General features: G+C 55.9%; 2 protein-coding genes and 1 long non-coding RNA gene across 5 annotated transcripts; 1 reads left to right on the forward strand and 2 right to left on the reverse strand.

The window, feature by feature from the left end:
- Positions 1-279: 279 nt before the first annotated feature.
- LOC140691282 (uncharacterized) lies at positions 280-26,119 on the reverse strand. 3 transcript variants are annotated; one of them, XR_012066870.1, is made up of 5 exons: positions 25,494-26,119; positions 22,895-23,030; positions 22,137-22,258; positions 6,684-6,757; positions 280-1,989 (listed from the first exon to the last, which is right to left on the reverse strand). It is a non-coding gene; the product is annotated as an uncharacterized lncRNA (long non-coding RNA). The 3 variants fall into 3 exon arrangements; XR_012066868.1 differs by having other exon boundaries at positions 282-1,989; positions 22,137-22,261; XR_012066869.1 differs by lacking the exon at positions 22,137-22,258 and having other exon boundaries at positions 282-1,989; positions 25,494-26,116.
- Positions 15,263-91,846, forward strand: IQSEC3 (IQ motif and Sec7 domain ArfGEF 3). Its single transcript, XM_072954433.1, has 14 exons — positions 15,263-15,798; positions 38,508-38,591; positions 53,806-54,082; positions 60,893-61,989; positions 63,985-64,146; positions 76,588-76,710; positions 77,185-77,351; positions 80,179-80,318; positions 81,465-81,590; positions 83,376-83,475; positions 83,581-83,742; positions 86,136-86,228; positions 88,211-88,263; positions 91,418-91,846. The coding sequence occupies exons 1-14, from the start codon at positions 15,263-15,265 to the stop codon at positions 91,844-91,846; spliced, it is 3,549 nt and encodes a 1,182-aa protein (XP_072810534.1).
- Positions 91,847-104,293: 12,447 nt separating this feature from the next.
- On the reverse strand, positions 104,294-125,563 carry SLC6A12 (solute carrier family 6 member 12). Its single transcript, XM_006210822.4, has 16 exons — positions 125,493-125,563; positions 123,186-123,269; positions 120,966-121,223; positions 117,033-117,167; positions 114,916-115,056; positions 114,066-114,153; positions 112,969-113,101; positions 111,715-111,849; positions 110,371-110,474; positions 109,968-110,092; positions 109,505-109,617; positions 108,870-109,007; positions 108,038-108,140; positions 107,017-107,117; positions 106,402-106,572; positions 104,294-105,244 (listed from the first exon to the last, which is right to left on the reverse strand). Exons 3-16 carry the CDS (start codon positions 121,174-121,176, stop codon positions 105,119-105,121), a joined length of 1,824 nt encoding a protein of 607 aa, XP_006210884.1. The 5' UTR covers positions 121,177-121,223; positions 123,186-123,269; positions 125,493-125,563; the 3' UTR covers positions 104,294-105,118.
- Between the last annotated feature and the right edge of the window lie 2,798 nt (positions 125,564-128,361).

Raw genomic sequence — 128,361 nt, forward strand, 5'->3', positions numbered from 1 at the left:
ATCATTCACTGTTTATTTAAAATTCAAAATTCAGTAGGTGTTTATATTTTTACCTGCTAAATCTGGCAACCCTACTTTCTTCCTAATGCTCTCCAAATTTTGTCCTCCTTCCCGGCTCCCCTCCACACCCTTCCCTGGGAGGGACTTAGGCTGAACTGCCTTTTTTGATGAGAACATTCCAATGACATACTGGCTGCAGCATATGGTTTCCACCAATGATGGGAAAGAGATGAGTTTCCGCCTGTATTACAGACTGAATGTGTCCCCCCACCCTCCCCAAATCAATAGTTAAAGCCCCAACCCCCAATGTGATGGTATTTGGGCTGGGGCCCTTGGGGGGTGATTAGGGTTATATGAGGTCGTGATGGTGGGGCCCCCATGATGGGCTGACAGCCCTCAGGAGACACAGGGAGAGGTAAGGACACAGGGAGAAGGCAGCGGTCTGCAACGCAGGAAGAGAGCTCTCACCAGGAACCAAATCAGCTCACAGCCTTGATGTTGGACTTTCCAGCCTCCAGGACTGTGAAAAATCAATTTATGCTGTTTAAGCCACTCTATGGTATTTTGTTTTTGACTAATACAACCTGCAAGCACATGTCCCCCTCCCTCCACCTGAGCAATGACTGAGTGGCAATGGCTTAAGGTATCCAGGACACATCGAAGGAGGGGACATATGCTGAGTAGAGGAGAGCTCGGAGCCTTGGGGCTCTGCCACTCATCCTCGGTGTGACCTCTGGCAAGTTGTCCAAAGGGGCCTCGGCTGCCCCATTTATAAACCGGGGTTAGAAGTGCAGATACAAACTACTATATGTAAACTAGATAAACAACAAGGTCCTACTGTACAGCACTGGGAACTATATTCAATAGCTAGTAATAACCTATAATGAAAAAGAAGATGAAAAAGAATATGTATGTTTATCTGAATCACTATGCATTACCAGACATGAACACAACATTGTAAACCGACTATACTTCAATTAAAAAAAAAGAGAGAGTGCTTGCCCTCACTCCCTTTAAGGGCTGCAGAGAAAGGACGTCTAATTGCTCCATGATCTGTAAAGTTTATTCAAACATGAAAGGAAATTTGTATGCGCCCCAGGATGTCCGTCTGCACACAGACAGGCACCCACATCCCCCATCACCCCCCAACCCCGGCTATGCTTTCTCACCAGAGCGCTGCTAGACAACACCCCCGCCCAGACCAGCCAGTTCAGCCTCCACACAGGTCACCCGCACTTCACAGAAGTTCTCAATCTAATCTGCTGCCAACAGATTCATCCCAGATATAACTGTAAAGATTTCCTAGGAGCTGCACTGCAAGGACATTTAACTTCAGCCGCTTGGCTGCAGGGAGAACCTTACTTCAGTCTGGATAAAGAAAAGCTGAGTGTCATAAGATGTGGACACTAAGGTCCTACCTGCCTGCCTTTTGGGGCCTGTTGAATTCTATTCAAATGAAATATACAGAAAAGGCAAATCCATACAGAATGCAGATTGGTGGCTATCCAATTTCCTTTCCTGTTCGATGCTCCCCGGACAGAGGGGGTGGGGAGGCCACTGGCTGGGGGCCTCTCCTGTGTGTCCCCCAAGGATACCTTTTTCTTTCTTCAGAAGGAGGATGAGGAAGACACTGCAGTGTCCCTGGTCACCCTTCTCCCAGCACAACTTCATTGAGTGCAAGCTCTGTGCCTTCAAACATGTCAGAGAAACAGACAGGTAAGCAGATGATTGCCAGGGTGTGATGGTGCTTTGAGAGAAGCAGGGAGGGGTGCAGGGTGCTGGAGAGCAGGAGCAGGGGCACACATGCAGAGCTTCCGTCGTGCCCAATGGAAAAGTCTTCCAAGGTGCAGAACTGGAGTAAGGAGAACAGGGCAGACCTGGAGGCTCCACGGTGCCTTTAGGAGCCTGGAGTCTTCTCTCTACTCCGTGCTAGCACGTGGCTTTCATCCTTGGGGCTGTGATATGTGTGCTCCATTCCCAGCCTTGCATCTGATGTCCAGGTGGGAAGAAAGGAGGCACAGAGAAAAAAAGGTAAAATGCAGATGTGAGCCCAACGGATTCCTTTTTAAGAACGCTTCCCTAAGACTCTCCAGCCAGCAACTTCCTCTTACATCTTATTTGCCAGGGTGGGATCACATGACTGCAGCTAGCAGCAAGGGAGTCTAGGGAAATGAGCATTTTTAACTGGGTATACGGCTTCCCTAAACAAAGAGATTCTGTTAGAAGGAGGAGAGGACAGAAAGAGGGGGAGTCGACTGTGCAGTTAGAGATACCTAACCTTTGTCCAAGGTTGCTCAGAGACGGACTTCTGGAAGATGTGATGCCAGAGATGAAACTTAAAGGATAAGCTGGCGTTACCCCAGGGTGGGGCTGTAGGCGTCCCAGGGATAGGAGACAGCAGGAGTCTATTAATTAAGGCAAGGCTGGCTGCTGCAACAAACCAAAAGGTCTCATTCCTTCTCACTAACAAATCAGCCACATCAGTGGATGGCCCTAAGTTCTTCCCGGCTGTGGCTCCACTGTCTTCATACGGGGCTTCTGAGCTTGGAAGGGGAAGAACAAGAGGAGCAGGAGGGAGGGAGGGAGGTTTGATGGAGCGGGCCTGGCAGCAGCATCTGTCACTCTGGTTCCCATTCCGCTGGCAAGACCCTGTTCAAACGGGCACATGTAACCGCAGGGGAGGCTGGGAAACCCAGTCTATCTGTAGACCAGCCAGCTTCCACGACGGTGACCAGGAGGTGAGAAGACATGCAGTGGGTGTGGGGTGGGAAGCGACACAAGGCCATAAGCAGCTTGGCGTCGCTGGAGTACAAGGCAGAGAGGGGTGGGGATGAGATTAGAGACGCAATACCAGGTACCACCTTGGGCGCTCCTGCTCTGTGCCAGGCAACGCGCGTGGCGCTCTGCATCTGTAATCTCAGCTACGAGAGGGGGTCTGACATGTGGAGAAGAGGTGGGAGATCTGTGTTTATTTGTGTAACAATCCTATTTCCTAGCAAGTGTACAGAGTTTCACTGTGTGCAAACCACGTGGACATGTACAATATTCAGTATTTATAAGACTTGGTGAGGAAAATATTCCCATCATCCCTATGTATATTTGGAGGAAAACAAGGCTTTGAGAGGCTGAAGAACTTGTCTGAAGTCAGACAGGTCCACCTATTCATAAACACTCTTACCCACTCTATTACAGTACCTCCCAAAGAGGGGCTCATTGGTCATGATGGGGAGTCTGGGCTCGAGCCAGAATGTGTTGAAACCCTGGGACCACAGCAGTGGGCTTGAAAGAAGCCACATTTCTGATGCCCCAAACTGGGCTCCCTCAGACTAACCTGTAAGCAGTGGCACCCCCGGGCATGAAGGGCAGCACCCGGCTCTCCCAGGTGCGGACGTCCCCCACTTTCAGAGAGAGGGGGCAAGGAACTTCCGTGCCTCCCTCTGAACGTGAAATGACCCACCTCAGGACCTTGCGGCTCTCCTGCTCCCCCTCACCTCCTCTGCAGCCTAGGAGGACCAGGGCTGGGAAGAGAGCGACGGGGGGCGGGGGGCACAAGCAGGGTGCAGGAAGGGCTGACTGCCGTCAGGCACAGTAACAGTACTGTCAGAGGACCGTAAATGTATTTTAATTAAAATCAGAAGAAAAAAATGAACTTTTGATTGAATAAGATATTTTAATATATAATACTAATATGTTCATCTATGCATCTATGTATCAACATAGTCAGAAAACACGATTTTCAGGGAAGGGAAAAGGACCCACCTCATCTACGAAAGTCTGTGATGAGGTTGGTGTGTGAGAGTGAGGAGGAGGAGAGGGGTGTGTGTATGTGTGTGTGTGTGTGTGTGTGTTTCAAGGCAGGGACTGAGGACCTAAGACTTCAAGCTCTGGACTCTCCTGCTCTCAGACTTCAGGTCCCAGGCTGCCAGCATCCATCTCACTAAACTCCACGCACTATGACATACTCTGAGGAACCTGGAACCCAGAGCCTGGTGCCCACCACCCTGCGTGGATGTGCATTTACAGGAGCTGCACCCCTCTTCCTGGCATAGTGTCCATAGCTCTGAAATCCCACCGAGTGGGAGCTGGGCACAGGGCAGCAGGACTAATCCTTGAAATGGCTCAAGGAGGATTATCCCAGCCTCTCAGCAGCAGCACAGCTGGGCTCATTCCTGGGGAGGGGAGACCAGAGCAGGGTGGCTGCCCAAAGTGGGAAGACTGGCCAAGGGCTGGGCAAGGCAAGGAGAGGGTCCTAAGGGGCGGGGCTAAGTCTCAGAGGTGGGATTATGCAAATCAAGCCAATTCCAGCCAGACATCCAAAGCTTGAAAAAGAAAACCTAGCCTGAGGGGAAAGAATTTAATTTATAAAAATTTGGAAGTACGAAATGTAAAATAATCCCTTAAGGTGCTTACTTAACAACCAAATCATTCCGACACGATGAACCATATGTAAAATGTTCCTCCTCCCCACCCTCAAGGCCCCATATACAGCCCCCTTTCTCTATCTGCAACTATGCTTGTGTTGGACCCAGCAAATTCTGAAACCTCTGCCTCTAGGGAAGCGGGGTGACAGGAAAACAAGACCTGATTTTGTGAGCTCCAGCCCGTAGAGGGAAAAATGCCTTGTGATTGGAGCATGCTGATATGTGCTAATGTGGTAGGAGACCCAGGCAGGTGAGAAGTGGGCCTCAGGAGTTGGGGTGAGTCCTGGGTGGGTGGAGATGAGAGCAGGGTCTGGGTGGGAAGGCTGGGTGACTGGTTAAAGCCTGACCTGCGTGGTGCATCTGGGCCCAGATTGCCGGGGCTTACACTCTGGTAGCCATTAGTCATGAGTGGGGATTGGACACTGGAAACTAGGCTTCTGTGTGCAACCGAGGAATCAAACTATTAATGTGCTTAATTTTAACTAAAACTTAGTTTGAAAATTGATACTCCATTCAGTTACTGGAAAAACAGAAGTGTGTGAGACAACTTGAGTATGTAAATTTACTTTTTTAATGTGAATTTTGTGAAATCTAGACACAGGCCACACATTTCCAATAAAAATTTAGCATCCAAATTGAAATATGGTTAAGTGTAAAATACAGCAATATACTTCTAGGACTCGGAAAAAAAGAACTTTTTTCAGGTACCTCATTGATAAATGTTTATATGATTACATGTTGAAATGATAATATTTGGGATATGTTGGGTTAAATAAACATATCATTGAAGTTAATTTTTTTATTTTTAAAATGTGATGACTAGAAACTTAAACATCACACCTGTTGCTCACACCGTGTGTATCTACCGGACAGCTCTTCCCTAGAGTGGTAAGAGGGACCTAACTCTGGTCCATGTGGAAGAGAAGAATTAGCAAGGCAGAGCAGAGGCTCTCCAGGGTAGGGCCAAAGGTCGCTTGACGGTGGGGCTGGGGGTAGGAGGGGAGAGGGGAGTGGGAGCTGGGAGGGGGCAGAGAAACTTGACCTGGCAATGTTAAGAATGTGATCAATGGGGCCAGCCCACTGTTTACTTAACCTCTTCCAAATTCCAGCTGTAGATGGATAACACGTCCCCACCAGCTGTCCACACGGGGCTACCGTGGGAGCCGCCTGCCTTTTCTTCAGCCTGCCCTGCACGCCAAGTCTGTCTGCTCTGACATTTGCTAGAACACTGCCAGTGGGATCACGGCCCTCAGTTCTGCACCTTCTAGCACAATCAAGAGCCAAGTGTTGGGGATGGGAAGGGATAAATTGGGAGTTCGATATTTGCAGATACACACTAGTGTATATAAAATAGATAAACAACAAGATCATAGTATATAGCACAGGGAACTATACTCAATATCTTGTAGTAACTTATGGTGAAAAAGAACATGAGAATGAATACATGTATGTTCATGTATGACTGAAGCACTGTGCTGTGCACCAGAAATTGACACGGCGTTGTAAACTGACTGTATGTCAATAAATATAAATATACAAAAAAATTTTTAATAAAATAAAATGCTGAATTATGCTAAATAAAGTAGAATGGAAAGATTGAAACAACACAAAAAGCCATGGAAAGAGAATCAGGACTTGATGATTCTGAGAGCGCTCAGCCTTCCCACCCGGCAAAAGATGTGAAAATGAAGAAACGGCCTCCAAGCACGTGGAACAGAGGTGAGCCATCCAGAGGAGAAACAGGAAGCATGACTCGAGGGTCTTCTGTTAGAACCTTGTGAAGCTGGGGGGGGGAGGGTACAGCTCAGTGGTAGAGCTCTGGCCTCTCTGCCTCGGTTTCCGCATTTCTCGCCTCCCAGCTGCTCCCTCTCCTGTTCCCGTCTTCCTGATTACTTGCCTCTTCTCCAAGCCTGGGCTCTGCCAGGGCAGCACCCCTGACCCCTCCACACACACAACGCAGAGCCGGCTGCAGGCTGTGGGCATCTTTGACTGGCTCTGTGGAGAAGGTGGGCAGAGCCCGGGTGATTCCATGCCTGGAAGCACCTTGCTCAGACCTCCCTCTGGCCAAGCCAGCGACTGAGGAGTCCGTCCTTGGGTCCACACTCCAGAGACCAGGCACAGCCAGAGGTCAGGACCGCAGTGTGGGAAAACCAAGTGACCTGTTCTATTCCACTCCTAACCAAGCTTGTGACCCTGGGAAAGTCAGCTAACCTCTCTTAGCCCCACTTTCCTTGTGTGCAAAATGCAAGTAATACTACTCACCCCACAGGGAAGTTGGAGGATTTGGCTGAATCACGTGAGTATTTCCCTTGTAATTCCACTGTGCCAGGCACTGCCTTTAGATGCAGAATTAAACAAAGATGGGTTAGATATATGCTCAAAACTCAAGGCAACTGGGAGAAACTGACATTTGAATTAACCTTTATTCAAGCTGAATGAAAAATGCCAAAGAGAGGTATATAAAAATGCACTATGGGAACAAAGAGGAAGATGGGGAGGTTGAGGATTTTCAGAGGCTGTTGTCAAACACAACTGTAACAGGCAAAGTGGGGTGAAGACCAAGATGGAGGAGGTGGTGTGGGCTGAGCTACGGAAGCGTGAAAGGGGTCTGTGTGGAGGGGTGTCGGGTGGAACGTGGGCTGTAGTTCTTCCTTAAGGGCGATAGATAATACTCTGATCCATATGCTTTGAGCTGTTTTGCAGATACTAAAACCCCCACCAGGTGGAAGAAGTTAACCGCATGCTGCCCACAAGCTCCGAGAAGCCAGACCAGTTGGAACCAGAAGGTTGATGACACTGACTCCTGATGACGTCACCACCACCCAGTCAAAAGGACGTCCATGAGCTGATCACACACCCCACACCACCCCCATCCTGTCTTTGAAAACCTTTCCCTGAAAGCCTCTGGGGAGTTCAGTCTTTTGAGCACAAGCTACCTGGACTCCTTGCTTAGAGCCTGCAGTGAGTGCTGCACTTTCCTTCCCCGCCACCCGGGGGCGGTAGCTCGGCTTTACGGCGCGTGGGCAAGTGGACCCAAGTCTGGCTCGGGAACACCTTACCTCCTGGTAAGATGACCAGCACCACCCTCCGACCCGCCACCACTCTCTTCTCACTCCGTCCTCTTCACTTAGTGAATCTTATCTCTACTCATGCCTTCCATTAAAGATCTGTTCTTTAAAAGCTAAGGTATAAATTGCATGCAGTGAAATTCACACACTTTCGTGTGCAGTTCTGAGAGTTCTGACGTGTCGTCACATAACCATCACCATAATCAAGGTACAGAGCAGCCCGCCCCCAACAAACCCGTGCCCCCATCCCCACCCCTTCACAGTCAATTCACCAGCCTCCCTGCTCCAGGCAGCCACTGATCTGATTTCTATCATAAAGATTAGTTTTGCCTGTTCTAGCATGTCATGTAAATTGAGTTACGCATATGTACTCTTTTATATCTGATTTCTTTCACTAAGCGTAATGTTTTTCAGATTCATCCGTTTTGCTACACGGAGCTGCAGTTTGTTTCTTTTTGTTGACAAGCAGAATTTCACTGTGGGAATTCCACTGCGTGGATACCCACGGTTTGTTCCTCCATTCACAACGGCTGGACATCGTCATCATCATAACCACCGCCACCATCACCCCCACCACCACCACCCCCACCCTCCCCACCACCATCATCACCATCGTCACCATCAACGTCGCAGACACTCACTGCTCCAGGGCTTATCTTAAGGCTTTAGATGCGATAACTCATTTAGCAGTCACAATATTCTTATAAGATGGGTTTTAACCATTTTACCCATTTTCAGGTGAGGAAATTTAGGAGCTGAATGGTCAGCTGATTTGCTCAGGGTCACACAGCAAGGATTTGAACCTTGTACTCTGGTTCCAGAGTACACTTACAGAACCACACCATTCCCATTTTATCTACCTACCTACCTACCTATCCATCCATCCATCCATCCATCCAAGTTCCATGCAAAAGTCTATTTGATAAGAATGCTTCTGAAAAAATTATTTAAAATAATAAAAATGTGAAAACTACTAAATACTGCCATTCAAACTGGAGAAGTCCCAGGGGGTGGCGTGCTGTAACTGCATCCCACTTCCTGGGCATTCTCAGAGCAGTTTCTGTGGGTGGGGGTGAGGAAGAGTTGTCAGCGATCAGAAAAAGAGAATATTTTAAAACAATTTGTCAAATGTGACACCCGCAGCTTCTGGGGAGACGACGCTGTGTAGGAAAGCTCAGGCAGCTGGAAGTGGCTTCCTCCTCCTCTCTCTGTCTCACCTCCTCCTCTCCTCCCAGGAAGGCAGAGCTGGGAGGGGTGAGGGGTTGACTGGTGTAATGAGACTTCAGAGGGCTGAACTCGACTCATGAAAGAAAGGTCAAGGAAGGCAGACCATGGTTCAGCATAAGAAAAATCTTCCTAGCCATGGGGTCGTCCTGAAATTGGATAAACATCTTGAGATGCAGGGGCTTGTTTGTCCAGGGAAATCTGGGGCAGACCCTGGTGATCAGGGATGACGCGGTGGGATGCTTGCGTCTGGGTGGGAGGGGGTCCTAGGGTCGGTGGGCTCCCAGGTCCTTCTTTCTTCTTGATCCAGTGACTCCACCTCCACCCCAACTCCACTGCGGGACCCCTGAGTTCTAGGGAAGAGCAGACCTGGTCCCTGCTCGTGGTCTAGTCCAGGGCAGAGAGGACAGAGGAACCAAAACCAGGGTTTCTCAGACCCGTGGCTCCAGCTCAAAGCTTCTCAATGATGCCCCACAGCAGCCCCTCGAAGGGGGAGGAGAATTCTCTCCCCGCCCTTCTCAAACAGGGCTTTCTAGAGTATCTCAAGATGTCGGGGAGGCTCATGACCTTCTCCAGATTCAAGGCAGACCACTTACTGGGGTGGAGATTGTGGAACAATGGGGGAGGTCTGTTTCCACCTTCAGCAGGGCCCACAGGTTCTGTTTGGATCTGGACTTAGTCCTCAAACAATTTGTTAACCACTTTCCTTTTCATACAGAACATTCACAGGTGTGAGCTCAGGGGACACCACGACCGATCCATTCACAGGTGGCAGTGGGGACACTCAGAGAAAGTGAAATTTTTTAAGGACGAAACAAGACTGTGTGTCTGTGAAAGTACTTTGCTTGTACGTGGTATAGCACGACTACCTGTATCACTTTATTTATATTCGCTTTATTAAAATGAAGCTGATTTTACTGGACATGTGCTCTGTGCCAGACATGGGTCAGGTCTGGTGCTTTGATGCTTTGCATCACTTAAGCACACATGCAAATAAAAGGTTATTGCTGACCACCCCGAAAGTGCTCTCTCCACATCGGACATCCTAATATGTGATGCAGAGGAACAGGAGGAGGGACTTAGAATAGGAGACCTGGGTTCCAGTCCTGGTTCTGCTGTTATTGGCTGTGTAACATCAGGAAAGCTACTCACCCTCTCTGAGCCTCATTTGCCACATGTGAAAAATGTATGTCTTGCTTACCACTCACTGAGAATCAAGTACAATGAATATGTGTGATTGGACACTTTCTGCACTATTTATTGATCCTTCCAATATCCTTCCAACCTATGATGTGCATTCAGTGATTATTCCCATTTTACAGTGAGGGAAACCCAGGCCCCGAGAGCGAACTACAAATACTGGCTAGGATTAGCCTCAGCATTATTATATAACAATAAGGCAAACACTCATGAAAACAGATCCAAGAGGCCACAAGGAGAGGCCGTGCTTGCTTACTTTCCTGAGAGCTGAGAACCTGATTTATTTATAGTCCTGACAACAGAATACACAGGAAGCACGTGTGAGCTGAGTTCTGGTGTGTGCGGAGCCCAGAGGCCGAGGGCTGGATCTGCAAAGTCCCTTTCGCCATAGAAGGTAACATATTCCCAGGCTCCCAGGATAGGATGTGGACATTTGGGGGAGCCATGATTCTGCCTACCACACATGCAAACCATAAAAATGAGGCGCTGGAATGGCTACCAGACAACCGCACATGGGACATTCACCAGAACAGCCGGCAAACTGGGCCATGTAAAAGCCCCCAAAGTGTCAATAAATTTAAAAAGACTGAACTTACACAGAGTATGTTCTCTGACCACAAAGGAGTCAAATTATAAATCAATAATAGAAGGATCTGGAGGTAACGAGAAATTACAAAATATTTTGCACTGAGTGAAAATGAAAACAAAATTTGTCAGACGCAACAAAAACAGTGCCGTAGGGGATCTTAGAGCTGTAAGTGCTTATGTTAAAAAAGAAGAAAGGTCCAAAGTCAATAATCTATCTTAAGAATTCCATCTTAAGTATCTAGTAAAAGTTGAACAAGTGGAAACACAAGTAGGCAGAATCAGGAAAAATAAGGTAAGAGAGGAAATCAATGAAGTAGAAAGTGGACAAACAATAGAGAAAAATCAAGGATACTAAAAACCAGTTATTTGAAAATATAATAAAAATGGGTAAATATTTAGCCAGACTGCTTTAGAAGAAAGAGGAGGAGGAAAAAAAGGAAGAGGAAGAAGGAGGAGGAGAAGAAAAGTCCAAATCACCACCATCAAGAATGAAAGAGGAGATTCAACACACAGCCTACACACATTAAGAGGCTGATAGGAAAATATCATCAACAATTTCATGCCAACAAGTTTGACTCTCCAGATGGACACATTCTTAAAAGACAATTGTATCTATTTCCTATTGTTGTTGTTAGATTACCACAAACACAGTAACTTAACAACACAAATTTATCATCCTCCTTAGAGTTTCAGAAGCTAAAAGTCCAAAATGCATTTCACCTGGCTAAAACCAAGGTCTCGGCAGCATGGTATTCCTTCAGGAGGCTCTGGAAGAGAATCTGTTTCCGTCCCTTTTCTGGCTTCTATATACCTGCATCCCTTGGCTTCTGGTTTCCAGGTAGCAATTGCCTCACTGTGACCTCTGCTTCTGTTGCCACATCTCCTTTCTGACACTCTTACCTCCCTCTTATAAAGACTCTTGTAATTACACTGGACCCATCAGATAATCCAGCATAATCTTCCCAGTTCAAGATCCTTAACTTAATCACATATTTACAGTTGCTTTTGCCATGTAAGTTAACACACACAGGTTTGGGGTATTAAGACAAAGACATCTTTGGGAGGTCATTCTCCCTACCAGAGTCACAAATTACCAAAATGGATACACAAAGAAACAGAATCTTTGAATAGCTCCATATCTACTAAAGAACTTGAATCTGTAGTTAAAATGCTTCCCACAAAGAGACCTCCAGGCTGGGATGGCTTCAGTGGTGAACTGTCAAACATTTAAGGAAGAAATGAAATTTAAGTCATCATACCAAACATAAAAATTAACTCCAAATGGATCATAGGCCTAAACGTAAAAGCATAAATAATAAAACCTCTAGAAGAAAACATAGGAGAATATGTTTTTGGCTTTGGGACAGGCAAAGAATTTTTAGATAGGACACAAAAACATGAACTATAAAAGAAAAAATTGATGAACTTTTCTTCATCAAAATAAAAACCTTTGCTCATCAAAAGACAACATTAAGAAAACAAAAAGGTAAGCCACAGACTGGAGGAAATATTTGCAATACATACATCTGGTCAAGACTATTTTCCAGAATAAATGAAGAACTCTTACAACTCAATAATAAGACAAACAATTCACTAGAAACAGTGGGCAAAGAATATATACAAATGGCCAATAAGCACATGAGAAGATAGTGAACAGCATTAGCCATCAGAGAAATACTTATTAAAGCCATAAATATACCCCTACTCACTCAAACTGATAAAATCAAAAAAGCCTAAAAATACCAAGTGTTAGCAAGGATGTGAAACTTCTGAACTGCTCACACATTGCTGGTGAGAATAAAAAAAAAATAGTACAGCCACTTTGGAAAACAATTTGACAGTTTGTAACTAAGTATACACACACACACACACATATATATATATACTTAGTATACAACTTGGCAATTTCAAGTCTAGATTTTTTTCCTTCTGATAAAACACACATAACATAAAATGCATGAAAACATACGTCCACACGAAGATTTGTCCCTTAATGATCAGGACAGCTTTATGCAAAATAACCAAAACCTGGAAACACCCAAAAGGTCCATTAACAGGTGAGAAGATGAATTATGATACATTTGTATCACAGAAGACTACTCAGAAGCAAAAAGGAACAAACTATTGATACCTATAACAGAATAGACGAATCTCAAAAAGATTATGCTGCACATACAAAAAAAGACACAATGGAGTATTTACGATTGCCATTTATATGAAACTCTAAAACAGGCAAAACTAATCTGTCTTGACAGAAAGCAGATCAGTGGTTGACCGGGGATGTGGCTGACAGCAACTGACTGCAGGGGGGCATGAGGTAGTAAGCTCATTTTTTGCAGTGATGGAAATTTGGATTACACGGGTGTCTATGTTCATCAAAATTCATTGAACTGTGCACTCAAAGTGGGTGCATATTATTACACATGAGTTGTAACTCAATAAAGCTGAGTTTTTAAAAAATGAAAGGAAACAACAAATGAAAACACTTGGGCCCCATTCCTAGTGATTCCAACACAGCAGGACTAATATAGGGCTTAGAAGCCTGCATTTTAAACAAGCCCCCGTAGATAATTATGCTGCAGGCTGCTTCACTTATAGAAATAGTACTGGTCTCTATGAATACCCAACTCAGACAATAAATTAACTGGACAAGCAAAGAAAATTCAGAAGAAAAGTGTTTAAGTCTTACATTGTGCTGTACACCAGAAACTGACACATTGTAAGTGACTATACTTCAATAAAAAAAATTTTTTTTAAAAACTGTTTAAGTCTGTGTGTGTCCTTGTCCCACCCACAGCCTCCGTTCTGTAGCTAGAATACTGATCACTACCAAAGTCTCATCCCGAGTGCTCTGTCCTCCCAACTGTTGGCTCAGCTGTGAATAAGCTTCCTTCACTCATTCTTTACAAGAGAATTTTGCTAGGAAAATAAATGGGAGGAAAGCAAATAAAAACAAATGCGGAGAAATCAATACGTCTGCAGAGCACAGACCCCTCCACAGAAGTTTCTTCAAATCTGGCACAAGGTGGGCTTGGCTGGCCCAGCTCACTGGACACGAAGTATCAACAGATACGCTTTGCTGGGGGAACGGCAGGTAGACGTGGAGGCTTGTGGAGCAGCTGGGTGGGAAACGGAACGGCACAACAGACAGGGTAAGAGCATTCATAGCCCAGAGGAAAGAGTCATTTTCTGCCGAACTGGACTGAACCAAAGCACTCGCTTCATGCTTAGTCCTTTCCTGCTGTCTGACACATCTTCCCCGTCTTCCTGTTCTGTCTACTTGTTGAAACACCTCCCAGCCTTCAAGGCCCAGCCTGAATAACACCTCCTCCTTATCAGATCACCAGAGACAAACACAGCGTCTCCCTTCCCCGAACTCCCATGGCACTTGGCTTGAAGAGCTCTTACAGAAATTTTGATTTGTATTTTAGTTATTCATGTACAGGCCATGTCTTCTCTACTAGACTGTAATCTCCTTGATTATAGAAACTATATCTTATGATCCATGCTAGGGGTAGTCTGCACAGTTCCTGGTTCATTACTTAGCACTTGGAGTGTTTTATGTACATTCACTGTAGAAATGAATGAATGATTGAGTCCATGCCGATTCATCTGAGCTTTTGCTTATGCTCTTCCCCCTTTCTGGAAAACCCTTCCCACATCAAGTGTATTTCCTCCAGTGAGCTCCCCAAATCCCCAAGCTGCTGTGCTCCGATAGCATTCTGGGCACGTCTCTATGTCACCACTTATAACCACCGATGTACACGGAAATTTAATATTTATCACCTGTGTCACCTACTTAATTATAGGCTTCAAGAAGCCGAAGATTCCGTTCTAGTCATCCTCATCTTACACCTAGCCCATATGCATTTTATAAATGTTTTACAAACAGAACGATCTCTTCAGAAGTTTCTGGAAGCATTAGCCCATGACACAGAGGGCCTGATTTTTTTAGTTTATGTTCCTATTAGAGTGGCCAAAACTGTCCCGAGGTCTCATTCCCGGAGAAATCCCAGCAAAAGTAGCCTCCCACCCGAAGTTTCCTCTTGGCTGAAGAAGGTGTAGGACCGGATGTTCTCTGGGGTCCCTTACTGTCCTGGGGTCCTCGTGTTCCAGGGACTCCCCCACCAGACGGAACACAAGAGGAAAGCGTGGCCTCTCAACAGAAGGTCTTTAAGCAGGACCTGGGCCTCTGGGATGACTGGACATGGGAGAAAGAACTCGCGACTTTTCAGATTTCCTCTTTTTAATACATTTCTCTCCCCTTTCGCCACCTTCCCTTTCTCTGCTTCCTCGTTCTCCCAGCCGCTCCCTCTTCTCCTCCTCTTTCCTTATTAGCTTCAGTTCTCCTTCGGGTCCCACCGCACTTTCCCTGTGCTGCGGTTTCCGCCTCGCGGGCTTTCTCTCTCACGCCAGATTTACCTCGTCCATCCCGGGTCCCTTTCTTTATCCTGCTCCTCTGCCCAATCTCTCACTCGTTTTCCTCCTCCCCTGCCAGCCCTGCAGGAAGCCGAGACTCCTCACGAAGTCTCGAGGTGGGAGGTGGGAGGTGGGGTGGGGGTGGGCCCTGGCGCCGCGGCCCCGCCCCTCGTGCGTGTGTGAATGTCTGTGTGGCGGTGACGCGGCGCCGGCCGCAGGGAGGGAGGCCGGGCCCGCGGAGAAGGAGGCGAGCGGATCGCCGGGGCTGCTCGGCTCCTGCGCGCCCTCGCGCTCCCCGCCGCCCGCCGAGGCGCAGGCAGGGCGCAGGCGGCGGCGGGCGGCATGGAGAGCCTGCTGGAAAACCCCGTGCGTGCCGTGCTCTACCTCAAGGAGCTCACGGCCATCGTGCAGAACCAGCAAAGCCTCATCCACACCCAGCGCCAGCGCATCGACGAACTGGAGCGGCGGCTGGACGAGCTAAGCGCCGAGAACCGCAGCCTGTGGGAGCACCAGCAGCTACTGCAAACCCAGCCTCCGCCCGGGCTCGTCCCCCCGTCGCCAGCCCCGCCGCCGGCCGCCCCTGCCACCGCGGCCCAGGAACCGCTCCAGAACCACGGACAGCTCCCGCCCTCCGCGCCGCAACCCGCGCCCGAGCAGCCTCCGCTTCAGCACCACGGACAGCTCCTGGCGCAGCCCCAGCCGGGCCCCAGCAGCAGGGCTCACGCACCCCAGTCGCCCCACCAGCACCCGGTGGCGCCCGGGGCCGTCGCTGACAAGGAGAAGGAGCGTCCCCTGAGTTGCTGCGCTGCTGCTGGAACCCTCCTTCAGCACAAATCCCCCGCTGCCCTCGGCAAGGGCGTCCTGAGCAGGAGACCTGAGTGAGTGGGGAAGAGGGATGGGGGCCGCTGTGGTGGTAGGAAGGGAAGGGAAGGGTGGAAGGAAGGGTGGTAGGAATGGGCATGAGGAGGGGAGGGGGGAAGCCGGGTGCACCTGAGTCTGAAGGACTAGGGCAGTGTGAAGTGGAGGGGTGACAAGATACTTGGGGGCAGAAGTGTGTCAAGGAGATTTAGGGGAAAAGAGGGAATGATATCAGTGTTTGAGGGGGGTTGGGGGATGTTGGGTCAAAAACAGTATCCAGACCATCACTGGGGGCACAGGAGGAAAGAAATGGAGTTTAAGTGACTGGGTATATTAGAAGCCGGCAGGTTTTAAAAGGGACAAGATGTGGGGGGAAGTTGGGGCGAAGATTAAACTGAAGAAAAGAGAACAGCTGAAGAATCTTTTTAAGTTAGGGAAAATCTGGAAAGGAGTTTGGGTAGTAAAATTATTTGAATGGAGAGTGAGATATGAAAAAGACGGAAGCTTGGCAGAGACACATTAAGAGCTTTAAAAGGAGCAGGGTCCAGGAAGAGTAGAACTGGGGTCTGAGGGAATTCAGGAGGCAGAGGATAAGGCTGAAAGGCAGGATGATGTGAAGAGGCAAGGGGCTGGAGACAGAGGAAGAGGAAGAGTGGGAGAAAGCATTTCCCAGGGGAACAAGCTGGCTCTTTAACTGATGCAGTGGGAGGCGAAGCCAAGAGCAGCTCATTTGGGGAAGCTTTTTCTGCTGTGACTTGAGTGGGCACCTTTCTTCTGATCCCCCATAGACCCAGAGGGGTGCAAGGTGACAACCCACCAAGCCCATGGAGGATTCCGTTATAGCATCAGGACCCAGTCTGGTTATAGCTTTTCCCTCTGACTCAAGGAGGATTTCTGTGCAGGGTGTTAGCAATCATGGAAAGGGAATAATGATGAGAGACAGTTGGCATACGGAGTTGGTATTTGGATGTAATTTCTGTTAAATCTCTGTTATGGCTGGTGACTGCAAACCTTGTTTCCCCTTGGGTAACTGGAATCTCACGTCAGGTCCGGAGAGAAATATGCTCATTAACCTCCAATGAGAAACTCTGGGACCTCAAGCTCTTTCTTTACACTCAATGTTCATAAACTACGGATATGGAAAGAATAAATGAGAGAGAATGTTCTCTCCTCCTCATTGGGAAGGCTGTGATCATGTCAGCTTCCCTTCTCTGATTAGACAGGTGACGGAAGAGCCGCTCATGGGAAATCGGTCCCTAGTCAGCACCTGACCCTCACAATGGGGGTGCTAAGGGAACTGAGGGTGAGAGGGATTGGAAAGGAGAAGAGCCAAAAACCTCATCTTGAGCAGCCTTGGCATGCTTTAGGTCTAGGGATTCTTGTGAAGATCTGATGTAGACTCATCCTCACATCTACTGCAGAGTTAGAGAAGTTGAGTCAGGACACATTAGCCTGCAGGGTAGATTTGACCAGAACCTTGGGCTCTTAGAGGGTAAGATCCAGGGTGATCTGCCTTGGTGGACCCACAGCATTTGATTCAAGCCCCAAGAAGATGCGGTTTTCCTTCCCAGCTTCCTCAAAGGCCCATCTACCCTTCATTCAGTTTCACAGTTTTTTTCCTTCTGTGGCAGGAAAAGCAGAAAGTCAGTTTTCCCCCATGGCTCAGTACGGGCACCATTCTTCCAAACCACTACGTGACTTTTTCCCCAAACAGGGGAACAGAACTATCCTATTCCGTTTCGGGGTGGGGGTGGTGACTGTGGCTCTTCACCTCATGCTCTTTGGTGTCTCCCTCCTTTTCCTTCACAACCCTACTTTCTTCGCATCCCTTCAGGGGACCGTGTGGGGAAGCAGGGTTGAGGAAAGATCATTTTTCTTGGATAAGGACTTTGTCGTGGCCCCCAAAGTGGCTTAGAGAGCCCAAACTCTCCTGCCCAGGTGCTCCCGCCGGGAATCCAGGGATTGTAGGAATCATCTGGATTCCTATCCAGCCTCACATGTCAAAATCTGAGAGGAACCATAGTGTCCTCGTCTTTCCCTCTCCCTTGTCCTGCTTTTGCTTCCCAAGGGAGCAGAACAAAAATACGTAATCAAAATGGTGGAAGAGAGTGGAAGTGGTTGGAAATCTTCCACTCAGGAAGTTGTGCTGGGCACTAATCGGTTAATACCACCAGTCGCTCCGTCCTTTCTCCAGACCCTCCAGCTCTTCCCCTTCTGCTCACCAAGCCTGGACACCCAGAGACTTAGAGAGCTCAGATACACATGCCTTGCCCCACTCTCTGCAGCTCCCTCTCCCCTTGGCTCGGAAATCTTGGACATCTTGGCTGACTGAATGCCTTTTGGATCACCCATTTCTCCCCACTGTTTTGCTTAACTTCAACCCAAGTTTTCTCCATAGACCTCAGGAAGGAATCATCTTTGCTGACTACTGCTTTGGCCCCATGCTGCTCTCCACCTATGACTCCCAACCCGACCCCGTTTTGCATTTCTGCCCTCCTCTGCTCAACCTCTCAAGGATGCAGGGCTAGATGCTGGCAGCAGGCAGGGGGACATCTCCGTGGATCAGGGGAGAGGAGGAGAGGAAGAGTAGAGCCAGGAGCCCTCCCTGGTGTCTCTCCTGGGGATCTCCCTGCTGAATCAGTTCTCTATTGGGCACACTGACGTAGGAGGAAGGGATGGCAGAGGGGGTCTCTGGGTCATAATTCTGCTGAAATCTTTTCTCATTTCTTACTTCCCCTTCCCTGGTCTCACTGAGTCAGAATGCAGCCCGGCCAGGTTGCTGGGGGTGGGGGAGGGGAAGTGAGGGTTCCCAGGGGCCAGGCATTGTCCGATGCATTATCTCACTGCACTGTTTGCCTCTTATCCCCAGAACTCATCTTCCTGCCCAAATCCAGGAGAGGCAGGAGCCCTGGGGACCCTGGGGCTGGAAAATAATAGGTCTTCTAATTGTCATCAGATTGGTATTAATATGCAGCCTGGCCTCTCTCCCTGCTTCAGCTGAGGGAGATACAAAGGTGGTAGCCCTGGAGGTCAGGCCGGGAGAGCAACAATGTGGGGGGCGGTGCAGAATTATCAGGGAAGAACGACACCAGAGGGGTTAAAATTCTTTCTCTGCCGCTTCCTGGCTCTTGCTAAGCTCCAGCCCCCACTGCTTTTGCCTCTTAATGAAAGCAGCAATCTAGCTTCCTCCTCTTTATTTTTTCAATCAAGGCTCACAGCATCCACAGAATTGATTATCCCTCTCCTGGCTGGAGCCAGAGCCTCAGCCTGACCTGGCAAAGTCCCCTCTTCGCCACAGAAGCACATGACCCTACCTTGAGCTACTGGCTTCGTTTGGTGTGGCCACAGCTCTTCTGTCTGAGCATCTGTTAGCCCACCCCTCCAGCCGAGCACTTAGAGCCAGTGGATCCCAGGGCTTGCCTGTGTCCCCAGGCCTGCGGGCAGGGGATTTTCCCCCAGGCTGGGTGAGAGTCTTGCATATCATTCAAATTCAGCTCCTACCCCAACTTCCCATCTCCAAGGGGCCAGGAAGTCTGAAAGGCTCAGTAGCTCTTGTCCTCTCCTCTTCCTCCCTTGTCTTTTTTTTTTTTTTTTTTTTGCCCTTCTTCTTCCTCACTCTTTTCTCTTTTTCCTTCACTCTCTCTTCCCCCTTTCCTCCCTCCCCTCAGACACTTTCTGTCTCCCATATCTTCTTCCCTCTGTCCTTTGCTTCCACTTACTTGGCACAAGGACGGCTCCTTGTCTCTGCTCTCATCATTACACATAAACTAAATCTTGGGCCATCTTTTAAGCTCCATAGTCTTATGCTGATGGGAGGCCAGGGGATGGCTGGAAGACCACTGGGTGTGTTTTTTAGCCTGCTGTCTGAAACACTGATTTGGAGCAGGTGTTTCTGCTTCTACTGAGGCCAGGTGGTCAGCCTGAGGTGGCAGCTCATGACCAGCCCCTCCTGGGAGCTATTAAGAGAGTGAGGGTCTGCCAGTCAACTCTATTGTTTCAAGTGTCCAGTCCATTCAAAACCCTGTACCGTGTTATGAAAACACAGGAAAGACACAGACAGTCCTTGCTCAACATAAGATGCACATCTAGAAACATCTAAATAAGTGTAAGCAGATTGCAGGTGCCCAGAGCTACCCTCTGTCAGAAGAGAATGGGGTAAAAAGGGCGAACATATAAACCATATTTAGAGCCCAGAGAGGCTTCCTGGGTTGGCATCAAGGGTTGATGTCAGGAACAGTGAGAGCCAAGGAGAGCTGAAAAGGGACACGGCCCGCAGGAGTCAATCCACGGAGGTGTCTGTGTTGCAGGTGCTCATCACCCCACCCTCTGACTGTACAGTCCCCCCACCCTCATCGCCCCTCCCCAGGCTAAATCAATCAACCTGGGAGGGAGCTATCAGCACTCGGGGTCCTTTCTACCTTGTGGCCAAAAGACCTGCTTGCTGGGGAAGCAACGTTGTGCTTCCCTGGCCTGTCTGTCATCCTCCTCTTTCCTATCCCAGTGAGGATGGAAAAGAGGGCCAGAACGAAGGCTCCCCGAGAGGAGGGCATGTGTGTCTTTCGCTCACCGAGAAGCCAGCATAGAGCAGGCACTCGTGACCATCTGCTGCCCCCTGCCTTTCCGAGGACCCAGACCCCTGCTCTTCCCTCCCTCTCATCCACAAAGAACACAATCCAAGAGAAACCCGTCGCCCTGGCCTGGGGAAAACCCGACAGCAGCCTCCCTCCTCCTCACTAGCCCGAGTGCCTGGTTCCACTGCCATCTCCTCCCTCACTCCCCAGCCCTTCCCAGACCCACACAGTCAACCCCGGAGGCCCTCACACAGGCACCTTCCTCTTGGCCTGAAACCGAGCAGGAGGAGCAGCAGTGGGTCCTGCTGATTCAGCAAATATCTATGCAGCCAGAGCGTCAAAGGTCATGCATGACAAATGGCAGAGAGGGTCAGGTCTGGGCGGAAAGGGAATGAAAGGGAGGGTGACTTGGAAAAGGAGGGGAGAGTTAGGCAAAGCAGCTAGACCCCTGTTCTGGAAAGAGGCTTGGATCCTGAATTTAAATCCCACGTAAAGATCTTCAGACAGACCGCCCTGGTGATCGAGCCGAGACATTTTTCACTGGGGCCCAAACGTACAATCAGTGGACCCAGGGTGCAGCTGAGTAAGGGGTTTCTCGGTAATACTGAGGTCCTGGGGGCCCTCTCATGGCACCTGGCAGACCCCCCAGAGGCTGGGCCATCCGGCAGGATCTGCAAAGCCTGAGCCTCCGCAGCTCCTTCCTCTCCTGCTTCTGGAAAAGCACAAAGTGTGGTTCCCGCCCCAGCTGCAAAGGGCTTCTTGCGTTCACACAGGAAGGGAGTGGTCCTCTCCATTTCTGGCAACGAGGGCATGAACAAACAAACATGAAGGAGCAGGAGCAGGGGGAGGGAGCAATTGGACCACTCAGGCCAAAAGGGACTGAAGGAAAGCACAGAATCACAGAACTCTTAAGATCTAGGTGGCTCAGAACACGGGCTTTGGAGGCAGGCCTACCTGGGTATGAGTCCTGCTCTCCCACTTACAGGGACCCCTTACATTCCTCATGTACCTTCTCTGAGCCTTAGTTTTTTCATTTATGAAATGAGGACTAATACCCACTGTAAAGGGTTGTTGTCGAGTTTTAAAATTAGGTAGCATTTTTTGGTGCTGTTCCGGGCACTTAGTAAGTGTTCGATACATTGTACTATTGCTACAGATAAAGAAACCAGGGCCCAGGGCTCATCCAAAGTCAGACCATAGCTACCGACGAGAATCCAGGTTCAGGATTTCCTCCGTTTCTCCAGGCCACCTTCCTACATGGAACCTTTCCTCATCCACTCCTCTACCTCTGGGAAGCGTGTACCCGAGCTATTCCAGACACGGGAATGGGAGCCTGCCTTGAAATGCAGCCAGGCAGGACAAATCCGCCATCTCTGAGTGATCTATCATGAGGTCGCACAGCTTCATAGCTGGGAAATGCGTCCTTAAGCCCAACTTAAATTTCTTCTGTTGCATTTTAAGATTGCACTTCTCTTAAGGACACTGACGGGATCTGGGTTACCACCCAGTGCCCCTCAGTGATAAAAATGACCTTGTCCATTTTCTGAATGGGGAAACTAGTCTCGTTGAGTATGCGGGCTTGTCAAGGACAGAAGCGGAGAGTAACGGAATGGAGTCTGAATGGGGAGGATGCCTCCCACCTCCCTAGAGAGAAAGCTAAATCCATTTCTCCAAATTCTTCCATCCTGGGGATGGAAGGGAGAAGGCAGACCTGCTCTTTGCAGAAGTCTGAGGTCAGAAAGCTAGAAAGAACAGCAGGGAGGTACTCAGAAAAGATGAGGCCTGACCTGATGTGGGGTTTTGGTAGAGGCGGGGGGTGGGGGTGGCCGGAGGAAGACTCTGTTTTTTGGTCAAGCCCAGGGGCTAAAGGAGTTTCTTCTTCTCGTAAGGATGCTCTTAGATGAAATGTCTTCTAGGAAAAACAAAACAAATGGCAGGCTTTTAAAATTCTCTCCAGGGTGGTGAAGGGTTGTTGGCTGGGAGGCCACCAAAGGCAAAGACGTGTGTGTGCGTGCGTGTGTGTGCGCGTGGAGGGGAAGGGCGTGGGGGGCACAGGCTGTTGTGCTGTCGCTCTGTTTGGAATATCCCTCCGGAGGGTTATGTAACTGCACTGCCAAGGCCTGTGCTGAGTGCTACAAGTCCTCCCCAGCAGGGGGGCGGGCTGCTGTGGACGGGAGGCCTGCAGGCCTGTCCAAGAACCCGCCCGGAGGACCGGCCCCACTGCCACGCTGTACAGAGTCGGGCCATCTCCTCCGGACCGCAGCTGCAGGGACTGGGGGTCTTTAGGCTCTGGACCAGGGCTCCCCAGCCCCTCTGGGGAGTCAGGTGAATGTCTGAAGTGGAAAGGTCCAATAAGGTCATTTGGACCAAGCTTGTCATGTGGCAAATGAGAAAACTACGGCCGGAGAGAGAAGTGACTGGTGCTTCCGAACTGGTTAGCGGCAGGACTAGGTTAGAACTCTTCCCCCAGTGCTCTGGCCAGCGTGCGGCATGGCCCAAGAGAGCCAGTCAGGACTGCCCTATGGGCGTGCAGAGCCAGACTTACCGCTAGTTACGGGGGTTTCGGGGACTGAGGGAGGTCTCTCTGCCTTCCAGATTATCTCGCCTATGCCAGTAATCCCACAGTTAGCCACTCCTTTGGGTACGTCAAGGTTATCCTCCTTGTTAAAACGCAAATTCTCCTAGGAGAAGAGAAAAACAACACATTTGGCTGTATCAGACTTTTGTTCTTCTGCATGAAAGGGTTTATTTGAGCTGTGTCTGACGGCAGGTTTGATAAGGGAGGAGGGTGCCCAACCGCCAGGGCAGGAGGCTCAGGAGGCGTTGAACGGCTCCCGAGGGAGGCTACTGAGCGTGTACACGGTCTTTACCTCCTCTGCACTTTGCGGGGAGCTGGCATCGCGGTGCCTGGGCCTGCTGAGCACAGGGGAGGGGCTCAGGGCACTCCCACACTGGTTTGTCTTGGAAAAGTAATTCTATGAGCCAGAGAAGGGATACTTCCCCAGCTTCATGTGTAAAAGTCACGAGGTAGGAATTTAAGGCGCATCCTGGTGCTTGGTTAAGTGCTGTCGATCCTTTTCAGGATGGTAAAATAAATTTTTGGATGGCAGAATTTCACACAATTCCACTGGGTTTGTTGTGGTGGGGGGAGACGTGGGCAAGCAGGGGGCTGTGAGGCACAGGCCTGCAGAGGACGGGGGTGGGAGGCCAGCTCAGCGCCTAGCAGGGTTTGATGAATACTGCTGGAAAGAGTCCCCCGCAGGACCTCGGGCCCAGGTGGCTCGTACACCGTCCACCTCTGAGTGGAGGGAGGGGCTGCAGTGTCCGGGCTGAAGCAGGTCTCAGCAGGAGGGAGGTCTGCCCAGGAGTGGGCAGCACCCAGGCCAAGAGCACAATTCCTGCAGCTGAGCAGGCGTTCCTGTGAAACACTGGATCAAAGGCTCAGCTCTTAAAGCCAGAAGGGGAGTGAGGGGGACACGGGCACCCCCCCCAGCTAACAGGTCCCACTCCAGTCCTACCCATGAGTAGGGAGAGCCCTCCCACCTCTGTCCCTGGCCTCTGACCAGGCCAGTCCTCAGCCTGGGAAGCTGCATTAAAAGTGATGCATGGTGAGGAGAGGGCACAGCTCAGCGGCAGAGTATGTTGTTAGTATGCATGAGGTCCTGGGTCCAACCCCCAGTACCTCCATTTCAAAAAAACTAAAAATAAATAAAAATCAAAAACCTCCCTCCCCCACAAATTTTTTTTAAAAGAAGTGATGCATGAGAAAGTCCTTGGAATGCGTGTTTCACCTCAGACACACACACACACACAGCCCATCAGCAGGTTGAAATCAAAATGGAAAATGGGTCTATGAGGATGGGAGGGAGAGGAAGCCGGAATTGTGGCCATGTCTCCGGGTAGGAAGAGGCAGAGGAGAGAGAGCTGGATTCTGGGGTCACTGTCTGGCCCCGGGAGATGCCACAGGAAGCAGCACCCAGGCCCCAGGCCCCTCCTCTTTCTCGGCCAGGCAGTGTCAGCTCTGCTCAGGGAACCGTTAGGACGCTGACGGGAGGGGAGTGGGTGTGAGTCTGGTGAGGATGTGTTTGTGAGATCACGCATAGCTGAGCGTGTTCCCGACGTGGACTTGGGGAGGTGGGCGATGACCCAACCACATGGCACAGGCCGCCTTCCTGCCTCCCCGACCCCTGGGCAGGCAGGCCACCCTGTCAGGACTCTTGAGTTCCTGCTCCTTTCTCTGCACCCCTGTTTCTCCCTCCCAGCAAGCCAGTTCCTCCTGGTCCTCCTCTCTGTAAAATGGGGTGCGTCTACAGTGCCTCTGCTTCCCGCTTTCTATCCCTCATTCTGCCTCGAGGGTGATGGAGACCTGACCTCTGGAGGCTGTGAGCTCCCAGGAAGAAGGCTGCCTGGGAGATGGGCGGGTGCAGGAGCACCCCGCGCCTGACAGGCTCAGCTGGGGCCAGGGCCCCGCGCCACATGACCTCTCAAGGCTGGATCTGGCAGGTCAAACCAGCTGTCTCCCTGCCTTCAGTCAGGAACGCACTCCCTATCGCAGCAGAGCGGAGAGGGAATTCCACAATTTCTTCCTTGATAAATGATTCCAATCCACCACAATTTTCATTCAACACATCAATTCAACACAATGATTATTTAAAATAGCAACAGCAACAGAAACTCTGCAGAGCAGTTGGGAACCTCTGGCTCGGGTCTGGTTTCAGCGTTTCCAGAGCACAGCTTGGTCTTTACAAACGGAGATGCCCTGGTGTCTCCAGACGGGCTCATTTGGCATCCTGGACATTCTTGGAGCTACTTAATTCAGAAGAACCACTGGGGAGGGCCAAAGAGAATTCCAGGGGCAAGTGGAGGCACTGAGCTGGGCAGCACTGGAGGAGGGGCAGGGTAACTCTCTCTCCAAACAGCTGGACTCCAACCCAGAAACCAGGGCTCCTGCCGCCCACCCTCAGAGACCCCAAGTGTGCGCGTGGAGCCAACCCCTCCCCCGTCTCTGGGCCTTGACGTCCCCTCTGTGCAATGGGAACAATCAGCCTTTGCCACCTTTTGGGCCCTGTCTGCCCTAAGCTCACCACGTCTGTGGCATAATAGTTCAGAGCTGTTCAGAGGTTGCTGCAGCAGGAAGGACTTACCTTAGGTGAGAAAAGTGACTTCCAAATGATTAGAGCCTTAGAAAGGAAGCTCAGAACGCACTGTCCTTTTCGAGAAAAATGAGACAGACCCTGTGGGTCCGTGCAGGGCGGCAAGCCCCGCCGGTCGGGGAGGGTGAGGTGAGGTGAATCTGCAGGAGCTTTGAGCTCCAGATTCCCTGGAATTTTCTCTGGGTTCCCTCCGGACATTCGTGTGTAAAAGCCGGGCGCAGCCGGAGGGGAGCGCTCAGGCCGGCCCCCTCCGCTCTCTGCCCCCAGGCCCGCTCGCGAGCCCGGGGAAAGCCCTTCCTCCGGCGGCCGCGTCCCGGGGGCCCCTCCAGGGGCGGGCGCGCGGAGTCGGGCTCGCGGCCGCGTGGGCGGCCGGGCGGGCGGCGCGGAATCTCCCGGCCCACGCGCCCCTCGGCGCGGGCCCGGCGCGTCCACGCGGGGGCGGCAGGGACGGACCCCCCCCGCCCGGCGCCGGGAAGCCGCGCGCCCCGCGCCCCGCCTGGCGAGGCGGCTGCTGAGTCACGCGCGCGGGAAGCGCGGCCGCGGCCGCCCCAGCTGCGCGCCCGGGCCCCGCGGGGGCGGGGAGGGGGCGCGTCTCCCGGGTCTGCGGGCCTCCCAGCCCCTCCCCCGGCCCGGCGCTCCGCCCGCCCACGACGTCTGGGAGCCTCCCGGCCGCCCGCCGCCCGGGAGCCTGGGCCGAGGGAGGGGCTTCCGGGCTGCAGCATCCCCGCCCCCGACCCGCCCCAGCGGCCCCGCAGGGCTCCTGCGCGAGGGTGCGGACGCCGGGGTGGGGGGCGGGGGAGCAGGCCTTCGTGGGCCCCAGCCCGGGCAGAGGAGAGCGCCTTCCTGGGAGAAGCCGCGGGGGCGGCTAAGGAGGTCGGGGATCAGGATGGCGTCTTCGAGACCCAGTTCTACTCGGCACCCACCTGCCTAGCCTCCCTGGTACCCGAGACAACTCCCAGCCCTGTCTTAGCTTTCCATACTTACACTGGTATTTTGTAGAATCACATAATCTTCGAGTTCTGGCCCAACCTGTGAGACCATAATAGTTCAGAATGTGGCCTCAGGTTTGAACCTTGACTCAGTCATATACCAACTGTGATCTTCAGCAGTGACAGCCTCAGTTTTCTCATCTGTAAAATGGGGGTAAGGATGGTGCTGCCCTAACAGACTGCTGTGAAACTTCAGAGCCGATGTCAATAAAGGCCCAGCAGCCCAAGCGCAGCCGTTGTTTGGGGACCCCTCTGGCAAGGACTGAGCCAGAAAGTGCTTTTGAAGGTAAGAGTCTTCCAGCCGGTTCACAACAGGGCTCCTCCTTCCCTCTCTGACAGCCCCTCAAATACTTGAAGACAGTCAGCCCTCCTCCCTGGCATTCCTGACCACTGTCTCCAGCCGCCCCCCTTCCCTTGTTTCAGATGAACACTGAAGCCTACACCTTCTGCTCCACGTGGGCCTGGGAGTGGCTCTGCCCACCCCACCACTGGCTTCTAGTCCCTAAAACACAGGAAGTGGAGAGAGCCTCGTGGCCGGGCCAGCTGGGGCAAGGGGAGCCCTTCCCTCACTCCTGCCCCAACCACACAGGTTCTGGACCCTGCCTGGCTCTGGATGGAACCTGGGAACCCACTGGCTCTTTCTGCTGGAAGGACTGTCCCACTTCTAGCCACCTATGCTTGTGCAGGTGGCTTTCATTTGAACGCCTAAAAGTGCTGAACTTTTCACATGGCCCTGCTGGTTTTCATTTTGTCAACCTGGTTGTGTTCTTTCTAAAATTGAATTTATTCTTTTCAGATAGGTAATACATTGACATAGTACAAAATTTGAAAGATGCAAGACTTGACAGTGAGAAGTGTCTCCACACCCCCGTTTCCTACCCCCACCCCCATCCCAGCAACTGTTGGCAATTTCTTGTGTATCTTTCTAGGGACAATCTATGTATATCCAAGCAAATATATATATATATATTTGTATATATGTGCGAGTGTTTCTTTTTACACAAGCGGTAGTATACTGCACACTGTTCTGCATGTTGCTTTTTTCCCCTAATAACCTATCCTGGTGATCCTTCCAGAGTCAGTATAAAAAGAGCTGTCTCATTCTTTTCAATAGCTGTAAAGTATTCCATTGTGTGGCTGTGAATCTGGGTCCTTTATTCTTGTCCGCTGAGCGTGTGGAAGCCAAGCTCTGGGTAGCCTGCTTCTGTGTAATCATTTGGGGCGGCCTTTTCTGAGGGCAGGGGTGGGTAGTGGGTGCGTAGGCAGACACTGTCCAGGGGCTCCGTTTGAACTTGGCCCTCCACCTGCAGACCCGCTGCTGGAGCATCCTACAGACGTTGGTAAATTGCAGTAGAAATAAGATTCAGGGAGCGGGCACCCCTACCTGAAAACCCCCCCACCGCCTTCGGGCTTGGCTCACTTTGTTGTCTGCAGTCATAAGAGCTAGGGGAGCTGCCAGGGTGTTATAATCTAGTTCAAAATGAGCTGAGAGGGAGTCCTAAAACCCCACCTCCTTCAGGAAGTCTTCCTGAACAGCTCTGAGAAATAGATTGAAGTTCTTATCGCCTCTTCCCCTACTTCCCGCTCCAGGCTGAGCATACGCCAATCTTTGTCTAAGGATTAAGTTAATTCTTTCTTCCTGTGGCTTAAAAGTGCTTGTTTTCTTCTGTACACAAACGGATGTTCGTCACCTCTTATTCTTTCTTTCACTTAACAAATATTTGACTGTATGCCAATTACTACTCTTCCAGGTACCAGGGTACAGCAGTTAACAAAAGACCCCCAAACCCCTTCGTGAAGCTTATAGACAAAAATAAACAAGATGAAGAATGAAAACATACAGTATGTCCAATGGGATAAGGGCTCTGAGGAAAATAAAACAGGGCAGGGGGCCTGGGGGTAAAGGGATTTGCGGTTTCGGACAGGGTGCCCTGAGAAGGCCTCACTGAGAGCTGGCATGACCCTGGAGTAACGACCTGGAGAAGGGGCTGTGCCATGTGAGGGAGGGGCGCCCTGGCAGAGGCAGCAGCAGCGCAAAGGCGAGTGAGAGGGCCTGCCTGCTTGTTCAGGTGAGGCGGGAGCAGAGAGAGGTCTGAGGCAGGAGGGAGGGCGGGAGAGGGCAGGGGTGCCGCTGATCTTGTAAGAGATTCTCCCCTGGGATTTCCACATCCACCAGGTAGTGTTTGGGAATGCGTGGGGATGTTTTAGTTGTCGCAGAGGCTGGTGGGGTGGAGCACTGCTCTGCTGGCGTTTAGCGGGCAAGGGCTGTGTCGCACATCCTAGAGAGCACAGGACAGCCCCCACGGTGAAGAGTTCTCCTGCCCCAAATACCAGTGTTTTTGGCTAAGAAACACTGATAGGGCCTTGGAATCCATTGTGAAGACTTTGGCTTTTACTTTAAGAAAGACTGGGAGCCACTGGATGGTTTTGAGCAGAATACTTAAAAGGAACCCCGGCTGCTGGGGGAGTTTGGGTGTGGAGAACACTGAAGCAGGAAGAGAAGGTGAAGCGGGGACAAGGCGGGAGGCGGCTGCAGAGCCCAGGCGGGAGAGCGAAGGCGCTTGGACGGGGTGATGGCAGCAGAAGTGGCCACACGCAGTCAAGCCAAGGGGACTCCCTGAGGGACTGGTGTGGGTGTGAGAGAAGCAGAAGCTGAGGATGAGGTGGAGAGTTTGGGCTGAAGCTGCTGGAAGGAAGAGATGGAGGCGTCTGCAGGGGGAAGATGAGGGGTTGAGGCTGGAGATGCCTGTTGGGCGGTGCAGTGAGATGACTGGTGGGCCTTCGGAGTGGACTGGAGATATAAATCTGGGGAGGCTTTTAAAGCCGAAGGAGCAGGGCAGCTTGAGAAGCACGAGGTGGCCCGGCAAAGAGGCGTCCCAGTGAGGAGGGCAGGAGCAGGGTCGCCCGTTGCAGAGGGCGAGCGGGGAGGACAGTCCATTGGGCAGCACGGAGGTCATTTGTGACCCTGAAAAGCGCAGCTTTTGCGGAGCAAGTGGGGCGGGAGAAGCTTGATTAGCGTGGGTTGCAGAGAGGAGGAAGCCAAGACTGAGACAAATCCACCCGGTGTAACGCCTGGACCTTGATTAGGTCCCGATTCAGACAAAGCAACTGGAAACACACGTTTTTAAAATTTTATTTTTATTGAAGTGTAGTTGATTTACAGTGTTAGTTCAGGTGTACAGCAGTGAGTCAGTTATACATACACATACATATATATATACATACACATATATTTTCAGATTCTTTTCCATTATGGGTTATTACAAGATACTGAATAGTTCCCTGTGCTATAGAGTGGGTCCTTGTTGTTTATCTATTTTATATACAGTAGTGTGTATCTGTTAATCCCACATCCCTAATTTATCCCTCCCCCTCTTCCCCTCTGGTAACCATAGTTTATTTTCTATGTCCATGAGCCTATTTCTAGTTTGTAATAAAATTTGTGTCCTTTTTTTAGATTCCACATATGTGATATATGATATTTGTCTTTCTCTGACAAAAGACATTTTTAAGCAACCAGGGAGATTGGAACACGAATGTTTAGAGATCTATTGTTAATTTAGTTAGGTTCAAAGTTCTTACCTGTTAGAGACGCACTCTGAGCAATGATATTGTTTCTGGGGTATGCTTTAAAATGCAACAGCGAAAAGTTGGGGATAGAAGATTGATAAGATGCACGTTTGACATTTCCTAATCGAAAGTTTAAAAGATGACAGAATGGGAGGAACTGAAGAGAGTGTAGAAAGCTCTTGAATGAATTTTGCTAGAAAGAAGAGTAAAGAAATGAGGTGATATCTGGAGGGGGAAGAGGGTTCAAGACAGAAGGTGGTTCTTGAAGGTGGGAGCAATGGTGGCACATTCGACTCAGCCCGCTGCAGGGACTGAGTGTCACCACCAGAAAAGCCCTGCCCTGGGCACCACAGGAAGACTGAGGACCACGGCCTCACTACCCGGAGGAAAGAAAGAATAATTTAACGAAAGCTATATTTTATTGTGCGTGCACTATGGGCTAGGCTCTGTGTTAAGTGCCTTACAGACTTATCTCATGTCTCAGTAACTTTTGCATTTGGGGGATGAGGCACCAGAGGTCGAGGAACTCGCCCTCAGTCAAGCAGCCAACAGGAGGCTGTATCCACATTTAAACCACAGCAGACAGAACCTCGCAGAGCAACGTACAACCATCTGATCTTCACTCACTTATTCAGTCTTCCTTTCAGCACCTCATGTACTGATTTCTGCTGTGCACTAGGCATCTATATACGTTTTTAAATCTCAGTTGGTCCGTACAATCCTCGTGGGAAGATATTACTGTCCCCATTTCACAGATGTGGTAACTGAGGCTCAGAGATTAAGAGGACCCACCCAAGGTCACACAGCTACAGTAGTGTCTTCAAGATTCACACACAGGCTTTAGCCTCTTACACCCTGATGGAGCGTCCCCCATGCTAGGGTGGAGGGGACGGGCTTCCCAAGTCAAGGCCTGACTGGGGAGAAACTTGGCTCAGTGGGGACAAAAAGGCTGGCGGCCCCAAGTGACATGCCCATGTGACCGCCATCCATACTGCTGAACTCATCTCTGTCATGCCAGGAGGACTGGACTAGAGGACAGAGTGTCACCCATGTGTAGCCACAGATGGATGATTTGCAGGTCCCCACAGGACATCGTATCCTTCTGTGGACCACGTGGTCAGGAGAGTTCATGTAAGGGACGAAACATCCTTGGTCTTAGTCCTGCATCTGCACACATGGAGTTGCATGTGAACATATGTGTACGTGCATATGTGTATCTGCCAGCCAAGAGTGAGTGTGTGTGCATCTATTACATGTATGTGTGTAGGCTTCCCCCAGTGGGAAGGCAGGGACTAAATGCAGCTCTTCCTAAAGCTTGTGGGCTCTCCGGGAACCGTGCTACCTCCTGCCGTCGGAGGAGGGGCCTCGGTGGCATTCTTCCCTAGACCATCTGTGGCTCCCAGGCTGCACCGTGGGATACACTCCTGGGACCAGAGGGACTGGGTTCAATGCTGGCTCCACCCCTACCCGCTGTGTGACCTTGGGGAAACAAGGTCATGTCTTGCTCCTTACCTGCAAAGCAGAATAACCAGGTCTAACCCATGTACGAAGATTAAAAGGCGTGTGAATGGACTACTATTCAGCCATAAAAAGGGAATGAAATAATGCCATTTGCAGCAACATGGATGGACCTGGAGGTGATCATACTAAGTGAAGTGAGCCAGAAAGAGACACAGTATTGTATGATATCACTTATAGATGTGGAATCTAAAAACAATGTCACAAATGAACTTATTTATGAAACAGAAATAGACTCACAGACATAGAAAACAAACTTAAGGTTACCGGAGGGCGAGAAGGGGGAGGGATAAATTAGGAGTTCAGGATTTGCAGATACTAACTACTGTATATAAAATAAACAAGAAGGTCCTACTGTACAGCACAGGGAACTAGATTCAGTACCTTGTAATAGCCCATCATGAAAAATAATGTGAAAAAGAATATATACATATGTGTATAACTGAATCACTGTGCTGTACACCAGAAACTCACATAACATTGTAAGTCAACAATATTTTCGTGAAAAAAAGAGGTGTGTGTGGAGACACTGTATAAACTGTGACATGCTGCAGGGGAGGGAGGAGACAGCTGCGTGTGTGCCCAGCACTGTGCCAGACTGATGAGGAACGCACTGGCAACAAAAGCAAAAATCAACAAGCAGGATGTCAACCCAGAAGCTTTAGCCCCGTGAGGGGAGCCGCCGACAAAACACACGGGCAACCTACCGAATGGGAGAAAATGTTTCCAAATCATACACTGACAAGGGGCTAATATCCAAAAATATATAAAGAACTCACATAGATCAATAGCAGAAAACAAACAACCTGATTAAAGAACGGGCAAAGGACCTCCACGGACAGTTTTCCAAAGAGGACATACAGGGGGCCAACAGGCACATGAAGGGATGCTCCACAGCATTAATTCTCAGGGAGAGGCAAGTCGAAACCATAGTGAGATGCCACCCCCACCTGTCAGAATGATGGCCGTTAGAAGAACAGAAGTAAGCGTTGGCGAGGATGTGGGGAAAAGGGAACCTTGTGCACGATTGGTGGGAATGCGAATTGGTGCAGCCGCTGTGGAAAACAGTATGGAGGGTCCTCAAAAAATGAAAAATAGAGCTAGCATATGATCCAGTAATTTCACTTCTGGGCATTTATCCAAAGGAAATGAAAACAGGGTCTGCCGTACTCCCATGGTCACTGAAGCATCATTTACAACAGCCAAGATGTGGTGACAACCTAAACGTCCACCACTGGGTGAATGGATAAAGAAGATAAAGGTACAGTGGAATATAATTTGGCCTGAGAAAGAAGCAATCCTGCTGCTTGCGGCAACATGGATGGACCTTGAGGGCATGGTGCTAATGGAATGAGCCACACAGAGAAAGACGAATGCTCCACAGTGTTACTTACATGTGGAATCTTAAAAAGAAACAAAACGTCAAACTCATAGAAACAGGATGTAGAAAAGTGGTTGCCAGGGGCTGGGGGTGGCAGGGGGAAATAGTGAGAGGTTGGTGAGAGGGCACGAACTGTCAGCTGTAAGAGGAGTAAGGTCTGACGAGCTAATGTAAAACATGGCGACCACGGTCGAGAACACTGTGCTGCCTAATTGAGAAAAAAAAAGATGCACTAGACCCAGGCAGACTCTGCCCTCAAACACTGAGCCAGGGGTCGGTGGCAGGCCCTGTGCATGTGACGGGGGTATGGAGACACAAGACGCGGAGTTTGAAATACAGCAACTCATTCAATGGAGTGACCTCCATTTACGAACCACTGTGGACTGTGGGTCGAACTCCTGAAGTCCGTTTTCTCATTTAGCTGATTCTGAAGGCACGTGGGCCTCCTATTTGGTCCACTGTGTGCCCCAGCCTCTCCTGTGGCAGTAACAGAACCTGGGGGCTGGGCCCAGGTGTGGTCAAGTGCGACCTCAGCCTCTTCCTCACCCGCAGGACGGGGACAACCGTTGCCACCTCTCCTGCCTGTTGTGTATGTGTGTCACACAGCAAGTTCCTGGCAGGCGGTGCGCACACGGTGACGGACAAGCAGGTCACTGCAGTGTCCACGATCTTCCGGGCTGTGTGGGCGGCTGAGTGAGGAGGGGCGATGGCTTTCCTGTTGGGGACGGGATGCCTTCAGGAATGTGCAAAGGATAGGGGGTCGCTGTTTATAGTTTGAAACGAGTGGGAAATTTGCAAAACCCACGCAGAAGTGAGTCCAAGCCGCTTTCTCTCTCCACCGAGCCTCCCCGTCTGTGCAGGGTCGGCGGCGCCACGGTAGCGTCTGCCTCACAGGGGAACAGGTGTGGAAGCGTTGTATTAATTTGACCCAAGTCAAGTGCCGAGATTGGGCTCCTCTGAAGCAGCTGACAGTCTGGTGAGGAGCCGGAGGCAAACATCGCAGTCGCTGTGAGAGCTGTAACGAACCAGCCCGAGGCCTGTGCCCGGAAGCACCCGGGGAGTTATAGCAGCAACAGTATCGAATCGCTCACTGTGGGGGGGGCGGGGGTGCTCCTCGGCCACACTCGGCAGTGGCTGGAGGGGCCTGACCACGGTCAGGACATTCACTTTCAGGACGGTCCCCAAATGCCCGGCCTGGCCCACTGGGGTTAATGGATGGCGCCTTTCCTCCCCATGACTGCTCCCCACATGGGGGCTGGTTCCTCCTATGACCACGAAAACAAGGTCGTAGTAGGGAAACCAGGCAGATCGCTCCCCTGGAAGCCAGTGGAAGGCGGTGTTTCAGGAAAGAGGGTTTGGCTGATGAATGTCGCAGAAAAGGCAAGTCAGTCAGGAGCTGAGAGGGTCCCGCTGGATTTCTGGGGAGCTCCCTAGTGGCAGCTCTGTTAGGACTCCAGGGAGGAGCCACGTTCCAGCGAGTTCAAGGAGGTCAAGGTGAAAGCAAGCTCCCTGGGAGGCTGGAGAAGGAAGGGGGAGGCTTGCAGGGGAAACGGGGTTTTTAGGAGGAGAGATCTGATGAGCAAAAGCCCCTGGAAACGACTGCCCTGAAGGCCAGCAGGGGAGGGGAGGCATGATGGAGAGTTGTAGAGACCCGGCGGCCCCTCCCTGAGACTGACAGGCGAGAGGCCGGAACGGGGGACACTGGCAACAGCTGACACTTGTTAAGCATTTACTATGTTCTCATGTCAGTGCTTTGCATGTTTTAACTCTTCATCCTCAAAATGACGTTTTAAAGAAGTTCTATTGTTAACCCCATTTACAGGTGAGGACACCACGGCCAGTCTTGTATGGGGGAGTCAGGGAGGAGCCCTGAGGGGTCTCCCCCCAGGCAGGGAGAAAAGGGGGCCCAGGAGGTCCCCTGCTGGGAGGGCGGGGCGGCTGGCAGCTCCTCTCTGAGCCCTTGGCCGTCAGAGAGGTGGAGCAGCCTTCGCAGTTCCAGGAGGAGGGCTTTCCGCCAGAAGAACGCTTTCCCAGCTGTTTTTTAAAGCGAGGACACACCCCCGAGCCCCCACCCAGATTAGACCAGCTGGGCAACCCAAACTGTCCTCAGACCCAATCAGAGCTGCACGGGTTGTGGTGTGAGGCCCATCTCTGCTGCCGCCACTTCCCTCTGGACCTCAGGGTGGCTCCCGGGCAGCTGAGGGGGCACTGAGGCTCCTGGGAAAAGAGGAGAGAAACACAGAGTTACTGCAAGACCAGACTTCTTCAAAATAACGTCCAAGAGCCGGCAGCATGTTTTCAGGGGAAACCTGTCTGAGAAGGAGAGGTAGGCAGCTCTTTCCCAGACTTCGTTACCCCTCCCCTGGCAGCGGGGGATGGACTAGACGGCCTTTAAAGCTCCCCCAAAGGAGACTGAGCAGAGAAGGAAAGAGAAGCTGAGCCCACTCAGAGGGAGGTCTGCACAAGATTTCAGCCTTCGGCACTGAACCTGGTGGGGCTACCGGGCCAGGTGACGTTTCTGTAGCTTTTTGTCCCTGGCTGCTGGTCATCTGCCATCACTTGCCTCATTAGGACCGTCCAAAGCTTTCTGAGGGGGACCGTGCAGTGGGAGACCGCACCAAGGAGCAAAGGAAGTCCGCCCCTTGCTCCGTGCCTCCCGGGGCCAGAGGAGGGGTGGGGGGCTGGGAGGAGAAGTCGGGATGGCACCTGGTGGGTCTGTGTGAGCAGCGGAGCTGGGGTTGCTGAGCCCCTCGGGGACTCATACTAGTGTCCGTAAGATCGTGCGTCTGTGCGGGGCTTACTAGGTTTCTCCCCAGGCAGTTTCACATTTAAAGTCATACCGAATCCCCACGACCCAGTGGTGAGAGAAACAGGGCAGGCACAGAGCCTCGTTCACCAGGACCTGACCGTCCCCAGGGCCAGTGATGTGGAGGGGGCTGGGTCTCCATCGCCAGCTCCACGCTGTCTCCATGGCCCTTCCCGGGATTCTCCGCCCAGGCTTGGGTCCAGGTTTCCCCCTATTCAACTTCCCACCCCCGATTTTCTCCCTGCCCTGGTTTCTGGCCCCCTGGTTCCTTTGGCTCAGTTATGAGCCATCTGGTCTTTGAAAATCCAATCTAGTGGTTGAAAGGAAGGAAAAATTTGGTGTTTTTCTGCTGCTTAGAGGGGGGTTAATAATTAGGTGATCTGGGGGCAATTGGAGGAGGGGTTTTAGAAAAGAAATTATTCTAAAGACTCGATGAAATATCAAGAAGTGAGAAGGGGAAGAAAATATTCTGGTCTTTAAAACATCAGCATATTAAGATACAATTACATACAATAAAGTTCTCCCATTTTAAGTGTGCAGTTCAAGGATTTTTGACAAATTTCTACAGCTGCGTATCCTCTTCTCAAGTTGTAGATCATTTCCATCAGCCCACATGACCCCTTGTTCCCTTTCTTTTATTGTTTATTGCAGTGTAGTTGATTTACAATGTTAGTTCCAAGTGTACAGCAAAGTGGCTCAGTTACACATATACCTACTCATATGTATATTTTTCAGACACTTTTCCATTACCTCGTTCCCTTTTCAGTTTAATCTCTTCCCTCCTGTGTCACTGAAACTGATCCTCTTTCTGTTGCTATGGTTTTGCCTTTTCTAGAATCTCATACAAATAGCCTCATAGAAGGTACAGACTTTTGTGTCTATGTCCTTCGCTTTGCATAATCCTCCTGGTGCCTATATGAATAATAAGCTTCTTCCTTTTTATTGCTGAATAGTATTCCATTGCATAGATAAATTACAATTTGTTTATCCATTTACCAGTTAACTGACATTTCAGTTGTTGCTGGGGTTTTTTTCCTTTACACAAATCTTTTTTTTTTTAATAACTGCCTCTATGTACATTTAGAACCATGGTCCACATCCGTGTGGGACGCATCATTTACTCAATTTACTGACAGCGTTTGGTGTGCACATGTATTTGTTCCCTTGTTGAATTAACTCTGGGTCAGCTCCACCCCACTTCTACTCCTCTGGCCAGGGTGCAGACACTAGCAAAGTGAGTCAAACAACTCACGAAATGAATATTCAAACCAAAACACTTATATGGATGGTTAACATTTTTATCGTGTCTTATTTTATCATGGTAGGAATACCTAATGTAAGATCTACCCTCCTAAGACATTTTTAAGTTACATTTGTGTTTTAAGTTACATTTGTGTAACTACATTGTAGTTACACTGTAAAATGTAACTAGAGGCACTCACCTTGCATAACTGAAACTTTGTGCCCTTTGCTTAGCAATTCCCCAGTTCCTTCTCCCCTCCCCCGCAGCCCTGCTCACCACCTGCTCACCCTACTCCCTGATTCCATGAGTTCGACTATTTCAGATACGTCATTCATATCAGCGGGAGCATGCAGTATTTGTTTTTCTGTGACTGGCTTATTTCACTTAGCACGTCTTCAAGTTTTATCCATCACATGTAACAGGATTTCCTTCTTCTTAAAGGCTGAGTAGTATTCCATTGCATATATTGATCACATTTTCTTTATCCATTCTTCTGTCATTTAGAGTGTTTATGAATCTTGGCTATTGTGAATAGGAGGCACTGATTATTGGGGTGCTAATATCTCTTCAAGATCCTGATTTCAATTCTTTGGGATCAATACCCAGCAGGGGGATTTTTGGATCATGTGGTAGTCCTCATTTTAATCCTTTGAGAAAACTCCACACTGTTTTCTATAGCACCATTTTGCATTCCTACCAACTGTGTGCAGGGTTCCAGCTTCTCCACGTCCTCCCCAACACTTGCTGTCTTTTGCTTTTCTGATAATAGACATCCTAACAGGTGTGAGGGCACAGCGTATTGTGGTTTTGATTTGCATTTCCCTAATAACTAGTGACTTTGAGGATTTTTTCATATATTTGTTGGCTGTTTGTCTTCTTTGGAGAAATGTTTATTCAAGTTTTTAGCTCACTTTTAATTGAGTTATTAGGGCTTTTTTTTCCCCATTGAGCTGTAAGATTTCTTTATATATTTTGAAAATTAACCACTTATCTGACATACAGTTTGCAAATATTTCCTCTCATTCTGTAGGTTGCATTTGCACTCTGTTGATTGTTTTCTTCGCTGTGCAGGAGTGTTTTTGGTTTAATGTGGTGCCACTTGTCTATTTTCATGTTTGTTACCTGTGGTTTTGGTGTCATATCCATGAAGTCATGGTCAAGACCAATGTCATAAAGCTTTCCCCCTATGTTTTCTTCTAGGGGTTTTAGTTTCAGGTCTTATGTTTAAGTCTTTTATCCATTTTGAGTCAATTTCATGACCAAAGATAGAGCCAACTGAGTGATCCATCCAGGTAGAGGAGCCTCCTGCGGGGATGGGGGTGCAGAAGTAGAGGAGATCACTGGCGGGGGTCCGGGGGCTGCAAGCAGGAGGTGGAGTCTGAACTGAAAGGCCTTATGACAGAACCAGTGCTGCTCATCCTCCCCTGGGCAGTGTCTGGAGTCTCGGGGTTGCCCAGGGGCAGGGCGCTCTGACCTTCTCCCTCTGCTCTGCCCCCAGGAATGAGACCGTGCTGCACCAGTTCTGCTGCCCAGCCGCCGACGCCGAGCAGAAGCCCGCCTGCTCCGACCTGGCCTCCCAAAGGTGGGAATGACCGATGCCCGGGCCTCCCTCCCCACCCGCACCGTCCGTCCCCTGAGCAGAGCACACGCCACGGCACCACTCGGCCTCTTCCTCCCAAGTCTCCTATTCCATTTGTTTGTTTGTTTTTACCTCCTTCCTCCTATGTTCATCTTTCCTGTCTTCCTCTGGACCCCAGATGAGCCATTCCCACTTCATGTCATTATACCCACTTCGCAGACCCCAGCCCAGTGCTCCTTCCCACCAGACGGCCTGTAGAACCTCCACCTGTGTCAAGGTCAGGGGCTTCATCTGAGGAGACACGTAAATCTCGCACGGCAGGTTGTCCGGCGTCCGCTGCTGCCCAACTGATGAGAGTGCCCACCCTTCCTCTTGTGCCCGAGATTTGCATTTTTCTTTCATGTCTTTCTCCTCCGCAAAGTTGCCAAGATGACTTTAATTTTGAAGGTTTGTCAACCTCATTCTGCTGGGTTCGCCAACCCCCCTGGGAAGGAAGGGGGCGCATCAAGAAGTCAGGTCTGGAGTCCCTGCCCAGGCTCTCCTCCTCGCCTTGTTCTGGGTCGTCCCCAGGCTCTGTCTTCCCCGCAGTCTCCCTCCACCACGCTCCACCCCCACCCCGCCCCGTGTCCCTCCGTCTCAGCGTCCTCTCCTCCCTCTGTGCTGATCACACTTTGTCCCAGCCTCTCTCCCCCAAGGCTTCCGTCTCAGTTCAGCATTCTTCTATTTGCTTGTTTACTTCCCTGGGGGTCAGGATGCTTGGCCTGAAACTTGCCCCATTGGCCATCTCCTGTTAGAATGAATGTGGGTGCGTTACTCCCCAGGGCCCCAGGTTCCCCATCTGTATGACGAAGGGGCTGGTCTATCTAGGGAGCAGCATTCCGTGCCATCTCACGGAGCCTCTGGGCAGCTCAGGCTGGACGGGAGGGGAGCAGAAGGTGCAGAGCCCCCATGGCACTTGCACTAAGGACCCTCCACGCCTACCTCTCACCACTCCCAGGTTCAGTACTCAGTAGTTCCAGGACCCTTTCCCCTCTACTCCTTGGAAAATAAAGCTTGGGGACAGAGAACCTCCCCCTGAAAGGTGTTACCTCTTGTTTTCCCTCTAAGGAAGCCAGAGGGGGTTGAGAGAGGCAGGACTCTGCGGAAGGAACGGTGGAGGCTGGGTCAAAATAAGCGCCCAGCTTGGGGACCCTCACCCCCAGGGCGGAGAGAGGCACATCTTCCCCGGGGTGGAAGGCCCGGGGCGGGCCCTGTGCGGTGCTAATGCCTGGAGGTCTCAGGCCGAGCTCTGTGCCCAGGACCTAAGGAGAGTGAGGCTGCCTGGATCTCCCGGGACCCCCATCCAGGGGACATTGTGATGCCCCCAAGTTGAAAATGGGCTTCTTAGAAACTGGAAAGAAGAAGAGAAATGGGAGAAAGAGACAGCGGGAGAGGAGAGGAAGGAGGACAGCAAGGGGCTGGGAGACCTGCCCCCTCCCGGGAGCCCCGGGGCTCAGGCGCACAGCCAAGTCTTCTCCCTAAACATGCCCTCATTGGAAGGGAGGACAAGAGAAAAGCTGTTGGGTCTGCCTCCTGCCCCCATCTGGCCAACTCACTTCCTGGAACATTTATCGCCGCCATCTGGTCACTGGCGTTGGTGAGGGTGGATCAGTGTCCCCGGGAAGCTCGGGCCGGGGGCACCTGGGTCTTCTGAGGCCCCCCCTCTTCCTCTGAGTGCCCCGCAGCCTGACTCCTGGGAGGGGGTGGTGGGAAAAGCCGGTGCGCTGGGTGGGAGGCAGAGGTGGTGTACTGGGGCCTGAGTGCCAGCAGAATAGGCTTGCTTTCCAAGATTTGGGTGGGATGGAAGGAAATCTGTTACCTTAGCTTCTCCTTGAAGGGGCAGGTGCCAGCTCAGGGCGGAGGTGCTGGGAGGGAGAGTGGGAGGTGAGAGATTCTCTGGAGCGTTGGTCATGGTCACGGCAGGCCTGTGAGCACCGCCCACCACAGCCCTCCCTCTGTGCAGGCAGGGGGCAGGCCCCCAGGTTGGTCCAGACCTCCAGCCGCTGTCTTTTCTGCTATTCCAAGTTGTCCTGTCTGTCTGGCCTGTAGTTTCCCAGAATATGTGTCTGTTTGTCTGTCTGTTCATCTGTCCGATGTCAGCGTCTCGGCGCCTCTGGGAGAGGCCCTCCGGTGCCTTATGACGTCCAGCAGTGTGTGTGTCGGTCGGTCTGTCTGTTCTTGGCTTCTTGGGCGGATTCCACCCTGAGATACAGTTTCTCCCATCAGTCTCCCAACATCCCCGTTCCCAGCCCCATGCGGGACCTTCCCAGCCCCTCTGCCTTCCCTTTAAGCAGGTGTCCTGCCTGCGCCCACGGATATCGAACCCAGACCGCCCCTGAGTTTCCCTACAAGAAGGTGCCCGGGTCAGAAGCCGGACGGTGACCTGTACACACGGGGTGGGGGGGTCACAAGGCCTCTGGGCCACCTTGGGAGACCCTGGGCTGGGCTCTGAGACAAGCCAAGTTCCTCCCAGCTGCTCAGTGTGGGTTCCCACCTGCTCAGCAAGGACCCGGCCAAGTCTGGGATAAGTCAGTGGTCTGTACAGGAGACCCAGTAAGGCCTCTGCGCCAGCGGCAGGAGTTCAGGGCCAGGGCCTCGATGTGTGAGCGCAGGGCTGGCCACCAGGGCCCCTCCCTCCCTCCTCTACAGCCTGGCTGAAGCCAGTACTGACCAGGTCAGCAGAGTCTGAGGGGCTGCCCCTCCCTGTCCCTACCTCCAGCCATGGGGTTGAGCAGGAGTCCCCTTCCTGAGCCACTGGGCTCATCCCCTGGGGGCTGCAGCTAGTCACCCACAGCCCCTCCGATCAGATGTGTAAAGAGGAGATGCTGCAGCCCCAGGGAGACACCGGCCCCCGCCCAGAGCCCCAGTGTTGGGGCATGTGGGGTGGGGTGCGAGATTGGGGGTGGAGTCAGGAGAGACTGCAGGGGGATGCTCCCAGAAGTGGGAAGACCAGGAGGCTGCATGGTGGGCACGGGGAGTGGAGCAGTTATGGGGCTGGCAAGGCTCCCAAGGCTGGCCCACTGCTCATTGTGCCTACGTTCACGCAGCCCCGGGCACACAATGAGTAGAGTGCGTACCAGGCTCTGCCCCTCTTCCCACCTTCCCCTGCTGCTCCTGATGACAGGCCTTTATTCTGGGGAACTGAATAGGCCAGTAATCGCAGCCCTGCTTTCCATCCCACAGGCTCCCCTCCCTCTCTGGCTCTCAGTGAGTTGGGAACAATGACCCTGGAGCTGGCCAGCCGCCTCCTGCCTCCAGCGGAATAGGGCCCATTTGTCTCCGTGGGTGGCAGTGGGGCCCGAGATGAGGAAGACTGGCTTCTGTTAGAGTAATGACAGGAGGCTGGGGTGGGGGGGGCACTTGGGAAGGCAGGGCACTAAGCAGGAAGCTGAGCCACCCCCAGCCCTGGGGGGGCGCTCTGGGTACCTGGTCCTGCCTCCAGGATGCAAGTGGCACGCATGCTTGCTGTTGCACTGAGCACTCTCAGTATTTCATCTCATGTAATTGCGTGAGACGGCTGCTGTGGCCACTTGCAGATAAGGACCCTGGGGTGGAGAGGCGCTCTGGGTCTGGCAGACGGACCCCGCTAGTCGGTCCTGGAGCTGGAAGTTCAGCGCCGGCCAGACTCCGACAGGCAACTGCCTTCCTTGGGGCTGCTGCTAGGACTTTCTTGAAGAGCACAGGAGAAATGCCTCCAGCCGCTTCACTTGATCCTAAATAACATCTATTTCCTCTGATTATAAGTTATACTTGCTAGTTGTTGGCAATGTGGAAAATACAGAACTGTAAAGAAGAAAATAAAAATGGAATCCAGTCATATGGAATTAACCGCTGTTAGTATATTAGCGTGCAGCCTGCCGGGGCTTATTTTTCCAGGCTGGCTTTTGTATTTCCCCCCGTGAAAGAAAAAAGGCTTCTCAGCCTGGTGCTTCCCCGTAGAGCACCGTGGCCAATGGCAGAGCCTCCTGCCCTAAGCAGTCCCTCTCGGTAACCCCATCCCCAGTCACCAGCCAGCCAGGCTGCGGGCTCTGCTGGAGACCCCTGAGGAAGGGCCCGCCGCCCGGCGTGGCGTGGGGAGACCCTGCATCAGCACCCGTCCCCCTCTGGTCTCTCCCCAGTGGCTGGAGCCCAGATCAATGGACCGGCCAGTGTTTACTAAGCAATTACGGAGCAATTAAAGTCTCAATCAATACAGTTTAGGCTTCAAACAGCTGGGCTTGGGAGCCTCCAGTCCTTTGATGGCTCCATTAGTCACCTCTGGGCTCAGAGGCTGCTGGGAACCCTGCCCACTCCGATGCCCCCTACCACCCCAACCCCCACCCTCCGTGGAAGCAGAAAGGGTCCTTCTGGGGCTGCAGAACTGCGTGCTCTTCCCCAGAGAAGCACAAAAAGGCCTCAGCCTCCCATGAGGCCCCAGGAGGGGCGGGGTGGTGGGAGGAGGCCCACCCTGCCTGCCCACCTGGCCTGCCCAGCCCCCAGGCTCGAGGGTCCCTGTCTCTTCACACCAGGAGGGCATCGAGTGGCAGGCGAAGCCAAGGGACGCGGTGTGTCTCCTCGGAGTCCAGAGATTAGTTTCCAGAGGCTTTGCAGGAGTTGGGGCCCTGCACCCTGACCCAGGGCTCTGAAGACCCCCCAGGATGTGCTGCCCTGGAGTGGAGCCCAGGCAGGAGTCCTTTGGGTTGAGGACAAGTGTCTGTCCGCCTGTCCCGTGTGGGCGCAGCAAACTGCATGTAGCCCAGAGCAGTGGGCGTGGGAGGGGCTGCTCCTCCTGATCTGGGCCTATTGAGCAGGTGTGCTCCCAATCTTCTGAGGATCCCTGTGAGGTCACAGCAGGGTCCAGCCTGATCGGCTCCACACCAGAGGGCGACCACAAAGAAGGTGGCAGAAGAATTGGGTCCCAGAGCCTGAGAAGTCTGTCCCTGGTCACTTTACCCTCTGTGTTCTTTGCCCACCTGTGTCTTCCCTGCCAGACTCTGGAGCCAAAAAGACGGACTAGTACCATCCGGGTGGGGGCGTCCCCTAACTCCAGTGAGCATCACGAAGGCTTTGTCCTGCCCTGGTGTCTGCCGCTCTGCTCAGGGGATGGACCTCAGCTGGGCTGTGTCTGCGCCAACCTCCTTGTGCGCCCCCTCCCAGGCCTGGCCATCCTCTAAGACAGCCTCTCACGTGGTCACCCAGGTGGTCACCAGAGGTACTCAGGGAACGTACCCACCCGCAGGGCTGTACCAGGGCTGCCGGGTGAGCAAGGCCAGGCTGGGGCCAGCGTCCCGACAGGTAGCGTGTTTAAAGCTGGTTAGAGAATTCCTCCTCCCTCCGTGTTTCTGTTCTGTGTCCCCCACCCACTAGGGAGGGGAGGAGAACGCTGGCCCTCACGCACTGAATACGTGCTATGGGCGACACAGGTGCTGTTTGATTCTCATGAAAGCTTAGAAAACGTTACCCACAGGAAGCTGAGAGTCGGGGATATATATACCTGGTAAATGGCAGAGACGGGATTTGAACCGGGGTCTGTGGCAGCTTCTACTTCTGGAGTCAGATGAGAAAAGAAGGGAGGGGTTTGTCGACACGGGAAGTGACAGGTGGAACCCGGCTTGTACTCCAGGGACCCGAAAGGCTGGGCCCTTCTCGCCTGCGCTCCACCCTGAGTGTGAGGCTCCGTGCAACCTGGCAGGAAACAGAAATGACCGAGAGAATATCTTCAGGGGAGAATTAAAAAAGCTCTAGGCTTTCTTATTTAAAGAAGTAAACGTAATTAAAGATAATGCTGCCAGGACGACAACGTGAGAGCGGCCGCAGAGCTGGCTGGCTGCCACTGTTGCTGGTGTTTGTTAACGCAGAATTTCGTCCAGTTTGGGGGGAGTTCTGGTTCCATTTGCTGAAAACTGCTCACCTGAATCTTTCGGATGCCCTTTCTTTCGTGCTCAGAGAGGGTGGCCGCTCTTTGCAGGCCTAGAGGCCTTTCTAGCCTTATTGTTTCCTGTGTTGTTTTGTTTTCTCCTCTGAGGGGTCATCTTTACCTGCTCACTTATCTCTTAACCCGTGACACAACCATGAAAATGATCCCTGATTCCAGTAAGTGTTTCTGATGTATGACAAAAAGGGTTTTAAATTTGTTTCATCAAACCAAAACCGAGGAAATGATCTGTAGCAAGAATGATCACCCCGGATCGGCGTTCTTGAAGAACTTACTGCCTTTGAGAGGCCTTGGAATGGTTTAAGAAAAGAGATTTTTCGAGATTATTTTAGTGATGGTTAGCAAAACAAAACGGGGAAGACAGCTGTCTGCGTGCTTCTGTCTGGAGTGGGGAGAGGTTGGGGGCAGCTGGCTGGACCTGCTGTGGTCACCGTGTTCCAAGTCCAGGCTGCAGTTTTGCAGGTTTGGAGGGTCAGGTGGGCTTCCCTGAGGTCCACAAGTTCCAGAGGAACTGACTCACCAGAAACAAACCCCAGGGAGCCTGAGACTTAGTCTGAGTGTGACTTTACTAACTTAGAAGAAAGGGCCCTGGCGAACAGGGCACTTTTAATTACAGACCAGTATAGAACTTTAAAATGCAAGAATTGCCTTTCTTCTCTGAGGGCAGAGAGATGAGCCCCAGGTCCTTGAGGAGTCCCTTCTCAGTTCGAAAGGAGGATTGGGGCGAGGAAGTGGGATGGGAGGGCCCTGGGCTGGAAGAGTTCAGGAGGACGTCAAGGGGGCAGTAGATACGGAGCCACTGAGCACAGACAGAGAAATTCAAATCCAGCTTCGAGTCCTGGCATGGCCACCTCCAGACTCCGTGACCTCGCTGAAATGACCGAAGCTTTCGACTCCTCAATTTACTTATTTGTCAAATGGGGACAACAGGAGCACTTAGCTCTTGGGGTGGCTGAGAGAATTTAAGGACATGGCGTGTGCAAAGGTGTCTGGTACACAGTAAGCACTCTGTAAATGCAGGCTATTTTAGAGCTGAGATTTTCAGGAGCAGAGAGTTGGAGACATCAGTGGAGATCCAGGAGTCCCAGGAGAAGGGGTCTAGAAACACAGGTGTGATGGGGAAGTACTTGGGAGGAGGGTCTGACTCCTCAGGGGACGGGGTCCCAGGAGCAGAGTCCCAAGTATGGCGAGCAGGAGGGGACACACAGCATCTTGCTCAGGGTCGTTGGGCTGTGCTGGTCAGAGGGAGGGTCCGACCCCTCCTTTGGATGGCAGGCGATGGGCCTGGAGGAGGAGGTGGATGCTTTCAGATGCTCCTACTCAAGCCTTCCCTGTGACATATAGAGCGTTGACTGGAGAGAGGAGAGGAGAGAGACTTGAGAATTGAGGGACCAATTTGGGGAAAAGATCAAAGAAGCTAAAGGCCCCGACAAATGCCAGTCCAGCAGGGCCAACAGGCCCGGAGAGGAGATTTTCTAGACATCAGGCAGGAGAGGAAATGATTTAACCCAGCACTGGGCTGTCACAGCCCAGCGAGGATGCGATTAAGAGCAGAAGCATTTTATCAGGAAAATCTTGCCAGCTGACAGTTTGGCTGCCTGTTCTCCTAAGAGAAAGAAACCGTTTAGCCCCCCGCAGGGAAAGGTTCATGGCCTGGCACTGACCCCCTGCCCTGCCTGGGAGTAGGGCAACTCCCCAAGCTGGCGTCTCTGGGGCTTCTTCCCAAAGCCAGTGTGTCCTGCATTGCCCCTCCCTCCCAAACACTTTTGGAGATGACGCATGAAACCCACAGGCATGTGGGAAATGGCTTGGCCATTCTGCCACTGTAAGCTTGTGAGTGGTTTCTACTGCAGCAAGCAAGATTAAAGCTAGACATTAGGAAGGACTTCCAGGAGGAACTGTGAAGATGAGGAAGGGGACTATAAACAAACAGGTAGGGAATCTTGCTCCGTGGTAACTTGATGGATGTCTAGAGCAATGTTGTACCCTACTGGTAATTCTGCCATTTCCATCTCTTGTATCGTAAGACCCTTGTTTTTTTGGCATACATACACTTGACTGCACACCTATAAGCACCTGTCAGCCATCAGTGGGGTGAAATGGAGCCTGGAAGGAGCTGGGAGGGTTTCCTTCCCTAGAAGTGGCTTGGGAACCAGGAAACATCTACTCTCCTGAGTGAGATAGGGCTGGCCTGGACCTGGCGGAGGAAGAAGTAAAGAGGCGTGGTCTTGTGCCCTGGCTCGGGGGTGGGGGGCTGTGTGCACACGGTTTGTGTGGGCCACCATCACAGGGCTCTTGGAGGGACCCAAGAAGGACCGGGTGAGGTCTCTGCTCTCCAGGGAGCTTAGGAGCCAGAACCAGGAAAACCTGCATTTACAGAGCGTCAGACAGGTGCCAGAGGCTTTGTGCTCACTGCTTTATCAACTCTCCCAGCAAAACGTAGTGGGTATCTCTGCCTTACACGTAAGGAAATGAGCTCAGAGAAGTTAAGGAGCTAACCCAGCACTGCACAGCTAGTGAGTGGTCGGACTTTAACCACAGCGGTCTGTCTGGGTCTAACTCTCATACAAATTATACTCTGCTGCCTCCCCGCCCTTAGAGCCTTTTGGTAAGGTTCCCTTGGCGTCATCTCTAACTCAGAGCTTCGGCAATCACACTGTATGGAAAAGTCCAATCCTTCTCCGTGTAAAGACCCCCTAGATAAGACAGCAAGATCCTAGAAACTGACAGTTCAAGGTAAAGGCTGTTCCTTATCTGACGTCACATCCTCCCTGCTTTTCACGTGCCCTTGCAATAGTATAGGGAAGCTGGTGCATACTTTTGCCTTCTATGTTCTTATTTGACAAAATAACATGTTGGAAATCCTGAAAGGAAACATGATGGTCGCTACATGTACAGGGCTTAGAGCATCTCACAGCCGATACTAGCATGGCCCTTTCCTAGAGAGGAAAGTAAGGCACAAGGAGGTGAAGAGACTTGCCCAAGGCCACACCGAGGTGGATGGCAACGTGCAAATCCGGGCAGTCTGGCTTCGAGTCCGTGCCTGTAACTTCCACGATGCTGCCCCTAAGTGTGGGTTGGCCAGCACTGCCTCACGGGCTCCTTCCTCTCGGGGACCCCAGAGGGACTCCCTCCCTTGAACCTGGCTGCCAGCCGGCTCACATCTCCCAAGCTCACCTCTACCAGCATCCCCTGGCATCTCCGTGGGCTATTTTCAGGTGCTCCTGCGTGGCTCCTGACGGTCCCCACCATGCGTTTGGAAATCATCACACATCCCGGCTGCACAGGGCTGGAAGCGCAGGCTCCTTGAGGAGCAAGTCCGTTTTTCTCCCTTGAAAGTCCCCCCTGTTGTAGTAACTAACTGGCACAGCTGGCCGCGTCAGACCCCGGCCCTCTTTCCAGTCCTGCCAGCACGGAGCTGCGCCCACTCCACTTGGAGGGGCTTCCTGACCCTTTTGGGCTCTGCTAGACCTTGAATGTCCCCAAGCCTCCCCCGCGCACCTATGCAGACTTGGCGCCCGGGCCAGGCAGCCACCATTGCTTACGCAACACACGGAGGAAATCTGTCCCCAGGGAGAAGCTGGGGATGAGAAACACAAATTCAGGACAGGCCTTCCTCTGAGGAGAGAAGGAGGAACACACGGGATATTAAAGGCTTCTCACAGGCTGTCTCTTGAGCCAGGTACAAGTGAGTATTTTTCCCTGTACCTCCTGTCCATGTTACCCATATTTGCATATCTAAGATAGTTCATCATAAAAGAAAAAAATGGAATAAAAGCCCGAGTTCACTAGGCTGCAACTATTCGGTGCGTCTGCAGCTGTGAGGCGACTGTGAGCTGTGGCAGGGACGGAGGAAAGGCTGTGGTTCTGGGTTCCATCCTCGGGGTGGGTGACGTGAGCCCGTGGGGAGTGGGGACTGGTCCTTGGGGGTGCTGACGCCGGCAGACACTGCAAGTGAGGAAGCCCGAGGCGTGCTCAGGGGCTCGGTGTGTTCCGCCCGCCGCCCCGGGAAGCCGGCGTCTGTGAACCGTGTGGTGTGCTGGGGAGGGGGCAGGGAGGCGCCCTTGGAGCTGGATCTTGCTACTGGATCTGCGCCTGTCTCAGAGGAAACAGCGCTCAGAACTATCAGGCTTCCAGCGACAGTAAGACCGGGTTAGTTAGTGTGCCCAGTGTGCACGTCTGTGAGGCAGGTGCCCTGAGGAAGCTTCTAGGTGAGGCCTCCCTGGGGGGCACCGGGTGCTGACAGCCCGCCGTTGGGGGGCACTAAGCGGGGCTGGGGGTTCCAGCTGGGACGCCTGGTGGGGGCTGCATGAGATGCTACTGGGACCCACTGTGAGCACCTGGGTGTAGTGGGCCTGGGTCTGGGGAGGGCACAGGCCCAGAGAAGGACTGTGATGCCTTCGACAGGAAACCCTCCAGATGAACCAAACCTGCCAGCACCTTCTGGAATAGCTGTGATACCAAAGCCTGGAATCCCCAAGGAGCCGAGGGGAGAGAGAATGACTTACTCTCTTGGGGCCCATGGGGGTGGGGAGCATTTGTTACAGCGAGTGAAGTCCGGGCACCCTCTGCAAGGGGACAGCCAGGAAGGACACAGCCGCCCTCCTCCAGGGTTTCCATTGTGAGCGTCCGGCGTGGATGATGGGGGTCAGAGAGGTCAGGGAGGTGCTGGCAGGGAGGTTTCCTGGGAGGACACCAGGGAGGGTGTCCAGGGCAGCGGGGTGTAGGCGTGAACAGGAAGGCACCGTGTGGGCCCCGTGGGCCCTGGCCGAGGGGAGGGGAGATGGGGGAAGCTGAACTCTCCTTCCTTCCGGATGCCAAAGCATCTTGCTCATCTGTTCACTTTCCAGGTGAGAGAACGCAGAGGCCCGGAGAAGCCGTGCGCCTAAGGTTATTCCGAGCGAGCGCTGCGGGCAGAGGTGGTGGGGCGCTGACTGCCAGTTCCGGGCTCTCCCGCCGCCTCAGGCAGCCTTTTCTAGCCTCTGCTTTGACTCAGCACAGAGTCAAAGTGTTCTCACGCTGGCCCTCTCTCCCCTGCAGCCCCTCCCCAGTACCTCCTGGGACCCCAAGGGCATTGGCTCCCCTGGCTCCGCCTTTATTACAGACCATCTAAGATCGCTTTATTGATTCAGGTGAGGGAGAGCAAGAAGTGTTTTAGGAAAGGCTGAAAAATCTTGAGATGCAAGGCATTTTGTTAGCTTTTGTCTGGAAAATGCCTAGTTTCTTTGTCCCAAAAGAGCTTTAAGAAAGGCTGGCAGAGTCTGGGATAATCTAGTCCAATTGGTTAGGCCCTCTGGGGGAATCTTCCAGCCTGAGGAGTTCTCCAGCCTTCAAAACACTCCCGGCTGGGTCTCCAGGAATTGTTCTAACCGTTGCACAAATGGGAAGGCAGACCCCACCCCGCACTGCCCACCATCATCCACACTAAGCCTCGCGGGTGGGGCCTGATGTCACGCGGGCACAACCGAAGCCTTCTAAGACGCTCATTCTGCTGCCGCCCACGTTCTGCTTCTGACTTTCTCGAATGGGTGCCCCAACCCAGGGAAGACTCTTGTGACCAGCATCTCCCATATGTTAGCAGGGACCCTAAATTTCTCCAGGCTAGTGGACTGCCATTCAAGGAATCCGTTTCCGCAGCTGGGATTGGAGCCCAGGACAGCTGAGGTCACCAGAATCTCTCTCCAGATGTGCAAGGAAGGGGCTTAAAAGAAGCTATGCATGTCACAGAGTGAACCCTGTTCACACGATTCCTGTCCGCGTGCCAGGCTGCCTGAAATCAGACCCACCAGGGAAGGCAGCTTTATGATGTGAGGTCAGCCTGGCAAACCTGGAAACACAGGCAGCCTGTGTCTTGGGAAGAGTGATGCTCTGGGCGCTGGAGCACTGGACTCCCAGTTCTGTAAGAGACTGTGGATTGAAAGAGATGGTCCTTCAAGCTACGACAGCCTGGGGTGAGGATTTGAACTTCTTTGCTTGGACCACTTTTATATAGAAGGAGTGAGGAGGGGGAAACAGAGGCAGGGAGCATTCTGTTCATGCTTAGCAACCAAATAGAGGTTCTGAGCACTCAGGCCTCCACCGCTCCCTGACAAAGTGCCCAAAGCACAAATTTACACAAATGCCCACCTAGGGCACCCCCCAGCCTGTGGTGGGTACCGCCAGGGGGCCTACCTGTAGGTGGTGAACCCACACAGATTCCTCAGAGGCTGTGGACCCCATGACTTGGTGACTTCCAAGACCACAGGCCTTCATGTGTTGTTGCTCCAGTGGATGGGGAAAGGGGGGAGGGGGGAGGGGGCCTCAAGGAAGTCAGTCCATCTTCACTCCCCTCCCAAAAGACCCTGGGTGTTAGTCTGGAGGGCTGGGAAAGGCCATGCAGAATGGCGAAAAACCCTATTTTTTCTATTTTGTGAAGGTTGACAGGAAGGCGAACCCTTGCACTTAGGAATTCTCCACGCTGTTTTTGGGGGATTCCTGTGGGACCCCACGCTACAGGGTTTCGGCTCAGAATACAAAACCACCTTCGCCATCGCCATGTATCGAGGACTGCTGTGTTCCAGGCGCTGTGCTAGGTGCTTGGCGAGCTTTATTTATTCCTCACGGCAGCCTTGCAGAGGCATTGCGAGGATGCCTGTTTTGCAGATGAGGAAACAGACCTCAGGAGGTTACACAACTTGCCCAAGGTCACATCAGAAGCAGTGGAAACAGGATTCTAACCCAGGGCTTCCTTCCCTGCTCTTTGGCCTCTGGCGCACAACCTTAAATGTTGCCATGTTAGTGACCGCAGCCCTAGGTTTCCATGGCCACCTTCTATCACATGACTCTGGAGAAGTCTCAGGAAGGAAGAAGTCCAATACTTTTCTTCAGACGCCCGGGAGGGCACAGTCTCTCAGTCCCTGTGCTCATAGATAAGCAAAGACAGAGTTGGTTCCACTGGCCAGAAAGCCTGGAACCTCAGGGCTGGTGGGCCTTGGAGGTCTGGCCCCGGCACTGGAATCCAAGCTCACAGGATGTCCAAGCCAGAGGAGACGAGTCAGCTCCCCTCAGGTGACAGGTGCGGACACTCACTCAGGAGGAGGACACAGACTACCCAAAGCCACAGAGCTAGTTAGAGCAGCATGTGTGCATGTGTGTGTGTGTGTGAGAGAGAGAGAGTGTGCACTTGCTGGAGATGGCAGTGGGGTGTTCCTGACTCCCAGACCCTAGGGAGGAGCTCAGGTGAGAAGGCCTTGGAGCCTTGGTCTATATCCAGAGGAGTGGCCCACAAAAAAAGGCTATTTAAATTGTTTGTTTTGTCTTAATACAAGGCGTGTATTTGGTGACCCTAAGAAGTGTCAGTAGGAGAGTGGAGGACAAGACACAGAAGAGAAGGAAGCCAATGCAGAGTCATTAATGATCAGGCCACTGCTTTGGGCAATCAGGGCTCAGTCCCACTGGGCACCTCGGAGATGGCGTGGAATGTGTCTCAGAGTTGTTCTGCCCAAGAGACGAGGAAGCTGGGGCATTTGTCCAGCAGCCCATCATCACTGGTTAAATTCTGCTGCCGTGGGGCATCAGCTCCTCAGCACCCTCCAGCAGCAAAGAAGGCAAAGACCTATTTTTAAAGGTGTGTGTAGCCCCGAGTAGCTACCAGTTCTCTAGAGTCTTGAAAACCTTGAGGGTGAGGAAGCCTTGGCATCAGTCCCAGAAATAGTCTAGAGCAGAGATGGGCGAGACCGAATGCTGCCCCCGGAGGCAGGTTGTGCCAGGAGAGGGAAAGGGCTGTTTCTGCACGCCCTGTGGGAAGGGTGGCCATGTCCTACTGCAAGAAGAGTTGAAGCGAGATCTCAAAGAGAACTTCCTGGGATACCAGGGAAAAATCCCCACATGCCTAGAGCTCATCCAACTATAGAGCGTGATTGGTGGCCACAGGAAAAATGATAGAGCAGAGAATTACGCAGTAGCAAGGAGTCTGAGTCTCCTTGTTGCTAGGCCTGGCCAACGAGCTTTTCTTTATCTGGTGGCGGTGGCACGGGGGGTTCTGGGAGGGAAGATGGAGGTTGTGTAAAGAAAGGATTCTTCACCCCACCCTTGGTTATTCTAGTACCAGGAGGCTCCAAAGTTGGGTGGAAGCAAGAGGAAGGGATTCCTTTTCTGGCACGACTTGGAGCATCTTACATGGGGCAAAGCCTTGGAAGAAATAAGTCCTCAGGTTGCCCTCCAGCCAGAGCCACCCCACCTCCCTGGGCTCTTGCTCCCCCTCTGTGAAAAAGGGAGATTGGAAGTATGGACTAGATGAGCCTAGGGTCTCTGTCCAGTGCAGAGGCCATCCTGGTGGCCCATGGGTTCTCTTCCATTCATCCTCCCACAGGTTTTCGTGAGCCCTCGGCGTGTGCTCAGCACTAGCTGGGGAGAAGAGAATCACAAAGAACACAAGCTCTGGCCTCTAGGGGGAGGGGAGAGGGAGGGGGAAGTAGCCCCCGGGCAGCCTGCGTGCTGTCTTGGACGAGGCAGGTGGCTCAGACTGCTGGTGGCTCCACTGGAAGAGAGGAGGGGCTGGGGAAGACCAGATGCTTCCTAAACCCAGCAGGGCAAGAACCCTCCTCTTCACAGACCTGGCCCTCAAAAGCTGGGGTCCACCCGCCTGGAGGGGCTTTATGCCCAAGCCAGGACTGTAAGCATTGCCCCTTCCCCCAGCCTCATTTGGCCAGTCTAAAGATGGAGCTGGTTCAGTGAAGGTCAGCTTCCTCGCAGCTACGTAAGCCAAAGTCTAGAAAGCCAGCTCACTGATCATTACGATAATTAACACATGTACAGCATGGACCACGAGCCAGGCACTGCTTTAGGAGCTTTAACGAACTCAGCCTTCCAACATCCCTGTGAGGTAGATACTATTATTATTCCCATTTTATAGATGGGGAAACAGGAAAAGTGAGGTGAAGTAACCTGCTCAGGGCTCCAGAGCTAATAAAAGGCAGGACCCAGACTGGAACCCAGGTAGGCTACCCTTAACCACCTGCCAGAATGCTTCTAAGCAGGTTCACGAGCTCAGCCCGCGCCAGCCACCCCCTCCCTCTGCCCTGTGGGTGCCCTCCCCAAGTTCAGGCCCCCCTCCTCCTGGGGCTCTTCCCTGCCAAGACGCCCCTCCCTAGTGGAGACTGCAGGAGCCGCGCCACAGCCCCTCCACGGGTGAGGCTCATCGCTGCCAGAGGGCCCCAGCCCCCCTCCCCCGCACCCACATGCACTCCGTCCCGCCAACCGAGCACCGTTGCCTTTCGTTCACAGTGACGGCTCCTGCGCCCAAGCCGGTGGGGGCACGGAGGACTCCGTGGCGGCGGCGGCGGCGGCGGCCGGCAGACCCAGTGCCCACGCCTCGAAGGCTCAAGCCCAGGAGCTGCAGGAGGAGGAGGAGCGGCGGGGGGCGGGGGGCGCCTCCCCGCGGGCCGGCCCCCACCGCGCGGCCTCCCCCGGCCGGCAGCAGCCTGCCCTGGCGACGGCGCTCTGCTCCCGCGCCCCTGCCGCCTCCGATTACGAACTCTCCCTTGACCTAAAGAATAAACAGGTACCCAGGGCCTCCCAGGGGGGCGGGAAGGGTGGTGAAGGGCCCTGCCTCGGGCGCTGTCCAGGGTACCAGGGATGCCCCGTCGGGGCTGGCTCTGCTGCAGCGTCACCTCTCTGCCGCGGCTCTCCCCAGCTGAGGAAAGTGACCTGCCCTTCCCTGCAGCCCAGTTCCTCAGGCAGCCAGCCTTCACATGGCAGGGATCACCCTTGCGACGCCAGGCCCATAGGCAGTGTGTCCAGGGGCTCTCCTCTTACCACTGCTCACGCCCCTCCAGGCAGGGGAAGCCCCCACCCCTCGCTCAGAAGAGATGGCCCAGTGAAGGGGCAAGCCCCGTGCCTAGGCACACACAGGCTCAGATGAGCTTTGAAGACCGTGGTCTCCTGCAGGTAGACTGAGGATCCCCAAGATTAACCCAGACTGGGGGAGTCCAGAGCGCCCCCATTGGAGAACAAATTTCATTGAAGGGCTCTGGGCCTCCATCTTCCACTCTGTGAAGCAGGAGGAGAAAGTAGGCAGTCACGGGGTCCCCACTGAACCCCCTAAAATAATAATGACATGGTTTGTTTTGGTCGAAAATTAAGAGATCTAAAGGAAGATCTTTGTGTGTGTGTGTGTGTGTGTGTGTGTGGGCAGTGATGGGGGACAGGGCGCTGGAGAGGTGAGCGGTGCTGAGAGAGAGGCTTCATGATTTAACGTCGTTGAGAAAGAGCATTGAACGTGGAGATGTAGGGGTGGGATCTATTCCTTGTTCCTGTCCCAGTTACTCTGTGACTTTGGGAATGCCCGTTAAGCACTCTGGGCATTGGTTTCCTCATCAGCAAAATTGGGAATTAGTCCTTAAATCATCTCTGAGGTCCTTCTAGCTCTAAAATGTGTAGGTCCTAAAGAACGATTCTTTAACCCAACGGACTCTGAGTTTTGGAAGTGAAGCTAGCAGAAAAGTCACGAAGCCTCCATCAACTCCAACCAAACTCGTTTCTTTCAGTATAGATGCCATGCTATTTCCCTGGGCCTCGGGCCAGCTGCAGTGGTGCCCCAGGCTTTCAGTAAAGTATTTGACAAAATCTCCCATGATACCTATGTGGACAAGGTAGGAAGTGGCTTAGAGGACAATATAGTCAGATGGGTTGTTCTCAGACAGAATTATCGAGCAAAACCAAAAAACCACTGGTTTTTCTATCAGTGCCATTTCCAGGGGTGCTCTCCTGGGTGCTGTCCTTGGTCCTGCCCAGTTTAACTATTTTGGGAAGGGACTGCTTTCTGATGACACACAGTTGAAAAGGAACAGCTGATACCTTGCTGATAGAATCCAGGACTTTAAAAAAAAAACTCATTAGGTCAGAAAGGTGGTTTAAATGAAAAAAGTCAAATGAAAGAAGAAAAAATCTGAAGTTCTGCTCTTAGCTTTGAAACTGCCACAGCACTACTCTAAGATGAGCAGGGTGGGTCCTGGGAGAGAGGCCTCAGGGCATCAGTTGACTATAAACTCAAGATGAATCAAGAGCCAGGGAAGCCTCTGCCAAAGCAGTGGGCCCAGCAGCCTTCACAGAAGGGTAGGTAAAACCCCCAGTGTCGGGGGGGCAGCTGTCCGGAGCCCCACGCAGGTTACTGGCCAGGCTGCCTGGCTCACAGGGCTTCACCTAAAAGGTAAATAGAGAGTCCTGAGGTTCTGAGGTTCTCCTAAGAAGGGAAACAGATCATCTGGGGTCATCTGGCAAATCTGTAGACAGGAAAACAAGCTTTAAACATGGAAGAGCTGGCATGTGAATGGCTGGCTTAGGCTATTTTCTATCCTTCCAGGTAGAAAGAGTGGTGCTGATGCATGAAAGTTGTAGGAGAGGAAGGTTGTTTTTTAGCTCCATTAACAATTAGAACTGTTAAAAATGCGGCACGCCCTGCTAGTGAGGTGGGGAAGGCCCGTGCTGGGACTGGGAGACAGTCCGTCTGGAGCAGCACGGTGTGACGTGGGCGGTCCGCTGGCCCAGATGGCAGCATCCTTTCACTCCCACTTGGCTGTGCTCCTTGAGGACAGAGACCATCTCCTACTCATCTGTGCACCCATCCCCCAGCGTCCAGTAGAGTGTCTCACACAGAGTAAGAGCTCATCGAGTGAATATTTTTTGAATAACTTTGATGTGCAAAGTAATGAGGAAGTGGGGTACCAAAAAATGGTTCCTACCTGCCCCCAAAGAGATTACAGTTCAGTGTAAGGAGTATCCAGTTAGTAACACCAAAGGTACCTTGTGCTTGACGCGGGGGTTGGGGCATGTACAGTCGTGCGGGGGTCTGATGGGCACCGTGGACCTTTCCATAGTGGGCATAATTCTAGTAGATGGGTTTGCACGTCAGGCCAGCAGGAGCGGGGCAGGAAAGATGAGGGCTGGCAGGGGTGTGGCAGGGCCCTTGTGCCCTGGGTAATTGCCCACCTCCCCTGGCTCACATGGCTCTCTAGGCCAAGCACAGGCTGCGGGTGGGAGGATGAGGGCAAAAAGGAATTTGGGGCTGGAGCTGAGTGACTGAGAACACGGCACACATTTATAAGAGACGGAGCTCCACAACTCTTCTGCAGATACACCATGTGACCTTAGGCGAGTTGCTTAACTTCTCTGGGCCTCTGTTGCCTCACATAGCTCTTTGGGACTTGAGGCATACTGTTCCCTCTGCTTCTGTTGCTAATATGCTTGCTCCCCTCCACACTCCTTTACTTGTCCTTGTTCGCTCCCCTTCTTGCTTTAGGACTTGCTTCCCTGCTCCTTCCTCCTCCCCCGCAGTCTTCCTTGGCCTCCCCAGGCTCTGTTGGGTGCCCTTCTCAGTGGCCCCGTGGCATCCTGGGGCTCCCTGATGTATCCCTTCAGCAGTGGATCACCACACCTGTTTACTTGGCTCCTCCTTGAAGGCAGGGCACAAGACTGATTCATCATTACCTGCTCGGCACAGTGCCTAGTGTGAGAAGATGCTCAAAGGATGAAAAGGGGGCAATAACCACTCAGTGACCTGAAGGGGATGAGCATGAAGCCTGGGCCAGAACCTGACCTATTTCAGGTTTCTTTGGGATCTAGGATTTAGCATCCTGCCCCTGGGATCCTCACCAGCCACACACACCCTGTGGTCCTTGGACTGCAGGGAATCTTGGACAATCACCATCTCCCCAGCCCACCAAGCTGCCAGGCCTGCTCCACAGCCTGTCCACAATCCTGGGTGTTTTCTGTGGCTCCTCTCTCTGCCCTGTGTCTGATCCACCCCAACCCCCTGACGCTCCCTCTTAGCTACTTCCCAAGCCCTACTCTCTCCTGCCACCCACGCCGTCCCTGCCCCTGCCCAGTGTGGGGAAGCCTCCTACAGACGCTCTGCTGCGAGCTGTGCCTCCTCCAGCCCGGTCCCCACGCAGCAGCTGCGTCCTCCTTATGAAGAGGCCATCGGGTCATGCGGCCCCCTGTGTGGAAGGGTCTGGGGCTCTTGTGTGTGGGGGACAAGGACTCTTCAGGCAGTCGAGACAGGCCCCACAGTCCACGATTTTAGCCTAGTGCCGTCCGCTGTCTGCTGCCATTATGGTGAAGGGGTAAGTTCCACGGAAGCGGTGCGCTGGGCACTGTGGGATCATGAACAGGCAAGCAGCCCGACCAGGGTTCAAAGCAGGCTTCCTGGAGCAGCTCCACCTGAGGGAGCATCTGTCTCAGGGAGCAGCTGAGCCATGGTACTCCCCCTCCGGGTCCTGCTATGTTGAGCACTTTTTGTTTCAGACAGTGGGCAGGGAGGTAAGCACACAGAGAAGACGAGGGGGCCACAGTCCTGCCTGGTGCAGGCCACCCTGCGCTTCTCCCAAGCTCCTCTCCTGTCCCCAGACTCTGCTCCGGAGCCTCACATAAGGTTCCCCTTGTCAAGGTCCGCAGACTCCCGTGTCCTGCTTTAATGTGCTCAGCTGAGACCTCCTGGATCAGAGGAAATCCCTGCTCACATGTGACGCCCCCAACCCAGGCCTCAGCACCGTGGCCCCGTCTCCCAGCCGCCCTGTCAGGCTCAGCCACACGGGACCTGGAGGAGAGAGCTTGTTCTAATTACCATGGAAGCTTGTTAGCAAGACAGCGCCCCCAGGCCCCTCCACTGCCTCAGCAGGATTCACGGGGCTTCGGGAGGGGTGGACGGGCAGAGAGGGGGCCCAGAGACCCTGCCCTCGCTGGGGCATCCTCCGTCCCAAGAGCATGGCTCTCAGGTTTCTGACCGGCCCTGGGAAGAACCGGGGCAGGGTGGTGAGAGAGCCTGGCTGGGCGGATGGAGCTGACCTGGGGCACCGCTGAGCCCCCAGGCCTTGTGAGAATGGGGGGAGGATTGCACATGGAAGTGGGGGTGGGGGCAGCATCTGGAGCTGGGTTTCATGTCCCCCGGGACAGAGGAGAGAGTTCAGTTTCGTTCACATCCACGAATTCAGATTAAGCCCCACCTGTGGAAGTGGCTCCACACTGGGCACCAGCGATGCAGAAGCAGATACCACCACCCTGCCTGTGAGGCACACTCTGTGGTGCTGAGCGGCACTGAGGGTGGGCTGCCTAGGAGGGGAAGGAAGCGGCGGGGGCGCTGAGGCCAGGGGTGCGGAGGGCACGAGGCTGGGAGACACCTTGTTATACGCTGGGAACAAATAGTGAAGAGCCCACAGCTGAATTCAGACACCATCGTGAGCAGTGGCTCTGGGCCAGGCTCTGGGCTGAGGCTGGCGATGATGAAGACATATCCGGGGCCTCCAATAACTCCCGCTCTAAAGGAGTCTGGGGGAGGGGAAAATGAGTTAGATAAAAACCGCCAAGATTGATGGGAAAACTGGGCGTCAAAGAGAAGTATGAAAACCCTTTCCGGGGGGCCCAGGGCAGGGGGACCCATCTGGCTGGGGGACTGAGAGGCTCCGTGGAGGAGACACATCTGAGGCAGTCTTGAAGGGAGGAGAAATGTTTTATGCGGAGGAGAGGACTTGAGAGTGGAAGCTGAGGGTGGGGAGGACGTCACAGGCTGAGGTGACAGCTGAGCAAGACCTAGGAAGGTCTGGAACTGGTGGAAAGACGCCAATGCCAGGGTGGGGGCTGGAAATGCAAGTGGAACAGGCCAGAGGATGAAGTAAACTTCCCAGGGAGGCCGGAGGGGGTGAACCCATCGGCCCTGGGAGGGGAAGTTATGGTCAGGTTAGGAAGATTTGATTTCTTCAGTAAACATTCACTGAAGGTCTGTGTGCTGGGCATGCTTCAAGCACCAGGGATAAGCACTGAGCATGGCAGGCAGAGTCTGCCTTCATGGGGCTTACAGTCAAGTGGAGGACTTGATGGAACAGATTCAAGAAGTTAAAATCTCTTCTTTCCTTGGGTGAAGCACGGACCCTGGCTGGTAGACATCTCCTAGGTTATCTCAGCCAGCTTTCTGCCTCCAAGCAGGGTGACATCACGCCAGGCAGCGGACCCTTTACTATTCTGGAAACATTTCAGGCAGTGGGATTTCATACCTTCCCTCTGGGCCCAGCAGCATCTCATAACCTGAAGCACAGCTCTTGCACCTGGGGGTTCCCTAGACCTCTGAATAGGCCAGGGCGGAAGGAGATGTGGATTCCCGCCTGGGGGCATCTCAGGCGCCTGCGCCAGCTCTTAGCTTAGGGATGACCCTGTGTGAGTGGAGTGTTCGGCTGGGAACAGGACATCATTTCCAGGCCCACGGACACTTTCACACTTCCCAAGCATCCCCAAGGACTGATGGAACCCATGGTGCTACCATTTTGTCCATCCCCTTAGCACAGGCTTTGTCTGCTATTCAAATCCAGACATCCCTAGGGAGGGGCGAGGCTAAGTGTCATCGGTCACTTTCACCTGGGGTGGGGATGTCTCTCTAGTCCTTTCCTGAGCGGTTTCTGATAAGGGAGAAAAAGTGAGCTTAGTAACCCAAGGAGGAGAACGGACCACAGATGGGGTAGGGGGGTGCAGGGGATGAAGAGAGGGGATGGAGGGCCTTGGAGCCAGACTGGCTGGGGCCAGAAGTCTTCCTGGGTTCAGATCCGCCCAGAGGAGGCAGCACGCCCTCCTCCCACCAGCCAGCCCCACCAAGCCCTGCCCCAGTTGTAACAGCGCCCATTGTTGAGAACAGAGGTGACTGGCATTGCACGGTAGCCTGGGGGGACTCCCAATACTGACACATCCACCCATCATCCATCTGTCTTTATTAAACTCACCTGTGTTGAGTTGTACCATGTTCCAGCCCTTGGCCTGGGGGCTAGGGACGCAGAGATGATCACATCCCAACCCCAACCCTTGTGATGCTCCCAGGAACAGGAAACTACCCCAAGGCAGTGACGTGAATGCTGGCAAAGAAATGAGGTGAACAGGAGTAGCAGCGATTTTTTTTTTAGCCTTTCTATTTAATTTTCAATTTTCTATTCTTTTACAATATACACAAAAGTACAAAGAACAGTGTAATAAAAGCCCATTTAACCATCACGCAGGTCCAACAAGTTTTACTGATATTGTTTCATCTAACCCTTCCGCAGCGATATCTGAATACCGCCCACGACTCCGCTGTCCCCTGCCCCCGGCATCACCAACCCCAGAATCCAACCCTACGTCCCACACCGCTAGGATTCTTGGCAACGACCTGGCATCTCAGGCCTTGGCAAGCTAGGGTTTGCAAACGTGAGCCCCTCAGGGCCCTCCGGCTGTGCATTCCCGGGCCCCGCCGAAGCTTAGCCAGGTCACCCCTGGTCGCCAGCCACCGCCACCGTCTTTCGCGAACACCGCCGCACCCCTTCCCTAACTGCACTCCTGCTCCTCTCTGTCCTCGCTGCAGATTGAAATGCTAGAACACAAGTACGGGGGCCACCTGGTGTCCCGGCGCGCCGCTTGCACCATCCAAACCGCCTTCCGCCAGTACCAGCTCAGCAAGAACTTCGAGAAGATCCGCAACTCGCTCCTGGAGAGCCGCCTGCCACGGCGCATCTCCCTGCGCAAGGTGCGCGCGCCCACCGCCGAGAGCCTGGCGGCCGAGCGGGCGCTCCTGGAGGGCTGCGGCCTCGCGGGGCTGCCGCTGGTGCGCTCGCCCTCCCTGCCGCCCACCTTCGCGGGCACGCTCACCGAGCTGGAGGACTCCTTCACCGAGCAGGTGCAGTCCCTGGCCAAGTCCATCGACGACGCCCTCAGCACCTGGAGCCTCAAGACCATGTGCTCCCTGCAGGAGAGCGGCGCCTACCAGCTCCACCAAGCCCTGCGCGCAGGCGCGGGGACGCCAGGCCTGGAGGCCGAGGCGCGGGAGCCCGAGGGCGCCCACCCCGGGGCAGGGGCTGAGCCCGCCGAGCCTGCCGGCCCGCCCCAGGGCCACGGCAGCACGCTCATGATGGCTTTCCGGGACGTCACCGTGCAGATCGCCAGCCAGAACATCTCCGTCTCCTCCTCCACCGCCCTGTCGGTGGCCAACTGCCTGGGCGCGCAGACGGCCGCGGCCCCGGCAGAGTCCGCGGCAGGCACGGCGGAGCAGGGCGGGCCCGGGGGCCAGGAGGCCCCAGAGGCCCCCAGCGCCGGCCAGGGGCACGCGCCCGCCGAGGATGCGAGCGCAGAAGCCGGAGTTGGGGGAGCCCAGCGCGCCAGCCCGCCCGGGGCTGCGGGGCCAGCGGCGGAGGAGGACGAGGAGGCGGCCGAGGAGGTGGGGAAAGGGGCCGAGGCCGAGGCCGCCGACAACTCGGAGCAGCTGAGCAGCAGCAGCACGTCCACCAGATCCGCCAAGTCGGGCTCAGAAGCGTCGGCTTCGGCCTCCAAGGAGGCCCTGCAGGCCATGGTCCTGAGCCTGCCCCGCTACCACTGCGAGAACCCGGCCAGCTGCAGGTCCCCCACGCTCTCAACCGACACCCTGCGCAAGCGTCTGTACCGCATCGGCCTCAACCTCTTCAACATGTGAGTCCCCAGGGGGAGGCGGGGCCGGGCACCTGTCCTTGCAGCGGAGCAGTGCCGGTAACCGAGCGGGTCGTCCCAGTGCCCTCCTAGTGTCCACTGTGGCCTCTGCTCCAGCCTGCTGCTTGAGGGACTGTGTAGGAACACACGTTTTATTTGTAATTGCTACGAACTTATTTTAAGGATTAGGGACAAAACGCAGCACACCGGTGCTTCAACCACTGGGAGATGAAGCGAGGCTTTGAGAAGCAGGAGAAATTTAAAGAAACCCTGGCTTCAGTGAGTAATAGTACAGGTAGTAAAAGCATTGCGCAGAAGTCGTTCAGGTAGGACACGAAGGCAGGGAAACAGCATCATCCCATGGGGTTTACGACACACAGAGAAGAGACAATGGGCAAAGGAGAAAAGGAGGCGAGGGTGGGGCGAGCAGAGACCCAGCGTGAGGAACACAGGTGGAGAGCGGGAGACAGATTAGAGGCATCAGGGAGCGGCGAGGGGAGACAAGGAGGCGGGTACGAGGCAGGCAGAGGTGGCGCACAAGAGAACAGGGCATGGGAGCAGAGACGTGAGCGGCCACCACAGCTCAGGGCACCCGGCCAGACTTTTCCTTGCAGCCAGGAGGTACACATACAGCGGGTGGCAAACCGAGCCAACACGCAGGCCCCTCCTGTGGGAATGTCGAGTACCCGAGGCATTCATCTCCACCCTCCACCACCTCTTCCTTTACAGCCCTGAGCTGGGAATCACAGCACCCCTCCCGCTTAATCAGTGAGGACTGAGCGGAAACCACTCATATGTGTGTTCATTTATTCATTTAACCGATTTTTGGAGTGCCGGCACCTAACCACATAGATGAGCGAGACACGTTCCCTGGTCTCAAGAAGCTTATATGCCAACTCACCTGCTCCTAGCTCAGCGGACATAAAACATTTGCAAACTTGCTAACAATATCTAGAGATAGTGTTATTATGGCATTTTACAGAAAAGGGAACAGGCTCACGCAAGGAAGGTGAGTTGCGTGCGTGCTGTGAAACAGTTATTCAGTAAGTGGCAGAGCCGGGGGAAGGCAGATCTGATTCCCTAATCCCTTGCTCGCTCTTCTGTGTCAGGCTGCGACCCCGTGAGCGCAGCCCCAGCCTCACTTCTGCAGGTGCACACAGACACTTGGATTCCATAAGACACAGTGGTTCCCAAATTATGTGTACTGAAGGGCCAGTTTGGGTTTTCACCCAATATGTTGTGGGCTGATACGATGGTAAAATATGACAAAAAGGAAGGGCCAGAAAAAGTCGCATGCTTGGTTGTCCTGAAAATGTCAAAGTGCTATAAAAGGGTCTAAAGGCTTACTTACCCTCTATTTCTGTACTTACGTCCTTCTGGGCCAGTCAGATCTAGCTCGGGGAGCAGCGTGGGTCTGCCACCAAGCTGGGAGCTCATCTGCCTTAAGACAAAGCACCCACGCCCACACCCACACCCACACCCACGTATAGAGACGCAAGCCTGTGAAAGTAAACCCTGAGAGCAGGATTCTTGGGTCCACCACGGGCCGGACCGGGGAGAAGGATGCGGTGGGATAGCTCCCCTCCATTTCCCAGTCCCCCTGCCCTCTGGGTCCCAGTGTGGGTGCTGAGACAGCAGGATACTGGTGGGAGGAAGAGCCTTCTTGGCAGGGCTTGGGGACCTCAGGGTCCGATCCAGTGGGACTGAGGCAGAAAGACAGAAGGGACATCTCTCCACTCGCTATGGAATCCACTTTGGCCAGACCTCCTCAGCCCTGCACCCTCTTCACTCCCGTGTGGGAAGGTTCTGGAGAGCCTGGGGAGAGGGGCTTCGGAAGGGGAAGGGGAGACCCTCCGCAGTGGAAGGAATGCTGGCATTCCCTGGGAATTCTTCCCAAGGACCTCCAGGCACTTTTGTGTGTTTCCTGGGCTGTAAGAAAGAAGGGAAGGGAGTCATGGGCGGCCTCACTCTCTAATCCTTCTCCCCACCCCACCCCAGAAACCCGGACAAGGGCATCCAGTTCCTGATCTCGCGAGGCTTCATCCCCGACACCCCCATTGGAGTGGCCCACTTCCTGCTCCAGCGCAAGGGCCTCAGCCGCCAGATGATCGGAGAGTTCCTGGGCAACAGCAAGAAGCAGTTCAACCGCGACGTGCTGGAGTGAGTGCCCCCCTCCGCCCCGCCCCGCCCGGCCCGGCCCAACAGCTGCGGAAGGACGGGGCCTCCCAGTCTCGCGGTCCCAGAAGCCCCCTGCTATGTGGGTGCCCTGAAGGGAGGCCTGGAGGAAATGACAGACGAAGAGAAAGATCAAGTTTTGTCTGTCTCCTGTTTTCCCTCCATCTGGTTCATCTCTCTGGCTTTGCTTGCCCCCTTTCCATCGGTGGGGGAGAGTGGAGGTACTGTGCCCCATGGCTTCATTCCTTCTGACCGCCCCACACCCCCTGCTTTGTCTCTCTGCTCTGGGGCAGGGGTGAGGCTTCACTCACAGGCCCTGACTGTGCTGCGTGTTCTCATCCGCCTTCCCGGCCCCATGTGGCCTGGCCCTGGAATTCTCACCTGCTAGGCTCCCACTGACCCACAGTGCTGTGAACACAGGGCTTTTCTCTAGCCCAGGTTGTGCTGAGCAGCACAATGAAAGCTAATTGCCATCCTCCCTGGGAGGCGGAGTGTGTGGGCTGGAGACTCAGACCTGCCGCTGCAGCCCTGCAGGGAGCGTGGCTGGGCTGGGGGCTGGGCTGACAGTGGTGGCTGGACCAGGCTTGGATGAGGAGGCCTTGTGGCAGGCAGGAGAGGTGGCTTGACCTGAGAGGCCCGGCTCAGACACCTGCTCTGCTCCTAACATGCTCTGGAGCTTTTGCAAGTCACTTCCACTCTAGGCCTTGGCTTCCTCACCTGTAAAGTGAGAGGGCTGGGCTGTGTGATTTCAAAGGCCCTTCCCACTCCTGTGCATCTGTCATCTTTCCCAGTCCTTAGTGCACCATGGCATCATGCAGGATCATTTGCCCTAAGCATGCTTTCCCATGTAGCCAGGGCCGCCCATAGAGGCTTGCAGGCTGGGCAGTGGTGGGGAGCCAGCGTCCACGAGAGAACAGAGGGCCATTCACCGCTCATTCAACAACTATTGAGTGTCTACCGTTTGCTGGGAACGGGGCTGAGCTGGGCATCCTGTCTGTGGACGTGTGTGGAATGGGGGGAGTAACAGGCCTGGCCTCAGGGAAGTTATAGACCCAGGTGTCAATGAGGAGAGAGGAGGGGAGGAGCAGGAAAGAGAGGTGAGGGGCCAAGGAGTCTTGAGTGGGCACCGTGGGCTTAGGGAGGGGGAGTGCAGAGCCTCGCCTCGCCTCTGCCCCGTGAACGCCTCGGTCCCTCGTGCTTTGTTCTGCAGGCCCTGGCACACTCAGCCTGCACGGGGTAGCTCCAGAGAGAGGAGCCCCCACCCCCCACGTCCGCAGGGTGCTGGCTGCCTGGCTGGTCGATTGCCAAATGCGAGGAGAAGATGGAGACGCGGAAGAGGCGGACACTAGCAGGGCAGCCAGACACTGGGCGGGCTGGCATCTCCCTGCCACTCAAGCCAGCTCCCTGGGAACCTTTCAGGATCCACTGCCTCTTCCTTACTCCCACTAGAGAAAACACACAATGACAGTCCCCAGTGCCATTTGTCCAGGCCTGGAAGGCTTCACTGGGATTCTGCATGGCACCCCCACCCCCGCCAGTGACATTCAGCCTGTCGCATCCATTCTGTACAAAGCTATTTGCTGGATAAAAGGACATAAATCACCCATCCCCTTGGAGACTGAGACAGCCCAAGCCACACACTCTCCAAGACGCAGCCAGACAGGAAGGGGAGAGGCGGAAAGCCTCGGGGAGGGGAAAGGCTGGGCCCCCGCTCCTGGGCCTGTGGGGGACGAAGAGAGGAGGGGCCAAGCAGAATCTGCCCTGGCCGCTGACCCGTGTCTGAGCATCGCAGATGCAGTGACATTTGCCTCCAGACTCAGGCCCTCGGTGCTCTGCGAGGCCAACCTCCCCGTCCCTTTGTGTCAATGTTCCATGGAAGACCCAGTCCAGGAAGGAGCGTCTCCAACCAGCCTTCATCAAATAGTAATAGAAGGCGTTCTGAACGTGGAGGGCCATGTCTGTTCCAGTGTTTACTTGGGAAGGTGGTTTCTTTTTTTCTCTAGGAGAAACCAGTCTCAGTTTCCTCATTTGTCAGAAGGGGATAATAGAACCAGTCAAATGAATTAAATTTTTTAAATGCATGTAAATTGCTTAACTCAGTGCCTGGTGCTTACTTAGGAAGTTCTTTTCAAAATGTCAGCTATTTCTAGCGTTACTTTCCCACGTAAAATCACAGGGCATTAGACACCCCCCACCTCCCACCCCACCCCCAACACAGGAGCCCTCAGACCCCTCAGGGCTGGTGTGAGTTCACTCCCCAGACCACAGGAGCCACTGGGGAAGCGGGGGAGCTCACTGGGAAGTCCTCTCTGGTGCTGAGGAGGGAGGGCCAGACAGCAGCCGGATTGGGATCGGGACCCCCTGGGGCTGGAGGCGTCCCCGTCTCAGGCTTCACATGGCTGGGAAATTTGGCTTCGCTCTATTTCCTTTCTGAAATGCTCGCTTCAGCAGGTTTGCAGGCCGGCGGATGGGGGAAGTTCCGGGCTGGCGGCGGGCAGCCTCTCCCGGCCGGCCGGCCGGGCCATCCCCTCCGACGTGAGCCGCACGCGGGGAGGGCGTCGTGTCTGTCCTTTCCCCGGAAGTGCAGGCAGGGCAGCGTCGGGGCCGGGCGGCCAGAAGGAAGTTTCCGGGCGTTCCTTCTCTCACCGTGTCGGCTCCGTTCTGTGTGAGGCATTAGAGTTTGACGTGGTAGTCAGATTTCATTATTTCCTTTCCGTGGAAATGTGCTGGCCAGCGTGTAACAGATTTGTTCTTCTGAGGAGACGTTCAGAAATGAAGACAGGTTGTCTGTCAGGCTCAACAGGCTGGAAGGCTGTGGCCTTTCATTGCTAGGAAGGAGTGATTTGAGAACATCCGGCCCATTGTCCGTGTGTGGCTTCAGAAGGGCTGCCTTATTCCTGAGGAGCTCTGCGGGGGGGGGGGGAGCAGGGGGTGCCCGGGCCAACCCTGCCAGGGCTGGACAAGGGGAGAGAGGCCGGGGCAGGCGGGGGTAGGAGGCTCTGGGGGTTATCTCCACTGTTCTGAAAACCTGACACTGCACCCAGAGGAATGGAAGGGGGGGGGCTCTTGTAAAAGCGGCGTCTTTGGGTTTTATAGCCTTGACCCCTCACCTCTACACACACACACACACACACACACACACACACACACACACACACACACGACTCTCCTTCACAGTAAAGAATCATTGGTATTTAAGCATCACTTACTCGCATATGTGGAAGTCTTGGGACTCCAAGCATGGAGTGAATAGCCCAGAGTTCAGACTCCCTTTGGCTTGGTCACATGTGTCTGTAAACTGGGCTTTGACACAAAAATGAACACACCTGACACTCTCTCTGTTCCGGAGTACTCAGGTCCTAGCCCTGAAGGGCTGTCTCTCAGTCCTGCGTGATGTTCAGGGCTGGCGGAGACCAGCCGCTCTGGGAAGTGAGACTCCTCGGAGAGGCTTTCTCGGGCTCCTCGGGAGGGCCGTCTGGGGGCGAGCAGCCGGGAGGCCAAGTGGCTCACGCAGCTCAAGTCGCGCTGCGCCCGGCGGGCCCAGTTCCAGGACCCTCCGTGCGGAGCCTCGTGCCCTCTTGCGCGCAGCGCTGGGAGGTGTGGGAGTCCGCACCAGCGAGGGGGCCGAGCAGCGGCCGGCCGGGTCGCCTGGCCGCAGTCACAGAGCTGACCGAGGGCTGAGCTCTGCAGCCTGCAGAATGGCCTACAATGGGGCCCTCCGCCCGGCACTCCCCCAAACCCGGTCTCTTGCATCACCTGACAGATGTGTGGTCCCAGTGCCTTCGCAGGGCTTGTCAGACTCCAGCTGTGAAGCGTGGGGCTGACAGACGCCCCGGGTGGTCGGCTAGTCCAGCCCTCTTGTTTCACTCAGGACGGGAGTTGAGGCCCCGAGAGAAGAAATGGCTGGTACCCTGGCCAGTGGAAGAGCCACTGAACGGAATCAGGGGCTCTCCCACTCCTGACTCAGCTTCCCTGGCTGGGCCTGAGCCTCTCGTCAGAGAAGAAAACAGAGCTGGGAAACTGGTCCATAAATGGCTGGTCTGAGCTGACTCAGGCCCCTCCCTCTGGTAGACGCCTGTCTCCATCTGCCTTCTTACGCACGGTTGATGGTCCGATGACGGTTTCAGTCAGAGCTGACTGGCGATGAGGGACAGGGTCTTCATTCTATTGCTGGAGGGAACTTCAGGTCCACTTATTCACTGGGCACATCAGCTCCGCTTGGGTCCCTAGCGAGAATGCTCATTTCATAAGCTCTGTTATATCCCGAGAGCTTTACGCACATTGTCTCTCCCACCCCCGCCTGCCCACTGGCTGGTACAGATGTCAGCTCCGTTCTAGAGGCAGAGAAAGTGAGGCCCGGAGAGGCTGCATGACTGGAACTGCACAGCCAAGTGGTGGAGATAAGATTCAGCCCAAAGGTGCCTGGCACCGAAGGCCTGACTTCTTCCCATCCCACCCCTGTCATTGGCACCAAGCGTGGGTCTCCAAGTGAAGCCCCCAGAACAGCAGTGGCACCTGGGAACTCGTCAGCAACTTTGATTCGCAGACTCCACCCCAGGCCCCGGAATCAGAGACTCTGGGATGCATCCAGCAATGTGCATGTGCATCAGCCTGCCTGGTGATTTGTTTGAGAACCACGGGTGAACAGGGGTACCACCTGGCCCAGCGACAGGATAACGGCCTCGCCATCCACATTGACTCCTGGCAGTTTCAACATGTGTCTGGCAGCCACCCCTTCTGAAGACCTCAAACAAGATTTTCTTTGTCCCTGTGTGGTCACCAGGGACACTGACAGGTCCCCCTCCTGCTCTGTTTCCTTGGCCACGTTGTTCTTTTCCAGAAAACCTTGACCTAAGGCACGTCATGAGTTCCAGCTAACAAAAATAACTCTCTGGCGGATGGGGCTATTTTTAATTGAATTGTATCAGACAAGAACTGCAGAAGTAACACCCGGGTTCCTCCAGCTCATGGCAGTGGGCGGTTTCGTTTCCCATCCTCACCCTGAAACCTGGAAACCTGGTCTCCGCCTGGAGCAAAGTCCCACGTGGGCAGCACAGACACCTCTTCCCAGCCGTGGCCTGAGCCTCAACCTTCCAGATCTTTGCTGTCTCTCCTGGCCAATTAAATTTGTCTTTACCTATTTTCAGCTCCAGACTAGTTCCTTTGTCTGCCAGACACTGTCTTGCTCTTGTTAAAAGAAAAAACGTCGAGATGACGAAATTCCTTTTGATCACAGTTGTGTACGACGCCTCATTTCCCCGCAACGCAGACTGATTCCACGTGTGGGTTGGTATTAACAAGCAATTTCACGGAAGATTGTGCCTATTTATACAGATGCAGGGAATATCTGGGCTCACACTTCCCCAGCCCTTGTGAGGGGCTTGCCACAGCCCCACAGAAGCCCACGGGAGAGAGGGGGCACGCCACAGTGATTCCCCCTGCATCAGCTGCATCTCCCGGGGCAGGTCCATGTGGGTCCTTGGAAGAAGCCTGATCAAGGCCAGTTTGCCGGGCCCTCATTGCTCACTGGTCTGCCTGTGCTGCTGAAGGAAGTGGGGGTGCACGTGGTCTGGAGTCCACAGGATCTCTCCCCTGCAGCCGTGTCCTGGGGTCAGCTCCAGGTGGTCTGGGCCAACCCGGCAGAGCTTCCAAAGGTGCCGGCCCCGGGCCTCCCTCGCCAGCAGACCGCGTGCTCACGGGCCTGTTCATCCTCACAGTGGGTCTGTCACTCACTCACCCATCCCCCCGGGAACGTTAACTGAGTTCATGTATACGCTAGGGATGCAGAGATTGACTCTGGGAGTCAGAGAGCATATGGCCTGGTGGGAGGACAGACAGGTGCACTCATGGCATGGGAGATACCACCGTGGAGGTCCAGGAAGACTCCCAGAGAGATAGAAAGCTACCCAGAGACCTGGACGTGGCGGCGGGGGGTGGGGGGTGGCAGGAAGAAGGAACAGTAGGTTCAGATGTGGGGAGGTTGGAAAGCTTGGCTTCCGGAGGGGAGCCGGGTCACGGCAGGGGCAAGAGGGGCTGGAAGCCACCAGGGCCATGCTTCCTGGGGAACTCAGATTTCTTATGAGGGGTGTGGGAAGCCCTTAAAAAAATATAAGCAGAGGAGTGAGTGACAGGACCAAATGGGCGTCCTCAAAGCATTGCTCTAGAAGATGGCTTGGAGGCAGGGAGGCCAGTTCGGGGGGTATTGCTGTCACAGCTGTGGTGCGATGATGAGGCCTCACCCTCAGCAGTGGCCGTGGGGAGAGCGGAGGTGGCTGGAGCCCAGAGGCAGAGGGAGGCGCAGGGCCTGGTGGCCGGTGTGGGCGGAGGCGGAACAGAGGTGGCCCTTCGCAGCGAACAGCCTCCCGGGCTGCTGAGAACTCAGTGCGCTCAGCCTTTGCGCGTGACTGTGACTTTGCGTCAGGCCCACTGGAGTAATGGGTGCAGAGTCTACCCAAACCACGTGTGCGTACTTTCAGTTTGAGGGGAGAGAAGTTGGGTATGGGACACTTCATCTGAAAAATTCCTCCAAGTAGACATTATCAAATACTTACTCAGAGCAAGTTAAAATATTAAATACCTGGTAAAACGTAAAATTTGTGCACCCTGACTTCCCTGCAAACCAGCGTGAGCTGTGGTCTTGTGAAAGTCGCCCAGTGACGGGCGTCCGCACTCAGCCACCCTCCCCGGCACTTGGTCACACCGTTATTTAACGTGGCCTTTTATAAACAGTGTGGACCCACGCCACCCCCCCAGATCCACTAGTTAGTGACTAATGATGAAATAAGAGGCAAACTCTTTGCAAGAGATAAACACTTAGGAGTTGTCACCTGCGGTGGCCTTCAGAGCCATCGGAGTGGATAAGGCCCCCTAAGGAGAGGCTGTGGACAGGGGAAGGGACCGGTGGCCCGCCCTAAGTTAGAGTCAGGTGGAGGAGGACGAGGAGGAGGGCCTGCAATGGAGGAGGGGTGCCCCCAGAGGGAAGTGTCAACCCAGAGGAGGGCGATGGGACAGGAGCAAGGGAGATGCTGCCAAGAGGCTGGTGGGATGAGATGGAAGCTGGTGCCTTGAACTTGGCAACGTGGCGGCCGGCAGTGGTCTTGACTGGGGACGTATTAATGGAATGCCGGGGTGGATGCTTGGCTGGACCAGGTTGAAAAGTGAATGGGATTGAGGATGTGGAGATGGCATGAGGAGTTCTAGAAGTCTGGCTCCAAAGACAGCAGAGTAAAGAGCCAGTGAGGAGAGAGCAAAGAAGGGTCAAGGCTGGGCTCTAATTTGTAAATAGAAAAGGCAAGGCTTTGGGTGCTAAAGACCGTGATTGAGTAGATACTGAATTAATATGAAGGAACATCTCAAACGTCATGTGTCCAAAACTGAAGTCTCGATCTCTCCTCCAGCATATGTGTCCACCCGTCAAGGACCCATCTCAAAAACTAGTGCCACCAGGCCCCAGGAGCTCCAGCCTGAGCTCTGAGACCCTTCGCTGACTCCTTTTCCTCATCACCGCCCACATTCCTGCCGTCACCTCGTCCATCAGTTCCTCCTCTCGGATGTATCTCAGGTTGTCCCTTCAGTTGGTCTCCAACTTAGCCTGAGGCCCATCCTCTCGAGCTTGGACCTCTACAGGTGCCTCCTAACTAGGCCCCCTGCCTCACCCTTGCTCCCTGCCCTTCCTTTTTCATTCATCCTCCCCCACACCCAGAGAAATCTCCTTAAAACAAACTGGGTCACATCACTCCTCTGACCACACCCTTCTACTGTTTCCCACTGCATTCAGGAGAAAGCCCTCACTCTCTGCATCCATTGTAGCCTTGCTGGCCCTTTCTGGTCCTTGGACGTTCTTTCCTACCACAGGGCCTTGGCATGTGCTCTTCCCAAACCCCCTTCTGCTCCTCCCCGTCCCTTGGTCAGCCCCTACTCATCTTTCAGGTCTCTGCTCAAATGTCACATCCCCAAGAGGCATTTCTGGACACACCGATATAAAGTATGTCTCCTTCATCCTCTCACGAAACCCTGTCCTTTCCTTACACAGGACTTGTCACAATGATAAGGAAGTAATTACTTTTAGCTCTGCATTTAGTGTCTGCCTCTCTCACTGGGACAGGATCTGTGTTTGTGTTGTTTGCCACTTACTCGAGGTCCTGAGCACAGTGCCATGTGCACAGGAGGCACTCAGTGCAGGGAGGGAGGAGGAGAGAAGGGCGAGCAAGCTGCTGGGGGCCAGAGAAAGCTTCAGGAAGCAGAAGGTGGGGCAGGGATCTGGTCCCCTGCTGTGGGCTCTGTGGCCAGGCCAGCTCAGAAACTGCAGGGTGTCCACAGGCGTCTGTGACTGCTGCCAGCGAAGTGGCCCCTTACCTGGGACTGTGTGATGTGTGCGCGTGCCCCGTCTTGGCCCCGTACAGGTCCCCCCAGGGACCTGGCTGAGGAGAGACACGTTAGCACCAGCCCTGGAGAGGGCGTGTGCCATGAATGCGACATGTGCAGCCCCCCGAGGGGCCAGCTCTCTTGTGAGCTTCAGTTTCCTCGTATAATAAAAAATAACAGGATAATGGTTAATATCGCACAGGACTGAGAAGATGAAGTCATTGTGCACTTAGCGAAGCCCTGAGACCAACACGCAGTAAAGGAGAGTGCAGATGGGGTGCCCCACTGGTGTTAGCACCCCCGCTGAAGTGGGGAGGGTCTTCCTAGCTGTGGGAGCACCGGGCAAGCCCCTTTGTGGTCTCAGTTTTGCCTTCTGTAAAATGGGGAGTAACACATACACCAGAAACAACCCCCAGAAGCGTGTGACTCTTTCACCTTAGAGATGATGAGAGGAGAGCGGTTTGCTGGCTGTGCTGTTGCGGCAGCAGGAGGGATCTGCAGAACCATCAGACAGTCGGCTCCCAGCAGGATTCCAGGGTGACAAAGAAGAAGGGAGGGGAGATTTTAAGTGTGAGCAGATTCTGAAACATAGAGGGGAATGGGGGAGGGAGGGAAGCGTAGAGACAGATGGACAAGGTCAGGCGCAGGCTGGCACTCACTTACGAAGGAACAGAAAAGCATGCTGTGGGAAGGGGCGAGGACTGCGGGTGATTCCAGGGTGGTGGAGCCCACCCTGCGGTGAAGGTCCCCTGGGGCACAGCCTCAGCCCAGCCCCCTGCTCCAGGAGGCACAGGCCCCACTGGGAGGACGCCCCAGGAGGAGTGGAGGAGCAGCCTGTCACCCTGAGCTGTACCCCAAAGCCAGCCCCAAATGATGCTGTCATGTCCCACTGTCCGGGAACATCCGCAGAGCCTGGAGCTGACTGTGGGCCCTCTCTGCTCCTGGGTCCTCCTCAGAGAATGTCAAGGTGGGTGTTGCTGGGGGCCCGAGAGGTCACCTGGCCCAACCCCCAGCTCTACAGAGAGGGAGCCATTTGTCTCCTTGGGGCAGGCGGTAGCCTTTCCACCTCTCAACACAGCTTCTGAGGGGTTTGCAGAAACCCTCTAAGCTCTGCCAACCTCGGAGCACCTGCCCATCAAACACCGATGCCCGTGGAAGGCAGGACATACGTACGTGTGTGTGTGTTGCAGGGGTAGGGGCTGCCTCCGTCTCTGCCTCCATCCCGCTCTCCCATCCTCACCACCCCCACCACAAAAGCAGCCCCCGAGAGCAGTGGGGACACACATGCTCCGTGAGCTGCTGGACTCACATTTTAAAAGCCTCCACGTGGGCTGAACTCCGCCCCCAGCCCACCCCAACCTTACACTGGGCCCAGCTGCACCAGAGGAGCGTTTGAGGGATGCTGGTCCCCAGGTCCCTCCACCAAGCCGCCTGGTTGGTAGAGCTGGGGCAGGGCCCAGGGCTCTGCGTTTTAACCAGCTGCCTTGCGGCGGGCTCCTCTGGGATATGGGGTGTAGCCGCTCCAGCCCGCAGCCCCAGTGTCCACCCCCGCAGGCCTCCCCACCCCAGCTGTGAATGAATGATCACGCTTCTGGCTCGGGGCTGGCGTTTCCACCTGGCTGAGTCTCCCGTCCTGGTCCTGGATTCTTGGGCTCCAGGCTCATTACTGGAGCTTTTAGCTGCAGCCCCGAGTGGTGAGCGGCCACGTCACCTGAGTGGAGGGCTGGAAAGTAGGCCGCTGTGCTTGGCTGGGCGCATCCGCCCTCCCCCAGCCGCCACGCAGTCGCCTTCTGCCACCTCACCCAGTGCCCAGGCCTCCGGCGCCCACCCCCTCATTGGGTCAGCCCCGCGCCAGAGCATGAGGGAGACGGTCCCTGGACAGACTCTGGGAGGGACTCGGATGAAGGACACAGGGCGCCAGGACCACAGGGCTCAGGGTCAGGCAGGGGCCAGGTAGTGGGTGGGATAGACGGACTGACAGGGCCAAGCCCTGGGCAGCAGCTGGACACCGGACCAGGGGGCTCAGGGCCATTCTAGGGTCCTCCTGGGCGCCAGATCTCTGTGCCAGGGCTGGCCGGGCTAGGGCGCACTGCCTCCCCCTTGGCCTTGTGAGAACTGGGGGAGGTCTCTAGGATGAGAGGCCGCCCAGGGGCCGCTCTGCGCGCAGGCCCACCAGCCCAGCCTGCCGTGACTCCTCCCCCTCCTCTCTCCTGCCTTCTGTCTGCTTGCCCTCTCTCTCCTCTTTCTGTTTCTCTTGTTCTGTCTCTCTCCCCGTGTCTCTCACTGTCTCTGTGTCTCTGTCTCTCTCTCCTTGCCTCCCCGGCTCTGGCTCCCAGCCCTCTTGCTCCCTGGCCGCCCCGGTCTGCCTCCTCCCAGTAGCATCACCGTCCGGCTCAATCATGCTGGGCTGGGCTGGGGGCACAGGTGTGGGCCCCATGGCGCTGCTGTCAGAGCCCCCCTTCCCTTCACCTGGGCGCGGCTCAGGGAGGAGGGGCAACAGCTGCTGGGAAGTGAGAGTGGCCTCTCCCCTGGCCGGGCCTGTTGTCCATCTCAGATGCCAGACGCGGCCAGTTCTCATTGTTGGACCAGATCTTTATCTCCACTCCTACCCTCTCCGCACCCACCCCAGGCTGACAGCCTGAGAGAAGGCTGGGTTTGACCAAGCCGAGCGTGGCTCCCAGACTGCAGGTGGCCATCTGCCCTGCCCGTGGGGAGGAAGAAGCAAGCCCCTCCCTCCCTGCCCTGCCCTTGCCAGGCGGCCTTGTGAGGCCTGCTTTCCCTTGATCCCTCGAGAGCAGTGGAGGAGGCACAGCCACTGACCACCAGGCCCCTGACTACCACCACGGGGCTCCTTGCTTTCTCCTAGAATCTGACCATGGAGCCAGGATCACCGAGCGGGAGGGGCCTGCTCAGGGCGCGTGCCTCCACTCGCCCACCACTGGCTCGCGTCTCCTGAGTCCCGGGCGTGCTGGGCACTGAGCCGCACTCCGCAGGCGGGGCAGGTGGGCAGCGGTTGCAGGCTGTGACTCTGGTGGCACGCGCCGAGGGCTGTAGGAGCAGAAAGAGGGCAGTGCGTGGTGGGCGGGGGGGACCAGGAGGGAGGAGAGTGCACAGCCCGTGGGTGCGGAAAGGGAGACGTCAGCTCCACGTGTGAGCCTCTGCGGCCCTCAGGGTTTGTCAGGCCTGCTGCTTCTCAGGGACTCAGATTCCTGTCTCGCTGCTCACGGCCCTGGGGACACTGGTCACTAGACCCCAGAAAGGGAGGGCCCAGGAGCAGGCCGAGCCAGGGGAGTGAGACTGCCTGGTGAGGGTGCTTGGCACGTGTCCCCCTCCATGCACTGAACGGGGACATTCAGAGGCAAACTCTCCAGGGTCAGAGGTGGCATTTCAGAGGTGGAACGGTCCTTGGGGAATAGGACTCTGACCCTCCTTTCTCAGAAGAAGAAACTGAGGTTCCAAGAGGTGAGTCTGAAGTCACAAAACTTCAGTGGTTGGCCCAGGCCCAGAATCTGGCCACATTTGTCACACTGTCCCCCCACATGAAGCCGACTTGTCACTTACCTAAGAGCGGGCTTTCCTTGGCTGCAGACCCTCAGACCTGGGAGGGACGGCATAAGAGGAGACTCCCAAATGGTGGCTGGAAGCCAGGGAGAGAGCTGGGCCTCGACAGGCCTTCGAGAGGACAGAGGAGAAACTGTGTTTGTTCACCATTTAAGCCTCTGACTCTGTACTCTGTGGGGTTGAGAGGAAAGGCCTTGGGGTTTGGAGGCGGGAGGTGGACAGCCAGCTGCTGCTGGGCCCCAGCTTCTCTGCTGGGGGAGGGAGACCCTTAGCCCACTCTCACAGGGCTGTGTGTCAGGTGAGGGGATGGGTAAGGAGGGCCCCTGGGCTACGGGAGAGCCTGGGGGGTGGTAAGTCCCCTCCCAGTTGGTCACAGGGACCAGGTCCCTCCTCCCCACCAGGGCGAGGGTTTCCAGCGAGCGGGTGGGCTGTGCCTCCCTCTTCAGCTCTAGTGGGCGAGGAGGCCCACCCCCTCACGACCCCCTCCCCTCCTGCCCTCAGCTGCGTGGTGGATGAGATGGACTTCTCTGCCATGGAGCTGGACGAAGCTCTGCGGAAGTTCCAGGCGCACATCCGCGTGCAGGGCGAGGCCCAGAAGGTGGAGCGGCTCATAGAGGCCTTCAGGTGGGACCCCTTCCCCAGCCCCACCCCTGTCACACATGCCTAGGCATGGGGGAGGGTGGGGTGGGGGGAGCAGGGCTGCTGGGAGCCTGGGGGACAGGAGGGGCTGGGGAGGCAGGAGGGAAGGAAAGAAGAGGGGCAGAACCCTCGGGCTCTCTAAGCGGGAGGGAGCAGCACCAGGCCTCCAGGTGACCTGCTGGCACCTCACTTGTCCCCTCGGCCAACACAGCTTTCCCGAGCATCTGTGTGAGGCTGACACCTGGGGGTGGGGGTGTTGGGGGGTCCATGGGTGTGTGACACTTGCCTCGTCCCTTGGTGGGGACGCGGATCAGGGTACCAGGCAGACAGCGATCAACGGATTGAGACAGAGCCTCCCTGGGCCAGAGCCCTGGGAGAACCAGACTCCCCGGATGCCCCGCACTGCTGGAGCTCAGGGCGGGTGGGGCCCCGCGTCACCCACACCACGTCCCCCCGCAGCCAGCGCTACTGCATGTGCAACCCCGAGGAGGTGCAGCAGTTCCACAACCCCGACACCATCTTCATCCTGGCCTTCGCCGTCATCCTGCTCAACACCGACATGTACAGCCCCAACATCAAGCCCGACCGGAAGATGCTGCTGGAGGACTTCATCCGCAACCTGCGGGGTAGGGGGCGGGCTTCCTCCGCAACCTGCGGCGTAGGGGCGGGCGCTGGGGTTCTCCCTGGGAGATTGTGGACGGCCACCCTGATGGCCAAGGGCACTGGGTGCTGCTCTCTGGGCCTGGTCACCGTAGCAGCCCGGGGAAGTGGTCTGCATGCCAGGCATCCGTGGAGTCTCCAGGAGCCACTGCCACAGCCCGACAGCCAGTAGCAAGGGCCCTTGGCTGATGTCCCTTGTCCTCTGCAGAATGTCCTCCCCTGGGGGACCTCCAGGCCCCTGGCAGCATGGCTGGTGCCTGCGCAGCACTGGCCCCTCCGACTCCATGACTTAGGAGAGGAGAGCCATGACTTTAGGTCTTGGGTCTGGTTGGGTCGGCCTTGGGTAACTTTCTGGCATTTATTCACCAGCCAGGTCCTCTCCTAACTCATGTGTCGATTCAGGTTTCCTGGATGTCATCGCTTCCTTGTTTTCAGTTTACTTCCAGAGGAAAGGTAAACTGGAGGCAAACTCTTCAGGAGTCTGCAAGTCTGGACATGTCTTTTTCAGTCTTCACTCCTGACTGAGTTTGGCTGGAGCAGAGTTCCCGGTTGGAAACACTGAACTCAGAATCTTGCAGGCGTCGCTCTGTTGTCTTTTAGCTGTCGGTGCTGACCGCCGGCGTATTTGGCGTTTTCACTCTCTCTGAACTTTTTAGGTTCTTCCGTTTGTCCTTTGTGCTCGGAACTTGCTGCGTGATGTGCTTGTTATGGTTCTTTTTTCATCCGTTGTGCTGGGTCAGTCTAGGAACACGCGTGCTCCTGTTGTGGGAACTCTTCTTAAATATTGTACTTGATCATTTTCCGTCCGCATTTTCTCTGACCTCACTCTCGGGGCTCCTGTTATCCAGATGTTAGACCTCCTAGTCTGAGCCTCTGATCTTTATAGCTTGCTCTCTGCCACCTGTGTCTTCTTGTGGGACTTTCTCAAAGATGTGCTTCAGTTTTACCTTTCAAGTTTCCAGCTAAGTCTTTCACTTCTGCTGGCATAGTTTTCACTTTCAGGAACTCTGTTTTGGCTCTCTGAATGTCTCTTTCTTACAGCATTTTGTTCCTGCTTTGTAGCTGCAATATCCCCTTAGCTATCTCTGAAGATGCGAACAGCGCGCTTCCACCTGTTTGTTTTTTTTCAGCTTCTCCCTCCACGCCGCTATTTCTCCTAAGTCCCTTTCCCCGCTTTCCCCGTGCTTTCAGGGTTAGACTTTCCGTGGATGGCTGGTGAGGCTTGGTTGTCCGTTGATACTTAAGCGTGAGCCACTGAACGGCTGATTAAAGCTCTGAGTGTGTGTGGGGCGGCGGGCTGGTGGGCGTTCTCATGGAGGGAGGCCCGGCTGCAGTATCTTTAGGTATTTCCTCCTGAGCTGGTTGATCCCTCAAAGGAGAAATGTCCAATCTGCTGCCCAGAGGGTACGAGTCTGGCTGCCAACATTCTGAGATCTTTGTGGGGAAAGGGGTTGAGGGGGCCTCCTGATATGTAGACATCAACTCCATCCCTTAGTTTTCGGCACAGACTCCCACGTGGGCTGGGCTCAGGTTCCCCAGCCCAGGGCTCCTGGCTCACCTCTTCTGGAGGATGCACCCTCCGTCAGAAGGCTGGGTGCGGGCGAGAGGATAGAGGTGTCTAACCGCTTTCTAAAGGGATTTTCAACTGACTTCCCTGTTTCCAGCCCACCTTCATCTCCACCTCCAGGGGTTCCACCAACTCCAGAGCCCTTTGGTGGTTCTGAGCCTTCTAACCTCCCTCCGGCTTCCGCTTCTGCTTTCTCAGACTTGCTGGTCCACAGGCTTACTCACCCACTTTCTGGCCCCCTGGTGCCACTGCCTCTTCCCCTGTCACTGCTTTAAAAAAAAAATCCTTCTTCCAGGGCATTCAGAAGGAGCAGAGGTGGGCAATCTGCCACCTCTACCCAAAAGCCTGTGTGTTCAGTCCCTGCCCTGCTCCTTCTGGCCCCAGCCTGGCTTCTTCCAGGCCCCCAGGTGCCGAGTGGCTCCTGTGCCCGACCGTCAGCACCAAGCTCAGACGTGGAGGAGACAGGGTCGAGACAGAGAGTCGCTCACAGAAGGTGTACTATCCCCCAGCCCTTAGGAAAACTCTTTGGGAGCAGTTGCCCAAGATGTTTTATTTTTAATTTTTCCCTCTTAAAAAAAAAAGAGAGAAGTGTATAATCATTCAAGAAAGACGTAGAAAGAAGACTTTTTTAAAAACTGCCTCTGTGCCTACCTCCTGGGGAAAGTTGTTTTCACATTGGTATGCTTCCTGTGACTCTTCTTTGTCACCGGAGTCTGGTCGTTGCTGTGAGTGGGCACCGCCACCACGGGGCCGCCCTGCTCGCCTTCGCTTAATGTGTCACCCCCCCACCGGTGCTCCCAGTCCGGGAGGATCTTGTCACCATTCAGCAAGTGATCACGGGGCTCCACGCTCCCTGCAGGAAGGGAGTGGGGAGCCTGAGAAGACAGGACACTACGGGGTGGAGGGGCAGGGGTGGGGCAGGGGACTGTTAAGACTAGAACAGGAGTTCTAGAACTAGGGCAGGAGTGAAGGCAGGAACAGGAGGCAGGAGGCCTGGGAGATGGGAGTGGGGGCTCTGGGTCTGGGACGGCAGGAGGCGAGGCCGGGGGTGTGCGCTGGGCAGTGTTATGGTAGCTCGGGTGCCTGGCTAAGGAGTTTGTCCCTAATTTAGCGGGTATGGAGAGCCAGCCATTGAAGGCTTTGGAGCAGGGTCAGGGCAGAATCAAGGCCGCCCTCTCTGGCTGCCGGCCCCTGACACCCCTCCCCTTCCCACTCCACGTGCACAGGTGTGGACGATGGCGCCGACATCCCCAGGGAGCTGGTGGTCGGCATCTACGAGAGGATTCAGCAGAAGGAGCTCAGGTCCAACGAGGACCACGTCACGTACGTCACCAAGGTGGAGAAGTCCATTGTGGGCATGAAGACAGTAAGTGCCCACCAGGGGGCAGCGCTCACCCCAGAAGTGGGGAGAGGGGTGGCTTCCCCTCCCTGAGGCCCCGAGGCCCGCCCCCGCCCCCATCTCCATCTCTGTCCCTTTCTTTCTTCCTGGCATCCCCCTCCCTTTTCAGGAACACTCCCCCCTTACTTGCTCACTTCCCGTTACTGAGTGCCTGCTGTGTGCCGGGCTCTGCACCCTCTTCCTTCCACTTGCCTGGTTTCCTCATTGTCTCGCTACCAGCTCCTGCAGCAGGAGAGACTGCAGTCGGACATTGGGAAAGACTGTCCAGTGCTCTAGGGTGGAAGCACCTTGATGGCCAGACAGGGAGGTTTGGGCTGGGCTGGGTCCTGGGCTTCCTGGATGGTCCTCCTGAGCAGAAGGCAGGGAACAGGCTGAAGCAGGCTCTGGCCTGGGGGGTCCCAGACCACTGGGGGGGCCCTGAGTTGTGGCCTGGGTGGCAGTTTGCAGGATGTTCTGAGTCTGCAGTGGGTTTTAAGGGAACGTTCTCCATGGGTCACTGCTCTGTTCCTGTGTCCACAGAGGCATTTTATATCATAAATATAAGGGTTCTGCTCTCCAGCTCCTCCTCCCCAAACTGCCAGCTCAGGGCGCAGTTCGGGGGCCTCGCCTGCGGCTGGACCCCTCCGCCCAGGCGTGGGGGGTGGCCTCTTCTGCCCAGGGCCTGTAGTGCTGAGGCCATAGCCTCTGTCAGGTTTGCAGATGCCCCCGGATCAGGTTGTGTCACTGGAGCAGACTTGCGGGGTCCCTGTGACCCCTCCCTCTTGCACACTGGGCTTAGGGGTGCAGCAGAGAAGAGGGCCGCGACCCGTCCTGTGGGCAGCAGCCCAGGATGTGGGGATGCCCTTGGAGGGAAGAGGGTTCACAGTGACCGGATGTGAACAGTCCAAGGCTCTTCTCAGTTTCCTCTCACATCCTCACTTCCTCCAGTGTCACGAACCCCTCTGGCCCAGCCCAGCTCCCTAAAAAGCATGAAGAAGGGGAAAGAGCCGGGGAGGAGAGAGGAGGGTTAGGTCAACCTGGGCCGGCCTCGCTCTTCTGGAAAGCAGGTGCCGGGGGTGGGGGACGGGCCGACCTCTGCAGCCACCCCACTGCTGAGCGCCCTGCCTCCCCCAGGTGCTGTCGGTGCCCCACCGCCGCCTGGTCTGCTGCAGCCGGCTCTTCGAGGTGACGGACGTGAACAAGCTGCAGAAGCAGGCCGCGCATCAGAGAGAGGTGTTCCTCTTCAACGACCTGCTGGTGGTGAGCGGGGGGCGCCGGGAGGGCTGGGGGCGCAGGGACCGTACCCGAATGCTGTCTGCCTGGGGGCTGACTTTCCCATATAAAGTACAGTGTGAGGTAGCCCAGGCAGGTGGCACCATCCCTACTCTGTAAGTCAGAAAGCCGAGGCACAGAGAGGTTAAGTTATCTGCTCACGGTTACCCAGTCCGGGTGGAAATGAACTCGATCCCAGAGCATCTGCCGCTGCCTCATTATGGGAAACCTGGGGCGGGGAGGGTCCAGAGCGCAGCGGGCCTGAGTGGGGCCCGCACCGTCCCTGGTCCTAGGGGATGCTGGCCTGTGTGCCTGCGTGTGTCTGTCCACGTGCACGTCTGAGGGGTTTGGGTCCTTTGCTCTTTGAACACAGGTATCCATTCAACACATTTTTAATGACTGTCAGCTACATGCCAGGCATTGTTCTAAGTGCGGGAAGCAGTGGTGAGCAGGCTCTGGTGTCTCTTTCCCTCCTACCCAACATCCTCTCCATCCAGGAATCATACCCACACTCCCTCTAAAACTGTCCCAGATCTAACCATCCCCACCTGAGGTCCACATCCACAGAGCAGTGGAGTCAGCCCCGCCCGCCCACAGACCTCACCTCCCTCCACGCCTCTCCCCTGCTGCCTGCCCCCTGCCCCAGCTGCTGCCTCCCCTGCTGGGCTCCGTCCACCCCAGGCCTTGATCTTGCTGCTCTTCTGCTGCTAAGAAGCTCCCCAGACCTTGCACAACCCCCTCCCTCCCTCTCATTCGGCTCCAGCGCCCTCCCAGCCCACCTCCCAGGTGGCCTGTCCACTCACGGTCTAGTCCTTACCCTGCTTTACCGTCAAAACACATACCAGCTTCTGCAGTTACCTTTTATATCCAGTTCTCCTCCTCCTCCCCCTCTTCCTCCCCTTCCTCCTCCTCCTTCTCCTCCTCATCCTCCCCCTCCTCCTCCTCCTCATCCTCCCCCTCCTCCTCCTCCTCCTCCTTCCTTCTCCTTCTTTTTTTTTTTAATGCTTATTATGGGTTATTGATTAATCCATTGAGTTACACCCTGGGGATCTGAGCATCCCAAGGGCGGAGCTCCCTCCATCCTCTCCTGTGCCCCCTCCTGTGTCCCCAGAGCCCAGCTCAGAAGGTGCCAAGGACACATTTGTGTTGAGCAACTGCTAGCAGACCTTTCATGTCAGTGGGGAAGGGAGATAGGAAATACAGAAAACTAACAAGGGGACAGCAAACTGGGGGAAGGTGCTGTGAAGACACCAGCACTCTGATCGGGTGGAGTAACTGGTGTTAAGGTGGATTTTTTTGGTTTTGTTGGCTTGTTAGATAGGATGGTCAGGGAAGGAATCTCTAAGGGGCAGCATTTGAGTTAAGATCTAAGTAGTGACAGTAACCGAGCCATACAAGAAGCTGCAAGAAGGGACAGTTGTGGAAGGAAATAGCAGGTGCAAAGACCCTGCGGTGGGACTGAGCCTGCCCTGTTCTAGCTACAGAAAGGACAGCACGGCCTGAACATAAAGGCAGAGTAAGGCAGGGACCAGGTCAGATGGGGCATACAAACCAGGGCAGGAAGTGTGGACTGGCCTCTAAGTACACAAAAATGGAGGTTTTTGTGCAGTAAAAAACATATTTTGATATTGTGTGTGTACATATGTACACGTGTGTATATATGTGTTTACTTGTGTTCACAAGAGCCCCGGGCGTTCACTCCTCCAGGTGTGTCATGCACGTTTGTGTGAGCGCACACCTGTCAGCACACGCCTGTCTCCCTCTCTTGGACAGATTCTCAAACTTTGCCCCAAGAAGAAGAGCTCTGCCACGTACACCTTCTGCAAGTCCGTGGGCCTGCTGGGCATGCAGTTCCACCTCTTCGAGAACGAGTGTAAGTCTCGGTCGCCAGGGATGCGCAGAGGGGGGAGGGGACGAGGGAGGGCACAGGGACCTGCAGCTGCTCACGGCCCCTGGGGGCCTGGGGTCTGGTTTCCAGATTACTCTCATGGCATCACGCTGGTGACCCCGCTCTCGGGCTCCGAGAAGAAGCAGGTGCTGCATTTCTGCGCCCTGGGCTTGGACGAGATGCAGAAGTTTGTGGAGGACCTGAAGGAGTCCATCGCGGAGGTGACGGAGCTGGAGCAGATCCGGATAGAGTGTAAGGATGGGATCACCCCAGGCCCTCTGGGCAGTCAGGCTTCTGTCAGCAGGAGCAGGGTGCTTGTAGACACACACTCCCTGTGCACTTCAGAGTAAGCGCGGGTGAGCAAGGCCCCTCCTGCCCTCCTGCCCCCCCGCCCCGCCCCACTGCACCATCACGGCTGATGTGGGTGCTGCACGATTAAGAAGAGACACACGAGAGCGTGCACGTGTGTGTGTCCATGCAGCCAGGCCCTGGGGCGGCATGCAGGCCCTTGGAACACGGAACTCGGCTGGCTTTGAGGAGGAGACCAGGACCTGCGAGCCAGCCAGCCTGAGAGGCTGGAGGCCCAGGCCCCTGCATGTCTCTTCCCACCGAAGCTCCCTGGACAGCCCTCTCCCTGGATCCAGTCCAGGTTCACACGAAAGTAGCCGCTTCAGAGCCTTTAAAGGAAAGTTAAATAGAAAAGGATCCAGAAACTAAAACAGAAAATACAGACAGATTCCAGGTCTGCCTTCTATGGCCACTTAGTTGAAACGCGTTTCTAAACGGATATAAACCCATCAGGCAGTAGGAGAGGCAGCGGGCGTCCCGAATGGGGAGGGGGGTGGGGCAGGCCCGACAGGGCGGCGCTGAGGAATCGCTGTCTGTGGGGCCCCCTGTGGGCCAGGCAGTGTGTCAGCTGCTCACAGCAGAGGACTCGGCACTTGCATTTAAGTCTGATCCTGAAGTTCGTGTACTTTCTACTCTGAAAATGAGAGAATAGTTTCCATTTATAATTTCCTAAGGAAACAACGAAATCGGGTTAAAACAAAAACCCAGCAGACCAGACCATGTAACGGACTCATGACTGCCTGGTGCAGGGGTGGGGGCGGTGTAAAGCCCCTTGCTGCTCTCCACTGGCTACTGGAGTTCAGGGGGGTCACAGGCAGACCCTTCTCAATGCCACCTCGGCTGCTGATCTCAAACGTTCTCAAGGACACGCCCCGAAATGGCCCCACTTCTCTCATGGCCAGAATGTCACAGGTGGGTCCGCACAGCCCCGGAGCACGGCGCCCACGGGCAGGCGCCAGCACTGCTGGAGGAGGCGCGCCTCCCCCGTCAGCCCGGAGCAGGGCGCCCCGCCCCTCCAAGCCCCAGGAGTAGATAACGCCGAGTCTGTATGTCGAGGGTGAACAGCCTTCCTGCTCACATCTGCCCCTGTTCTTCAGATGCAGAGAAAGGGGAGACAGTGGAGGGGAGGCAAGGGCCTGGTCAGGGAGGCGGGAAGGAAAGGAAGTGGGAAAAAGGGAAAAGCAGCAACAGGTCCCATTAATCGAGCATTTACTACACGCCCGGCCCTGGGCTGACTGCCAGGCCTACTGTGTCATTTAACTCTGGCCACATCTCTTCCATGAGGTGAGGAGCGTTACCCTCATGTTACCAACGAGGAAACTAACAGGACTTAAGGAAGTTGTCCAAATTCCTGCAGTCAGTGACCAAACAAGATTCGCACCCAAGTTCCTCGGATCCCTTGCCTGTAATTACAACGCTAATTCCTCTGAAGCCGAGACGGCCCCTCCGGGGGGAAGAGGAACGACTCTCAGTTCAGTAAAAGTGTTCAGTATTGGTCGATGGTGTGATTCAGGCAGTCAGTGCGAATGCTTCTAGTCTGGGGGATTTGCAGGCCAGTGTCCCTGGCTGACAGGCGACTAGAGAGGCAGAAAATGGGACCCAAGAGACTGGCTTTAATAAGAGGAACTTGAGTTCTGTCTCCTGGAAAAGTGAAGCTGAGGGGGGATTTAATTATGACCATCAAATCTCCACGGAGGGGACTGGCTGTTCTCTAGTACCTTGGACAGAAGACAGGTAGGGACAGGTTTACAGTCCAGTGAGAGGAATTAAAGCTGGGTAGCCAGACAGATGCGGGGGCCTCCCCTCCAGGAAGACGGGCAAGCGGGCGCGGTGGGCAGCCGGGCGGCAAGGGACGCCTAGATGTCATCATGGGAGCTAGTATGCATGAGCTCTGGCCGCAAGCCGGGCCTTGTTCTAAGTGCCTTAGTGTATTTCCTCATGGGATCCTCATAATGATGCTTTGAAGTGGACACTTCAGTCCCCGCAAGGGAGGCACAGAGAGGTTAAGTAACCTGCCTAAAGCCACACAGCCAGGCAGCATCAGAGCCAGGCTGCAGACCCAGGTGTTCACCTCCCTCATATCCACCTCTCCCACCTCCTCTCCGGCACCCAAGCAGGGGCTACCATCCCTGTAAACAGAAGAGGTTCCAGCGGGCATGGGACCTGCCATGAAGTGGGTGCCAGACTCTGAGGCCTGTGTCCCGGAGCGCCCCCCCGCTCTCTCCTCGTTCCTCCCCTCCCCTCTGTGTGCTGGACGTCAGGGTTTCTCTCCATTCATGAGCCTCTCGGTTTCCCAGGGGAGCTGGAGAAGCAGCAGGGGGCGAAGACGCTCTCCTTCAAGGCAGGTGGAGCCCAGGTGGACCCACCGTCGAAACAGGGATCGCCCACGGGTGAGTTCCACACCCCAGGCCTGCGGCGCTTGGAGGCCACTCACTGCTCGCAGGCTTGGGTTCCTGGGGAACTCGGGTGAGGGCCACGCTCAGTCCCACGGCCGAACACCTCCTGGGGCCTCAGCAGTGGGAGTGAGGGCTAAGGAGAGAGAAACGTGTCCCCTTACAGAGTGCACTGGTGCCCACGGTCCCCGTGGAGGCGTTGGGCTGAGAGCCCGGAGGCCCTGCCCAGTGCAAGGCCTTCCGCCCTCCACAGCGGGGCTCTCTGAAGACTGCCGGGTCGCCGGGTGGTCAGAGGTGTGCAAAGGGAAACCACACGAGGAAGAACACTGTGTCTACGGCCAGGAGCAAGGCAGGAAGGAGGGTGGCCGGAAGGGCCTGAAATCCTGAGCTGCCCCGTCAAGACCTTCTCCCAGTAAGCCGCCAGCACTTCCTGATCCCAGGCCAGGGTCCCGCCCGAAACCCAGATGAACCTTGAACCCAGTTTCTCAAATGGTTTCTTCTGACGGAATTTTTCACTCCAGACGAGCCGAGCCGGCTTCAGATTTCATACCACCTTTGGCCACGTTCTGCTTCCCCTCGCCCACTGCCACACCCCCACCTTTCCCCCTCTGGCCCCTCACCTCCCCGCCACCTGCAAGGAGATGGGGAGAGGTGCGTCCACACCCACCCCACCTGCCCCCAATAAGATAGAAATAGGAGAGGTGGCATGAGAATTAAATCCCGTCCCAGCAAAACCCCAGCGAACCATCCAGAACTCTTCACGAAGGAGTTGATTTAGGCACTTATTCTTCCATTTAATGAGCACTTATTGAGTGCCTGCTGTGTGCCCTGTGCTAAGCCCTGGGATGCCAGGGTCCCAGCAAGACACCAGCTGGAGCTGGGCTCCCTGCTGGTCCCAAACCCCCAGTTATGGACATGGTGCCGCGAAGCTGTGACAGCCTCACAGGACTGGTCACACCAGCTGGGAGATGAGAGTCCTTTTCCAAGCAAGACGCGGGGCTCTTCTAGCTGCACAGAGACCCTGTGGTGTCCCCTCTGTGCATGGGTTTGACCTGCCACCGTGCGTTCGTAACGCGCCACCGGCCTTGTTTTCAGTGACCCTTCATTTCTATAAGGTCACAGCACATGCTTGTTTTCACAGCTGTTTAAACGCAAGAGTCAAACCTCAGCCGTGAATGATTCCCGGACACCCGCCCCCCCCCCCCCCGCATCCCACATCCCAGCCGGCCTCCAGTGGAAGTTGCAGCCCTCAGCCAGGCCGCGATGGGTATCTTTAGGGCCTTGTCCATCAATAGGGGGGTAGGCACAGCGCGGGTATGGTGCCTTCCCCTGGGGTGTGAGACATCAGAGCCCCCCACTGCTGCAGAGGGCTTTAGGATGCCTGCTGTGAGGCGGGGGAGCCAGGGGTGCCTGAGCTGGAAATAGTCATCAGGCTGTCCCCAGGGGTCCGCAGGGTCCTTGGTGCTGTGCCAGGCGGGTCAGAAAGCGTAATCACCGAGCCCTTAGTGGTGCCAGGCCCTGTGGCGAGTGCAGCTCACGGAAGCCTCGCTGCTCAGCTAAGGAGCAGGAACAGGAAAGGAGCGCAGCCCCTCCCTCGAGGAGCAGGAGCCCCCTTTTGTTCTACGGCCTCCCCATAACCAGCCTGCACAGTCCGCCAGGGCGCTCTGACCATGGGTAAAGGAGGCTCAACAATGCCCAGCAAGGAAAACATCAGTGACCTTACAGCCGGTAGGGCCCAGAGAGGCGTAGCGTCTTGCCCAAGGTCACACAGCTACTAAGTAGCAGAAATGGGCTCGGACACCCAGCCCACTGCCCCCTGGGGCTGCGGGGCTGCGTCTCAGGCAGGAGTGGTGGGGCAACTGGAGTCCCCTGCCCGCCCTTTGAATTGCAGGGGTGCTTGGCTGGGGGTGCGGGGCTGGGGAGGAAGGGGTCATGCCAGGATGGGTGGAGAGTGAGCCCTGTGCTCTTTGCATTCAAAGCCAAAAGGGAAGCGGCCCCCCCGGGGGAGAAGGCAGCGGAGAGCACGGTGGAGGTGAGTGGAGGCCTGGTTGCCCAGGTGAGTGAGTCTGTGCCCCTCCCCTCTTCTCACTGTCTCTGTTGTTTCTCTTCTCAGGTTTTAATCAATGCCTCCCCAGCCCGACTCACCATTTTACCAATTTCAAGAGATACAATTAAAAGTTACTGCTAGCATGGGTAATGCCACTCTTCCAGCCCCTACTTAAGCCACAGTGCCCTCTCTCACTCCCCAGCCTGCCTGCCCCAGCCCAGCTCCCCAGGCCAAGCTCCCAGACTAACCCGTGCAGATAAAGCCCACGGCACCTCCAGCACATCCCTGCCACACCACATCCTACCAGTCCGCACCCCCGCACACCGGTGTCAGAGACCCCAGTCCTCCCACCCTCCGGAGAACCACCTCTTACATCCAGTCCCCAAGTGACCACATCACTGCGGGGCAGACCCTGCCCTCCCGATGCCTCTGAGGGAAGGTGGAGACTGGAGAGCTGGGGCCGCTGGGAGGGGACAGTTTCTGCCCAGAGCAGCTGGTCCATCTGGAAAGCTGGCCACGGGGTGGAGGAAACAGGGAGAGTGGGGTTGGGTTGTCTTAGGGCTTTTCCTGGGGGAGCTGCTGCATCTGAAGACTGTCCACTTGGAGGGAAGGGACTGGAGAAGTAGCAACAGCAGCTGGTCCCCGCCAGGCCCCCAAGTGTCACCTGGGAGGAGGACACACGAGCCCTGCTGGGCCCTGCCCTCCCCACTGGCTCCCCTGGAACCCCGGGAAGCACCTCACTCCGTTCTGCCAGGCCTCCAGGGACCCTCGAAGTTCACAGACACCTCCTTTCCCAGCCCCCACTCCAAGCTGGAGGAGCCCCCACTTAGGGCTCTGAGGGAGGAGCCCTGTCCCCCAGCCTGACTAAGCACGGGGAAGCCTGGGACACCCCAGGGGAGTCCAGCTGCTTCTCTCTCTCCCCACGGCCCCCACCCCCAACACACCTGGAGGGGGCACCTTCACACGGAGGAGCTTCCTGCCCCAGCAGCTGACAAGCCCCCAGGGTGGGTATTCCATCCCCTGCCCCTCCTCCCCCCATCTTCCCGCAGCTGCCCGTTCTCCAGCCTTGCAGACAAACGCTCGATGATCTTACCAGCCCTCCGGTTGCTTCTACCAGCCCCGCCCGTGCCTGAGCCCACTGCCCAGGGAGGACAGTGACCTGGGGTCCTTCTCCCCTCCGCCCCTGCCCAGAGGGCCGTGTGGCTGTCTGCAAGGCTGCTGCCCCGCTAGCCCCAGGGCCCTGCCAGCCTCTGCTCCCTGCACAGAGGGCAGCCTTGCCACCCCGCCTCTCAGCTGGACCCCAGCTCCTGCGTCCTCCGCCCCCTCCGTCACTGCCTGGCCGCCCGCTGGCAGGCGCTTCTCCAGCTTGTCTGAGCTGTGACCGCTGCTCATGTTCCATCCTCCCTCCCTCTCTCTCTCTCTTCCATCAGCAGGGAGGTGAGAAGCGGTCAGAATGAGGTCTTGCTGTCACCTCCTGCTTTTCACTTACTGACCATTAAAGATAAGGGGTCGGTGGGGCGGAGGGAGGTGCAGACAGGGGAGGGGGAACCACAAAGAGGGAGGGGAAGAGGAGGTACAGGATGAGCCAGAGCTGGGGCCACATGGGGCTCAGCATTTGCCTGGGGAGGGGCAGCTGTCAAGTCTGAGAGAGAGCAGAAGTCCCGCCCCCACTGCCACAGGCCACCTTCTCCTGGGGAATGACTCAGTACCAGCAGAGGGGGAAGGGAGCCGTCCCCTCCAGCAGTGGTGGACAGAAGCCTTCTGTCTGAATGAGGGCCACAGAGGGCTCCCCAAGAGGAAAGTGGACCCGTGTCTCGGCAGGGCACTGGGGGGCTCTGGGGCTCTGTTTGGGGGGAAGTTCAGGCCTAGAAACGCTTTTAAGGTTGGAGGTTGAGAACGAAGAGGAAAGCCTGCAGCCTGCAGAGCCTGGTGGGAGGGGCGTGTGAGGACCGAACGGGCAGGCCGGGAATGGTGCTGGAGGGCCGGCAGGCCACGGGGGAATGCTGGTGTCCAGGACAGGGGCATCCCTGAAATTGCACCTTTTGCTGGTAAATAGGGTCAGGGTCTGCTGTTTAGGGCTGCAGGATAGTTTGGGGCAGGGCCATCCTGGTCTAAACCTGGCCCTATGGTCCCTTCCCCTGTAGCCTCAATCCCCACCCCCACCCCCATCCCCTGAGCAGCAGGCCTGGGCAGGGGTACCCAAGGACAGTAGGACGCATCCTCAAAGAGAAGGGCCTCAACCACCCCCACAGGACGCAGGTGTCAGGAGGGCACGTGTGTCACATCGACAGGCTGGGGAGCTGGAGGGATGAGAAATTAAACCCCTCTCCTTCCAAAATCCCCCACTTCCTCCACTAGCAGGAGGCCAGGCCAGTTCACAGTGACCTCCATGGCTGAGGGCGGGGCTACCTCCTCATGCCCGACCCAGGAGGTAAAGATTATAGAGTCCTTTCTGGGAAACCCTCCTGTGGCTGAGCGAAGTTCTCCAGGACCCAGGTTGGATCAGAAGGCAGCTGGGTACCTGATTCTGGCCTTGGCTGCTCTGGAGGGTGTGCGCACGGCCCTGGGGAGGCTGGGAGGACGGGCAGTTCCAGATCACCCCTTGGGGTCGCCTTTGTGATTCCACAGTGACAATAACAAAGCTGGTGGGAGATGAGGGGCTTGCGAGGCTCACAGATGCCTGGCTCCGTCCCGTGTCTAGTCTCCCTTTGCCCCCAGCATACCCCTAAGAGGCAGGGAGGGCACAGAGACCACTACCCCTGCTTTTCCTGCTTTTCCAGCTCAAGGTTGGTGGGGAAGCAGGTGGGGGCTCTCCCAGAGCCCAGGGATGTCCAGCAGGTCCATGGGGTGAGACTGCAGAACCTGAGTCCATTGGTCCAACCGTCCATTTCACAGATGGGAGCCAGGCCCAGAGAGCCAGGCTGCACGGGCTGGGGCAGGACACAGCAGCTTCTGGCCTCTGCCTGCTCCCAGGTGCCCCCAAGTGGTGGGGAGATGGGAGTGGGCCAGGGTGAGGGCTGAGAGCCCCTCTGGGCGCAGGAGCCGGGCAAGGGGGGAAGGGAGGCCCGGGGCGGCCAGTCCTAGCAGCTGGGAATTAGTCTTGTAACATTTCACGCTTCTCTGGCTGTTTCTAAACTAGGTGTCAATTCACAACAGGCTTCAAACGTCCCAGCACAACCCCGGGCTGGGGGCCGAGAGGGGAGCGCCGGCACCAGACCTGCAGCCTAGCCCCTTGAGGGAGCAGCCCCTGCCGCTGCCTCTGCCGCCACCCACACCCCCTGGGACCCTGGTGCAGTGCCAGCAGATTGTCAAGGTCATCGTCCTGGACAAGCCCTGCTTGGCCCGCATGGAGCCCCTGCTGAGCCAGGCTCTCTCCTGCTACGCAGCGTCCTCCTCTGACTCCTGTGGCTCCACGCCCCTGGGTGGCCCAGGCTCCCCGGTCAAGGTCATCCATCAGCCCCCACTGCCCCCGCCTCCGCCCCCCTACAACCACCCTCACCAGTTCTGCCCACCCGGCTCCCTGCTGCACCGGCGCCGCTGCTCCAGTGGCTCCAGGAGCCTGGTGTAGCCTCTGTCCCCGACCGCTCTCCGCCACGCTGCTGCCCCAGGACCTGGGATGCAGCCAGCAGCCCCCACTGCCCCATCACCTGCTGCTCCCCACGCCCGGCACACTGTGTTCCTGGTCACCCATCACTGTCGTTCTGGAAAGAGAATCCCGCCCCCTGGCACCTGGTTGCCTGGCCCCGGCTTCCCTCACTCAGCTGAGCAGGCCTCCCCCTGAATCTGCAGGCACCCCTCACTCCCTGGGGCCCTACACAGCCAGGCACGCCGGGCCTCCTCTTCCCCCACCACCATTCTGGCCACTTGGACCATGGACAGGGGAAACAGGAGCCAAGGGCCTAGCCAGCTTCCAGGCCAAGTCTGTTGGGCCCCAGGCCTCAGGCCAGGCAGGCAGGCACTGGGGGCTGGGTGACCAGCACCCGAGACTTGGACAGAGGTGGTCTGGTTCGCTGCCCCGGCACTAGGTGCCACACTGGGTGGGCAACAGTCGGCCCTGGGTCCCTGGACGGCCAGGTCGGGTGGGAGTGTGCGGAGGGGCTTTGCTGCCCCTGCCCCCCGGGCCCAGCAGTCTGAGGGGCAGTATCCCCAGGGACGTTGGCCGTCCTGACCACAGCCTCCCCCTGCTCACGGCCTTCTCCTGCATTCTCAGAGCTGGGGCCCGGCCTGCCCAGGGCGCGAAACTTCAGGAGAGCTTCGAGAAAGGCGGGGGGAAGGGGGTGCCCCTCGGCTCTCTCAGCCAGCCCAGCAGAGCCCTGGAGGCATGAGGTCCTGTATCTACAAAACGCAAGTGTTAAGGGTTTCTTGCTCTCTAGCTCCAAATAATGCCAGCCAGAGCAAAGTGCACCCAGGGCAGAAATACACACCCACATGGGAGAACCAGGTCCAACCACGTGCAGAGGTAGAAGCAGGTGAGGTGGGGGATCTGCCCAGGCACACGCAGCCAGCAGACACAGGATTCCCACAGGTCAGGGCACCCTCCTTAGTGACTTCCGCGGTCCCCAGGAGGGACTTGATGCAGAAGGGGCAGGAGAAGCAGGTGCTCCAGAGGCCTTTGCCTGCCCCCTGCCGCCATCCCAAACCAGCCCTGAGGCCTTTAAGTCCTCCCCCTCCCATCTCCCCCGCAAGGCCCCAGGCTTGCCTCCAGTCAGGGTGGCTGAAACCCTCAAAACTGCAAAGGAGAGCCAAGCAGGGCTCGCTGTCCTCCCTGGGGCCCAGCAGAATCAGAGCCAACCTCTGTGCAGCCCCCTCCCGCCACAGAGCCTAGGCAGCCCATCCTCAAAGACCCCAGGGTGGGTGCCCTGGCTGGCCCCAAGCACGGCCCTTTCAGGGACTGTCTCTTACAAGCCAGGCTGGACCCTTCTCTGGTCCTGAGCCAACAGTTCGCTGCTGTCCTTTGTTGAGATCCCCTCCCACTAGGAGCCCAGGCCCAAGATGTCCCAAGAGACGGAAGCGAACATCGGTCCAGAGTGAATCTGCTCTCTGCACCCCACCCCCACCCCCGCCACAGCCCCTGGGGCCGTCAGGAGGCTTGGATGCCTCCTCCTCCCAGAGGTCCCAGGTGACCTAGTTTCGTGTGTATGTGAGTGATCGCCAGACGTCATTATGATGTCACCCAGCGAGTTTATTTCTGGCCCTGTCTGTGTCAGCCGGGTGTCCATAACGTGTGACCAGTTTGCCACCACCTCCCGCGGTGGCTCCCAGCCCATCTCCCCGCACCCCCCCCCCCGGTCCTTGTTGCTCTGGCCCCTCTCCCATGTCTTTTCTGTAACAGGGTCACTCCAATCAGGGCCTTTCGGAAAGGAGCGGCTGACCCGTGGGTTCACACACGCAGTGCCCTCGGCCTGGGCAGCAGGGTGGGGGTGCAGGAGGAAGTGGAGTTGTGGGGTGGGGGGGTGAGTCTCAGATGCAGGGCTGGGAGCAGAGTGGAGCTACGGGCCGGCAGCAGGGCTGTGAGCTATGCAGAAAGAGGGGCTACGCGTGGCTAGGTGTCTATGGCAGGGACCGTGGGTGCCAGGCTGCTGAGCAAGCACACAGTCCCGGCCGCCAGGAGTCCCCCCGTCCCCCGTTCACACGCTGTGGCCAGCTGACAAGTGCCCTCTTCCCACTCTGCCAAAGCCCAGACTTTCCAGACTGGGGCCATCAGGGTCCCCGGGCTGGTGCGTGCACAGAACCTCTCTCTGAGGGCCCGGACGCTGGGGCATCTCAGCGCCCTTCTCCAGGTGGGGGCTTTCCCTCCCAACCCCATCACTGCAGCGGCTGCCCCGGATACCCCAACAGCACCGGGAGTCCTGGCCTAGGCAGCAGACCAGCCTGTACTCAGCAGCACATGGAGCCAATCCTGAGCTGCAAGGGGCTTTTAATCCCCGAAGGCCTGGGACAGGGTGCCCCTGGCAATCCCCACAGTAGGGGAAGCGAGGTCCCAGCACCTGTAACCTCCCTCCCCTGATCAGCCAACAGGCTAAGGTTGGGACCCTCCTCTGTCCCCGTCCCCAGAGCCTCACCCTTAGACAGCTGGGACGAGCCTCCTGCCCTCCCCGTGGCAGGGGCCACATCAGGGCCTCCATCCTCCCCGAGGGCCCAGCTGGAGATGCTCCCGGGCCCTCCTGCCCTCCTCAGGCCGAGGGGGCAGTGGAGCGCTGACTGAGCCCCAGACACAGCCTCCTGGTACCTGCCTGGGCACCCCGAGATGGCCCCAATTTGTCAGCCCTCCAGGCCTTACTTCAGGGACGGAGCCACCTCCCAGTTTTATCCATCTGGCCCCAACTCCAGAATCAGGAGTGGGAGATGGAACTAGCTTTCCACCCACTTTGGGGCCAGCCCACCTCCAGAGCTGGAGCAAGACCCTGCGGGGCAGCTGGTCCTGGGAACCCAGCTGCCTATGTGCAAAGGCACCACGTGCTCGGCCCTGGGCCCCTGACCCCCCAGCAACCCCCACGGCCTGCCAGATGTCTCTTTGTGCCAATAGGCTTCCCTGATAACCATCGGTCCGTCTGTCCCTGTGTCCTGCTGTACATACATCCTTGCGGCACCCCTCCACCCGCACACGCCCCGTCACCTGTGGGAGAGAAACCGCGCTAGGGAAAGGCAGGGCGGCTGCACCCAGCGACTGATCCAAATGGCAAATATTTTGTAACAAAATAGCCCAGAGGTATTTTATCTGTTCAATTCATAGAGTTTAGAGATTATATTGAAATATGTCACTTGAGCAAACTGTGTCAGTTTTCTTTTGTTCTCCCAAAGCGGGGGCCACCTCAAATCAAATCTTGGTGAGACCACAGGGGCCGAGGGCACCAGCTGGGTCTCCTCTGGCCACAGGGATGCCACCCCGTGTCACAGTTAGGGAGCCCCGCCTTAAACAAGCAGGGCTAGGCGCCGGGAGCCACCGGGTCAAAGCTGGGGTGCTGGGCCAGGGAGTGACCCCAGCGACACACACACACACACACCCCCGCCCCCTTCTAGCCAGTCAAGAGAGGTCCCAGTGGAGACCAGGGGCAGCTTTGGAGGAGGCAGCACCACGACGGCCAACGCGCACCCCAGCCGAGGGAGGGTCAAGGGGCCTGGGCCCCCACCTGCCCTGCTTAGCTTTCTGAGATGGAGGGAGAGGGTATGTGGGGGGGGGTCCCACTGACCACGTCTGGTCATCAGCCTCAGGTGACTTCCACCAGACGGCAGCTCTGAAGTCTGACTTTCAGATCACAGGGTCTAGTTTGACAGCCCCAGGGGTGCACTCTTCCTGAAGTTGAGGGGGGAAGGGATCCAGTCAAAGGATTGGGGGAACATTGTCAGGAAAAGTCACGGAGCCACAGAGCAAAATGGAGCAAACATTCACGGAGCCCACAGTGGGCCAGGTCCCCTGCCGGAGCCAGAAGGGAAGCCGAGATCCTGCAGAGGCCTGCAAGGCTGTGATGCAGGAGAGAAGACTGAAACCTGGGCTGGAGAGAGACACGGGGAGCTTGGGCCAACACTTGCACCACAGGCATGTGCAGACCAGGCATGGGTCTGCCCCAGAGCGACCGCTCCCGCAGGGGAGAGGAGAAAGCCCAGCAGCAAAGCCACAGCATCCCGGGAGCAAAGCAGCTGGCCAGGACGACTGGCCCGGGGACACCTGCTGAGGGTATCTGGCTCTCCTGGCGACCAGAGCTCTGAACACCTAGAAACCCAGACAGCGTCCCGGCTGGGCCCCACTATCTGTGAAAGGAACGTGACCTCGCCCTTTTCCCAAAAACGGGGAATCCCAGGAGAAGCCTGGGGCCAGCTCTGACCTGTCCCATCCTGGGAACTCTCCGACCCAGGAAGCTGAGGACTGGCCCCTTGAGAGCACCCCTGAGCGCAGGCCTGGGAGAGGGCCTGGGGCCAAACGCTGCTGTCTGTCTGGGGACATGGGCTGGGGACAGGGGCAGCATTCTCCAAGTCTTCTAGCCTCTGAGGCCATCTAGAGGGAGGCGCTGGCTCTCCGGTGAGAAAAAGAGACATCCTCTGGTGTCCCAGGCCCTCTGGATCTACCCCTCGGAGGGCTGGAGAGTGACGGTCAGCGCCTCTCCCTTGCAGTGACCCTTCAGATGCAGGAAGCTCAAACTCATCAGCCATTGACTTAGAATGTTTCCAACAAGGGGGCCCAGGATTTGCAGGTGTCTGGCTGAGATGAATGGGCCAGAAGGTGCCAGCACTAGAATCGGGAAAATTCAACAGGCTCACAAACACCCAGCGCCGGGGGTGCAGCCGGTGGTGGTCCATGTGCGGGGGAGGTGCGGCGATGGGCCCAGCAAAGTGCCTGCTCTCCAGGGGTTCACGCTGGGTGGTGCCATCAAAAACACACAATGGACCAACTCTTCAGACAGCGGAAGGTGGTGCAGTGGAGGTGATGGGGTGGGGCTGTGTCCGAGCAGTCAGGGAAGGCCTCTCTGAGGAGGCAAATCCCACAAGGTCAAGTCGGGTCTGAGGGTGGGCAAGCAGCTCAGAAACCACCTCAAGGCACGGAAGGAGGCAGAAACGGCGACAGTCGGCCTTGTGTTTCCCGATGCATACACTTACTTGCACAAAAATTCTTACTAATGCTTAAAACCACCTTAATTGAGGAAATAATAAAATTAGGCCTCTCTTAGAAAACCCAGGACAGATGGTCACCGTGATCTCGGGAAAGGAAGTGAGTTGGGAGTGGGCAGTGGGTGGGGGCAGCGCTGAGGGCCGGGCATCAGAGCAGAGCCCGGGACACAAGCCCAGCAGAGAGGAGAGCTCCCCTGGCACCAGGCAGCTGCTGTTGGGATCACCTCCTGCTGGGGAGGAGGCCAGTCCGGGGTCCGGTCCACCTGCAGGCCCCACTGTCCCCCTCCTCCCTGTCTCCCTGCTCCAAGCAGACTCAGGTTTGCCATTTAGAATAATTACGGGATGAACCCCATGGCCTACTAGCACCCAGCCCTGGGGCTGTCGACCTTCACACGTCAGCAAGAGCTGATTTCTCCTCCAGCCGGGCTGGCAGACGTCACTGCGGGCCGCCCTGCTTTCCCTGCCTTGACAGACGTGGCTGATTGACCACTGCTTTCCAGAAGTCACCACCAATCACCGTATGTGGACACCCAGGATGCTCGAAGGAAAGCACTGGGACAGAGGTGATTTAGGGCAGGAGGTGCAGGCTAAGGCTCGGCTGTGAGACACCCGGGCTGTTCTCATTGGTCCACCGTTCCCCGACCGACTGCTTGTGGTCACTGCTCCGGAGGGACGCCTTCTGGGTCCCCTGGCTCCCCTGGCTCTGACCCTGCCAAGCTCGTCTCCTCCTCTCAGGCCTCCACACTACTTTGCAAGCTGTCTGCTGCCTGACAGTGGGTCCCCTCACTTGCTCCACGCACCTCCCGCTCATTCCCTCTCCTCTGACCCCAGGTGACCCTGTGGAGGACCTGGCAGCCAGGACCGATGACACAGATCAGGGTGCCAGGGAAGAAGGCTCCCAAAGAGCTCCTGTCCCAGGGCACAGCATGGCCTGGAGAGACCCTTCCCAGGGCGGGGGAGACATGCCCTCCCACAGGGAGGACGTGAGGCCCAGCCAGAGCCCAGTGGCCTGGAGTCTTATCTGCGCCCCTCCCCTTCCCAGGAAGGCAGCTGGGCCCAGACAGGGATCAGCTCCACGCCCCAGCCTGGAGTCAGAACTGGCCCTACCAGGAAAATTCCATTCTGGCCGGAGGATGAGGGAACTGGGCTCAGGAGATGGGGGAGGGATGGAACTCTTTCTTCAGCCCCTCCTCCCATCCCCCTGACAGGTCTGGTGGCTTCTTTCCCTAGAGAACCGGGCGCCCTAACCCACTAGCCAAGCCCTAGCACCTCAGTACTTCCTGCTCCCATGACCCTAAAACCTCAAGGCAAGCTCTGGAAAAGTTGTGGGAACCAGCAGCAGGGAAGGGGACCACCAGGAGAGCTGACTCTTGTTCCCACATTCCCAACCTCCCTGGACAGACCTGTTGCCCCCCGGGGAGCCCCCAGTTTCCTTCTGTTCCAAGGCATCTGGGTGGGAAGCAGCCTCCCTCCCCGCCCCCACAGGGGAACAGAAGGCAGGCATGAGGGAGCCTTGTACACTGCCACAGGGAGTCACAGAGTCCCTCAGGGTCAGACTTGGAAGCAGACAGGTCATGAGACAGGCTGGGACCTGGGCCCTTTGCTGCAGTGTTTGCACCTGCACAAATGTTTCCTCCAGCAACAGAACACCAAAACGACTATAAGAGACTAAAAATAACTGCGTGCATTCGCAGTTGGGGCAAATCATGAACAATAAGATACAAAAAGACCAAAACTGCCACTTCTGAGGGGCTGAAAGCAAAATCAGGGTACCGGGTGTGATCCCTGCACACGGTGCCACCAAGGGGGCCGGCAGACCACCTAAGGCACCCCTCTGCCATGAACCTCCCAGCCCTACGGCACCTCATTTAAGGGACCAGCTCCCCACCGCCTGCCCCGGGCGCGAGCAGGGCACTTGTTACTTGTCTCCCTCCGCTCCCGGGAGCCCCAGCACAGCCTTGCCTGAATTCCTCTTCTGGCCTCACAAACAAATGTTTATTGATTAAGGAGTCCAAGAACCCAGGTCGGTAACCGTTTGTCAGACCACTTGCTTCCTTTTACGTGTAAGGGGACTGTTTAAGAAGTTACAAAACGGACAAGGGAATAATCCCACAGTAAGCAGGAGTAAGGAAACAAGCGAGACCAAAACAGACATAATGAAACAAAACACACGCACAGTGGCAAGTCTCACAAAAGCCCCAAGTCAGTTCTAAGGAATTGCTAGTAAACTGACAAAGCTCTGCTGAGACGATCATGAAAGAGAAAAAAGACCTGAGGGCAAGAAAGGGGGCTTCACTATGCGTTGGAGACGTTTTTTAAATAGAGACAATACTACAAATAAAATACAAACCTATGACAGTAAGTTTGAAAACCTTGGCAGGACGAACACTATTCTAGAAAAACATCTTCCCAAACTTGCTTAAGAACAAGCAGGCCATCTGAGAGAGACAGCCCTACAGAAATCTGAACATGACGTTAGCAATCTATCAACCACCCCCCACCAAAAACAACACTGGGCCAGTTAGTTTTGCAAAATTCTACTATGCATTCAAGGAACAGAGTTCCAACCTCTTGCTGCGGAAAAACATGTTCCAGCTCAGCGGTGACAACAACCTGTGCCCAGGCGAGAGACCAAGCAGCAGTCGCAGAGTTTGAAAAGCCCGGTTTATCACACCAGCAAGACCAAGCGTTAACACTCCAACCTCTGGACCCCGTTTGTAGGTTTACACAGGCCTTTATAGGCTGCCAATTTACAAGTTGCAACATCACATGCAAATAAAGTATAACAAAAGTTGAACAACTAGGAACAACCTTTGTAGAAATAGACCAATCAGGTGTGAGAGAAATAACCAATCAGGAGTGAGAGAAATGGACCAATCAGGATTGAGCTCCATGCAAATGAAGTACTACAAATGGATCAATCAGAAGTTAGGGAAGTGGACCAATCAGAAGTGAGAGTAATAACCAATCAGGAGTGAAGGAAATAACCAATCAGAAGTGAGCTCAGGGAACCAATAGAATTTTAGGGTAAGTAAGCCATTTCACAGGCAAAAAGTGAGATAGAGCCCCTGGGCCAGGGAACCGGATCGTGTTGGCAGGAGAGTAGTGGCCCTGCACGGGGGTTCTGCCGGCCTTTTTATGGGGCTTCCCGCCTCACTGTTAACTCTTTCAGAGAAGAGCAAAAGAAACTTCCCAAACTCCTTTTCATGAGTCCTGTAAAAACAAAAACTAAACCAGACAAGGACAATGTGAGAACGAAAACCATAGGCCACTCGCTATGAGCATACGTGCAAAGCCCTAAGCAACACGCGGACATACTGAATCTAGCGCCGAACAGCAAAAGCTTCTTACACCACGACCAAATTAAGTCTGTCCCAGCGTTTGAAAGATTGTTCAATTCAGACAAATCGAGCACAACACAGGGAATATAGCCAATGTTTTGTAATAACTGTAATTGGAAAGAAACCTTTAAAAATTGTGTACAATTTTTTTTAATTTAAAAAAGAAAAATATTAATATCATTCCCTCCATTAAAGATTAAAGGAAAAAAGCAGAATGAGCATCTTGAGAAATGCAGAAAAAGCAATCAGTAAAATTCAACACTTACTCTTGATTTTGAAAAAACAGCAGCCTTGGAAGAGGAGAAAACGTCACAGCCTAATGACTGGTACCCACCAGAAATCCACACCAGCCACCCTCCGTAGCGGTGAACGTTAGAGTTCCTTTCGAACTGAGGAGAAGGCACGGGCGTGTCCTCCCACTCCTCTAGTTACCAAGTCAAGAAAGACAAGGCGAAAAGGGAAGGAGAGATAACTGGAGAAATAAATCAGCAGTATTTCCCGACGGCCGGATTATCTGCTAAAAAGTCCTGAAGAATCAAGAGGTGGGAAGCATCAGAACTAATTCAGAGGACAGGCCTGCAGCTGGTGAGGGGCCGTTCCTCCTCTGCCCCGCTGGCCTGCTCCGGCCACCCTCTGTCCTCGTCCCCAGTGTCCTCAGGACAACAGACCCAGGCCACCTGCACTGCGGAGGCCGGAGCAGCCACCTGTACTTACTCCTGCGGCTGGGAGCCTGAGTCTCCTGCGAGGGGCTTGTCCAGTGCTGGTCACCAGGGATGGCTGGCGTTGTGGCCTCAGGGCCGAGCCTTCCGGAGAGAGCATGTGGGCAGAGAAAGCCTCAGGAAGAAGTTGCATCAGGAGTCCTGGCCGAATTCTCACTACAGCAGTGGGGTTGGGCACTGACCCTGCAGAGGGAACCCGGCCGCCCATCGAGGGCTCCCCTCCCCCTCTCTGTAGCATCACCTGGCAACTCTGTGCTCGCCTCCTGAGCCAGTTACATGACTGGAGGGGCCCTCAGACCACAGGAGCAAGTGACCTGACCGTGCCGGCTGGAGGTCAGACTGGAGACAGAAAATTCTGGCACGCAGGGCCCGGGCACCAGCCAGCCTCAGCCCACCTGACCTGTGGCCTGGCCCTCGTCAGCCCCCACCGTCTTCCTGACGGGTGGTTAACACGCTTCTCACCCCTATCAGGGCCAACCTGCCCTTGTTACTTCCCTGAGCAGCTAAACCTGCAGGGAAGCCGGGTCATCAGGGGGCAGGCAGCCTCACCTGCCCCAGCACAGGCCGAAGAGGGCAAGGCCGGGGTCAGGGAGGCCCTGCTGGGGTCAGGGGTCATGAGGAGGCAGAGGAAGGCCTGGGGCTCCGGCAGGAAGGACAGCAGCGAGGCTGCCCCTTCCCAGGCCGTCGAAGAGGGCGATTCTTGTCGTCGGGGGCCACGGTCCTGTATTAGCTACTAACAAATTACTCCAACACTCGGCGACTTAAGACAACAGCACAGTCATTACCTGTCACTTGGGTCGGGAATTCAGGGCCCACCTGGCTGGGCATCCCACTCAGGGCCCCTCATGAGGTCACAGCCAGTGACCCCAGGCCCTCGGTCATCAGGAGACTCCACCGGGCCATGGGACCCACTTCCACATGCTTACACACCAGCCAACTCTCGAGGTGGCTCTCAGCCGGAGCCTCAGCTCCCTCCACAGGGGCCTCTCCACTGGGCTGCCTGAGTGTCCAAAGAACGTGTCCCTGCAGCCATTGATCCCAGAGATCAAGGCAGAAGCCTCGGTGCCTCCAAAACCCACCGCAGAAGTCACTCACCTCCATTCCACATCCCTGTGCTCACCAGGCCATCTTGGAGGCTGGCCCCCAGGGCCTTGATGGGAGAGCAGGTGGAAGTGGGCTGCAAGGTTCGCCCAGGGAGCTCCTTCTGTGCCCCTGCCATTGGAGGACAAGGTGCAGGTTTCCAGTGAGCTGAGCTCTAGCCTGTGACTATGTGATTATATTTTCCCCCAAAACCCATTCCTGGCTCCTTCCTCCAAATACCTGATGGCTGTCCAATGACTACCCCTTCCCAGGCACCGGGACTCCGGAGGCCGCCGGCCTGCGGTTCCCCCTTCTGCTCAAGCCAGGGTTCTGGGTTCCTCCCCTAGGGCATAGATTATGAATTCAGATGCCCTCAGACATGAACATGTGAAAAGGTCTGAAATGGGTAATAGGGAGTGGTGGAGCCTGTGGCCAAATGTGCAATGCCTAAAGGCACTCACTTTACAAGATTTCTTTAATGCCGTACTGGCCAAAAAAATCAGAGCTGCCAGGTTGGGCTACCAGTTTAACACCCAGACAGCCCAGGAGATGTGATGAAAACACCCCAAGTTCTAACCCCACACCTGCTATTTACACACACATGAGCACTTATGCGCGCATGCGCGCGCACACCCACACACACACACACACACGAATCAGTGCTCTGGGTACATGAGTCAGATTGCTGCCCTCTCCCCATGCTGTGGACCCAAGATGAGTGGGTTCCCATGAGCTGTGCAGTTGGCCTGAAGTCCCTTTCCCTGCGCTTTGTTCCCTCCAGCCCCAACCCACCCCATCTAGGTCCCTTTGGATGCAGGGGCCACAGAGGCTGGACTCGGTGCCAGGCCTGGAAGAGGCTGTCAGGAAGGAACTGTTGTAGACCACTGCCTCCTGCAGTCCCCAGGCCAGAGCAGAGTGTAAAGCCAGGGGATCTGCGGCAGCTGAGAGAACTGGTCAATCATGGCAGTGAGGGAAGAAGGAGAGGGTCCTGGGTGCCTGTGGACAGTCTGCAGAGATGGAGAAGGTGAGGCCCAGGACCCCCGGGAGCTGGAGACAGCTTGGGCCCCACCCACGTGCAGAACCGCCAACAGCAGAAAATGCTGTTCTCCAGGCCGAAAGGACCCAGGTTGCTTAGCACAGAGCACCTGGGGGAGGCAGCCAGTGGCCGAGGAGACTGCCAGCCTCCACTCCCACCCCTAGCTGGTCCTGGGCCGCTGGGCTGCCCCAGAGCAAGCCGACTCTCTGAGGAGACCCACCGGAGCCACGGGGAGGAGGGGGTAGGGAGTTGTAGTCTCCAGAGGGAGAGAGCGTGCACAGGGAAGGGGAAGGGCTCAGCTGTCCATCTGCCCAGAGAGGGCAGGGGTGAGGGGCCTCAGGAGGTGGGAGGCGGCACTGCTCCCACCTGCCACCAGGTGGCAGCAGAGGGCACCATGCCTGCCCTGCTCCCTAAAAGCTAGGGATCTGGCAGAAGCAGTTTCTCCCCACCCGCTTCTCCTGGACCTCCTTCTTCACCCACTAACTCGCCCAGTAAAAGTGAGCACCGGTGCACAGAGCAGCCCAGAGGGAGGCAGAAGGGGACGTCCATAACCCAGGAGTCTGGACGTCTGCTTGTGTCCAGGGTGTCCACACTCCAGTGGTGGAGAACGTACAGGCCTGGGTGAGGGCTGGTGGATGCTCTGAGGAAGCGTGCATTGTCGGGGTGGAACTCACCCTGGCCGGACCATAGATCTACTCCGGCCACGAAAGTGACATCTGCCTGTGCCTCACTGCAGGCGGCGTCCCTTCTTACAGCCTCCAGGAGACTGTCCAGAAGGGGCCCACCCCACCCCACCCCCTTCCCTTTGGAACACAGGGCCACAGAGCTCATCCAAGCCTGGCCTTCCTCCTCCAGGAAGCCCTCCCCAGCCAGGGAAGGCTTTGGCGTGGTTTGGCAGCCGCATGGGGAGGGGCACCCTCGTGCCTCTCTCTGGGTGGGAGAGGACTCTGACAGACGCCAAGGCCTCCCCTGGGGGAGGGGAGGGGAAAAGCGGTGAGAACACAAAAGTCCAGAGAGGAAATGTGGCCTGAGGGGTTTGGGCTGGTGGAGGAACTGCCAAGGCAGGGCTGCCAATCTAGGGGAGCTGCTCACCCCACCCAGAGGGGACCCTCCCCTCTCTCCCACTCCCAGGAGGTGCAACCGAGCAGAAACGGCGGGCTAAAGAAGTCTGGCACATGTGGCAGGCGACCATGCATGCTTGTTAACCAGGCGGGAGGTGCAGGGGGAGGGACGCCGGCCTGAGAACAGAGACCGGGTTTAGTCGAGTCTGGCCCCAGGTGCTGTGCGACCTTGAGAAGCCACTTTGTCTCTGGTCCTCAGTTTCCCCACCCATGAAGTCAGGGTATGGGCAAAAGCAGGGTGGCAAGTGGGGCTGCGGGGAGCACTGTCCTTGGAAGGGTGTGAGTGGGGAAGGACCTGTGATGGCCTAGCAGTGTCTGTCTCGGGCACAGGCCCGTAGAGACACACACGTCGTATCTGCCAAGTCCAGGGACCATCCCGAGCCCCTCCTGCCCCGGTGCTCTGAGAGCTGAGGGACACCTTGAGAGATGGCCTCCAGGGAAGCCCAAGACAACTGCGGTGTGCGAAGGTTGCCTCCTGGCGGTTTCTCTGGTTCCTTCTCGTGGGCTCCAGGACGCTAAGCCAGCGAAGGACCCCCTCCAACAGAATGCAGACCCCAGTGTGGGTGCTCAGCTGTCACATCTGACATGGTGTGTCCCGTCGGGTTCCCTGAGTCAGGTCGCGGTGTGCACCCCACTGGCACCCTCCCAGCACAGAGACGTGCGTTCTGAGAGGAGGCCTCCCCGCGGGGGCTTCCCTCTGTGACACGTTGCAGTGCGTTTTATATACGATCAGATGGTGGAGTCCAGGAAGGCCACCTCCTTTGCAGACAAGACGGTGTGTTCCAACAGGCACGGCAGGCCGGTGGCACCAGCTCTAGGCCACCACAGAGCTTCTCAGCGGGACTGTGGGAGGGGCAGAGGCGAAGGCTGTCCACTGGGGGTGGAGGGGGCCCTGACCCAGGCTCCTGGCTCAGCAGCCACCCGGCTTCCCGCCACATCCTACAAGTGCGTTTCCTTCTCCCCAGCCATGAGTCCCTCCTTGGCCGCAGAGGGCTCACAGTCCAGATGCAGGTGCCGTGTGGGCTGTGGCAGGCTGGGGTCGGGGGTGATGAGCTGCCGCAGGCGCTGCGGGGAGAAGAGGGAGTCAGGGGGTGCTGTTGCCTAGAGAGGCAAAGATGTGTCCCCGGGGCCCAGCACGGAGCCAGCACGTGGGACAGCTCAGCACGAGTGAGCGCAAGTCTGGAGAAGGCAGACCGGGCAGGGACATGGTGACTGAGAGCGGGAGCTGCCTGGTTCCAGTCCTGGCTCCTACTGATGCCTGTGTCATCACAGGCAACCCATTTAGCCCCCCGTGCCTGTCTGTAAAATGACAGCACACACCTCGTAGGACAGCGCCTGGACCGGGCAGGGGATCGGCAAGTGCTCATTTTGTTCTCTTCCCAATTACTGAGCTCATCGCCGCTGTCACTACACACTCAGTGAGGTCTACTCTTCTTCTGAGTAGTCGCACTACCATTGCTACTGGAATTGGTGCCAACTCCTCCTTGCCTTGAATGCAGACGTGATGACTGGAGTCATGACAACCATATTGTGACCATGAGGTGATAAGCGTGCCAGTGAAAAGACAATGTGACCAGGATGAATATGCAGACATAGCGGAAGAGTCTGGTCCCTGATAGCCTCTTTAACTAGCTGAACCACATGCCAGCAGCACCTCCCACCCCAACCCCCGTGTCCTCAACGTGTGAAAAGACACTAAGCCTACTTGCTACTTGCAGGCTGGGCTCAGGATTCTGCAGACTCATGCCTCTGTGGACACCAGCTCCACCCCTTCCAGGAAGGCATGTCCCAAACCCTGAACAGGGAGCCTTCTGCATGTGGCTTGTGGGCAGGGTCCAGATGAAAAAGGAGCCCCTGGATGCGCCGTGGCTGCTGATTACCAGTTTCCGACAGCAGGAATCTGTGCTCTGTGACCCCCTGGGTCTGGCACCTTTGAGTTCTCATTTGTGCCTTAGCTTCCCTCTTAACCCTTTGATAGTTTGCGCTTGGTCAGCCTGCCCAAGTGACCTGCTGGAGGTCAGATTCTGAAGGTCTAGGACTGGAGAACCCTTGAATGTTTCTACAGATGAAGCCACTGGACTGGTCTTCAAAGACCCTTCTCCTTGAGATTCCATTAGACTGAAGGGCTGCCCCACCCTCAGAGCCGGCCCCAGCCGTGGCGCCCTGCCTGGAGCCCAGCCCCCGCGGTGCCCCTCTTAAGGTGCTGCTCCCCCAGCGCCTACCTTCCTGAGGGAACCCTGGGTCTTCAGGAGGGTGGTGAGGATGAAGAGTGGGACGCAGCCCATGGAGGAGAGCGCCAGCAGCCAGCCGATGGAGCGCCCCCAGGGCGGGTACACGTAGACGTTGTTGTATTTGAGAGGGCTGTACTTGCTCAAGGAGAAGAGGAACGTGGCCTAGAAGGAAAGTGGGAGGGGCAGGAGCAGATGAGGGAGGGGCCCCGGAAACCTCTCCCCAGGGGTGGAGCTCAGCTCAACACACTGGCGCTTCCAGAGGTGGGAGGGCAAAGGCCGCCACGAACCCTGCGCCCAGAGACAGGAAGGAGATGGAGGAGCTCCAAGCAGACAGACAGAGGGAGACCAAGCACTGGGAAACGAAGCAGGTGGATGGAGGTGCCATGAGAAAGGGGTGGAGCAGGAACCAGACAGCTGGTGATGCTGGTAAAGCAGGGAGCCAGCTGAGGAGGCCCCAGAAAAGACAGGCGGGGGAACCCGTGCACATGAGGGGCGGGCCCCTGGGCAGGCAGGAAGGAGCCCCAGAACTCAGCCTCCTGCCCCTCCCCTCCCCCTCCCGAGTTGGCCGGAGGCAGAAGAGGGCTGGGGGCACTGGCAGGCACTTACCAGGCAAAGTCCCGGGGTCAGGAAGAGCCAGGAGATCTTCACCAGGGGCCATGGCCGGTAGCCAATCATGTCCTCAACGTTGTCATAGAAACGCTCGGCCCCTGCCGGGCAGGTTGGGGAACAGCGGGTGGGTATTGGGAAGGACTACCTGCTTTGCCCGCCTCCCCACACCCCGTGGGGGGACGTGGACCAGGGCACGTGAGTGACAGGGAGGCGGGAGGGCTGCCACCCACAAGCTGGGGCCCTCGAGAGTCCCCGAACCGCCCAGCGCATCTCCTGTCTCCGGTCTAGGGACGGAGACCCGCCTCCTCACACCGAGGAGGGTGCGAGTCAGCGGGCTCCGCGGCCCCACCGGCGCTTGTTTGGCACAGAGACAGCTGGCTTTCAAGTAAAAGCAGCCAAACAGCGAGGGAGCCGCTGCGCGAGCCCAGCGCGGACAGCGTGGCCGGGAAGCACTGGGCAGGGGGGCGGCTGGACCCCAGACCCCGGGAGCCCCTCTGCGGTCCCAGCGAAGCACATAAGGGGGCCAGTTTGTTGCCGGGAAACACCGACGCTTGTATCTGTTTTGTTCAGCGCCCTCAGGTTTCCACATTTGCTGTATCTTCTAAGAAGTAAAGAGCCGGTGACCAGGGAAGACACGGGGCTTCCTCCCCTCACCAAAGACCACCACGAAATGCCACCAGAGTCACTCCCCCACAGGTGAACACCAGGTAGTGCTGTGGGTGTCACAGATTATCAGCCATTTGCACCTGGCTGTGACTGAGTTTATCAGATCCCCTCGGAGAACAAGCCTTGGAAAGCAGCGGGGAACCGGCGTGCACGGTTATTTATAATTATTCTCACTATTCAAGGAGCTCAGTGTCATCGCTGACCCCACTCCACCTGCCGTGATGGGAGATGCCTGGGTTCCCAGCGATGGAGAAACTTCTCAAGTAAAAGGAACCAGGACGGCAGCACAAAGACCTACAGAGACCGGAGGGCCGGCACACCTGTCCTTATCCGCACCCCGCACCCCACTTACCGTACACCCAGCTGATGCAGATCACTTCAAACACGGAAAGGAAGAGCAGGCATGTGCCGCTGCAGGCATAATAATCGAACAGCTGGAAGATGTACATCCCGCCCTGCGGAGCAGGGGTGGAGCTGAGGCCCTGGCCCACTCGGGCAGGGGACAGACACCCACCCGGGGTGCCGCCCTGCCAGCCCAGGGTGTGTCGTCGCTTGCAGCTGACTTTGCCCTGCCTGTCCCTGCCTCCCAGCCCTCCTCTACCATCAGGACAACCCTCTCTGACATCTGCGAGGACCCTGGGGACGGGGGCCACACACATTACATAGTCTGCTTAGCCCTCATCTTCTGGAAGCTGACAAGTTGGGGCCGCCTCACTCTAAGGGTGCTCCCTCCCTGCTTCAGGCCTGAAGACGGGCCACAGCTGACACCCAGTGCCCTCTCAGGAAAAGGGCCCCTACCTCCCCCGGAGTGGGCTGGTGGCAGAAAGGAAGCCTGAAGCTGCACCAGCCGTCTGCAACGTCGCAGGTGGGAAATTTAGACAAAAATCATGTTACTAGAGGAAAGAAGCCAGGAGATAGAGGGGAGCATCCCCGACAATGACACTGGAGCTGCTGGATCCAACCATGCCTGAAACCAAAACATCTCTAGACGCCAGTTTCCTGATCCAAAAATTCACCTTCCTGCTTAAGCCAGCTGGCGTTTAGTTTCAGTTGTCTGAAACCAAAAGAGAGGTAACCAATACAGGAAGGTTCCATCGTGTGGTCCCTCCAACCTCGTGGTGAGGAGAACGTGGCTGAGGGTCGGCAGGTCCCCACCTGGCCCGCAGGCCGTGGCTGCCGCTCACCTCGGTGACCAGGAAGAGCCCGATCAGGTAGCACACGACCGCGATGCCAAGGATCAGGAGCTCCCGCCGCCCGCTCTTCCGGAGCTGCCTGGGGAACATGTCCATGGAGGCTGTCACCATGCACTCCATACAGACAAACTGCGGGCGGAGGGGGCGGGGTGAGAGGGGCCACCTGCCCGTGCCCGCCTCCTCGCACCCCACCCCCAGGGTAACCCACAGAATGCAGGGGCACAGAGGGCAGAGCTGGGGTGAGGGCAGAGCTGGGGTGAGGCCAGACCCGCCTTGGCCACATTTCCGCAACAGAGGGTCCCAGCAGTGGGGCCAGAGGGGACAGCCCATTCTGTCCCCAAGGCTGGGCAGGGCTGGGCAGCCGGCGCTGGGCGGCCTGGAGGAGCTGGAGGGGCGTTTGGGAAAGCGAGTCCAAGTCTGGGGGAGGGTCAGTTCTGGGGGAGCAAAGCAGGGAGCTCCTCATGGAAGAGGGTCCTGAGGCCTGGGGTTACCCCACAAACCTCAAGGACAGGCCCTGGAAGGCAGGGGACCGGGGACGTCTGGTCAGGGGACAAGGAGTTGGGGGAGGCAATGGCTGGAAACACAGAAACTGGTAAGAGGATCACGGGGCGGGGGTGGGGGCGCACCTGGCTGTCCAGCCCGAGGAAGATGAGCATGAGGAAGAAGAGGCAGGACCACAGCTGCGACAGGGGCATCATGGTCACGGCCTTGGGGAAGGCGATGAAGGCCAGCCCGGGGCCTGTCAAGGACACACAGTCAGGGGACCCAGAGAGCCAGGGCTCTCACTGCCCAGGAAAGCCCGCCTCTACGTGTGCGTGTGCAAGTTCAGAGGGCATCTGCTTCCACCAGTTACCTACTCTACCAGGTTCTGGGGAGCACACTTTCCACTCATGCATCCATCCACCCATGTGTTCCCCTCTCCCGCCCCTGGTTTGGGGGCCCTGCTCTGTGTCAAGCACTGCCCTCCTCACCCCCCATGCCAAAAGCTTCCTATTACACAGCTCCTGGGACCCCTGCCCTTCTGCAGCAGGGATCTGTGTCCCCTGACCCTCCCTCCCCCCAGGCCCCAGACAGCAAGGCAGCACCCACCTGACTCGGCCACCTCGGAGATGGGCACCCCCTGCTCCTGGGACATGAAGCCCAGGATGGAGAAGACCACAAAGCCGGCCCCCAAGCTGGTGGCGCTGTTGAGGAAGCAGAGGGCGATGCAGTCCCTGCGGGGCCAGCGAGGTGGGCGTGGGGTGCGGATACAGAAGGAACGGGAAGGAAAAGGGAGAAAGACGGTGAGTGGTAAAGAGCAGAGAGAAAAAGCAGGGCGTGGGGACCAAGATGAGGCGCCAGCATGTGAGGAGAGGAAAGGGAGAGAGAGAGAAATTCAGTCTGGGAAGACTGCTCCTACAGGAGGGAGGCCTGGGCCCCCCCCAGGGTCCCGCCCCCTGCACCCCCCAGGTCCCCGCTGTGCCCCCCGCCCCCCCGCCGCGTCTCCCCTCACCGGTAGCAGTTGTTGTGGTACTTGTTGTAGCTGCCCAGGGCCGTCAGGCACCCCTGGCAGATGGCGAAGGAGAAGAAGATCTGGGTGCCCGCGTCCATCCACACCTGCGCAGGGGACCCCAGGGAAGTGTGGGAGGACGGGAGGAGCCCGCCGGGGCCTGGAGGGGGGCCAGAGCCCCAGCCAGCACCCCATAACCAGTGGCCCCTCCGCAGCCCCTCGGAGGCATGCACACTCTCCCCCCCACCAAGGTTCCTCCTCTCCTCCTGGGCGCTCAGTAGGCACCAAACACACGCACGTTGGTTAAGAAGGGGAGGCCTGCCCGCAGCGCGGAGTGAGGCCCTTGCCCTAGTCAACCAGCGCGGCGTGTCCTAGGAGCCACGGTGGTGGGCAGAGGCCGCTCCCTTCAAATGTAGAGAAAAAAGACCAAGACCCCAGGGAGGGGGTGGGAGAGGAGGGGAGGATGTGCTCGGACACGTCCAGAGGAGGACATGTAAGGGCTAATGAATCTGCGGAGAAATGTCCAACCTCGTAGTAAAAAAAATTAAATTAAAACAGCAACATACTACTCTGACCCATCGAAGTTTACAATAAATTATGCTCGACTGTCTCCTGGGCCTGCGGAAGGAAGGGCACCCGCTAACACGGGCGGTCAAAGCCCACGGCACGCGGCAGCCTTCAGAGGCACGCACTCCTTGACTTAGTGATCCCGCGTCTGACTGTGTCAGGAAGTAACAGAGATGCGGGCGCGGAGTTAAACACAAGGTGTGCACTGCAGCTGTCTATACAATCGAAAGAAAATCCACGTCCTGAACGTGCAAGAACGGGGAAGGGCTGAGTAAAAGCCAGCCCCTGCCCAGAGTCGGGCGCCTGAGGGCGTGCAGCCTGGTCCCACCGCCCGACGTGTGGGCGAGAGCAGTGTCTGGACTCGCGGGACCTCAGCACATCCTGGCTGAGGGAGTGAACGAACGGACGGTGGATGGAGGAGACACCATGCACGTGTTAAAATGACACTTAGAATTAAATAACGTGGAAAATGCATACAATATAACTTAGATGAAAAAATATGTCTCCCTATGTAATTATCTCAACTATGTTGGAACACACACACCAGCCAGAAAAAACGTTGGAAGGAAATATCCTAAAAGGCCAACAGAGTTGGTAGCTGAGTGGTAGGATTACAAAAGACTTTCAGTTCCTTTTTCACAATTTTTTTCCGTATTATCTAATTTCACTCCAGTGGGCATATATCGCCTTTAAACCAAAAGAAAAGCAATCAAAGGTTCTCAGGAGTCCAGGTCAGCCGTGGTGGGGGAAGCTGGGGCCGGTCCCCCGCATGGCTCCTACCTGGGGGTCCTTGAGGCGAAGCAGATCCGGCTTCAGGTAGTAGATGATGCCCGCGGAGGCCCCGGGCAGCGTGACGCCGCGGACCAAGAGGATGACCAGCATCAGGTAGGGGAACGTGGCCGTGAAGTAAACAACCTGCAGGGGAAGCCGACCCGGGTCGCTGCTGGTGGGGGCGCAGCTGGCGCTGGACGGGGCCCGCAGGGGCCCCCCTGTCACCCACGCCTCGCTCAGTGTTCGCCACCCTCTTGGAGACATCTGGGGGCAGGGTGGGGAGCTCACGGAACTTCCCCCACTCCCCGTCCCGCTACTCGTTCAGAGGGGGCTACACGTCAGCGGGGCACAGCAGGAGAAGGAAGGACTCCCTAATCGCCCCTCATGCCCCGAGAGGCTGCCCCCCCCCCACTGGGGGAAGGTGAGCAGCTGTGTACGTGATGGGCGGGGGAACTTAGCCTGTGCTTTCCCAGGCTTGAGACTGGGGGCAGCGGTGTCCTGAGCTCTGGGGCTGCAGACCCATGGATGGGCCCCACTCTATCCCAGACGGAGCTCCTTGCCCAAAGTGGGGGCACCGTCTGTGTTTTCAGTGTTACTATTGCTACTTTCATGGCATTTTTATGACAGCCGCCCACGGAAGGGGGAGGCCGCTGCAGGGCCGGCTAATGAGAGGAGTCTGTGCTTCTTCTGTTCCAGGCTTCGAAAAGCAGGCAGCGCCCGCATCAGGCTCTCTGGGTTGGAATTAACGCCCCAAGGCGAGCTCTCCCCCGACATGCAACCGGCCACCTCGTCCACTCTCAGTGTGGACTCCTCCGCTGGTGGGGCACCTGCCACCTGCTGGCCGGTTCACCCTAGACATCGCCGTGGTGTGTCGTCACACCGTCTGACCCAGCTGCAGCCGTCGCCCACCATAGACACAGACATACACATACACAGGAAGCTAGAAGGTGACACGGCGAAATGCTGGCCACGGAAAGCAGACCACCAGCTGTCACGCGGGTGCCTCGGCCCTGACCTTGAAACTGGCATTTCTTATTTTGCTCTGCGTGTTATGTAAACAGGCCTTCGCAAGTCATACTGAAAAAGAAAGCTTTTCCTTTGTTGGGCTAAGTTAGCAGGGTTCGCCTTCCTACCACTTCCCCTGCTCCCACCAGGCCTCTCCCTCACGCTGCTTTTCCTTCCAGTTCTTCAGAGGGACGCTGTTGAGTGTCCCTGTGGACTCCGGGGGCCACAGAGAATGTTCCTGGAGCCAGGACACCTCACCTTGCCTGTGATCTTGACCCCTTTCCAGATGCAGAAGTAGCAGACCACCCAGGCGAGCAGGAGGCACAGGGCCAGCTCCCAGCGCAGGGCCCCCAGGTCATGGAGGCCAGCGGTGAGGCCCAGAACACGTCTCCTGCGGGACGGGGAGATAGAGAAGGTGATGGCCGAAGGGGCAACGAGGGGCCTCTGTCGTCAGGTCTCCTGAACCTCGGAGCTGACCCACGGTCTCACAGTCCCGGCTTCCCCACCCCCACCCCTCCCCGCCCCGTGGCCATCAGGTTCCCACCTGTGGTCTGTGTGCCCCTGGCTGTTAGAAGGTCAGTCACGTAATCCCATAGGTATCTGTGTCTTTCTAACTCATCCAGCTTTCTCTGTTGTACAGAGAGACAGACAGAGAAGGTGAGGGAGGTGAATGTCTGTGCCAACAGGGAGCAAGTACCTGCGTGTGCACGTAGAGGAGCGTGTGGTAGGGGGCAAACGGAGGGGTGGATGTGTGTCGGCGTCTAAAGAAGTGACCAGGGTGATGGAGAGGCGTGTGCACGAGTGTAGGGGACATGCGTGGGGGGGTGACGTGTGGGAGCGCCTGTGACTGTGTCAGTGGGTGCGTGTGGGTTGAGGTAAGTGTGAGGGCAGGTGGACTTGTGTAAGGACGGAGGTGAACACATGTGGGTGCGGAGGTGTAGGTGGCCACGTGGAGGGTGGGTTGTGAGTGAGAGTTGAAATTTGCCAATTTCTGTGGTATAAATTCTCCCACCTTGGCCAATGTCCTGCTACCAACATGACATCTCAGAACCCAGCCAGGCCACCGTGGGCAGAGGAGGGAGTGCAGCTGGGTGTGTGGGGTGCAGGGAGGCATGTGTGAGGATACAAGACGTGTGTGTGAGTCTAGGTGAACGCAGGTGGGTGTGGGGTGAGCGTGAGGGTGAGACGGACAAGTGTGAGGGTCCCTCATCTCTCAGTGATGGGGTGGGCGGTGTGTGAGGGCTGGAGAGAGCACACAGAGGGGCATACACGTGCATCCCTCATCCCAGGCTCCCGACAACCCAGTTTCCTCTATTTGGGGCCCCTGGGGTGCAGCACCCAGGCCCAGCACCTACTCCCAGAACTCTATGACGGGCGAGGTGAAGTTCTCAGAAGGGGTCGCTGTGCTGGCGGCTGAGTGGTTCACAAAGTCCCTGCACTGCTCTGTGGGGAAGAAGACGGGCGAGCGTCAGCCCGGGACCAGCGGGCAGAGGTGCCCTGGCACCCTCCCCCCCGCCCCGCCAGCCTCGCAGCCCGGTGGTCCTCATCCTTCCCAGTCCATTTTGTAGAGTGTCAGGAAAGGCCTGCTCAGGCGGCTCCTGGGACCAGCTCTTGTCCCCACGTGCCTTGCCCAGCCCGTATTCCGGTGAAGCTGGCTGCTCCTCTGGCCGCCTGCCGGCCACCCGACACCGTCCAGACTTCAGACCCAGAGGACAGCCCTCTCCACGCTCCAGAGGGAAGGCCTGAGCCCGCGCTGCTCTGGCCCCGCTGGCAATGCGGTCCATACCAGGCTCCTCCTCATCCTCAGGCCTCAGTGGGCACCCCTCCCTCCCGTCCTCACTGGTCCCTGCCCCATCCCCTTCTCTCGCTGGAATCTGTAGCCGTTTCGTCCGTGTGTCTGTTTCCAGCGCTGGGCGTCGGCTCCTGGGGCCGGGGCCATGCCCCTGTGCCCACCCGGGACCTCTTGTGTCTGCGCAGAGGAGGCCCGGTGCACACGGCGCTTGGTGAGCGGGGAGGGAGGGGTGCTGTCACACTCACAATCCCGCTCAGGTTTCTGCTGTCCAGGTGGCCCGTCAGAGGTCCCCACCAGGGTCGGCCAGCAGGATGGGCACCAAGCCCACACAGCTCGGCTGGCAAGCCCATCGCCCGTCGCCCCGGCCCAGCCCTGAGGGAGAGGCCCTGTCCTGGGGCGGCCGCGACACATACCCGTGTTCCAGGAGTGGGTGCAGGCCGTCCAGGGCAGCTCCGAGGTGAAGGAGCTGAACAGGTAGAATAGAGCCCAGGCGAGGATGACGATGTAGTAGATGTTCAGATAGGCCTCGATGACCACAGACGCCAGACCGATGCCTGGTGGGTGGGTGGGGGGGAGAATGAGAGAAGCCACGAGACCAGCGTGAGCCCAGAAGCCGCGGGTGCGGCTGTGGGCACCTCCCAGAACCGCCAGGCTGATTCAGGGCGCGAGAGGCCACTTACACCTTATTCTACTAAGAAAAGCAGGTGGCAGAACACCAGCCTGAGCGTGCTTCCATTTTTATGACACACATTTGAATGTGAATTTTTTCTTTTCATGAGAAAAACTCTGGAAGGAGCATCACTCAGAAGTTCACAAGTGGTTCTCTAGGTGGTAGGATTTCAGTTCCTTTTTTTTTTTTTTTTGCTTTTTTAAAATTTAATGGAGGTGCCGGGGGTTGAACCCAGGACCTCGTGCACGCTAAGCACACACTCCACCACTGAGCTGTCCCCTCCCCACCAGTTCACTTTTTAAAGTTCTTTTCTTTTTGCCCACTTGCGTTTTCTAGTTTTTCTCTGACAATCGTGCGTTACTTGTAAACCCACTTGTAAAATCAGGGGGGGTGGGAGGAGCAGGGGAGTAAGCAGCCTCGAGAGTAAGACCAGAAGACGCCGGCAAGGAGGGGAGTGGGGGCCTGAGCCTGGGGAGAGGCAGCGGGGCCCTGCTTCACCGGGACCCACCCCGCATGTCCGTCCCCACCGGCCTGGCGCTTGGCCAGAGGCAGGAGGTTTCCTGAGCTGGGGTCCCTGACAGCCTGGGCTCTGATCATCTCACAGACACTCCTAATTTCATGCTCCCCAGAGGAAAGCTGAAGGGACAGTTGTCGGGTCTCTCCCGGGGCAGGAACCCAGCGTGTCTGTGGCCAGTGGACGGGGACCAGGGGCAGCCTTGGTGGGGCTGTGGGCACGGGGGACCCTGGGGAGCAGGCAGCAGGAGGGGATTCAGAGGACAGACAACACCCAGACCCCACAGAACGCCACACTGAAGTCACAAAATCCCCACACGGACCCCACAGGATCCCATTCAGACCCCCAAATCCCCATGTGGACCCCACAGGATCCCACTCAGACCCCCAAATCCCCACACGGACCCCACAGGACCCACATGCACTCCCCAAGTTCACCACAGAGACTCCAGATGAACCCACTCAGACCCACAAAATCACCACACAGACTCCACATGAGCCCACTCGGACCCCACACGGACCCCCACAAACCCCCCTCGGACCCCAGCGTCACCACACGGACCCCCTCACCCAACAGGCGGCCACCGTGAGCGCCTAAGCGGCCTGACCCGGGGGCCCCACAACCCCTTGGCCGAGGGGAGGCATGGGGGACGTCCAGCCTGTCCCTGGGTCTAGCCCCCCAGGGAGCGACGTGCGAGGAAGCATCCCCTCCCCCCCCTTATGGAAGGAACTCTCAGGGCAAGGAGACCCCCTGGGTTTCCCGCTGGCGGCCAGGGCACTGGCCCGAATGCCTCAGGAGTGGGTGGGGCAGGACGGCCAGCTGCTCACACTGATGCCAGCAGACCCCTAGGGGGAGGGCAGGGCTGTGACCCACTTAGTCGCCAGCACAGGGAAGGGGGTGAACCCCAGGAGACCTGGGTTCCAATCCTAGTCATGGTCTCTCTTCCTCGTCTACAAACAGGTTCGCAGCGTCACCACTGGAGGATTAGATGAGGAAATACCTGTGACGTGCTTATGAAGGTGCGTCGGGGACCCTGCCGCACACTCAGGTTGAAGATTCAGCCTCAGGGTTCCTCACTTGCAAGGACCCCTCAAACGTCTCTGCACCAGACTTTGTATTGCCTTTCCTGAAGAGCGCCCCCCAACCCCGCCACATCCTCAGGGTTTTATAAGCTTTGGGCCCCACAAAGCCTGGTCCCACTTCCTGTATCCCCCACAGCCCTTAGCGCAGGATGGGGGTGGGTGAGGAAGGGAGGCAGACCGGGAAGGCCAGGGGATGGGGTGACGGGGGATGGGGGGGACAGAGGTACCTGGAAGCCCGCAGGTGGGAGGGCTGGGGACACTCACCCTGGAGGAGGGGGCAGATCTTCCGCCAGGCTGTGACGCTCCCCTGGCTGGTGTACTGGCCCAGCGCCACCTCCAGGAAGAACACTGGGATGCCGCAGGAGAAGAAGAAGATGAAGTAGGGGATGAAGAAGGCCCCTGCGGAGAAGGGGGAGGCGGGGTTGAGCCCCCAGCCCCAGGCCCCTCCCAGAGCTGTGCTCCGGCACCAGCACCTCCACCTCCCTCCCCAGACCCTGCCCAGGGCCCACGGCAGCTTCTCCCGTCTGTGAGCAGGACAAGCCGAAATTTTCCAGTCCACACCCCCCTCAGGACAGGAAAGACCTTGGAAGGGAAAAGAGTGCAAATGCAGGTGGGAACCCTAATGCGTGCATTATCTGTCTCCTCAGTGCGCTTCACAAACCTAGTCAGTTTATTACTTTGGGAACAAAAAAATGTGTTCTGTATTCTTTGATCTGCTTATTAAAATATCACATTTCTTACACTTTAGAGAAAAACTAACAAAGACATCTTGGAAAAAGTACTTCCCCTCTACTCATTTTCAGAGGGTTTCTGCCCTCCCTCAGGCTCTGGTCTGAACCGGGCCCTGGGCAGCTGAAGCCTCCCCTCTGCTGGGGGAGACCGTCGCTGACCCACAGGCCCCAGAAGGAGGCCAGGCCTGAAGAACTTCCAGCAACTGACACGTGAGTGGACTCTGAGGACAATCGTAAGGCCAGGGCACCCACCTCAGTCACCTCAGAGTGCGGACCTGGGGGAAGACGTCACTGTCCACTGCCCAGTCGTGACACCTGGCACGCCCTCTTCCAAATGCGTCCCAGCATCAAAACCCTCCCCAAACCACCTCCCATGCAGTAGGCCCCCAGTTCACAGGTGAGAAAACTGAGGCACAAACCCAGGGGCTCTGGCCCTGAGTCTGAGCTCTTAACCACATTACAGAGCTTCTCAAGCAATTCGTGTTACTCGGTAGAAAAAAACAGAACGTCCAACGGGAAGGAAAGGAAAAAACACTGTGTTTCCTTCCAATTTCCTTGGAAACACACACACATATTTCCTTTTTTTGCAAAAGTGAGAACCTTCTATGTATTACTTGAGAACCATTAAAAATTGTATATCCTGGACCTCTTTTCAAATCAGTAAATCGACGTCCACTTCACCACTTTGGTGGCCGCACGATGTCCACCTTACACAGCTGTTCAGGGTTTCTCAGTTACAACCCCCACGGGCCCTTTTGGTTTTTTAATTAGAAACCTGCTGTCATGAGGACCCTTGCCCACGTCCTCGTGCTTCAAGTAAATTTGCAATAGAGAAATTGCCGGGTCAGAGGGTACGGACTTTTTTTTTTTTTGCTTTTTTTTTTGGTGGTAAAATATACATAACATAAATTTTACTATTTTAGCCATTTTTAAGTGTGCAGTTCAGTGGCATTCGGTACGTTCACATTGTTGTACACCCATCACCACCATCCGTCTCCAGAATTCTCTCCTCCTCCCAAACTGAAACTTTGTCCACTAAACACTAACCCCCTCGGCCTCCCCCGGCTCCAGGCGCCCACCCTTCCGCCTTCTGTCTCTGGGAATCTGATCATTCTAGGCACCTCACCTAAGTGGGATCAAACGGTATTTAGCCTTTTGTGACTGACTTATTTTATTTAGCATAATGTCTTCCACTTCTATCCACGTTGTAGAGTGTATCAGAATTGCTTTCCTTAGATAAAGAACAAGTTTCTACTGCACAGCACAGGGAACCATATTCAATATCTTGTAGTAACTTATGGTGAAAAAGAATATGAAAACAAATGTATGTCTGTTCACGTATGACTGGAGCACTGTGCTGTGCACCAGAAACTGACACAACACTGCACACTGACTCTACTTCAATAAAAATATATTAAAAGGAGGGAAAAAAAAAGAATTGCTTTCCTTTGTTAAGGCTGAATAATGGTTCATCATAAGTATATGTCACATTTAGTTTATCCCTTCCTCCGCCGATGGACGTTTGGGCTGTTTCCACCTTGCAGGGAAGAACCTTCTTTAAAGTCTGTGACGGGCATCTCCAAGTCGCCCTCCCAGACCCCTGCACCACCTGCACCCCCCACCGCAGCCCGGGAGCACCAGGGACGGCTGCTGAGTCTGCAGGGCCCCCTGCTGCCCAGCCGCTCCGTGGTCCTGGGCAAGTCGCAGGGGTCTCTGAGCCTGCGTCCTCTGCGGAATCAAGGCTCGGACTAGATCACCTTCAGCTCTACCTCCTCTGTGTCTGTGAAACTGGGACAAAGATGTCACCACTTCCTCCCGTCTCCCCTAATCTCTGCCCCACGTGAGACCTCACCCCCAGCCTGGCTCCACGGCCCGGGCCTGCCCAGGACAGCCCATTTCTATGTCTTTGGAGTCATTGGTTTAGGCAATTTATAGTAATAACTATAAGTTTTAAAAAACAGAGTCAGGAGGAGGGAACAGCTCAAGTGGTACAGCGCATGCTTAGCAGGCATGAGGTCCTAGGTTCAATCCCCAGCACCTCCTCTAAAAATAAAGAAAGAAAGAAACCTAATTACCTCCGTCCTCACCAAAACATAAAAATAAATTAAAAAAAAAACAGCACAGAGGCAGGGGGAGGGTATAGCTCAGTCGTAGTAAGCACGCCCAAGGTCCTGGGTTTAATCCCCAGGACCTCCATTCAAATAAGTAAATAAACCTAATTACCTCTCCCCCCAAAAATAAACAAATTAACACAGAGCATGATACACAGCAGAGGCTCAGTGAGCATCTGGCAAATTAAACATTTGCAAGTGGGAACGCTCCTTCTTCTTGCCTTTCGGGAATGTTTCTAATATTCACTTATGTTGTTTCCTCAGGAAGAATAAAGGTATTTTCCAAAGGGAAAAATAAATCTGGCCAGTCACAAATAAACTCATCTAAATGAATTATTCCCTTTATTTGCAACAGTCCGAATAGAGAGAAATCCCCAGCCACAGAAAGGAGATACGTGGCCGCCCAGGGCTGGAGGCGGGGTACTGGGGCGTGCACACCAGTGGGCACCCAGAGTGATGGAAATGTTCTAAACCCAGCTGTGGTGGCGGCTGCACAATTCTGTGAACATTGCCCCCTTAACAAGATGACCCTCTGCCTGCCACCACGTCCCTGCTCATGTTTACTACCAGTGCTGGAAAAGTAATGAAATTGCTTCTCTAATTTTAAAAAACCAGGGACAAGATCACGTCGTTTCTTTGGTCAAAGTTCTTCAGTGGCTCCCGACTCACTGAGGGCGGGGCCCACGGGACCGGAGTCCCGTCCCCCGGGTCCCCTGCGCTCCTCTCCCACCGTGCATTCTCCTCCCGCTCCTCAAACCTACCAGCTGCACTGCACCCTGGCCCTGGCCCGCGCGTCCCCAGTGTTTGGAATGATCCTCACCTGATCTCCATCCTGAAGACTCGCTCCTTCACCTCCTCCCAGTCTTGGCTCAAGTGCCCCTGCCCCCGAAACCTTCCCTGGTCCCCTCCCCTCCCCTCCCCTGCCGTCCCCGGCCATTCCCCACAGCACCATCTGTCAGACCACTTGTCTGTCCTCTGCCGCCCTCCGCTAGGACGTCACACACACAGCGTGGTCTGCGCTGTATCTGGCGTAGTGCAGCCCACAGCAGGCCCACAGCAGGCCCACCGTGCAAGCTGCGTGAAGGAGGGACCCCGTCCAGGACAGACATCCTCGTGGAGGAAGGGAGGCGCTCCCCCCCGGCCTGTCCTGCCCAGTGCCTCACTTTGTCTTCCCCGGAGCCCGGTGAGGAATCACCCACCTTCCACAGATGGGGGCCCCCGGGGCCACAGGTGGAACTGGAGCTCAAACTGCACCCCAGCCTCCCTCTGGTTCCCACGCTGCCCAGGCCGGAGGCACCCAGGTGGGCCCTGCCCGGCCCAGCGCCCCCACCACGCCCACCTCACAGTGAACTCACCGCCCCCGTTTTTGTAGCAGAGGTAGGGGAACCTCCAGACGTTGCCCAGCCCGATGATCTCGCCCGCCACCGACAGCACAAACTCCATCTTGTTGGTCCACTGGCCCCGATGCTTGATGTGGTCCCCACCTTCCTGGTCCTTGTCCCCCTCCTCGGGGACCCAGGAGACCACGGGAGACCCATCCTCGTGGACCGCTGCTTTTCTGTGCATAGCCGTGGCTGGACTGGGAGGCCGCAGGACGCCGAGGGGGACACAGCCTGCGGGGAGGACAGGGAATGAGCTGGCCGCCCCGCCATCCCTGCCCTCTCCATCCTAGTCTTTCCCGATGTCTGAACGTCTCTTTCATGTTTAATGTCGCTGCTGGACTGTTGATTTTCTTCCAGACTCCTCCATGACATTTACACCTAAAGTTACACTTTGCTCTCAGGACTCTGAGGACAACTAGGGAGGAAGCCTTAGCTTGCCCATTTTGCAGATGGGAAAATCCAGGCTGTGACAGATGCAGTGGGCTGCCTGAGCCCTTGGGAGTCCACTGGGATTAAAGCCCAGGCTTGGGGACTTTTATCCCAAATCCTTTTTGGTCTTTACAGCCAGTCGTCATCGCCACTGGCCCGTCTGCCCCAGCTCCTCAGTGTCCAGTGTGTGGCACCTGCCCAGCCTCTGGCCTCCAGGACAGAGGGATCAAAAGCTACCAGGGTGTCAGGAGATCAAGGGGCAGGTGAGACCAGGTGGCTGCATGGTCTTCCCCGAGCCGGGCTGGCTGCGTGCTCATCCCTGCGCCTGGTGATCGGTCCCCCTAGGGTAAACGTGGGAGGCCGCAGGCTCTGGGCACCTGATTGGGAGGGGAGCGGAGGATAGGGCCAGGGGCCAGGGCCAGAGCCAGGGCAGGCCTTCGAGGGAAGTCTGGTTCCTTTCCTCTCGGTCTTACTTCTGACCTGAGAGCAGGCGGAGGTCCTAGTGGCAGAAAGGGACACCAGAGGGATCCTCACTTGAGTGGTCCCCTCTGGATCTGAGTGGTCCCCTCCAGGGAGACCCAGAAGTGACTGCCGATCACGGCAGGTCACTGCCCTTCCCGACTCCCTGACCTCTCAAGGAGCCAGGAGCTCCCTGGACTTTCAGAAGGATGACGCAGCCACTCTCAACTCCGCTCTGTCCCTCTCGTGGTCCCTTTGTCCACTGCCAGGAGGTAAACTGATGTCTGCAGTGCTCTATCTGGAACCCCTGTCTGCCTTCCCCTCCCCACACTCTGCCTGAGGCCACCTCCACCTCCGCCTGGGTTCCAGGAGCTGCCAGGAGGAGGTGCCGGGCTGCAGAGGGCGGCACCCCCCACACCCTCGCCTCCACCTCCGAGGGGCGCTGGGGAATCAGAGTGACCAGGAGCTGCGAGGCTCTGCTCCTCCAAGGCTCGAGAGAAACACAAGGGATTCTTTTTATTAAAAGAAGAGCCTGTGTTTACTTGTTGGTCCTTTTAACCCAGGCAACAGCCCAAGCCCGAGTCAGTTAGAAAGGCGTGGCAGGGCCATTTGAGGTTATGGAAATTTTTGAAGGTGACTTGGAGGGTGCAGGTTATCCCGGGAATGGGAAAGCAGGTCGGGGTGAAATTCTGGTATTGGGACCTACTCAGAGGCCAGCTCAGCCCAGGAGGGCAGGTGAAGAGAGAGGCACCCAGTGGAAACGGAAGGCCTCAGCTCTGGTGTAAGACAGGAGCGCAGGAGAAGAAGGGAAACAAGAGCTCCGGGCCCAGAGAAGGCGGCCAGAGCCCAGGGGCTCTGAGCAGCAAGCCTCGGGCGCGAAGAACAGGGCAGTCCGGGCCCAGATGAAGCCCTGGCGACCCCTGAACCAGCCGTGCCTGCTGCTGCAGACGTGGGTCTGGGACACCAAGGAACGGCCCCTGAGCCACTATCAAATGAATAAATGATGGATGAATGAATGAATAGACTCAAACACACGGGCGAAGAAGCAGCATCAGACAGGAAGCCCAGGGTCCAGTCCAGACCGGCTAATAACAGTAAAAGCTAACATTTGAGTCAGCACTGTGCTGAAAACATACACGTCTCACATTCATTAGTAAGTTTCGTCTTCACAGAAATCTTTGATGTAGGAATCGCTGTTAACTCCACTTGATAAACGAGGAAGTGAAGCTCAGAGAGATTAAGGAACAGGACCTGACACCCCCAGGTGCTCAGTAAACTATTTTTGAATCGTTTGAACAAACTTACCTGCACAGTGAGTTCGGAGCTGAGCTTCCACGTTGCTGTGTGACCTTAGGCAAATCACACCTCCTCTCTGGGCTTTAAGTCTCCCTGGAAGAGAGAATGACCACCACTCAACAGAGGAGATGGGAGGGCGGGGGGTACAAATGAGACACACAAAGGACAAGGAGAGATACCGCCGTGACTTGCCACGCTGGAGGGAAGCCCAGCTCGGGACCTGAGCATAGGGTCACCAGTGGGGTGGCCAGGATACAAGCCTCCCTGTCCCCAGACCAGAGGTAGCTGTTTCAGGGAGGGCCATGCTGTCCCCAGCAGCTGGAGACGGGGAGACCTGCCTGGGAAAGAAGTAAGTGGAAGGAAAACCGGGGAGCGCACAGGACGGGGAAGCGAACCCCAGAGCCCAGGGTGGGCGCAGGATTTGGGAGCAGAGAACACAGATAAACTGACACTGATGTGACATTTTTATTTTAAAAAGGTTATTGAGAGGAGCACAATTTATGGGTAAGAACGAAAACCCGGAATGGCAGAATCAGAGCAAGAGCAAATGAAAAGGAAAGCTGGCCCAGAGCCACGGCAAGTCAACGGGAAACAGACAAACTGCCGCAAGTGGGAGTCAAGTGAGACCCAGGGAAGAAATCTCCAGGAGGATGTTAGACATAAAAGCGAGCTGTGCTGAGCTCTCCTTTCCTGAGTTACTTTTAAAGCCGAAAGGAGCGGGGAGGGCGTAGCTCAGCGGTAGGGTGTGTGCTTAGCATGCACGAGGTCCCAGGTTCGATCTCCAGTCCCTCTGTTCAAAAAAACCTAGTTATCACCCCCAAAAATAAATTTAAAAAATAATAAAAAGAATAAAAGCCAAAAAGACAGCATCCTACCCTCCTGCCACCCTCCGTGGCCCCACTGTGCCAGGAATACTTAAACAACAGTGCCGTCCACAGTCCAGATGACTTCCGGACATCTCCCCCGTCCCAAGGGTTCGCCCGGCTCTGTCACCTCTCCAGCCCCTAGGCCCAGGCTGCTCACCTGCTCTGCTAAGCCTGGGCAGGGTACGGGGGCGTGGGGCGGACCTCACCACAGGGCAGTGCCCCCCAGAAGCCAAGACACCTACACCCACGCTGGGCTCAGCACTGCCCGTGAAGGAAGTCTTCAAGAGGCTAACAGGTCTGAAGGTCTCTGTCTTCAGGAGCTGGGCACGTAGACAGAGGCCCCGCCAGCGTCTACCCGCCCCAGCCCCACATGGGAATGACCCCGGATCCGGTGGGGGTGGGGGTGGCTGGGACGCCCCAGCCCCGGCTTCAGCCCACACCCACATACCAGCTGCCATTTCCGTACACACGCTGGTGCCGGCCGTCACGTCCCTTTGCACACACATACCTGTGTGCACGGCACCAAAACCTGACACCCCACGGGCCGCCCGGCTGGGCCAGTGGCCGCCTAGGCCCTCGTTGCCCCCAGGGCACAAGCTCGCCCCGGCCCCCCGCCCCCCAGCCAAGTTCCCGGCACTTCCTCCTTCGGGGAGACACGCCTGGCCTGGCGGGGCGGCAGGAGCCCCTCCCTGCAACCGCTGAGCAGATCGGCCCTTCTCCTGCCTGCACTTCCTTCCCACCTGCTGGGCTCCGTCTGCCTCCCCCTCCCTCCTCTCTCACCCACTCCCTGTGGCCAGCAACCCCGTCCCGTCTCTGGACTTTCCTGCTACCCGAGCTTCCCCGAGTAGCTCAGATGCTGTGGATGGTGCGGTGGGGGGGACACCCTTGCCCTAAGATTCTCAAACACTAGACTTTCCACTGAGCTGTTTCCGGCACAGACACACAGGCCTCCCCAGGTCTCCCTCCCGGGTGTCCGCCCTCGGCTCCTCCACACACTCTCCACCTAGCAGACTGGCTGCCCTCCTGCCCACCTCTGCTCAGCCCGCGCCTCATGCCTCAGCAGAGTCCCAGGGAAGCCACGACGAGACCGATTCCCCCGCTTCGCTCCTTCTCCTGTTCCTCTCAGCTCAGAATCCCACCAAGCTGTGGTCCTGGGATGCCCAGACAGAAAGCGATTGTGTGTGTGTGCGCGCGCCCACGTGGATGAGCGGAGGTACTGGAAGTGAAGGGGCAGAGAAACACCACAAGCGACAGGAGAGACTGAAGCCAGAAGTTTGTGAACCAGGATTATAACATCCAACCTCAGGAAGTCCAGTCCTCTGTCCCCAGCCCCCTCCCTGACTCCCGCCGGCCGAGCTCCCACACTGGGCCCTGTCCCAGGACGACCCCTCCAGAGCTGGGCTCTGAGACGCACACCAACCCTCATCTCCCCACCTTTGCCCCCTCTCACCTGCCCCCTCTGGTGCCGGCTCCTCGTCCTCCGGAGGGAAGAGGAGATGTAGGTGGACAGGATGGGCACCAGCAACCCCCAGGCTGGAAACGGAGATCTGAGATCTCGGGAGGGGAGTTGGCCTGGCTGACGAGGGCAGGGGAGGAGGGTGAATCACGCGCTGGAGTTTTCCACCCAGTACCTGCCCTCTGTGGTTTCAAGGCAAGGCTCTGGACCTCCACAGCCACAACCCTTTTCCTTGGGATTTTCCTAGAGACAGTGCCCAGAGCAAACCTCAAGAAGCATAATCTAGAAAGGACACAGGTTTGCGGGCAGACAGACCTGAGACTGGCCCGCCCCTCTATCATCTACGGCTCTCATCGCCGGGCATCTGAGCCCCTGCCCTCCAACCTGTGAAGGTTGGGTAACACCACTCACTTGGTGGAGTTGCTGTGAGGGCTACAGACACCATGGGAAACTGCTCAGGGGGCTGCTGGTGCTTCAGGGGAGGTGGCGATGTTTGGTTTACTGCGAGGCTTCTGGAAGAGGGGCTGGGGTGCCGGGGTGTCCAGCCCCACGCAGCAGCAGCGATGCTCGGTGACCTCGGCACTGAGGTGCAGGCTGGGACTTGTCTGACAGCCTGCCAGGCGTCAGGGGTGAAGTGGGACTTGTTGGGTAAGCGCCTGCGTCCCCTGCCCGTGCCGATGAGCTTCTCCAGAGAGGGTCCTCATCGCTGTTCCTGACGTGTCCTCGCGCACTGGCACCGGACCGTCCGTGGCCATCCATCCAGAACAGCTGGCGCCCCCTTCGGGACCATAGAGACGCTCCTTCAGCCCCAGGTGGTGTGGGGGAGGAGAGGCTGCGGGGAGGAAGGGAAATTTCCCTCAGCCCGCGCTTCCCCTTTGTAGCTCAGCACTTCCCAGCAGGGCCGGGTGTGAAGTGACAGCCTCTGTCTGTAGTTTTCCATCAAGCACCCCGCTCCCCGCCTCTCAGGCCCCTCTCAGCAGCCCCTGCGGGGCTCCCCCTGGAGAGGAGGCCAGAGAAATCCCAGCTCAGACCCTTCGCCCTAGGGAGACCAGAAGCCGGAGGGCGGGAGTCAGCTCCAGCGGGGGTCCACACGGCTGGTTCCCCCGCACTCAGCTGCCCCCTCGTCTGCCCTGTCCCTGCATGTCAGGCCCACCGAGTGTCAGCCATGCAGCTCGCTGCAGAGGGGACACCAAAGGCCCTGCGGATTCCCTGGCTGCAGCTGCTGCAGAACGAGGAATGAGAGATCCAGCCCCTCCGGGAAGGGGACGAGAGGGAAGGGGGCCAGGCTAGGCAGGGGTTGAATTTCCCAGCTCAGTCATTCATTCAAAATGTACTTCGGACCCATGGTGTGTGAGGACCTGGGCAGCCTTGTCACCTTCTCCTCACCTTATATGAGAAGAGCTGCCTTGCTTGACCTGCCTCCCTGACTCAAGCCCACCCGACCCCCCAGCACCTAGCCCCCCAGGCCAGGCGTCTAGAACAACTGGTCAACTCCTGGAGGCTGGAGACCTCCATCTTTGCAAAAGGTAGGAGTCCCTAAATTACCTGGAAAGCCAACCTAAGACTGGGCTGTTGCCATACTGGGAAGGGTCCAGAGTCGAGATGAAATATGGTTAAATGAACCTGTTATCTCACTGCAGAGAAAACCGTTCCTCAGCATAATCACCTCCTAACCTGTGCGTGCTTTCAGGGGCCTGGCGTGGAACCCAGTCCCCGAGCCCCTCTAACTCAGGCGAGGAGCCTCACATGTCACCCTGTTTTGTCCTCACAAGAACATGAAATGTGGGAAAGAGCAGCCCATGTTGCAGGTGAGAAAACTGGGGTGAACAGAAGTTAAACAATGGGTCCTAAGGCCGCACACTAGTAAATGAGGGTGCTAGGATTCGCAGCTGGGCCCCTTGGCTCCGAAAGTCCATGCTCGTTCCACAGCAGGGTACTGTTTCCTGGACCAGGAGCATCTAAAGGGCGGGGGGCCATTCCATAATCCTCTGTTCCTGCCTCTAGCATTTTATACAGAGCTGGCTCAGAGCAGATACTCGGATGGATGGATGGATGAGGGGAGATGGATGGACGGATGGATGCAACTTGAGGGGAAAAAATAATCCCAGCTTTCCCTCATCTGGGAGGGAGCTGCTCTCCCAGAACCAGGAGCTAGACTAGGGCTTGGAGGACTCAGGTCTTGCTTTTCTTGGACAAAACTGCCAGTGCTGAGCAGGACCCAAAGGCCTTGGGATGCAGGGGTATTTTAGCTCTACCCCTCCCTTGCCTCCTGGCAACAACGCTTAGCTAAAAATGTGTAACCTGCTTTCTGGGGCCCAGTACAACCTAATGTCTGAGACTGGGGAAGCCAAGGGACAGCAAGCATGTCTCTGATCTCTTTCTGGGCTTTTCCATTTCACGGACAGCCTATGTGTGAGTGTGTTAGGCGGGGAGTGGGGTGGCAGGGAGGCTGGAGTCCTGGGAAATAGGATGGATTTGCTTGAAATATGTCCCCAAAGCTGCTCTCTTTACACCCTCCACTGACTCTCACAACAGAAGGATGTAAATACTATTATTCCCATTTTATAGAGGAGAAAATTAAGGATCCGAGAGATGAACTTGCTCAAGGTCACACAGTGAGTATGACCCCCGCCAGGAGTGTGCCTGGCAGACTGCGGTGTCTGGGTTTGTGCAATTACCCGAGGAGAGGGAGGGACTGTGTGTGTGCAGATGCTTGAATCTGAGACCTGACTGTGCGTGTGTGCACAGTCTGAAGAATGAGGCCTGAGGCCCCAAGGCAGCCTGGTGGGCCGGGTGCCCAAGCCATGGCTCTGCAGCCTCCCCCGGCTCCCGTGGTAACCCCCAGGCACCTGCTTTCCTCCCT

This window comes from Vicugna pacos, chromosome 34, assembly GCF_048564905.1.
Source record: "Vicugna pacos chromosome 34, VicPac4, whole genome shotgun sequence".
NCBI classification, from domain to species: Eukaryota; Metazoa; Chordata; class Mammalia; order Artiodactyla; family Camelidae; genus Vicugna; species Vicugna pacos.

What these genes read in the sequence shown, in the direction of transcription:
- SLC6A12 (XM_006210822.4), bottom strand. Translation starts at nt 121,176, where the DNA reads ATGCACAGAAAAGCAGCGGTCCACGAGGATGGGTCTCCCGTGGTCTCC. An exon ending in GATCTGCCCCCTCCTCCAGG is followed by an intron (nt 115,057 to 117,032) that starts GTGAGTGTCCCC and finishes CCCACCCACCAG; the next exon opens with GCATCGGTCTGGCGTCTGTG. An exon ending in CTGCATCAGCTGGGTGTACG is followed by an intron (nt 107,118 to 108,037) that starts GTAAGTGGGGTG and finishes CCTGCCCGGCAG; the next exon opens with GGGCCGAGCGTTTCTATGAC.
- IQSEC3 (XM_072954433.1), top strand. Translation starts at nt 15,263, where the DNA reads ATGGAGAGCCTGCTGGAAAACCCCGTGCGTGCCGTGCTCTACCTCAAG. An exon ending in CGGCTCATAGAGGCCTTCAG is followed by an intron (nt 76,711 to 77,184) that starts GTGGGACCCCTT and finishes GTCCCCCCGCAG; the next exon opens with CCAGCGCTACTGCATGTGCA. An exon ending in CTTCATCCGCAACCTGCGGG is followed by an intron (nt 77,352 to 80,178) that starts GTAGGGGGCGGG and finishes CCACGTGCACAG; the next exon opens with GTGTGGACGATGGCGCCGAC.